This window comes from Diabrotica undecimpunctata, chromosome 6, assembly GCF_040954645.1.
Source record: "Diabrotica undecimpunctata isolate CICGRU chromosome 6, icDiaUnde3, whole genome shotgun sequence".
Taxonomy (NCBI): Eukaryota; Metazoa; Arthropoda; class Insecta; order Coleoptera; family Chrysomelidae; genus Diabrotica; species Diabrotica undecimpunctata.
This window is the reverse complement of record NC_092808.1, coordinates 147,098,299-147,223,640: the sequence shown is the minus strand read 5'-3', so window position 1 is coordinate 147,223,640 and position 125,342 is coordinate 147,098,299. Positions and strand designations below refer to the sequence as shown.

The window sequence follows — 125,342 nt, the reverse complement described above, 5'->3', positions numbered from 1 at the left end:
TTTGTGACTTTACAAGGGGCGGCTGAAAGTTTCAATTATGTATATAGTAAAAGTGTTCAATATTTAAAATAGAAAAAAGTGAGAAAGTTAATCACTTTGAATAAATGCAACGACAAAAATCAATTAAATAAAGTAGTGTCATATAATTGAGGTCGTATTGTTTAAAAGTATTGTATTGATTTGTATTTACAAATTGTTGAAACAAAAGGAAAAGAAAAAATCTTAGAAATCTGAAATGAGAAACTATTTACCAAGGAGTTTTTGTAAGTTCTTCTTTTTTCTAATATTTTAATGGGCATCAGCTTGTTTTACTGTTCTTCTTCTTGATGTGCCTATCCGTTACGAATGTTGACGATCATCATGGCAATCTTTATCTTATCTGCAGCAGCGCGGAAAAGCTGCACAGATGTTGTATTGAACCAGATTCTGAAGTTCTTTAACCAAGATGTTCTTCTTCTTCCTGGACCTCGTTTTCCAAATATTTTTCCTTGCAGGATGGCTTGAAGGAGAGTATATCTGGATTCATTTCGCATAATATGTCCGAAGAACTGTAACTTTCGAGATTTGAGGGTGGTCAGTACTTCTCGATTCTTATTCATTCTTCTGAGGACCTCCTCATTTGTGACTCGGTCAGTCCACGGGATCTTAAGCATTCTCCGATATAGCCACATCTCAAATGCTTCGCAGCGCAGCATTCTTACTTTTGTATGAAGAGAGAGGTTGTGACTCTTGAAGAAGGCCCCCATCCGATTGAAGGTGGATCTAGCTTTTCCGATGCCTGCTCTAATCTCCTGGTTGTTGGTCCATTCTTCATTTATTATTGTGCCGAGGTAGTAGTAGTGCGTCACTCTTTCTACAGGGGATTGGTTAACGTAGAGTTGACTTTCTGTTATTCTTTTCTTGCTAATTATCATAAGCTTTGTTTTCTTAACGTTAAGAAACGTTTTACTGTTAGTTTTAGTATATTAAGTCAATTTTATTTAAGTATATGGGATATTTTCTATCCCACATATAGTTCTAATTTAGTCATTTTTCTTCTATTACTCAGCTATTTTTATTTGCTAAATATTTCATTTCTGCTGGCTCCAAGAACATTTATGCTTTTATAATAATATAGGCTATTTGTTTCTTTATATTTTGTCGTGTTTACACAATTTTTTTTAGCTAAATTTCTTGGTAAAGCCTGGTTTCACAGAAGATATTAATAAAGTTTTGGAATTCATCTGGCGAGCTGAAAAGATTTTGCAGGTTTCGACTTAAAATATTCTTTTTTCTGTTGTTGTTGAAATAGGGACAGTCTACGAGAATATGTTGAACAGATGGAATATTACAACAGTGTGTATATGTAGGTGCATCTTGGGAGGTCACTAAATGTTTATGAGTTAGTCTTGTATGGCTGATTCTAAGTTGGCGAATTAAGATTTTGTTTTTCCGTTTCATGCGAGGAAACTCAAACTTTTTAACGGTAGGATGGATATTACGGATCTTGGAAGGAATTTTATTCCAGTAATCTTACCAAAGCATTTGGATGATATTTTTAAAATACGACTGTAAATCTGTAATTGTATGTTTTTAGTCTCCGTATTAGAAGATGCGGCTTGTTTTGCAAAGAGGTCGGCTAGTTCGTTACCAGAGACCTACATGAGACGGAATCTAGATCATGGTTATGGATACTCCCAGTGAGATTCAACTATCGAAAGAGTTTTGAATAGCTTGAACCAAAGGATGTATTGTTTACATAATTTTGAAAGAGTATATAGACGCTAAAGAGTATGTACATATTGCCACTTTTTTATATTTTCTGGATAGTAAGTTTGTAGCTTGAGGAATAGAACATTATTCAGCAGTATGTATGCAGCAGAAGAGCGGGAGATTACAAGATATGATTAAATCTGCGTTTGAAGTTACAGCACATCCAACAGCTATAGGACTCTTAGAAACATCTATGTATACAATTTGGTCAAATCTGTTGCTAGCAATTAATACGGTTTTCCTTAGAAATTCTGGATTTGTTTGATGCTTATCATAATTAGTTAACGAAAGATTAAAATCTGCTTTTAATTTATTCCAGGGAGATTTAGGTAATATTAATATTGGACTCGTGGCTAAAAGATCGATATTATTCAGATGTGGTGAGAGATACTGTGGTATAGATTAAAGTTTAAAGTTTAAAAGGTCATTACTTAGTAATTTATAGGCTGTATTTATGGTATTAGCTAAAATTCGAAACGAATATTTTTAAAGGAGTTGCCTACGACATAACCTGAGTGAAAGTTCATTAGCTTCTCTGTATAAACTCTCTGCAGAGCTCGACCTAAAGGCTTCAAGGCAGATTCGTTCAGAAGTCCAGTGTTGTGTACAGAGTTAGGAAGTTTAAAATCTGATGGGCGAGCTGACATATAAATAAAACTGCAGTAGTATATTGTAAAATGAATAAGATATTAATTATTATTAAATTAGATGATAATTATTATTAAATTATTAAATTATTATTATTAAATATAATTGTTATATATAATTATTATTAAATTAGATATTAGATGATTATTAAATCATCTGCGTAAAGTGTAAACTTGACTGGAATCTTAATTTTTTCACATATTGTTTAAAACAAGTTTAAATAGTGTAGGACTCAACACCGACCCTTGGGGTCGCCATTAGTTTGTTTGAAAGTTCTAGAGATTTTGCCATTTTCTCTTACGTTAAAGGTTTTATTTGTTAGAAATTGATTCATAAATAAAGATCTATTTCCAGATATACTGTACTCCTCAAGTTTAGCTATAACAAGAGGCCTATACAGCGTATCGAATTCTTTTTCTATATCAAACAAAACAGCTATTACGTCTTGTTTACATTGGAAGGCGTTGATGATTGATGTTTGGAGGAATGCTAGATTCTCTGCTGTCCCTCGATGTGATCTAAAACCTGATTGTGCCAAAATTTATTATTTTATATTTTTGTAAGTACCATAGGAGTCTTTTATTGATAATTTTCTCCATAAGCTTGCACATTGTACAAGTGAGAGAAATTGGTATGTAGGAATTTGGATCAGTTAAAGGATTTCCTTATTTTTTAACAGAAATAATTATGAATTTTTTGGTCCATAATAAATTGTAAATTTTAAGCAGTATAGCTAGACTAGGCCTAGAAAGATTTTTAATAGAGATAAAGGAAATGTTATCTGGACCTGCAGCTAAATTTTTACAATACAATGTGTCTGATAATTTTTGTAATGTAAACGGCATATTTAGAGAAATTTATTCGGATTTTCTACTATCAGATAAACTGGAGTTTGAATTAGTAGACATGGGAAGTTGCCACTTTGAATTAAGTCTATTGGTTGCTTACTTATGACAATTTTTACCCAAGATGTTAACAATTTGTTAACTACAAGTGACTGTGCTGTATTGAGTAAGTATAGCAGAAATGTGTTTAATTTTTTAACAAATTTTGCTAGAAGGAGTATCAGTATTTATGAATGAGACGTGTTTTTTCCAAAAGTCTTTTTTGTTTTGTTTAATTACGTACTCAGTAGTGATGAGTGATATATCGCAACCGGCGATTTTATAGCTGCTATTTGAAAATCGCAGTTAGCAACTGTTATGGAAAAATAAAAATAGCCGCAATTCTGAATCCAGCTGAATATTTATAAGAATATGCGATTGCGAATCGAATAGCAATAGGAATGATGAAGGCGGTAGTGAGATACCCCTTCCACAATATTTGGTGTGATGTACAAAATATATCTGTATATTTTATAAGCTGAATAATGGGGTACTGATAGCGTTATCTAGTGGTGACTAGAAAAACATTATTTAGTTTTCTATTTTATTACTGATGGTATACTTTAAAAAAAGTGAATCACTAAAGTAATATATACGGATAAATTATTATGCTATTTAGTAGAGCTGAATAGTCATTTTTCTATTTTCTGATGACCTATTCGTAAACTGTATCGAGTGAATGAAGCACATACTACTTAAGAGTTGGTGTTTGTTTATTTTTTAAATAAAAAATGTCTTTAAAAAGGAAAATGAGTGAAATGTGGAACTTTTTTTGAACCCGTTGATGAAGTTTTAGATCCAAGATTTAAAACGTTTGGATTTTCTGAAATAAATGTAAGTGAGAATGCCAAACAATGTATTATAGCAGCAGTTTCAGAAAAATATGTACAAGAACTTCGCAAAAAAAATATTTCAGAAACAGATTTATGTCCTGAAACAAAACCCACTATTTCCACTGATAGTGGTAAACTCTCAATCCGGAGCTCTTTCGACAAGTCTGTGACAGTAGCTCAACCTCGGGGAACCAGCAAATCTCGTGCCATTATTGAGGTACAAAGATTTTTGGAGGATAAAATTTTACCAAGAGATGAAAATCCCCTAAACTGGTGGCGCGAACACAAATACCACTATCCCACTTTATCAATAATAGCACAAGAAAAAGTATGTGCTCTGGCTTCCTCAGTACCTTGTGAAAGGCTGTTTTCAAAAGCTGGGCAAGTACTAAATGAAAGAAGAAATAGACTCAGGGATAGGAAAACAAAAATGTTATTATTTCTAAATATGAATTATCAATATTGTGATAATATTGAATAATACCCTTACTTTGTTTATTGTACAGAATAATGGTACATAAAAAGCTCATTTTTCTCAAAATTCAAAATGATGAATTTTGTTTTTTGTTGTTTCAGAAATAAATAGTTATTATTGTCATTAACATTATTTTTATCATAATAATAATCCTTCGCCGTCACTGCTAATTTCGTAACTCTAACATGTGCGTTCATAAATAAGATGGCTACAATAAGACTGCGATCATTCTTTCTATCCCAATAATGTTCAACTTCGCTGCTAATATATATCGCTACCCGCTATTAACCGTTATGTTATATATGAGATTGCAACAAAACTGCGATCGCAATAGCAAGTAAAAATAGCAGCGTTTTAAAAATAGCAATCACAAATAGCAGTGCTATTGAACAATAGCAACTTGGCTCATTACTAGTACTCAGTATGTTGTTAGGTTTGTTTTTGGACAGACTAGATCTCAGTGTATTGTTTTTTTTAATGTTATTGTTATGTTGTACTTATTTCCTTTTTAATATTTTTCCGATAAGCCAGATATGGTATTGTCATTCTTAAATTCCTTTTTGTGATCGTTAGCTTGTGGGGTTTTGTTGTTTTCTTCCTTCAATTTTGTGAAATTCCTAGTTTATAAATATCAATGGATTATCATTTTTTGTTAAAACCTTTGTTAGCAGCTTTTTTTCTTTCTGAAATGCATTTTCGTTAGCAGGCAATTTGGTTTTTATCATGTCATAATTTGATAGTTTCCTTTTTGATGTGTATGTTGTAGTTTGAGTGTTAATTTAAATATCCGTTGGTGCTGGTTGATGTTCCGTAAACCTTGGTTGAATATTCTGTATTCTTTTTTGTAATTAGCACATCTAGAGCAGTTTTTATCATGTTTTCTTTTTCCATGGTGAATTAAATTGATTCTTCTCGTGTCCATCAGAAATTGATTTAATGTTTATTGCCCGTTAGTCCCGATAGAAATATAAATATAATTATTTCCAAGGATAACCTGATCAAATGTTTCAATTTAAAAAGCATATAGATTCATCGTCTGCGTCTTTTTCATGTATTGTTAGCCCAAAAAAGAACTCCTATGAGTCAGGTTCAAATCTCTCCTATCTATATTAGTTTTACAGTGCGTTCTATTACAGGTTGCCCTTAAAGGGTTCCTTTTTTAATCATAATAAAATTATTAATTAAAATAAATAAACAGACATTATTATAAAATAAATAAATTTTATTAAAATAATACCCAAATAAAATATCTTAGAAACATATTGCTGGTAATATTTTACAATGGGTTACAATAGATCAACAATAATATGGTCAAGGGTTTTTAATAATACAAAAAAGATTTTTTTATGGTAAAGTATAAAAGTTTTTTATAATCTGCAGATTTTTTTTGGGATATTTTAAAGCTCAGTAATATTTTAAAAGTCTGCAGGCAACTAACGTTTTTTTGTTTTCTTTACTCTTTAATTGCCAAGATATTTAAAAAAATATTTCGCGTAACTACTCTGTTAAGTAGGAATCTTAGCTAAGATTAATAATTTTCTCTCTACGAGTATGTATTCGTGTCTAACACAGAGAGAACAATCCCAAAGACAAAAGCAACCATAGAAAAATCCACGGGAACAATTCCAAAGACAAAAACGACCACAAAGAAGACAAAAAGGAGAACACAAGAAGAAGAACCCAAAACAAGCCAGAAGAAGGCCGCGGAGGAAGACTTCCCTCCGCTAGCGACCCCTAGTGCAACAGCACCAGAGAGTCATCAGGAAAGAGATGCGCGCGCTACACCACGCCCTCCGACTCTATGTCAAGCACAAGCAATATAAACCGACGGAGAGCCTACCACAAAACAAGATAAACCAACGTGGAAGCCAAAGCCGCCAGTAATTAAATTACAGAGCGTCAGCCAGACAGGAGCTATACTATACATTGCTCAGAAAAATAAGGTAATAACGTGGAAGAGACTATCGCAAAACGGACGAGAAACTTTAATCCAAGCGAAAAGTCAGAAGATTACAGGACTATGGTGAAAATCATAGAGGTGTATAATCAAAAAACAACTATACAATCGATTGCCTTCCGACTAGAGAAAGACATAAAACCAAAAATGGTTTTAAGAGGACTAACAGAAATGTTCAATACTCTCAAAGAAAAGTATGATATCGAATGTGAATCGATAAAGAACATGATTTCCAGAAAGAGCGACAAAAGAAATCTACCAATTTTTGTTCTGACACTGAAGAAGGAGGACGTGGAAAAAGCCAGGCGCATCACTAATCTGATGCACATGAAGGTCCACATCGAGGACCTCAGAAAAGCAACGCGAATCAGAGTGGTATAGGGGGAAAAGGAATGGTCTGGAGCATTGGAGCGCGGTGGGGTGACTGACTCCTCTTTTTACTCGAGTCAATACACCTCGCTCCAATGAATTGTTACACCCGAACGTAATTCTTAAGGGTGAACATGTCTCACAGGCTGTATTTAATTAAATTGCTTGCTTGAGTCTACCATAGATCTATCAGATCCAACGAAAACGAAGGTATGCTTTTAGAGAGATTATACTTTGTAGTACATAATTCGCCACCCTCTAGAAAAAAAAAATACAGAAATTTAATTAGATTACTTAGATTTATGCACATTATATGAGAAAGAAGACAATGTTTCTATCATCTAAGTTCAAAATATCCTGTCGTATAATTCATCTTTTGTCGTGCATGCAAGATTGGTTCATTTGCTATACATCGTTTTTTTTGTACATTTGAATAACTTGATGATGAAGCCAAGAATTTATAAAGCCAGTGTAAAACCAATAATGATATATGCCTCAAAAACAAGACCCGACACAGCCATAGCGCAAAGGCTACTGGAAATGGCAGAGATGAGAGTCCTGGAAAGAATTACAGGAAATACGCTGAGAGATCGAAAGAGAAGTGAAGACCCTAGAAGAAAATGTAACGTACAATGTATAAATGAATGGAAACAAAATAGAAAAAAGAATGAATTAACCACATAAGCAGAATAGAGGAGACCTGTGTCTCAAAATAGCAAGAGATAAGTCACCAATCGGCAAAAAATTATCGGTAGACTGTGCAAAACATGAAGTGACAACCTTCCATAGAGGTATTAATCTGCCAACGAACAATCAGAATTGTTTATAAAGATAAAAAAGAAGATCTTGATTATCTTTGAAGTTATAAATCATTTAATTAAGCATTGAGTTTTTAACTGTGTCGTATAAAAAATTTAAGGTTACCCTAGTTAAGATTGTTTGATTGCTTTATTTTATTTATTGTGTGACAGTTTTAATATTTTCTTAACATTAGTAGTAAGACAATTTTATCGGTTCTTAAAATGGTTTTAAATATTAAAGCTTAAAGAAATTGGGAAATTGAAATCGGGGGCTTTGGAGTAGTAAATAGTTTCATATACCTGGAGTCCCTAATGACAAATGACGGAGGGTGTGACAGAGAGATATGTAGAAGGTTGACTATTGCTAGAACAGCTATGATGAAACTGGTAACAATTTGGAAAAATTCTAGCATAACAATACACACAAAACTAAGACTGGTAAGGGCACTCATTTTTCCAATAGCCACATATGCATCCGAAACGTGGACCTTAAAGAAATCGGATAAAAATAAACTAGACGCTTTTGAAATGTGGGTATACCGCCGCATGTTAAGAATATCCTCGCACTAACGTATCGATATTAGAACAACTTAAAGTAAAAGATATGTTGCTTAAGCAAATATTTGTTTATATATAGAGATTGCAAATAATAGAGATATTTGCAGTTTTTTGGACACATTGCTAGAAGAACAGGTAAGATGGAAAAAGTGATAGTCGAGGCTATAGTTGAACGGAAGAGACCTAGGGGAAGGTCTCCAAGCTGTTGAGTAGATTAAACAAAATATTGATTAACCAAGGGTTACATGAAGCCGAACAACTAGTACAGGACAAGGAAGGATGGAGGGAAATCGTGAAAAAACTGTAAAGGCCTGATGGTGTCACCACATCCCAGAAGGGATTGGGACTGAGGAGGAGGATTAAAGCTTATGCATAAACTTTAGCTCTTTAGAAAGCGAGCAAACTTATATACTATACGACGAATCAACCAACGGTTGACAGAGACTGATCTCAATTAACAAAAATCTGCTAACAAACAAACGAACTGATCGTACTACAGCATGTTGTACATGGTGTTGCATATGTTTATTATAGGTATAGTTAGGATGTTTGGTAACTATATTATTGTGAGTTGACAACGAGTGGCAAGAGGAAGACTCAAGTGCTTGTCTTCTTCTTCTTAAAGTTCCATCTCCTATCGGAGGTTGGATATCATAACGGCTATGGTCACTTTGTTGGCTGCTGCTCTGAAAAGATGTAGTGAACTAGAGTTAAACCATTCTCTAAGGTTCCTCAGCCAGGAGATGCGTCTTCTTCCTATGCTTCTTCGTCCTTGGATTCTTCCTTGCATAATAATTCTCAGCAGCTCATATTTGTGCATACATAATCTACATAGACAAGTGCTTGTCACTTGATATTAATAGAAGAACTTGTGGTTTATTAAAAGGAATTAACTTAACATATAATATTGTTTATCCCAATATATCTCCCATATATACAGCCAATTGGCTTACTATACCTTTTTCATTTATTCATGGTAACCACTTCAGAATTCTGCTAGCTTTTACAGGTCTCATAAACCTTCTCATCACCATCATCAGCCCATAGTCGTCCAGTTCTGAAGATAGGCCTCCTCTAAAAACTTCCAGTCAGATATACCTCGCGCTATTGCAAGCCAGTTTGTACATATCCTCTTTATATTAATATTTCATCTCGTGCATGTTCTTTCTGTTATTCTTCATCTATTATTTTTCACTTATGTGTCCTACCCACTTCCATTAATTCCATTTAATGATCTTTAATTTAATGATTCTAAGCTACATCACTTGTTATTTATGTGCAGATATTCTTGTGACAGTAAGTGTCTCTGCGCTGTATGTAAATACAGACTGACCACATTGACTAAGCATCTCAGCATCTGAGCATCAATATTTATTTCTTTATTTGTTCATTCTAGTGACTCCAAAGCATGTTTAAGTACAGTAATGAACAACTCTGGCAAAATAAAATCTCCCTGTCGAATACCTATTCTTATATGCATCTTCTTAGTAGGTGTATTTGTAGGTGTACCTATGATTAATTCGGCAGTCTTCCAGTGCCTTTATCGTAGTTATATAGTATCAAACGCTTTGTGAAAGTCTCTAGGTCTATTATATTGTGCAGACTTTTTAAACAGGACATTTATGCACTCTCACTGTCATTTGTACCATAATTGGAGCGAAGATCGACCTCTTCTCTTGGTCAAATTACATTACAGTTTTTATAGATAATTGAATAAACAATTTGGTCTTTAGTTATAGTTCATGTTGTCGCCCTTTTTTTGTAGAGAAATTATAACAATTTTTCAAATTTATAGGGATTTTTGACTACTTACTGAGAAGTTGAAGAGATTGAAGAAGAGTTTTGTTTGAGTGTTTATTATATTTCACCCAGAATAATAGCCTGTAAAGATAGGGACGGTTCTATAATTAGTAACAAAGAACAGATACTAAACAGATGGGCGGACCATTTTGAAGAACTGCTTAGCGGCAACCACGAAGATGGCGAGATTGAGGATCCCATATTTCAAATGAATGAAGATGATCGGCAACCACCCCCCACCGAAGAAGAAATTAGAGAAGCCATTGCAACACTGAAAAATAATAAAGCTCCCGGTTCGGATAATCTCCCTGCCGAACTTTTCAAAAATGGCGGCGATCCCCTCATGAAACACATGCATAAACTGATAACTGCAATCTGGCAACAGAAAGAAACACCCACAGACTGGAAGTTAGATGTACTGTGTCCTATACACAAAAAGGGAGACATGATGGTGTGTGATAATTATAGAGGCATCACTCAACTCAATATGGCATATAAAGTGTTGTCCAACGTATTGTACAAAAGACTCCTCCCCTACGCCGAACAAATAGTGGGAGCATATCAGTGCGGTTTCCGTCCTAATAAATCAACAACGGACCAGATATTTACAGTGAGGCAGATTCTTGAAAAAACCCTAGAGTTCGGCGTCGACACCCACCACATATTTGTTGACTTCAAAGCCGCATACGACTCCGTTAATAGAAATAAACTCCTACTTGCTATGGTAGAATTTCGCATTCCGTTTGATCTTTTTCGGTTAACTGAACTTACACTCACAGGTGCAGAGATCACGGTAAAAATCCAAAACGATCTGTCAAGACCCTTCCATTGCAAAAATGGACTAAGACAGGGTGATGGACTATCGTGTCTCTTATTTAACCTGGCATTAGAAAAAATAATTCGAGAGTCGCAGATTACTACGAATGGTACTATCTTTAACAAATCAGTACAAATTATCGGATACGCAGATGACATAGACATCATAGGTAGGTCCACAGAATCTCTGACTGAAGCATTTTGGTCGTTAAGAGCATCTGCACACAGAATGGGACTAAATATAAATGTTCAAAAGACCAAATATATGTGTTGCACTAGGTCAAGCAACCCGACACCTACACGAATAATAATTGATGACCTAGAACTGGAAGGTGTTGACACCTTCATATACTTAGGGTCACTGCTAACCAAAGATAACAACGTCAGTGAAGAAATCAAAAGAAGAATAGTGCTCGCCAATAAGTGTTACTATGGCTTAAAAAAAACAGATGGCCTCAAAAATGCCTAGAAAAATTAAACTGACTGTATACAAAACACTAATAAGACCAGTGCTAACATATGGTTCAGAAACTTGGACACTTACACAGAATGACCAAGAATTACTCAAACGTTTTGAGCGAACAATACTAAGACAAATATATCGAGGCATAAAAGAACAAGGTTTGTGGCGCAGGTGTTACAATTTTGAGTTGTATAGAAGATTTGGAGAACCTGACGTTGTAAAATTCATTAAGGTAGCACGCCTTAGATGGATAGGTCATGTAATCAGACGAGAGGAAGATGACATAGTCAGAAAAGTTTTTGACCGAAGAGGGCCGATCGGACAACGAAGAAGAGGAAGACCGAGACTTAGGTACCAAGACAACCTAGAAAATGATTTGAAGTCTATCGGAATTAGAGCATGGAGAAGAGTTGCCAAAGACAGGGGCGAATGGAGGATTATTCTGAAGAAGGCTTTGGCTCATAAAGAGCTGTAACGCCACTGATGATGATGATGATGATGATGTGTTTATTGTATTTCATCTTGAAAAATTTCTGGCATGTCCTCAACCGCCTGGTTTTGTATCGTTTGTCGATCGTTTTAATTTGTGTTATTGTTACTTTGTTGTGTCCATAATCTGTTGTCTCATCACCCTTTTTATCTCTAAACTACGAACTTTTTTATGTGTCGTGTTTTTTTTAACTTTATACTCCTGTTTTGCTGTATCGTCTATAAAATTTTATGTTTAAAGTTCTTAATATCTGTTCTCAAAGCTTTAAAGGTTTAGTGAATCGATACTATATATTTTTGGAACCAAAAAGTGTTTCCACCTGCAATCTATGCCATGTAATCATGCAAGATATAGTCAATTAGTTTAAGTTCTTTACTACAGAGTGCACAGTTTAAAATTCCATGAAACAGCTTCATTGTATGCAGGTGTCCATTGATCACAGATATCCATTAAGGAAAGCTGTTATGATTCTAATTTAATTCGTGCTTGATTTTAGTCCTATTAAGGCATTCCCATTCCATATACAGAGTGGCCCAAAAGTCTGGAAGCGGCCAATTATCTCGTAAATTGCTAGTCATAATTGTACAAAATATGAGGCAAACCTATTTTGGGATACGGAGATTTCATATTTGATATTTGCAATGTTGCCAGATTTGCCGTTTCTCTTATATTACTAGTAATTTTTTTTCAAATTCATCAGCTTGTATATTTAGTCGTTATTAGAATCTTCTATTCAATACTACGAGTTTATATGTAACACTAATGATTTTATGTAGTCTGGAAGGTCTTCAACAGAAGTCTGGCAACGCCTAATTGTCTCAATAAATTTTTTAATACTTACTATTTTGAACTGTAATAAAATGTGACAATTGAGTGTTTAAAATGTGCTCCATTTCTGAGTTGATTGATTGATTATAGAAAGCTGAAGCTCCATCTTGCTGAAACCATATCTGATTAAAATTGTTCCCAAACAAGTTTCTCAGTGTAGTTACAATTGCATTTCTAAGTAACCTTTCGTAACTAACTGATGTTAAATTTCCTTCGATAAAAAATGGCAAAATTAACTGAGTACCTACTATACCTGACCACACATTTAATTTTTGTAGTCTTTGAGTATGGTTTTTACGCATCCAGTGTGGATTTACGTCACTCCAGTACCTTAAATTGTGTCGATTTACACTTCCACACAGTGTAAAGGTTGCTTCATCGGAAAAATATATTCTGTTTACGACATTTCTTGTTAAATCGATTTTTTTGCATTTTTCCCTCCCTACGAGGGCGTTTTTAGGGGGAAGCCCGGAGGTAAAAGTGGTAAACTTATTTGCGTCTTTTTTGGAGTCCCAAAATTAATATTCTCGGCAAAATTCAGCTTGTTCGTATGATTTTTAGATGTTAAGTGACATTTTCGTCTCTGACCACGGACTAATAATAGATTTTAAATTCGTCTTGTTTATTTAATATTTAATATCTTTTTGTAAAATTGTTTATTTATTCAATGCTATATTTAGAATAAATTATAACTTTTAATTTCAAAACAGTGCGTAGACAATGAACCAAAGTTGCGGACTGAATATGGAATGAAGGGACATTCAGATGCCATATTTCACCACAGGGTATTTTATGTATCAATGATATAAACATAATTTTGTTTTCCTTCTCTAAGGCACATTATTCCTGCTTTTTTCGAAATCTGCACAATATTTATGAATATAGTATGATTTTTCCTCTACTAGTCAACGTTTTTTGTGCCATAAATAAAAAATTACTTAAGATCAAAATTTATCGCTATCTCAAAAGCATTCACTTTTTGCGGAGTATAAAATGTGTTCCACATTTGTAAAAAATTGTTTGTTTACACTCAATTTATTTATGATAAAGGCCAAGGATGTAGCAGGAAGAGAAAAATAAAAATATCCAAGAAGGTTGAATACAGTGAATAATTTTAAGAAGGGAAGAAAGGAAGTAAATGATTTACGAGATTAAAACACAAAAGAAAAAATAACAAAATACAATAAATAACTAATACATCTTAGAATCTCACAAAAATTCACATGAATCCTAGAAATAAATATAAGTAAAGGTTTTCGTTTACCAAAAAAATAATTGTAAATAATTTATCTAAAAGAGTTCGTGACATCTTACATTTAAGTCATTTTCAGTACAAAATAAATATTATAGTTTATGAAGTGACTCATATTTAAGATATAATAGGGACAATTTACAAAAAAAATTATTGTAATATTATTCCAGTTATAATTTGTTATTATGACTAAGAGCAATCTTAAAGTTCGACCACTTTAAAATTTCAACTACAACCCCAAGTATTAGCGGATCCTTTGTTCAATGGTTAAACTTAGTCTGACACATTAAAAAGAGAATATTGACTACAGACTAGGGATCATATCATTCCTCTGTATTGTATTATTTTACAATCTTCTTTTTGTTCTTCTTCCTACTTTATAAATAGGCAAAATGCCTGTTTTACTTAGGTTTATAGCCTCAACTGACGTTATCTGACCATCTTTTCTTCGGTCGTCCCAATGATCTTCTTCCATTTGGCGATTTGTCTCTTGCTATTCGTACTATTTTATTTTCTGTCATTCTTTCGATGTGTTGATTCCATTCCACTTTTCTTCTTTTGGTCCACGCGTTTATTTCCTCTATACCACATCTCGCTCGTATTTCCTCACTTCTTACTCTGTCTCTTAGAGTTTGATTTGTTATTTTTCGTAAGACTTTCATTTCTGTCGTTTCCATATTTTACAATCTGTGCTATAAAATTATCTTATCAGGAGATCATAACATAAAATTTAAATATTAAGTGTTTTGATTTGAAGGATTTTTCGTCAATTTGTTTAAGAATTTCTTATTTATATAGCGTGAAAAAAATTAATAAATACGTTATAAAATAAGAGAATAATGACAAATATTGAATTTTACTTTTCATATATTCATTCATTATTTTGACTTGAAATAATGACAATTTCACACAAGATTGCGTAATATAAAAACTTAAATTACAATCGTTTAGTTATTATCAAAAAACTAAAATATTTGTTAATGAACTATTTCATAAACTTAATTATCACTGTTAATTGGAGCATTGCTATCGTTAATATTTTTCACCATCTTCTTTTTAGGGCGTCTTATTTATTTTCTGAATATTGGCGATAATTCTGGCGTACTCATTTTGATCTTGAGCGGTTCTGAAAATTTCTTGGGCGTCCAGGTTTGTGCATTCTCTAAGCAATGAGTAGGTATTTCTTTCTCCCGATGACTCTTTTTCCTTTAATATTTCCTCACATAATTAATTTTAAAAATTTGGATTTGAAATTCCTAGATATGTGTATTAGATAGGCTGCTTTTCTTAACTTTACTATTTACAGCAATTTTCTTTCCTTATTCGGCGTAATAATTCGGCGTTGGTTCTATGATCTATCCAGTGAGTTTTATGGTTTCTCCTGAATGCTCACATCTTGAAGACCTCAAACCGATTCATGAAGTTAGCTTTTATTGTCCAAGTTTCTACCCCATACAGCAGCACTGAGTAAATGTAGGGATTTCACAAAACGGTACCATGCCATTAACTTAAGGTTCGTGTTGCTAAGCAGAGTTCTCATATTTATGAATGTTAATCTTTCCTGTGCAATTCTGCTACGTATCACTATATCTGGGTCTAGGTTCCCAGATATCTGAAGTTGGAGACTTGACGAATATTATTACTGTTCATATTTTTTCTCCTCTATTTTACTTATTACCTCTCATTTTTCTATTTTACAAAACAATCTTGTATCAACTCTTCTTTCTGCTCTACTATTGCCCTTTTAAATTTCCGAATTACATTGTTAAAAAAATTGATTAGTAATTTCAAATATTTCTCGTTTCCCTATACTTTTTAAAGGGGATATTATAGAAGCCTTAAAATGTTGTTAATATTCCTAATCTTATGAAGCTTTTTATTCCTAATCCACAAAGAAACTAAGTTCCTGTAGCTGGCTGTATACCATGTATCACAAAAAATTTTATGTAAAAATTCTTTATAAAAGGTATATAAATTAAAAACCCAACCGGGCTATGTCATAAAGACAAAACGTTTTCGGAATCCATGTTCCATCATCAGTGTCCTAAAAAGTGTATAACCATGTGGAGTCATTCATGTGGAGTCGTACGTTGTCATGTTATCATATCCACTGGTAACTTTAACATCCTAAAATATAATACTAAATAATGTAAACTAAATTGTAACATATAACTTTTAACGGGTTTTTACCCAGATATTTAGTGGCTCAAAACATGTACACCTAGTAAGTATTAACCACATTTTGTATTCACCTTGGTCAAAATTTTAAGTTCATGTTCTTTTTAATTAAAGTGGTAATATACTGTTTAGGACACTGATGATGGAACATGGATTCCGAAAACGTTTTGTCTTCATGACATAGCCCGTTTGGGATTTTTAATTTATATACCTTTTATAAAAGATTTTTACATAAAATTTTTTTCTTTTTATTCCTATTATGCGGACGCCTTCTCGAGGTTGACGATCCAAACGGCAATCGTAGACTTAAAACTGCAGCATCAAAAATTTTTGTAGGTAAGCAATTAAACCATCTCGTTATATCCTTTAATTATGAATTTTGGCGTCTTTCTACTAATTTGTTACTAAAGTTAAAGCTACATACGACGACCGCTTTGCCATTTAATGCTGATAACTTTATGACTAGTAGACCAAGTAAGAGAAGATATCTTATAACATTTTTACGTATAATACTTCACTGTTCTGTTGTGTCAATCAGCGCTGCTCAACAACTTTTTGATTTATTTTATTGAAATAGAATACACGGAACATATTATATTGTATTCATACAGTGAATATATTAACAAACATGTTTTGATGATTTTTGTTTAATTTTTGTGACTTATAATGAAGGTTTACCAAATAATCAAAGTTATGCCTTTGCAAAAAAACATATTGTTATAACGAAAATAAGGTTCTATCCACACATATCGTTGAAAAATGATTCATTATCCAAAGATTTATGTACTGCGGCGACGATATCTGTGACGATCATATTATCATCAAATTCATACTTGTCATCATCTATTACATTTTTATTAATGGTTAAAAATTAAATGATCTGGTATTATTTAATATCTTAGTGGGAGTTACATTTAGGTAAATGGTCAATCGTCAAAAATGTTATTTAAAACATGCGAACAGTTTTTGCAATGTCAGTGTTTAACTTACCCTGGTAGAGTATAAGCTCAATATCACTCAATATTCCTTGAGCTCTTTTAATTCATTTAATGCGGTGAATTATTCCGCATATATTCTTTAGACTATTTTTCAGAGATTAGTATATGTTTTTGATTTTTTTACTATCTTTTTTCACTTTCTCCAATCCTGAATGTTCCTTCCTAGTTTGCAATTTTCACCTTTGATATACAGATTGAACGAATTTAAAACGGAACATACGAAATCAATGTATTTCGGCTCAACTCCGCTCTAGATGGTTGGCCAACAAAAGGTTGTCAAATAATTATATTATAAAAATCCAATATTTCAGCGGGCTGCTGTATTCTGAACTAATTCAAGAACAAGTCAAAACTCCACCCAAATAGGTTGCCTAGAATCACTAGAAAACTAGGCTAAACAAGCAGTTATTATGCTGTCAAACCACCTTTCGCTTCCTTATAGTCCAAGAGATAGAGCCGAAATTTTGAACTCTGATCAGTAATATGACATTTCTCTATTGGAATATATTCGTTGTAACTAGGTTAAGACTTTGCCTTACAGGCGGACGCCTCTCGTGGTACAGGGGGTGTCTATACAGGGATGAAGTTGTCATTTTTTGGGGAAAAATTAACGATAAGTAATATGTCCACCATTTCCATGGCTCATTATTTAGCCCCTAAAAACTCTAAATCCAAAAGAGCGGACAGCTGGGTTGGTACAGAGAGCCATAAAACGGGGTCAAATGTACCACTTGCCTGCGCATTTTATATGTCGGTAACAATTTTCAAACTGATTTTATTATAATATTTTTATACCGATTGATTTGAAAATTTGTATGCTCACTTCTGTTGCTATTCTGAAAAGTGTCAAGTAGAGTTTTCCTCAAAATTTTACAAAAAATTTTCCGTAAATGAAAATTTTCGTAATTTTTTCAGGTAAAATCTAATTTGTAGAATCCTTTCGATTTTCTGTAAGTTATACCATGATTTTTCTCCAAAAATTTTCAAACGATTTTTCCGATAAGAAAAAAAAATTTAGAAAAACTTTTCTAAAACATTTGATAAAACTCTACGTCATCGTCTGAATCTTTTATAGAATATTTTGTAGTTTTAAAATGATATTATGATAATGTTTTTTTTTTCAAACTAAAGTCATATTTACTTTACAAATCACATTTTTTTCTTAAATATAAATATTTTACGAATTAATTTTTAATTGAATAAATGTTTGATATTTGATATTTTATTAAATTAAAGTAATTTTATAATGTTAACTATTAAATATTTTTGGTATAACAAATAGTAATTTTACTTATTTTTTACTACAATAAAAAGGTTTTTAAATTTATATTGCATAAAAAATAATGGTTGTTCAGATATAAGAAAAATTGGATTTATTATTACATTAATAATCAAATACAAAATATATTATTTCTATTTATCAATAGGTAAAATTCAATTTACAAATAATTATTCATAAAAATCAATTTAATAGTGGAATTATCAATTTTTTAAATTTTGAAATTTACTTTGTAAAATTTTCTTTTTAAAACTTTCAAATTGATTGAATTTTTTTTCATTAGTTAATTATAATTTTACAAATTCTAATTGGACATTAATTTTGCATCATTATTATTTTAAAATATTAAAATAATAATGATGCGCGTTCCATTTAGATCAGTAATTCTAGACGCATGCGCTAAATGTAATAAGTATCAAGATGCTTTTATCCAACTTGGTGAAACTGACTTCGATTGTAATGTTTTGAAACCTTAGAAACTTTCATATGTCACTTATATGGAACAGGACTGACGAGAACAATTCCAAAAAGGAAAGTAAACGATGTCAGATTTTCAGTATTTAACCGGCAGTATAAGTTTCATGATGTGAACGAGCCTTTTTAAAAAAAAAAATTTCGATGCTTCAAGCTTACCACCATGTCAAGATGAATTACACCAACATCTACTGCGAGCTCATTATATTTCAAATATTTGGACAAATGCTCATAAAAAAGTACCAACAGAATTGATTGTTGAAGAACATGGTTGGGAGCTTGAAGATGAAACATATAAATTCAAATGGTTTAGTGGACCTCAGATGCCAAAATCAGTTCGAGAAGTAGTGATTGAAAATGAAGCAGATAATGAATGTGATATTATTGAAAGTGAAAGTGACGAAGATGATAAATGTAATGACATCAATGAGAGTGAGAAAAATGACGAAATTTTTAAAGTTTTTCTAAATTTTTTTTTCTTATCGGAAAATTTTTGGAAAAAAATCATGGTATAACTGATAGAAAATCGAAAGGATTCTACAAATTAGATTTTACCTCAAAAAATTACGAAAATTTTCATTTACGGAAATTTTTTTGGAAAACTCTACTTGACGCTTTTCAGAATAGTAACAGAAGTGAGCATACAAATTTTCAAATCAATCGGTATAAAAATATCATAATAAAATCAGTTTGAAAATTGTTACCGAGACCTAAAATGCGCCGGCAAGTGGTACATTTGACCCCGTTTTATGGCTCTCTGTACCAACCCAGGTGTCCGCTCTTTTGGATTTAGAGTTTTTAGGGGCTAAATAATGAGCCATGAAAATGGCGGACATATTACTTATCGTTAATTTTTCCCCAAAAAATTGCAACTTCACCCCTGTCCGCCACCCCTTATGTATCCACTCTCGCGTCCGCCCTTTGGGATTTCGTCTAGTTATACCAAGATCTTACTCTGGGCAAATTTTCAGCCATATTATCGATCGTTAATTTTTTCGAAAAAAATTACAACTTCATCCATGTATAGCCACCCCCTGTACCACAAGGGGCGTCCGCCTGTAAGGCAAAGTCTTAACCCAGTTACAATGAATATATTCCAATAGAGAAATGTCATATTACTGATCCGTTCAAAATTTCGGCCCTATCTCTCCGACTATTAGGCAAGCTCCCCTTTCGTTTAAAGGAGACAGATAGTTGAACGATATTTTATACAATGTCTATCACCGGTTATGGATTTATTTTTGTCCAAGTTTTATATTGGTCCACTATTTCAAATGCAGTTCAAAGAGACATATATTAAATTGTATGTTCCGTTTTAAATTCGTTCAATCTGTATACTCCAGTAGTTGGTCTTTTCATCTTATTTTTAGTCTACCTCTTAGTCTAATTAGTACTGGTTTCCAGTTTGTTATCTTCTTAATTAGTCACTTTTCTTCTCTTCTTTGTATATGTCCAAACCATCTAAGTCTTTTATATTCTCCTTATTCTGTCTTAATTTGCCGTTTATTCTCCTCATAATTTTTCTGTCAGTTATTTTTAGTTTTTCTGCATCTTTTATCGTAAGGCATATTACTTTTGCTCCGTAGGCTATTACCGTTATAATTACCCGGGATTCACGGGTCAACCCCTGTAAACCTGAGCAACCTTGCCGAAGATTGGGCAACCAACCCCTCTGGAAGGTAGGGTCAGGGCCGATGAGGAAGGGAGAAATGGTCCCTTAAAAAATGGAGCTTAAAGTAAATGTCAAAGAAAACCACAGAGAAGTGTACAACCATCATACGACCAATAGCAACATATGGCGCAGAAACATGGATCATTACACAAAAAACAATAAACCATATTTTTACTTTTAAAAGAAAGTTATTAAGAAAAATATTGGGACTCGTCTACAACAATGGTACGTGAAGAATAATAGGCAGGCCACCTTATAAAAATGGATACTAGTGGAACAATTAGTGGAACTATCGTGAGACGTCGGTTAGTAAAATAACCAAGGAAGCGGTGGAAGAGGAAGTAAGTACCGATTCTAAAGAGATAATGAGGGTGAATAACTAGAGGAGAGTATCCAAGGAAAGGGATGCTTGGAGGCGGATGCTGGGAGAGTACAAGGCCTGACGTGGGCTGCAGAGCCATAGGAAAAAGATTATATTATATAGAAAGTTATAATAAAGTATAGTAAACTGATTGATTACTATATTTAAAATGTCATTAATAAAATAAATTTTATTGTGTCTAATAAATTATATATAAATATCATATTCATTTGCTTTGAACAGAGCAAAATAAAACATTCCTACTGAACATAAAATATATAAAATTAAATAATTTACTTTACAAGTGATTGGAATTAAATTTTAAAAATTGTTTGATGCCCACTGATTATCGCCTAATTACAAACGGGTCTTTTGTATGTCTTTTACTTGCATGCCAAATCACTCAAATAAAAAACAATGTAATTTTTGAAGTTATACTTCTATACGCATGGTCGGCGTTGGAAATTTGCATGAGAGTGAATCTGTGAAACCATTACATATGTAAGATAATAACGAGACAGAAGATATATTTTCTCTCTCTTCCTCTCTCGAGAATAAAAATGTTCCTTTTGTATATATATTTAATATTAATATATATAATATTATATATATATATATATATATATATATATATATATATATATATATATATATATATATATATATATATATATATATATATTATATATATATATATATAATATTATATATAATATAATATGTATTGATATTATTATTTATGTGATATGTTTTGTATTATCTTATATACTAAAACGCTAAGCCCTTTTCTTGTCCACCACTTTACTCAAAAACCGTATTAGATAATTAAAATATTTTTTCGGAATATTATTAGTATTACTATGAGATTGTCAAGATATACTTTTGGTACAAAAATTCACTTCCGGTTTTGAGATGACCGGAAGTTAAAATTTACTTTAAGTTTTAGATCCCACAATGTATATATGGATCGAAAGGTCTCGTCGAGACGAATCTAAATATGTACTTCCGGTTGCGATCCGACACCGGAAGTGACCCGAAACGCGCACAAAACGTCAAGATAGAGCAAATCTGACACCGGATTCGTGATCAGCATGCAAAATTAACTGCTAAATGATATCCATGTCGACATTTGATGAACTAAAAATTGCATTCCGGTTTTGAGGTCGACTTCCGGTTTCGTTTTTATTAGTCAAATTTCATTTAAAAAACTCGATGTCGAGTTGGTCCGCTAGTTTAAAATTAAACGTTTATAATTATTTTAGGCTTTTGTATTTCAAAATAATCACTGTTTTACCGAGAACTGTCAATTTTGAAATTCGTTAGTGTCATCTCTAATTGGCAAATCCTTTACGTGTTTGGTTCATACGCTGGTGATTGTGAGTTCGAATCCCAATTATGAATTTCCTTTTTTATTTTTGAAATACTTAAAAACCTCACGTTAATCTTATTAAATATATGTAATATACGCCAAAAACATAAATTTTAAAATAAAATCAAAATTTACAACATAATCCGAGTTATTGGTTTTTTATTTTTATCTTCGTAAAGTAAGTTATGTATATTGGCAGTTTTAAATACTTATGAATATTACATTTTAATTTATATTGTATTATTATATTGAATTACATTGCAGTTTATTTATTGTATTGTAATTTTTATATTAATAACAAAATAAACAATAAATTTTACTGCAGAGTATGTGTAATTTTTTTTGTATTCAACTCCTTTTATACATATATAAAAATAAAAATATATATTTTCATTAAAATATTGATACAATCCTTCATTTATTATACTCCTATTACAGGTCAAATGTTTATATACAGCAAACGATGCACCATATACCTATATAACTAATTCTTTTTCTCTTTCTGCTCTCTCTTACCTATAGCATTACATATGTAATGATTGTGCAGATTGACTCCTATATAAATTTTTAACGGCGAACGCGTGTATATAAGTATAACTTCTACCGGCAGTCCCACTGGACTGCCACACCCGTTTTTTTTAATGCGCAGTAAAATAAAGACAAATTGCTTATTATCGATAAATAAATAAATAAAAATAATTATTTTTTGATTCAAAAATATGAGTCACCTAAATAAACTTTTTACGACTAGCAATACGTTATCCCATCATCACTTTGTCCATCCAAGGCACGAACTTTTGAATATTAGTATACACTCCCGGAAGATGTTCCCTTCCACAGCCAATACCCCACGAAACTAGTCCTATTAGTGTCTTTCGTCCTTCGACTGTTAGCGTCAAAGGCCCTCCTGAGTCTCCTTGACAGGAATCTCTACCACCCTAAAAATATAGAGTTATTATGTTATTAAAAATGAAAGAAAAACAGATTTTAAACTAAAGTTTTTAAATAATATAGACATAAATATCACAAAAATAAAGCAAAGAAAAGAACAGCACGTTTAGATGAAAAAGCGCCTACCGAAAATGTCATCGAATACGAAAATCGGTCAGACACTTTAACAAGACAAGGTTCACCAGAAATTACTCCTGAAAAGGTCTAATTGAGACCCCCTTCCAAAGCAAGTCCACGATAAATATTAAAAAGGGATATCGCTAAACAGAAGTATTGAATGATACCCCTATCAAAGAAACTCTCAGGGAAGAGCAATTCAAGAAGATTCCACCAAGAAAAGAAGAATTTGAAGAACATAAAACAAACAAAACACATAAGTTCCAAAAAAGTCGAAGCTTACAAAATATCATTAAATGTCTGCTGACTCTACAAACTACGAAGGTCGTATGTGCCTTTACTGTTTTGACACATTTGTACATAACGTCGTGGCAAGTCCAAATTTTGAAGGTAATAAGGCTTAATGCAGAATTCAAAAATAACCGGTGTTTTCAACTCCAAAACAAATCTAACCAGACGAACTTCTTAAGATTATAATCAGAATACAATATATAAAAAATATATAAAACGCAAAATATTAATAAATAAAATTATATAATAAAAAATAACAAAGTCAGCAGCTTTTACAGTGAAGAGAAAAAAGAATAAAAGAAAATACCTTACCTCTTTATATCCGGCACACAGAAATACATCGTGGATAGTCTCCCGTCTTCCTGCAGCTCGGAACCATCTTTGGCATCTCTCGTTTGGTATAACTTCCACTTCGACCTCTTGTAATGTTGAAGGCACGGTAGCTTGTCCGTGTCGGGTTCTGCCCCAACCGGCTACTGTTGCTTTCCTTCCAACTAATTTGGTCTGAAATTAAGAAATACAATACAACTTTGAAATATTACAAAATTCATATTCTTTGTCAATATAATCTACATATTTTTAAGAATTATAACTGACAGAAAAAAAACTATTTAATAAGTGTTTACCATTATTATTTAATAATAACAACTAAAATATTAGCTGTGAAAAGAACTATATTTTAGTACGCAACTGCGAAAAATATAGTTTAAACTAATGCACCGATGCAGACTGAAACTCCCAAAAGTCTAAGTGCCACGAAAATAAATTTTTCTGCCTAAATATCGGCGGAAAAATATTTGCCGTGAAAATAATTACTTTAGGCTGCTAGAAGCGAAAAACTTTCTTTCATTGGCATGCCAGTGAAGACTGGCAAACAAATGATACGATTTAAATACTTGAACTGCTGGATAATGGACAACCTAGATTCAAAGGGCAATTTAACCTAGAGGCATGTGGTCGTGAAAACTACGTACGTAATATAATTACAGATCTGGCTGTAAAGGTGCCGTCTATTCCGTCGTGCAGCCGAGCTGTAAAGAACTCATGACAGCGTATTATGTAATTTGTTACCTCAACCACCCTGTTCCTGTCTCGCTCTTTCTAGCATCTCTTTTTTCTTCATAATTTGCGTAATTATGTCGAGAGTAACATCGTAGGATTCTTTGTTTTGCGTCGCTTTCTGTATCAGATTGTTGGGCGTTATCGCTCCTAGCCTTGATATTAGATTATTCCGTTCTCTTTGGAAAGTAGTGCAAGCTAGAATGCAGTGTTCTGCGTCGTCTATGACACCACAATCTATACACAAATCATTTGTTGTCTTCTTTATTCTATACGTGTACGACCTAAAGGAGCCATGGCCGGTGAGAAATTGTGTAAAAAAATAATTTAACCTTCTGAACCTACATTTAGACCAAGTTACCACATCAGGGATTAGCATTTTGGTCCATTGTGCCTTCTCCGTTTTTGCCTCCCATTCATTTTGCCATATTTGGAGCATATGTGATCTTACTTCGGATTTTATTTCCGGTAAATGACCGTTTTCTCTGTTATATAAAGTGTCTCTTTCTTTAGCTAGGAGGTGAATGGGGAGCGTACCTGTTATGACCTGTAGGGCAATCGTAGAAGTAGTCCGGTATGCGCTTGCTAACTTTAGTAGAGGCTTCCTTTGTGCCTTTGCAAGCAGTTCTTTATACTTTCCATTCTCAAGACTTCGTACCATACGGGAGCGCCGTATAAGAGGGTAGAATGCACAATCTGAAGGTACATTCTTCTTTTGAGGGAACTTGGACCGCCGATATTTGGCATAATTTTTATTAATGCCGCGGTTCTCTCTTCTGCTCTTTGGACTACTTTCATCAGGTGCTTTGTAAATCTTAGACCTGTGTCTAGTTGGATGCCCAGATATTTAGCACAGTACTTAGGCTCTATACTTGTACTACCTACTACAAAAGCCAGGTTTGGGCGGTCTCTAGAGCCTTTCAAGATCAGAATTTCTGTTTTTTCTGTTGCCAACTCTAGATCTTGTTTCACCATCCATCTTTTGACTTTTCTACAGCTTCTGTTGACTAACATTTCTAACTCCAAGTTATTTTACACTAAATGAGTAGAGCTAAATCGTCTGCGTATGCAATAGCTTTGGTCTGTGCTCCATAGTCGATTTCTAGGATTTCATTATATAAAATGTTCCAAAGCATTGGTCCTAGTACGGATCCTTGCGGTACACCTGCTGATGTTTTCAGGTCTTTAGGTTTTGCCACTTGGACATACCTTTCATTGAGGTAGTCCTTAATTATATTGTTCAAATAATCTGACACATTTGCTTTTTCCAGTGAGGTGATAATGTGACCCCAGTTGGCTGAGTTGAAAGCGTTTCTCACATCAAACATCACGAGGGCGGCCCATTTCTTCCTCGTCCTTTTTACAGTGTCAACTATTTCTTTTACCGCATCGATGGATGATCTAGATTTCCTGAATCCGTACTGTTTGTCAGATATACTTCCATTTATCTGTAATTCGTCTTCTAGGCGATTTTTAATAAGATTTGCCGTGAAAATAATTACTTTAGGCTGCTAGAAGCGAAAAACTTTCTTTCATTGGCATGCCAGTGAAGACTATAAAACAAATGATAAGATTTACATACTTGAACTGCTGGATAATGGACAACCTAGATTCAAAAATAAGAAAAGGAGTAGATATGGCACGAGAAAATATCCTTTCCGTTTTGATCATGCTAGTCTTAGAATAACAACAACAAGCAGCCTCTGATTTGTCAAATTCTATCTCTATTTTGTATTGTTGTATGGAGTAGAAGCTTAGACCATGAAATTCTGTATAATGAACCGCCTTGAAGTCTTCGAAATGTTATAAGACCTTTTTGGTATAAGACGTATGCATAAAATATTCTGAACGGTTAACGTCACAAATGACGAAAGTTTGAGAATAACGTGAAAAACAGGTCATTGCGACTAGCCTTTTTTACCGTATCATATATTAGCATACTACTGTTATGATTTTGTAGACGAGCGGATTGTGTGATATAGATATCCAAAGTTCGTCTCATAATATTTAGTTGTCGAAAACATCTACGTTTTTACCCTAATTCGTTCACCTTTTGTAAAGAAATCTGGGTTATGAATAACTACTGGTTTTTATATTTTTATCAGGCGTATTTTTAACTGATACTTATAATTAGGCTTACCATACGTCCCGGTTTAACCGGGATTGTCCCGGTTTTAGACATCGGTCCCGGAGTCCCGGCCGGTTTGTCATTTTGTCCTGGTTTAACAAAACTGTCGTAATATTAAAAATATTAATACTGACAACCTTTTTGACGAGCTGTCACGAAAGTTTTTATAGCAAAAAAGAATGATAAATGGAATTCCACGACGATACAAATTGATTATGTTGATAAATGGGTTTTTATTTTAACATTTTCCTGAACAACACATCGATACACTCAACCTGGTAAAAATGGTGCAATATATTTTGTGCTTACCAGGCACCTCTGCTCCTTTAGAGCGTGTCTTCTCGATGATGAAACATATTTGGTCGTACGATAGAAGCCGTATGTTGAAGTCTACCGTAAAAGTATTACTATACTGTAAATTAAACCCTAAATGACATGTAATGATTTTTTACGAAAAAATAAAAAAAAAATAACATTTTATTAAAAAAAGTACATACAAGCGAGAAGTATGAATAGTACAAAAAAATCGGTTGCCTGTAAAGTCGGTTTTACGGGCGAAGATTTTACGTGACAACGTCTTTTTCTCGGTAGAATATTTAATGATATGAATATTATTAAATTGCACAATAGGAACAAGGAATTGAATGAAAATAAGAATTGCACAAATTTTAACTATAGAAATATATTTTGTTTACTAAAACATTGTACATGTAAACTTAAACTTAACTAATTTCTATTTGAGTGATTTTGTTGAGGATAGGACGATGATCGCACAAGCACGGAAGCACGGACCGATTCAACGCGCCTAATTCTCTAGTGCTGCGCGCGCAGCGGACCGATCATGTTTGAGTGGGAGAGAGACGCAAGGCATTCGCCGGTCCGGCGGGCCTCTCTCTCGTTCGGTGACTCACTGTAACAGACGTGAGCGGGCGTTACACTTTTTCATGAATGCCTCCGAGCCACAACCTAATTTAAGACATTGTCACGTCAAAAATAGTTATTTTATTATTAATAAAAATTTTTGGCAGCAGCTTAATCATTTTTTTTTTGGATACTTTACCCTATCCACCACTTACTGTCCCGGTTAAGAGTTTCATAATTATGGTAAGCCTACTTATAATCTTCTGTATGTATGTTATCTCTTTATTCGTTTTAGTTGCTTTAATACAGATTATTTATAGCTCTTGCTTATATTTGTTTATGGTAGCATACAGACCCAAAGCAAAAAGGAGACACAGAAGCCATTTAAAATAAATTAAACAGAAACGATTTGTGGAGAACCGTATCCACCAGTATTATGTAAATAGATTTGATGATTGCTTTACACTTTATACAATTTTTGTATACTTTAATTCATTGTTGATCTTTTTTACAGCAATAAAAATACTTACGGTGGGCGAAGGAAGACAAACTGGTAATATGTGCTGCTTAAAACGGACGTTTCTGTCCAATTTTACTAGAGCTAAATCGTTTTTGAAATCCGAAGGTGAATATGATGGATGTACCTCTTTTCTTTCCACTGAATATTCCTCATACGGAAGTTTTTCTTCCTGGTCCCGTACGTCCCATTCTCCCAAACGGATGCGAATATTTCCGTTTGCCGTTCTAAAAATATTAAAAAAATAAAACAAAAGCAATTTGAATGTAATAAATATGTGAAGAGATATAAAAACTGAAAGAAATAATAATATATTAGTATATAACTATAAATCTGTATGAATATGTCCGGGAAGGTAATTTTACTATAGTGTATTTTTATGTATGAGAGAGTAATAAAACAATAAATTATGTATGCAATTCCCTAAACTGTTGATACGGGTGACTCAATGAAAAACAGATATTTGTCAACAAGTTTACAGAAGTATATAGGAAAACAATTTTAAATTGAGTATGACCACCAGGTATAAAGGTTGGAGCAGAATAGAATACAATAGTTGTGAGGGTTACTAATCCCTAAATAAGGTTGCCAGTGTCGGAGTGATGGAGGTTAACAGGTACTAATGAATTTGCAAGAAATGTAAGATGTTTATTTTATTGGTTATATATAACCAATAAAAGTTTAATAAGTACCTACCTATTTGCAAAATAAAGTTTAATTCTTTAGATAAAATAAAACGTTTTATTTTATCTGAAATGAGTGCATTCCACGAAGTAAGGGTTTCAACAATCAAACATTTAATTCTTTAATTCCAGGAATCTACGACAGTAATTGACTAGATAATTACCTTCTAAACTTATTCCACAGAAAATGTGATAGTGGGTTTTTCCATTTTGTATATAGGAAGGTCCAAGTGGCGTATTCAAAATTCTTAACAGTTCACTAAAAGTAGGTACTTCAGTTGCAAGGTGCAGTTTATTGTGTATACTAGTATTATGGAAAATTTGGAAGTGCCGTGTAAACGCCGAAAAATTGGTCCTCTAACAGTTAATGAAAAAACATTAATATTCAATTGTTTTAAATCATTTACAGACAAACGTTTATGTGAAAGTGTTGATGAGACCGTTGAATTAGTTAGCAGTACACTTGGTGTTGGGAAATCTACGATTTACAGAGTTATTAAAGAAGAGAAATGTGGTAGTTTTCAAATGCCACGTAATGCTCCAGGGAAACCAAAATTTCAAATAGAATATCATTTTAAAGAAGGACTTCGACGGAAAGTGCATGAATTCTTCTTTAGACAAGAATTTCCAACATTGGATAAAGTTCTTGTCTCAGTTCGAGATGATAAGGATTACCCAGAAATGAGTCGAAGTACGTTATGGAAACTTTTAAAAGAAATAGGCTTCCGCTGGAAAAAGAATCCCAGCAAGTCTATTTTATTAGAAAGAAGCGATATTGTCATATGGAGAAGACATTTTCTAAGAACCATAAAGGAAATGAGAAACCAAAAAAGAAAAATATTTTATCTTGATGAAACATGGATCAACGAGGGTCATACACCAAATAAATTTTGGCAGGATGAAACTGTTACAAGTCAAAGGCACGCTTTTGTAAATAACTTATCTACTGATTTAAACCCACCATCAGGAAAGGGACGCAGGCTGATAATAGTACACATTGGCAGTTCAGACGGTTTTGTTGAAGGTGGTTTATTAACTTTTGAATCAACTCGTACCGGTGACTACCATGAAGACATGAACGCTGATGTCGTTCAAGAATGGTTCGAACAAATGATAGATTTTCTTCCTAAGAACTGTGTAATAGTAATGGATAATGCAAGTTATCACTCCAGACTTATAGAAGGACTGCCCACAACCAAGTGGTTAAAAAAAGACTTGCAGAATTGGCTGAGTTCAAAAAATATTACGTACCATCCCGGATCTATAAGAAAGGAACTTTATTCGTTGTGTGCCCTTCATAAAGAAAAATTTAAAAAATACGAAATTGATGAAATTGCCAAAAATCGTGGAATGACAGTACTTAGATCCCCACCATATCATTGTGAATTAAACCCGATTGAACTGGTATGGGCACAGATAAAGAGTGAAGTTTCAAGAAAAAATACCACTTTTAAAATTCATGATGTTAAACAGTTGTTTTTGGAGGCCGTAAATAATGTAAAACCTGAAAACTGGGAAAAGGCAGTAAATCACACTATTAAAGAAGAGGAAAAAATGTGGAATCTGGACAATATTACTGATAAAATGATCGAGCCAGTTATTATAAATCTTGGTTCTGAAAGTTCATCTTCTGAATCTGATTTGGATTTGTAAAAAGTAGCTGTAAGTTTTATATTAATATTTTTATTCATCTATTTAACATACCTTAGACGGTTTTAAAAACTCTTTTTCTCTTTTGTAATTTTTAAAAATTTTAAAAAATGTGAATTTTTTAAAACCCTTTTTAATGTAGGCCAGTCAGTTCTAATATAGTGTGTGATAAAAGAGGTCACTTTTGTTTACATACACATAACACTTTATAACACTGAAATAATTCATTTATTTTTTACAATTATTCAAAGTAATTTTTCAATTAATCTTGAGCACGCCCATGGAGTGGTCGGAGCTACCAGTTAAAATTAAGCTAATTACTCTCTCGTTCATAAAAATAAACTATAGATTGAGTTAGGGGTGAGACCTATTTTTAATAACTGTTTACTTTAATCTTAAAATTGTTTATTTTCTTTAGTAGAATGTTTTCATATTTTCATATAAGCAATTAAATTAAATTTTAACGAACGATTTATGTGTAGTTTAATTATACAATGCATAGTAAATAAAACAATGTTATTTTTTGCTTTTGATCAGAAATACTGAAAACTCTAAATCAAACAAACACGACCAAACCAATAAACTATCCAACGAATGATTGTTTTTAAACTAATTTCATGGATGCATAGACGCGGAAACATGGTAATAATTTATATAAATAAACAACATGCAAAATTGTGAGTTTGTTGAAAATTGTAAATTAATAATTAATTAATACCTATCTAAAACGTAAGGGTAAACAGCGCAATATTTGTTGTAATTAACGTTTGGAAATTGAATAAAATAAACAAAACATATATTTTAGTCAAATAAACAAAGAATAATTACGAATTTATAAGTTTTCCTTATTTTAACGTTTAATTCAGATAGTTTTACATATTATAAAGTTAATATAAGTGATTTTTCTCACCTCAAGTATAAAATCTTAGAGTACAAACATTTATTTAACACAAATATTCAAACTCCGCCTGTATGACAAATGGGTAGATCGAGTAGCTCAGGAGTCACCACTGACGGTCCTAAGCCTGGATAAAGGAGGAGGAATATGGGCAGTGGGCTACCCACTCGATGGAACAGGATGGAACTTTCGGAAACGACTGAAGCTACGAAACATGGACTATATAATATATAATAAACCAGGAGCTTAAACCGCACTTCTACAAGAATTAAAAAGATATAAGCTCATGATTACTGTGCTCTTCAGAAGACAATATGGCTGATGAAAAATGTCAGGGACACTAAAACGCACACAATTCTATATAGTGGGAAGGAATAAGGAAGCAAAGAATGTAGAGTTGCATTTGTAGTGGATAATTATTTTAAGTTAAAAATAATAGACTTCCAAGCAGTCAGTGAAAGGATATGCAAGTTAAAAATTTGCACCCACTTCTTCAACCTAGCAATGATAAACATTAACTGTCCAACAGAAGAACAAGAACAACATACAAAGGAAAGCTTCTACAAACAGCTGGAGATAGTATTATGACAATGCGCCCAAAAATGACATCAAGATTATAATGGGTGAAATTAATGTTAAAATAGGCAAGGAGCCGCAGTTCTATAGCACAACAGGCAAACACCCCCTGCATAATAAAACAAGCGAGAATGGGAAGTTTTTGATAAATTTTGCCACCAGTGAAAACATGGTTATAAGTTACACATGCTTCCCACATAAAGATCATGTGCTGATAGACAAAAGGGCAGCCAGTGATATCTCAGATGTAAGAACACGATGAGGAGCATGCTGTGGATCGGACCATCTTTTACTCCAAACCAAATTTAGATGCAGAGTTAAAAAATAAAGAAACGAAAGACAACAAAGAACAAACAAACTGGACCTGGAAACACTAAAGATTCAGGAGTGTAAAGAGTTCGAAAAAAAGTCGCAAATGAGTTAATGACGCTAGAGCTGCACTTCATAGAGGGTAAATTGAATAACATCAAAACAGCAGTACTGACAGCAACATCATCCACCCTGGGAAACAAGAAAAAGGCGAGGAGAGGAGCATGGTTCGATGACGAGTGCAGACAAGCAGTAGACGAAAGAAACGAAGCACACAAAATATATATATATATATAACAAGAAAAATACGGCAAAGACGAACATTATTTGAAGTCTCAAGATCGAAAGTAGACAAGATATGTAGAAATTAAAAAGGAGCCTATAAAAATGGACAAATAAAAAAAATTGAAGAAAATTTCAAAAACAACGAAATTAAAGGGACTTACAAATATCTAAAATAGATAAAAAGTGGGTATAAACCTCAAACAAGTCTATGTAAAGATGAAAGTGGGCAAATAATCAGTGACCAACAGAAAGTCACTGAAACCTGGGAGCATTATTTTCAGACCCTACTTACCTCAGAGAAAATATTATTGGAGAGTATCAGACGGGCTTCCGACGGGGAAGATTGACACTGGATCAAATATTTACAGTCAAACAGATCCTGAGTAAATCATGAAAACATAACATTATATAGGGAGACTAAATAAGATAAGGAGATAAGGATAAGGATAAGGAGAGACAGATAAGACTAAAGCAGGGAAATGGGCTGGCCCCAACTTTGTTTAACCTAGCACTGGAGTATGCGGTTAGGCAAATGTAAACTGGACGAGGAAACCTACTGACCAACCAAACGGTTCAACTGGCCGCTTATGCCGATGATATATGTATTATGAATAGAACATCAACAGGAGCACAGGAAAAATACACAGAGTTAAAAACGCAAACAAAAAGGCTAGGTCTGGAAATTAACACAGAAAAAACAAAAATTAAAATACAGACGAGAAGAAATATAGTCTCACAAAACATTATACATGAAGATGACATTGAAACGGTTGGAAAGTTTACATATCTGGGAGTAGAAATATATGACGACGGATCAGAAGATGGAGAAATACGAAAGAGAATAACGCAGGCAAACGGAGCTTATTTTGCCTTATCCCATATATTTCGGTCTAAAAATGTCCACCGAAATACAAAAATGAGAATCAGTGAGGCATGGGCCCTGAAAGAAACATCCAATAGCAAACTCGGCACATTCGAAAGGAAAGTACTGAGGAGAATACTAGGACCTGTGAGGGAAAACGGAATCTTCAGAAGTCGATACAATAACGAGCTTTATCAACTTGATAAGAAAGCACCACTGCCAAACTTCATTAGAATACAAAGATTGCAATGAGCCGGACATGTGATAAGAATGGGAGCGGATAGGCTACCAAAAAGAGCACTGAATGCTAGAATGCATGGAAAAAGACCGGTTAGAAAGCCAAGAAAGCGCCGAGAAGACACAGTAAACAACAACGCACGCGCCCTTTTAGGAGTACGTGTATAAAGAAGATCAGCCACAGAGAAGCAAGGGTGGAGGCAGAAAACAAAGGAGGCCAAGGCTTAATTTGGGCTGTAGTGCCTTAGAAGAAGAAGAAATATTCAACAATTAAGTAGAATCATTGCCATATAATAGAAGATAGACTGACTGCTGCAATACAGAGGTTTTCCTCCAGTGCAACAGGAAAACTGACGCAAAGCAGTCCCTGCATCTATGTCTAATGGGTAGGGTTTATCGACCACGTCACCTTCTCATTGGTCATTTAGGTCACGTGGTCGATAAACCTGGTAAATTAGAAAGAGATGTAGGGACTGCTTTGCGTCAGTTTTCTCTGTCACACTGGGGGAACGGGCTGGTATTGCAAGGATTAGTCTACCTTTTAATATGCGTCTATGAGTTAAATTCACGTAAACAAGATTCAATTTTTGGTTATACAGCAACAACTTTTTACTGCCAGCCATTATCAGCAAGTTTTTAAAATTGATCGATAGTAATAATTAAAAATAGATAATTTTCCGCTTCTTGGGGCCCACGATATCAATAGAACAAGAACTGGAGCAATATTCACCAAATTCAGATATGAAACAATCTTTTGCAAACTGTCACAACTCCAAATGTACCTAAATTTTTATCCAAAACACAAGCAATAGTTTTTCCTGCTCTGGAAAATACTAAGTTGGAAGAATATTTGTTTGCAGTTGGTGATATAATGCATCGCATATATATTCTTCTTTTCTCCTCTAGAATAGAAATAATCTATTTAAGAACAATTTTGTCTACTTTGGTATGTAATAAGTTGACTTTTTCTATTTTGAAAAAATGTCTTAAGAATCGCTGTATTTAATGCTGTTGCTCATTTTAACATATCATATCCAGTATAATTTCTAGTTCCACAGGATAGTCCTTTATATACTGCTTTACATTTTTAACGGAATATATCTAAGAGCATCTTCTAAGTGATCATAAAAAGCCCCCCTTTATTTTTACATAGACCTAATTGGAAAGCACACACATACACACACTATATTCAACAAGTCTTTTTTAAGCACATGTTTCACTGTCACCTCTTCTAGAGAAATAATAATTTTAAAAAAATTGTCTACATCTTAAAGTTTATATCATACCTCCATAATATGGACCATCAAATCTAAACAAACTAAAGTAATTTCGATATAAAACACGATAAATACATACGTAGCAACACAATGTGCAGCGGTAACTATCCATCTTTCATTTACTAGAGCTCCTCCACAAGCTAATTTCTTGCTTAGAAATCCCGTCTTAATGAGAGCAACTTGCCAGGGATGTGATCCGAAACCTGTGGGGTGACCTCCGACTATTCTATTACTTCTGGTATGTAGCTCACCACAACCTGAAAATGATTGTGTTATCATATTTTATACACATCATTTAAAGTACATAGTTTGATATACGTAGTAGGAATATACAGCAATTTAGTGTACAATCATTTACTGAAAATTTTTCAGTAATTACAATAAAATTGTAATATTATCCAATATGTATAGGAGTCTATCGTTGCTATATATTTTTACAAAGTAATATATTAAACAGTTCCTGGTATATACAGGAAGATTCGTTAAATTTTTTGCCACTTTAAAACCCTTTTAATGCATGCGTTAATATTTATATGATGGTATCTATAGTCATTCTCACGTTTAATATTCAGTACATGCTCTTATGGACTAAATCAAATCTCTTTTTTACTATTCTTTAAATTTTTCAATGATTCTATTTTTATTTACTGTTACGTTGTTGCCAGTTCTATTTTCTGTCAAGTGTCCCAATCTTTTGTCAATTCTTGTGATCTGTGGGATCAGCTATTCAGTTAACCTAACTATGCGACAGACAAAACTGACGAAAATCAGTCCCTGCATCTCTTTCTAATGGGCCGGATTTATCGACCACGTGACCTTCTCATTGGTCATTTACGTCACGTGCTCGGAAAACCCGGTAAATTAGAAAGAGCAGGGCCCAGTCTATTTATATCATGTGTCTATGGAATCAACAATAACAAACAATGTAGCATTTGTATTTTCCTTGATATATATTTTGAAATCCCCTCGTATATGTATTAAATTGTTATCTCCTCATATATGTATTAAAATAACGATGAATCATGTTTCTCTGTTCCTATCGTACAAGTTAAAATACGCAAAAAGTATTTTCAATTCCTCTTAGCGTCGCCGAGTAGATATAAACACATTTTTAGAGTTTGTTTATATTTTACAGATTACAGATGTGTTTTTCCTTGATATTTTCCTTAATCTAAACCGCTTTTAGGATATTCTGCGTTTCAAATAAATATTCCAGTTTATATGTTTTGTTTATGGTAAGTTAAGCGAATGAATTTAAAAGATTATTAGACTACTCTCGTTTGGGTAGCTGTCAGAGGCAGTGGCCTACAGTGTGGGTCCAAATTGTTCGTCAAATTTGTATTGTTTGTGTGTTTCTTCATTTTTTTTATGGAAGATTAGTAGATTTGCAGTTAATTGTGCAGTACGTGTTACGTTACGTGCAATGGTTTTAGTTTTGTAAAGATGTGCCGCTGATTTGTTTCTACCTTACTTTTATTTGTCAAAGGTCATCTTCCAGACCAGTTGAAGCAGTCCTTTTTATTCAGGCATAGCAGAAATTCCAGTATGATTCCATTTTAATCCCAGTAGTGCATTGTTTTTTGTTTTTGAAACCAAGGTAACTTTTTTGTTTTAAACTTTCAAACAAATAAATAAACATAATAATAATTATATAATATAATAATTGCTTTCATAATTTAAATAATGAAATAAAAGGTTTTAATAAATATTGTAAGGTGTCGCTATGCTGTCTTAGGGTGTGGCTATGCTGTCATTTTAATTGTTCTCTGTTAAATTCAATGTTGACATATGACAGCTAGATTCAAATTTTTGTGACATTAGCTTGTTTTGTTTTTAAAAAAGTTTGATCTTTATGAATAGGTTTATTTGAAAAGATAATTCTTAATAAAAATTTAATAATTTTTTATTTGCCACAGTTTATAGCGCAGTAATATTAGTAACTTATGTAGCAATTCCCACTTTAGGACATATGTAAGTTTTTCTTTGTTATTTTTATATTTAGTTTTGTGACTATTAATAGAGCCTTTATGTACTATCTGTATTTGTAACTGTTTGTGTTCAGTTATAAATGTTTAATTTATCTCTCTGAACCATTTTGTTTATTCTAGAAAAATCTCTTAACCCCTGTTTGTGTTCTTTATTTTAGGAAAGAAGAGCTTTTTTTCTTTTATCCAGCAAGATTAGGATTCTTCGAAGCGGCGTCCTTATTTCAAATAGCTAGAGGTATTTCCTATTGTTTTTATTTGCCCTTTTGTCCAGGAGATTTATGTAAGTATCCATTTGTTTAAATTTTTTTTGTAGTTGCTCCAATCCGACCCCTTGCCATTCACTTATCCACGACCCAGCTCTCCAAATAAGCCCTGAGTGCCGTTCGCACAGTATCATTTATTTTTCTTGCCCTATCTCCACCCCAGTAACTTCTGTCCCAATTTTGAAACCCCTATAATTATACCCTATGTGGTAGGCAAAATATTTACGTTACAACAACATAACCTATAATTGCATTGACACAATCATAGACATATAATACAAATAGTGAAGCAAAGCAGTACCTGCATCTCTATCTAATTTGCCAGTTTTATCGATCACGTAACCTATATGACCAATAAGAAGGGACTGCTTTGCGTGCGAATGTATGGCAGCAGTCAGTCTATTTGTATTATATGTCCATGGACACAATTATAATATAATAACCTACAATTGAAATAGCACAGAACATAAACGATACACAGAAATAACAGATTATAATAGATAACTATTGGCAACATTGTTCTATTTCCCATTTAATTCATACTGAATATAAAACATGGACGGACTATAGATTTTATTAATGTCATTAAGAGAATTGTCCCAAATCTCTTGTATGACCAAGTTGAAAGTTTTAAAATGGAATAAATTATACTGAAACCTCCTGTATTTTAATAAAAAATATTAAGTAAGCGCATGTGCCCTAAATACCTGTAGTGCATGGTGCTCTGAAAAAGATGTGATAACAATTTTGTGTAAAGAAATTTAGAAAAAAAAGACATTTAGAGATGACACAATATACGGGTACTTACCTACTTTTATGTAAAGATTATTGTTGTGTTAGGATGAGTACCATACAATAATGTACCAATATCAACATGTTTAATAAAATCTTATCCAAAAACTTTCGATTTCAGAGCATCTTCGCAGATATTGAAAAGTAATTATCAGTTTTTGTAAAATTGTGAAAGTAAAAAACTTAAGACTAAATATTTAACGTTGCTCTTAGAGCATGAAGCTTTCTTAGAAGCGTAATATAACAAAAAAACAAACACAGAGACATTTCACACAATATTTTAGAGTTTTTACGGATGATGTTTTAAGATATCTGTTTTCCATATAAAAGCAACTTCATTGAGTCGGAGCTAATTTGAAAATTTATTATTTCTAATATTTTACGGTTTTTATTCAATTTAAGATAATAAAAAGTCAAAGGAATATGATTAAATTACATATATATTTAACGATATTGTACCTAAATATGTTATTTGTGTTTAATTTTAATATTTATAACCATTTGATAAGATGCAAGATAATAAAATATTTATTATTCTGGAGAACATTGATCCAGATGACAGAAACTTATTAATGCTTATGATACTCATTTTTGAAAGTAGATATCCATCTTGATAACTGATTCAAGTAATAATTTGTAGTCTGCCGCTACAAGTTATGAGTTTGTCTATATATTTTTCTTTTTTCCAGTCTTTCTTCCATTTTCACTGTTGTGTGTCGATAGTTTCCACATTAGTCCTGAAGTCTTTTGCCGTCGTTACTTTAACGCATTTGGCGTCTTGGTAATGGTTTTTTTGCTTCATAATATCGCCAGTTTTGTATTTATATTAGTACGAGATTCATCAGAACGAACAGAAATATAGAGAAAACCAACTTAGGATAAGAGTAAAAATTTAAACGGAAAGCTGGAAAAAAGAACGTTTTGAAGAATTGAAATCACTACAAGAAAAGGGGGACTTTGGACCATATAAAAAGGTTAAGGAAATTTTGAGTGCATACAAGAAACACCATAAGACTCACCTAAATAATGATCAATGAGACTACGGTCATATCCAAGAATAACTAGCTAAAATCTATGCTTCGTCCCTCTTAACAGATAAGGGACCGAATCTACCAACTACTAACCCACGGAAAATTTATTCAACAAACAAGGTCCCTGAACTGGATGGCATTACTTCGGTAGCCATAAAATTGTTGGAAGATGACAACGTTGACATGCTGGTAACAATTTTTAATGCCATATATAACACTGGCCACATTCCAAGTGATTGGCTTTATTCAACCTATATAATGATCCCTAAATCACGAAGACCGCCAAAGTGCAACAGACCTATCAGTTAAATAAGCCTTTTGCTTAAAGTATTTTTTTGCATCCTGCACATAAGAATGTTCAAAAAGCTAGAAGAGCTAAGCGCAAGACACAATTTGGATTCAAAAGCGGACTGGGTACACGCGAAGTAGCTTTCTGCCTAAATACACTTGTACAAAAATGCATTGTCCAACGAAAGGATATATTTATCACATTCCACGATTACAAAAAATCGTTCGTTTATTGTAAAAAATGATTCAATGATAAAAATTCTACATAATGCTTACATGACCGAAAAATATATATAAGTTATCATCCAGAATCTCCAGTGAAATCAAAAAGCACGAGTGAGGGTGAACAAAATCAATGAACAGAGATATTCAAAATTTTAAGAGAGGTATGACAGAGTATGTGTTTGGTCTTCTGTGCTGTTTAAGCTCAATGAGGAGAATGTTTTTGCAGGCTCTAAGTGTAGTTATAAAGATCTACGGGTACTCCTGCTGGTACAAAAACCAAATGCATGATAATAAGAATAAAACGCACTTTTATGACACACAGTTGCAAGAAGATAATGCTTCAATCGAGCAAGTGAAAAGATTTCAATGCTTGGGAGTGACCAATGAGATCCTCAACAAGAAAAAAAAGCCATGCCGAACAACCGACACAAGCTTTTATTAATGTTTACTATGTAACCACAATATCTCCTTTAATCTCTGCTAGAGTATGGTTAAATGCTATGTATGATCCATAATGGTTAAAAATATCAGCAATTAACAAATTGGAGGCCTTGGAGAATTAACAAAATGTGAACTTTGCGAAGAATGTTCCGCAATACCATGGACAGATAGGGTGAGAAATGAGAAAGTTTCAAGAAGTGCAAATACTGAAAGAGAATTACTCAATTTGATTAAGGTATGAAAAATTGCCATCTTCAGCGCGGTCGTCCGATACTTCTTCTGCCGATTGGTGACTTATCTCTTGCTATTTTGACAACACAGGTGTCATCTATTCTGCTTATATTCCATTCTTCTATACACTATACGTTAGATTTTCTTCTAATGTCTTCACTTTTCCTTCGATCTCTCAGCGTATTTCCTGTAATTCTTCTCAGTACTCTCATCTCTGCAGTTTCCAGTAGCCTTTGCATTGTGGCTGTGTCGGGTCTTATTTCTGAGGCATATGTCATTATTGGTCTTACATTGGCTTTATAAATTCTTGACTTTATCTCAGTTTTAATGTGTCTGTTTCGCCATATAGTATTATTAAGGCATCCAGCCAGTCAGTAATTCCCAGTCCTATCCTGAGAGAAAAAAATACGCAATCTTTCAACTAATTATTAAAAAAAAATTAAGAGCAAGAGAAGAGTAGGTCTTAAACAAATGTCGTGGCGATGGAATATAAAGAACTGGACAGGCATAATTAACACTGGCGAGCTTTTGCAAGCCGCAGAAGAGGGAGATATCTGGCCTTAAGATAATTTGCCAAGGTACTATAGTTGCTCGGCACTATAAGCAAAAACATATTTTTGCATTTCATCTATCTTTCTTAAAATGATAGTGGTGTCCAGCCCATCTCCATTTTAATTTAGTTGCTTGTTCGTCAGCGACTTTTTCTTTTGTTTTATTTCGAATTTTATTATTACTTTTGTGATCTTTATCTTCCATTACGATAAATACCTGCCTTTCAACTAGATTTCCTTATTATTTAATTTATTTAGATTTTTATTGGTTTCATTGTCGTTCCGTTTTTATGATTACTATCATTTTAGCCTGATTTTGAGTATATAATAACCACACAGATTTTAAGATTATATTGAGTAAATTTTCGGTTAGGATCTTTAGACATCCAGAATATGTAGGTCTTTACAAGTGCTTTATACCTTTCCAAAGCCAGCTTGTTCTCCTTCTTCTCCTAAGTGCCTTCTCTGTTGAGGTTGGCGATCACTATGGCAAATTTCTCTTTGTTCTGGGCTTGATGAACAAATTCATTTCGAGGTGGGTCCAATCTCTGATGTTGCGTAGCCAGGATTTTTTCTTTCGTCCTATGCCCCTTTTACCTTCAATCTTGGCTTCTAATATGTATTACCTGCAGCTGCTCAAATTCCCTATGGCGCATTATGTGTCCTAGATATGAGGTCTTTCTAATTTTGATAGTATTGACCAGATGAGGGCGTGTGTTCATTGCTCTCAGTACTTCTTCATTCGTAGTTCTGCTGGTCCAGCTTATTCTTAGCATTCGGCGGTACATCCACATTTCAAATGAATTTAATTTGTTGACGTCATACTGTTTTAATGTCCAGGTCTCACAGCCATATAGTAATAGAGACCACAAATAACACTTTAGTATTCTCAATCTTATTGAGACTAATAGCTTGGGGTTACAGAGCATTTTACGCATATTCATGAAACCAGATCTTGCTATTTCAATACGTCTTCTAATTTCTTTTGAGAGGTCTAGTTGACTATTTAGTTCTCTGCCCAGGTATATGAAGCTTTGGGAACTCTGAAGGGTGATACCATTTATTTGTATGTTAGATTTAACTTGTTCATGGGGGTTTTTGTGGAATACCAGAATTTTGGTTTTGGAAAAGTTAATGTCCAAGCCCAGCCTGTGACTTTCTTCTGATAATATGTTCATCAATATTTTTAGTTGGTCTTCTGTTTCTGCTAATACTACGGTGTCATCAGCATGTCTTATATTGTTAATGATGATTCCATTGGCTCTAGCACTTTCAGGGCGATCTTCAAGAGAAGCTCTAATTATATGTTCGGCATATCCATTAAATAATACGGCGGATAAAATGCAACCTTGACGAATACTGTTATTGTTTGTTCTACTAATTAATGAATATCGAAGTTTTGTGAAAATTTGATTACAACGTTGTGAAAGTAGTGAAATTAGTCCGTATATGGTTAGGTCTGTAGTGTTATTTTTTTGTATTTTTATCAAATTGTCAACATTCCACTGTTTAGGTAATTTTTCTTCCAAAAATAATTTATTTTTAGATTTCTGATGACTTTATTCTTAGCCTTTTCCAAAATTCTTGTAATATAAGTCTTTGTGTATTAACATATATTACTTAATCAAATTTTGTAACCAAAAATCTTATTTAAACTTTGTAAAACCAGTGTGAATGTAATACGTCTTATAAAACCAACATAGCTGCAGCTCAACATAGCTCTTGGTTTATTAATCTCTATTTGAATTACTTTGAATTATTTGAACTTAGATGAAAATGGTTTCTGAAACATCATAATAATTTATGTATAGTTTTATTCAGTGTTTTATTCTAAAGTATAAATAAATAAAACATCGGTTTATGCAGATCTCTTGAATATTTCGAATTTCTGAAGTGCGCTAACTGTCAATAATATATAATTATATTCATTTTAAAAGTTTTTCGGGTAAATGTAATAATATTCCATAATATATGTCCATTGAAAAGTAAAACTCGCTTGAAAACATGGACCAACATCAACCAATGAAACATGCGGCGGTTGAATATAACGAGTTTGTCTTCCATATTGACAGACACGTAGATTACAAACAGTAATAGACAAACTTCATCCAAACCACATTTAAACATGAGTGTCCAGCTAGAACACGGACAACTTACATTATGCAAACAGTAAGGCTGTAAAATTTGCAATATGATACGCCTACGTATTACATATGTACAGGAGGTCACACAAACATTGCTTTAAATACAGAAATGTTAATGAAACATTAAACTTTGTTTAAGTCTACTGCCTTTCCAATGGTTTCCTCAAATGAAAAATATCATTTGCTCTTTTGGATTTAAGGCACAGAAACGGAGAGATTTTTCTCAAAACTACAAGTTAAATATGCTTAGGGTTCTATTAAATTTTTATATAATAAATCTTTATATTACTGATTTGCAAATATAGAAAAAAGAAAGCAACATTTTTATGTTGCTTTAAAAGAGCAAGATTAGATTTATCCAAGATGAAAATAAGAAAATACTGGTTCATGAAAATCATGTCAAGAAGCGATGGAAAAAAAAAACTTTGAGAGTTTAATTAATGAAGACTTTGACAGAACATCAGTTGAGCTAATGGACCCAATAAGAGCAGCGGTTATCAAAATAACAGAAAAGGAAGTTTGTCAATATTTAAATGCCATTTTTTTATTCCGATCATTGTTTATCTTGCTTATATCGAAATATTTATATCTATCACTTTCTTTTATTTTTGTGCTTTTTAGTTTTAAGTATCTTCCAGCTTACCATTACACATTTAGTTTTCGATGGAAGAATTGATAAACTTCCGCTTGGGATATATTCTTTATATATATTTCGTAACAAGTAGTGAATATCATCTTGATCTTCTGCAAGTATTACTTGGTCATCTGAAAAGTGCAAACTGCATAGTATATGGTCTTTAATTATTTGGTATTTTCAATTTCTATGTTGACCTAAACATGCTCAATTGGGTTAAGGTCTGGATTGACTGCTGGCCAATCGAGAACTTAAATACGAGACACGATATTTTCTTCAAGCATTTCTCTTATATACCGATCAGCTGTTAATTCTGTGTGGTCTGCAAAGCAGATGCCTGCCCCTATCATAATCGAGCCACCTCCAAAATTTCTGGCTGCTCTTATATTACACTGAGGAAAGCGCTCACCGGCGCGTCTGTAAAGTGGAATACTTCTGTTGGATCTACAAAATGCAAATCTTAACTCATTGGTAAATAAAATATTAGTCCAGGCATTTTGTCTCTGATAAGAAACTCCTTTATTCTCTTTTAAACCAAATTGACACTTATTCGAACATAATAGACTGTGAAAGATCATATCACAGTTGCCTAGCTGTAACATCACATGCATGCAAAGTCTACAGACGTAAATATCTATCATTTGCGGGGTTCGTGTACATGGGACGTCCTGGAACTTTTCTTCTTTTGTAACCTCTAGTTTTTTTATACTTTCTTAAACCTTTTAAAACGCTAGATTGGTGGATTTCCATAACATCAGCAACATATTGCTGCGATCGTCGATCTCCAATTAAAGCTACTTGTTCCGACGTTGAATTACTTTTTTTTGTAAGAATGCACTTCCTTATTGAAAAATCAAGCAGACATAGTGCACAGGTCAAATTCTGCCCATAGTTAATATTCCCTCTTATTAACGATTTGTTTACTTTCTTTTTTGGCAAAAACACGTTTTAACCTTAAAATGTTATATGTTTGTCGATATCAAAAGGAGACTATAGGCGAGTATTATATCATTCTGCTAAAAATTAAAAATTACTCTTAAACTTTTTGTGATTAGTATATAATGTTAATACATTAACTAAAAAAGTAAAGTTTATGACATAAATAAATTTAATAAAAGCACACACACATATACACACAATTTGTACAAACCCCAGATCCGAGTGACATGTATGTTCCAGTGGATTAGTGGGACCCACATGTCCGAAGATCAAACCGGTCACACTCTTAATGGAGTGGTACCTATCTGACCCTCCAAGCTATAACCAACCACCCCTCACCATCACAGGACATAACGAATGGGGAGGCTTTTGTAGCGTTACTTTGGATGCCCTAGATAATGGATCATCCCCTGTTTTACTTTGTGTGGTTAGGCCACCTAATTTTAGGGGTAACTAGATGTGTTTTTTCTCCCTATGACTGATTGAATTTATTATTTGACTTCACTTAGGCCTTGCGTTTCATAAGTATGTTCCGGACAGATGTCCGGATTTTTGTGTGCTCGGTCGCAAAAAAGTAAAGTTTATAACATAAATAAATTTTATAAAAGCATAATAACATAAACAGATGGAATAGCAAGTGACAATTAAGATGGGATTTAAATATAATCTAGCATAATTGTTTAAATATAATATCTAAAAAGAAATATAGAAAAGTACAAGCACCTAAAAGCACATGAATAATATCAATATATTCTATTAAAGAGGGTTGAAACTTAATTTTAAGCAAAGCATAAGAAATGCACAAGAAACATAGATGTGACTTTAACATAAAAGTGGGAAGGAAAATAATATTGTGTATTATTGGCTGTATATTTTTATACGTATTCTTTTTTTTTTTTTTCGATATATTTCTTTTTTCAATAAACAAAATAAATCGGACTTTACTTTTCTATTGTATTTATTGGAACTTACAAATAATAAGACTTGTTAACTCAGGCAGTGGGAAAAAAACAACTACCCAGTTTGTGCAGGAGCAAATATATGGTTATTAGTTAATTATAAGCCAAACAAGACTCATCAATGCCATTCATTGGACCGAAATCCTTCTGCGGTATTGCAAAGGCAGTAACACCAAAAGCTACAAGAAAGTGGGTAGCACACAAATCTCTGGAATGGTGGGAGAATCGACCAGAACAAAGTTAGGCGAAACAGTTCATTATATGTATATCGCCGAAATGGTTATTTATATATAGAGATGAGTAATAGGAAACATAAGTAGGTTATTAACGAACCTATTGTCAGTAGCAACCTAAAACATCTACTTTTAATCACTCAATATTTACCGTAGATGACTCAAGATGAGCAGTTAAGATGAAAGATTAAGAAAAGCTCACAAATTTTGTATCTACGAAAGAAAACCTGCCGATGTAGATGAACAAATCTCCAAATTATCGACATGATTATAAATGAATACAGTGTCGAACAATTGGCTGAATAAGAAAGGTTTTTGTTGAAGCATATTTTCTTCCGTCTGCAACAACAACGTCTAGACCAAAAATTAATAGAATTCAGATACGGCAACATCGAAGAAATATACGAGCATATAAAGGCGAGTATAAAGCAAGCAGCATTCGAAGCCCTTGGGGAAAAAGAACATATAACAAATAAACAGCACTATTATGAAATAAATGAACCAACAAAAAGAATAATTCAAGAAAAAAAGCAACTATACAGAAAATGGCTGACTACAAACAACGATGAAGTTTATAAAGAATTAAGAGAAAAAGATAGAGAAGTGAAAAAACAAATAACACAGCAAAAGAATGAAGAATGGGATAGAATCTGCTTAAATATTGAAACATATATAGGAGGTACAAGAACTTCGGAGTCATGGAAAGTACTGAGAGGATTGAAACAAAACTCAAAAGATAAAAATTAAATTGGGAAATATACAGGACAAAGAATGGAAGGACTACTACAAGGAACTATTAACAGAACAAAGACCACAATTCATTGGAAAAGAAAACAGGCGAAGACGAAGCAGATTCCCACAACAAGAAATAGAAATAACAGATAGGGAAATGAGAACGGCCATAAAAGCAATCAAAAATAAGAAAGCACCGGGACCTGGAGGCATCTCATCTGAGCTTATAAAATACGGATCAAAAAAATTACACCGGATGATACAATGGATATTTCAGAAAGCCATAAATGGAGAACAGCTCCCAAAGGAATGGACGGCGGCATATATGACATCTATATTTAAGAAAGGAGATAGAAAACGATGCGAAAACTACAGAGGAATAAGCGTAATATCATCAATAGGAAGATTATATGGGAAGATACTGCGAGAAAAGATAGAGCAAGCGATAAAAGGCAAAATCGGAGAGGATCAGGCAGGCTTTACGGCAGGAAGATCATGCATAGACCACATATATGTACACACTGGAACAACTGTTGGAAAAGAAAAAAGCAAAAAATAGAGATATACACTTGGCATTTGTGGACCTGAGAAAGGCGTATGACTCTGTACCAAGATCAGAACTATGGGAGGCAATGTACAAATTAGAAATACAGACGGAACTCATAGAAGCTACAACAGCTCTGTATAAAGAAAATAAAGTGTCCATTAAAATGGGAACAAGAATCATAGGAGACTTCACCACAACAAAAGGGCTCCTGCAGGGTGGTTCCACATCTCCAACCCTATTCAAAATATACTTAGAGAAAGCCTTGACTACATGGAAAAGAAAATGCGAAGGCATGGGAGTACCGGTACGGAACGAATACCTATATACATTAAGTTTTGCAGACGATCAAGTAGTGATTGCACAAGACCAAGACGACCTCAGAAACAGAGTACCTATCTACAAGTGAAGAAGACATAGAAGATCTACAGATTGATGACAACGTAACAATCAAAGGAAAGGATAAATTCAATTACCTGGGGTTTATAATCACGAAAAAGGCAACAACAGAGGAAGAAAATACACAAAGATTAGGACAAACAAGAACAGCAATCCGACAACTTAACTCAGTATGGTGGGATAGACACCTAAATATGAAGACAAAAACGCAGATTTATAAAACATTAGTGCGAAGTATTATGACATATGCGGCTAAAAATTGGATCATAAACAAGAAAAACAGCAGTAAGATAGTAGCAACAGAGATGGAATGCCTGCGAAGATGCTGCAGAGTAACAAGAATGGATAGGAGAAGTAATGACGAAATAAAGCAAAGAACATCAATAGAAACAGACATACTAACATATATAGAACAAAAAAGACTAAAGTGGTATGGACATGTAAGAAGAACTAGCGACAGCAGATGGATAAAGAGAATAACCGAATGGAGCCCCATAGGAAGGAGGAAAAGAGGACTACCCCGAAAATCCTGGAGGAACGAAGTAGACGACGCCATGAGTAAGAGGACTAAACGATGGAGAATGGAACAACAGAGAGAGATGGAAACGGTTGAGCGAGGGAAGGCAGTGAATACTGTAGAATCCTTAAATATATATATATTTTCTTCCAATTTATCATTCAGCATCATGTAATTCGTACCAAAAACCATCAAAAATCCTACGGTTTACAACTAAAAATGCCGAAATGCATGTCAAGTACAAGAAATAATCCAAAACATTTCATAGGATTACCAGGCTAATTTTATAATACTGGCTATAAAGTGCAGCTCGACGAATATGTTTCATCAATAACTGGGCCACAAACTAGAACTGTTACAAAAATTCATAATTGAATTTTATAATAATATTAATATTAAGTTTATTGACGTTTCACTAATGTTCACTAATATTAATATTAAGGTTGTGGTTAATGAGTTGCCACTTGAAGATAAGGTAATAAATCAGAACTAAAAGCCTCTTGTCTAAATCTGTTAAAATTACGAAAATAATAAAAACGAAATTTAATATAAATGATGATTTTTGTTAATAAAAAAGACAAGTAACATTACTTATAGGGTTCCTTGATTTCAAGAATAAGCAGTGCTTATTATTAGATATATATTAAAATGCTCTAGCATGCGTGTGGTACTGTTAAGAATATTGTAACAGATTTTAAATAACTAATGTAATATACAGCCAATAAATAAACGATAAAATTAGTACGTTTACCCCTGATATTATGCGGCTCTTCGGCGTAGGGTCCTTCGTTATCGTACACGTCGTAATCGTCGTCTTCGTGTTGAACGGGTCTGAGGGATAAGGGCCTCATTCCCGGTCGATCGATGCTAATTCCCGGCCTATCCAGGGGTCTATAAGGACCGTCGACGGTGTTCAAGTCTGGGTTTTCTTCCGGTTCTGGCGGGTAATAGCTTACTAGATGGTATGTGTCTAATTTTATCATGTTAATAGGGTTACTTATATTAGTTACCGAACAAACTGAGATTCGTAGTTCAGGCACAAGCGATTTGAGGGTAGAAATAATAAATAATATGAGAAATATTCAATAGAATAATTAAAGCAGCATATTTGATTTATATATAATTAACTTTTCTTACATCATTTCAGATTTCGTCAACACCGTTGCGTTTGCTATACTAAATATGTTATAGCCAAAGTAATTAATATTTTGCATATAGAGTTTTTATATAAAATTTTTATTAAAAAAAGTTTTAGTTCAGTCGTCAAAAATTTTATCTCTAAAACGAGGTGTACAAGCCGAATTTAGCTGAGAGAACATGAAAACATGCTGCATTTTCAACAAAATGCAGCATGTTTTCGTCTGTAATGAGTGAAGCATTTCAGAATACTAAATATCAATAAAGTCCTTAGCAGATCTTAATCTTAAACCAAAATATTATTTAAGCCAGAGATCAATACTAATAAATATATATAAAGAGATATATATTACAAGGAAACTCTTACAAGGATGGAGGTGCAAAATATAAATGCTATGAGCTCTTCTTCTTGCTATGTTGTTTCCGAACTACCTGAAATAGCACTTTGATTGATTCGACCGTTACTTGATGGAAATTCATTGTATGTGACAATAAAACACTGAAAACTTTGTTTTCAAAACCTCCACAAAATTTATTTTAAACTCTTATCACTACAGCTGTTTCGGCTGATTGCCTTTCTCAAATGATCTATTTTTGGCATGCGTTTACACTTTATAGTCTCTAATGAAATAGGTTGAGAAGGGGAGAACTGTTTGTCTCAAGTTAGTCATTCAGAATTATATCTGTGTTTTTAATTTGTTGATTTCCATAGATTCTAACAAAGATAGCTTAAGGCCTTTATTTTGAATGTGAAGAATTTTAAATTCGGCATTAAAAGAATGATTATGATCTAGAAGGTGAAGTGCGTATCTAGAATCTGTTTTTCTATTATTGAAAGCCCTTTTATGTTCTGCTATTCGTTTATGAAAATTTCTACCAGTTTGACCGATGTAAGTTTTTGGGCAGTCGCCACATTTAAGTTTGTACACACCACTGTGTAAGTGTTTTTTATTTTGTTCTTTATCTGGTGTTATTCCTTGTGTTTGGTTATTTTTGTTGATATTTTGCCTGTATATGTAATCGAGCAGAAGTTACTGGGTTTTTTCTTTGGTGCTGGAAATACTTATTTCAGGACTCCTTTTGTGTAGTTTTTGATTTAACATTTATTAATTGTCTGTTCGTTGCATCCATTGTTTACTGCTATTTGCTTAATGATATTTAATTCTGTCTCAAAATTGTATTTTGACATTGGAATTTCTGTTAATCTATGTAACATACTATGATAGGCTGTCAGTTTATGTTGTGTGGGATGGAATGATGAATTGTGTATAGTCGTGTCAGTATGGGTAGGTTTATGAAATATGGAGAAGTCATGTTTGTTTTTAAGTCTGATAATTTTTAAATCTAAAAAATTTATGGATTGATTTTGTTCTGTTTCTATTGTAAATTCAATATGACTATAAAGTGAATGAATATACGATAAAAATCGGTCGAGTGGTCTGTTAGTAGACGACGTACTGGTATGTTTCACAGGAACTAACAGCCAATTTTTATCGTATATTAATTCACTTCATAGTCATCTTGAATTTACAATAGAAACAGCACAAAATCAATCCATAAATTTTTTAGATTTAAAAATAATTAGACTTAAAAACAAACATGACTTCTCTATATTTCATAAACCTACCCATACTGACACGACTATACCCAATTTATCATCCTATCCCTCACAACATAAACTGATAGCCTATCATAGTATGTTACATAGATTAACAGAAATTCCAATGTAAAAATACAATTTTGAGACAGAATTAAATATCATTAAGCAAATAGCAGTAATCAATGGATACAACGAACAGACAATTAATAAAATGTTAAAAACTACACAAGAAAGCCCTGAAATTAATATTTCCGCCACCAAAGAAAAAACCCAGTAACTTCTGCTCGATTACATATACAGGCAAAATATCAACAAAAATAGCCAAACACATAAAAGAGAAAGGAATAACACCAGCTTTCAGAACAAATAACAACCTAGGCAAATATATTAAAAACAACAAGAGCCAAAATAAAAAACACTTACACAGTGGTGTGTATAAACTTAAATGTGGACTGCACAAAAACTTACATCGGTCAAACTGGTAGAAATTTTAATAAACGAATAGCAGAACATAAAAGGGCTTTGAATCATAGAAAAACAAATTCAACATACGCACTTCACCTTCTAGATCATAATCATTCTTTTAATGACGAATTTAAAATTCTTCACATTCAAAATAAAGGCCTTAAGCTATCTTTGTTAGAGTCTATGGAAATCAACAAACTAAAAAACACAGATATAATTCTGAATGACCAACTTGAGAAAACAGTTCTTCCTCCTCAACCTATTTTATTAGAGACTATAAAGTGTAAACGCATGCCAAAAATAGATCACTTGAGAAAGGCAATCAGCCGAAACCGCTATAGTGATAAAAGTTTAAAATGAATTTTATGGAGGTTTTGAAAACAACGTTTTCAGTGCTTTATTGTCACATGAAATAAGACTGTTTATTTGTGTTTGCAAAGATTTTTGTTCCGTGTAGAATATTTGCAATATCTTTTTGTACACCCACATTTAGAAAGCATCTATTTTTCTTTGATTGGGGACCTCTAACATTCAACATAACATTAATAAATGAAGCTAAATAGAAATGGATTCAAGAACAAGGCGAGAAAGCAGAAAAACTTTATTAACTGCACAATTCAGTTAACTTTCATAAAAACTAAATTAAATACAGCTACCCACACCACACCCTACACAGAAACAGCTCTAATATCCTTGCTGTGGGGGTTACTAGATGACGAATAGATGAAAAAGTACTCGTATTTTTACCTTGCGTTTTTTTTAACAATAATTTATGGTCACAATTAAATTTTTTGTCTATAAGATTTTTCCTTTATATTTTACATAAACAATATTTAAGTTTATCATTTTTTTATACCAAGAGTATCTTTATTTTCCCCTTTTTTAAATTAAAATTAATAAATAATTTACGGAGATATTTGCAAAAAGCAGTTTTTTTGCACTAATTTATAAATTTTATTAATTTTTTTATTAACAAAATAAAATGTTATTAATACATTTGAACATTGAGAGATTACCGTTTTTTAAATTTATTCGAAATTTCCCCCCGATCGGTCAAATAGTTTAAAAGTTTTTTAATTTGTTTATCCCTGAGGCTAAATATATAAACTATTGAAATTGCTCTATTAATGATGCTAGACACATTTAGCAAATTTCATAGAATTCTTTAAGACTTAAACTATCTCAGAAGTTAAATGCATATTGCGTTTTCATCAAAATTATTTACAAAATAAACGTTTGAAAAAGGGGTATAACTTTTAAACTATTTGACCGATCGGGGGGAAATTTCACACAAATTTAAAATACGGTAATTCCTCGATGTGCAAATGTATTAATAACATTTTATTTTGTTAATAAAAAAATTAATAAAAATTAAAAATTAGTGCAAGAAAACTGCTTTTTTGCAAATATCTCCGTAAATTATTTATTAATTTTAATTTAAAAAAAAACGGGAAAATAAAGATATTCTTGATATAAAAAAATGATATGAATATTGTATAAAGAAAGTGAGATGAATTAAACAGCAAACAAAATAATATCGATATATATATATATATATATATATATATATATATATATATATATATATATATATATATATATATATATATATATATATATATATATATATTGTGACAATTAGGGTTTATAGAAAATAATTTATAAGTTATATACTACATAATATTAGATATTTGGTTGTTTTAAATAAGTTATATACTAGAGAATTTAATAAAAATATATTTATGTGAGGGCATTTTTAATAAATTAGCATATAATAATTGTAAAAAGTTTTATTTAGTAATTTTAATTTTGTAAATAGATTTAAGTGAGCCATGTGCCTAGGCAACCAACTATACATACTCCAAGTGTCAAATTAAGAATCATAATACGAATATAAGTGGGGTTATTATAATAATATATTGTTTGAAATGTGTATTTTATTAAATTAGAGTGTTAGTTACTAATTTAATTATATATTCTGATCTGAAAAGCCTAAATGTCAACAAAATTATTAATAGAAAAGAATGGAATTCTCTGGATCTCCGGAGATGGCCATGTTTGCGAAATGGTTTGTTCCAGAAAATTCAGACATGTATTAAATAGAACTGAATAGAACATGATATCTTACGAGATGGTTCTAGAATGTCCAAAAGATATAAATACCCGTGATTTGGATTCAAGATGGCAGTTTTTGGCAGTTTTTGAAAGTTTTTAGTCAGAAAAGTTTTAGATAGTGCAGTCAGAAGAGTTTTAAGAAGTTTTTAGGTCAGTTTTGGAAGTTTTTAGTCAGAAGTCAAGCAGTTTATTATGAAAGTTAGTTGGAGTCAGTGAATCAAGTACAAATAGTCAAAATGTTTAATATAGTGAGTTAAATGAAGATTAAAAATTATGCATATAATTTAATGCACATTTATAATTATACACAAATAATTATTGAAGATAAAAAAAGGTATATTGGAAGAAATTAAATTATATTATGGTTGGAGATTAGTATAAATCAACTTATAATAATTGGATATTGGTATATTGAAAAGAAGAATAAATATAAATGCTGTTTGCTGGTTTGGTTGGTGGTGTATAGATGCTGGTGAAGAAAAATATATCTTAAATTGGTAGAAGCTGATAATTGAAAAAAGTAATTTCACAAAAAACAAGGATAACTGAAGTACGAAGACATTCAGTGGTGATTAGAATCTATATACTTAGTGGAAAATAGTTCATTTAGGCATTCAGTGAAAGAAAGGTACAAAATTTTGTTAATATAATTTAGTTAGTGTCATAACAATTTCAATTTTGAAGATAGTTTTGTTTAAATTTTAGATTGTCTATAGAATTTAATTAGTTTTATAGGAATATCAATTTAAAGATAGTTTATTTTAAATTTACATTGACTAGGTTAGATATATGTGTGTGTTTCATAATAGTTATAATAAAGATAATTTGAAAAAGTACTTACAAGCTAATTCTTTGAGAACCGCGATAAAAACCCTATATTATTAAAAATACTCATTGCTCATCATTCAAACAAAAAACACATCATAACAATTTGGCACCCAACGTGGGGCTCTCTATTTAAAAGAATTAGTTTGGAAAGATAAGTGCTCTCATATAATTAAATTAATTTTCATTAGAAAGCAAAAATTATAGAATTTATTTTTAATTATATTTGAACAAGTAAAGTCTCAAAATGTCTCAAGGAAAGAAAGGTACAAGAAGCAAAAAGAATGAAAATGATGTGGAAGTAGAAACACAACCTATACAAGAGGAGAGTTTAGTTCAAGTTCCACAAGATACTGCAGAAATGAATCCAGAAAGAGAGGAAAATGTCAATATGGCAGCTTTGATGTCATTAATGATGCAGATGAACAAGACAATGGAAGAGAATTCAAAAGAAATCAAAGAAGACATGAAAAAAATGGAACAGAAAATGGAAGAGAATTCAAAAGAAATCAAAGAAGACATAAAAAAATTGGAAGAGAATTCAAAAGAAGTCAAAGAAGACATGAAAAAAATGGAACAGAAATTGGAAGAGAATTATAGAAAATTAGAAAAGAAAATAGAAGATAATAATAATAAAATTGTAAAACAAATGGATAAAAAACTTGAAGCTGCAGAGAAAAAAGTAGCAAATGAAATAAAAAGTATACGGAATGACTACAAGAAAAGGATAGACAATGAGAGGACAGAAGTAAAGAGGATTATTCAAGATAATAAGATAGATATAGAACAGAAAATAGAGTTACAGAAATGTAACTTAGAAGTAAAAATTAACGAAGACAGGAGAAACACAGAAGAAAAATTAGACGATATACAACAAAATATCCAAATAAATTGTAATCAAATAAGAAATGTGGAACAGAGAATAGATGATATTTCACAAATGAGAGACATAGGGAGACCTTACTTAAATTTAACAAATGAGACTGGGATTAAATTCTCTGGTAATATAAAAAATTTGCATCCTAGAGTATACATAAATAGTTTAAAACATAAATTAAGATTTGTGAATAATATTAATGATATTAAAGATTATATTAGAATGACATTAAATGACAATGCAGCAACTTGGTTTGCTAGTATTGAGAATGATTTAGATAATTTTCAAACATTTGAAAATAAATTTTTAAATTATTATTGGGGTGAATTAGAGCAAGCCAAGTTTAGAGAAATTCTATATTTTGGAAAGTATAATCAAAATTTAAAATCAAATATGGTAGATTATGCATTGAAATTGATAACAGTTGCAAAATATTTAGAACCACCACTTAGAGAGGATGAAACAGTCTTAAATGTATCTAGACATTTTGATGCTGATGTTGTGCAAACCGTAACTGTACAAAATATTCAAACAATAGATAGTTTTATTAATTTTATTCAAAGAATACAAAGAGGCAATATGACAAGTAATACTAACAAAAGAAAAAACAATAATAACTTTCAATATAAAAAAAATGATAATCAACAATATAGACAATCATATAACAATAATACTAGGTATGGTAATAATTTACAAAATTTTAATAATAATAACAGTAATCAAATTAGACAAAATTGTAATAATAATACTAGTTATAATAGACAAAATTTTAATAATACTAATTATAATAGACAACATTTTAATAACAGTACTAATAATAATAGACAAGATTTTAACAATAGAAGAAATACAGAGCGACCTAACTATAACAGACAGGTAAATTGTGTTCGAAGGAATAGAAGCTGCGAAGACAGGGAACGAAGTAGTACAAGTCAGGAAAATGTGAGTAGAAGTCATAGTAGGGAAAGACATAGGACATCAGATCCAAGTGGTCAGATACAATCTGACAATTCTAATAATCAAAATTTTGTGCAGTAAACTTTCTGAATTACAAGTTAGGCCATTGCTATTATGAAAAACCTTCTGAATTTATTTCTTTAGATGAAGAGAAAATTATTGAATCTATTAATTTAATTTATATAAATGCTTTGGCCAAAAATAAAATGATTAAGATTATGATAGATACTGGTTCAGAAAGTACTTTAGTCTCGGAGAATTTTATTTTTAATACATTAAAACTATCGGATATAATAAAGATTCCAAAAATTAAAATTATTGGTGCAAATAATAAGAAGTTGGGTGAAATTGATAAACTAGCCAATTTTAAAATTAATATTCTTAATAAAGAGATTAATATGCAAGGATTTATTGTCAAGGATTTATGTGTTGATATATTAATGGGAAATGATGAATTGGAAAAGAAGAAAGTAAAGATAGATTTTGAAGAAAAAATGGTAACTTTGGAAGGGCAAATAATTAAATTTATGCAGAAAGATGAGGTGGAAGAAGGAATAAGAGTTGATAGGATATTATTAAAAGAAAATAATGATGTTTATGAAGAAGAAATGTATTTTGATGATAGGGAAATGTCCCAAAAGAATGTAAAGAATAATTATTGTAGTGAATATTTAAGGAATGGAAATTTTAAGCAGATGGATGCCTACGAGGCGGAGTGCGTAAAATTGGAAGCAAGGAATAATGAGTACATAATGAAGAATAATTTTATTTGTAAAGAAGAAGATATAATGAAAGTTTTAAATTGCCCTGAAGAATATAAATCAATAGTCATTTCCATATTGCAGCAACACAAGGGACTTGTCAATAAAGAAAATAGAATTGCACAAAATTATATCCATAGTATAAAAGTTAAAGAAGAAAAAGACTTTAAAACAAAATCATACCCAATACCATATAAATACAGAGAAGAAGTAAACAAAACAATTAATAATATGTTAGAAGATGGGATCATTGAGAAGGCAGACACACGTTTTATTAACCCCATAGTAGTAGTACGAAAAAGATCAGGTGAAATCAGGTTATGTTTGGATGCAAGGAATATTAACAAGATTACTGAAAAGCAATTTGAAGCACCAATGAGTATAGATGGAATATTAGGAAGAATTACAGGAATGTCATTTTTCACTAAAATTGATTTACAGCATAGTTTCTGGTTAATACCTCTAGAAAGAAAAAGTAGACAGTATACAGGATTTCAGATAGATGGAGTAGTATATCAATTCAAAGTAGTACCATTTGGACTTCAATCATCTTGCAGTGCTCTATGTAGATGTCTTCATGATATTTTGGATCAAGATGAACATTTTGTAATTCACTACATTGATGATATATTAATTTTTTCTAAAACGGCTGAAGATCATGAGAAACACCTAAAAATTATAATAAATAGATTAGACAAAGTTGGACTAAAAATAAATCAAGAAAAATGTACATTTTTTCAAAAAGAAGTCATATATCTAGGTTATAAACTTAACACTAAGGGAATTGAAATGGATCCAGAACGGACACAAGTCATTCAGGAATATAAAACACCACACAATTTAAGAACTTTAAGAGGATTTATTGGAATAATTAATTATTATAAAAGGATGATACCAGATCTAAGTATAAAAGAAATTCCATTACTTGAACTACTGAGAAAAGGTGTAAAATGGAGATGGGATCAGAGAAGAGAACTAGCATTCCAAGAAATTAAAAACATTTTTCTGTCAAATTTGAAAATATACTATCCTGACTACACACAGCCATTCATATTAAGAACAGATGCATCAATAGAGAGATTATCAGGGGTATTATTACAAATACATGATGGGATCGAATACCCAATACAATTCATTTCAAGAATTACAAAGCCACATGAAAAGGGTTACTCAGTTTCAGAATTAGAACTAGCAAGTATAATACACTGTGTCACAAAATTAAGATTTTATTTGTTGGGTAATGAATTTACAATAGAAACAGATCACCAAGCTTTAACGTCTATATTAAATAACAAATATGGAAACAGTAGAATACATCGGTGGAGTCTAATACTTAGTGAATACTGCTTTGAAATCAAATACATTTCTGGAAAATCCAATATAGTGGCAGATGCTTTATCAAGGTTAGAAAATACATCACAAAAAGGGCAGCGAACAATAAAAATTGGATTAAATCAATTAGTAGAAAGTACAGGATTATATTCTAAAGAAGAAATTATAAGAGATCAGATCAATTTGAGTGAAAAACAAAAAGTCCTTAGGAAAGATGGGGTATATTATAAAATAATAAATGGCATAGAAGTATATGTAATAACTAGAACTTTAGCAAAGAAAATATTGAAAAATTTACATAACAATTATATGCATATTGGTTCAAGAAAGCTATGGATGCTATTTAGGGACAATTATTTTGCAAAGAATGACATAAGTATAGCAAAAGAAATTACTACCCAATGCCCAATATGTCAACTAAACAAAGAAAAGAATTTCAAAAACCAGAACACATATAAATCTAATGTTGTATATGAAAAACTAAATACAGTTTCCATGGATTTTATTTCAAATTTAGTTCTCAGTCCAACAGGAAAAAAGCATATACTAGTGATAGTTGATTTATATACAAAATTTATTAAACTATATCCCTGCTCTAGAACAAATGTTAAAACATTAAAATTATATATTAATCAATTTTTCGAAGAAATAGGACCATTTAGAAATTGCATAATAGATAATGCTACATATTTTAACAACCAAAAATTTCGGACATTTTGTGAGAAAAAGGGAATCAACATTCATTTTACAAGTATCAGACATCCTCAGGCAAATCCTGCAGAAAGATATATTAAAGAAGTTATAAAATATTTAAGGATACTGTGCCAAAACCAACATGAAACTTGGCAGCAACATATACCACAAGTAGAATATTTTTTAAATAATACACATAATTTGAATACAGAGGAAGTACCAGAATATTTAATGTTTGGCCATATAGGAAACAGAAAGTGGATTAGTGAATATAATCAGGATATGTTAGAACAAGTAATGCAGAAAGTGAATAACCGAATTAGGAGGAAAGCTGAAAAATATATCAGAAGACAAAATCGAAATATAAAAAAACCAATCACATTTCAAAAAGGAGACCTAGCGTTAATTCGTTCACTTAGAAAAAGTAATGTTAAAGAAAACCGTTGTAAGAAATTACAACCAATGTTTGAAGGTCCATATACAATTGAAAATCAGAATGGACTAAATAGTTATGTGTTAATAGATGCAGAGAACAGACTAAGAGGCATATTTCATATCAACGACATTTTTCAATATCATGAAGAGATTGAATAATATTTTCTATACCTTTAACACAAATATAATAACACTAATAACTTACTGATATATCCATTGTATTCAATAGACTTGATTTGTTAAATGGTAGATGGTAGATTTCATTATTTTGAATAAATTTGACATCATACTTGTTGAATTTTGTACATATGGAAATTGTTTGATACCCTAAAAATCATAATTTGGGGTTCGATACTATAATTGCTATAAAAATGTCTTTCTAATATAATAAAGTGGAAAAACTTACCAATTTATATTGATGAAGTTATTTTGAATGGAAATAATTCCTAGATTTTGTCTATAAACAAACAGAACACCATATCGATTATATTGTAATTAAGGTTATATTTTATTCTCTCCATTTGACATGACAGTTTGACCATAGAATAGCCGAACTGTGATCCGTTGTTCTCTGTTTTGACATAGACAGCGAACAGGGATGTATTTAACACATTTTAAATAAAAAAAAAGTTTTGATTTATTAAATTTAATAAGGTATGAGAAAATTAATATTTAAAAAAATAATAAGTAAATTATTTATTTTAAATATTATTTTTGGGGTATTGTGACAATTAGGGTTTATAGAAAATAATTTATAAGTTATATACTACATAATATTAGATATTTGGTTGTTTTAAATAAGTTATATACTAGAGAATTTAATAAAAATATATTTATGTGAGGGCATTTTTAATAAATTAGCATATAATAATTGTAAAAAGTTTTATTTAGTAATTTTAATTTTGTAAATAGATTTAAGTGAGCCATGTGCCTAGGCAACCAACTATACATACTCCAAGTGTCAAATTAAGAATCATAATACGAATATAAGTGGGGTTATTATAATAATATATTGTTTGAAATGTGTATTTTATTAAATTAGAGTGTTAGTTACTAATTTAATTATATATTCTGATCTGAAAAGCCTAAATGTCAACAAAATTATTAATAGAAAAGAATGGAATTCTCTGGATCTCCGGAGATGGCCATGTTTGCGAAATGGTTTGTTCCAGAAAATTCAGACATGTATTAAATAGAACTGAATAGAACATGATATCTTACGAGATGGTTCTAGAATGTCCAAAAGATATAAATACCCGTGATTTGGATTCAAGATGGCAGTTTTTGGCAGTTTTTGAAAGTTTTTAGTCAGAAAAGTTTTAGATAGTGCAGTCAGAAGAGTTTTAAGAAGTTTTTAGGTCAGTTTTGGAAGTTTTTAGTCAGAAGTCAAGCAGTTTATTATGAAAGTTAGTTGGAGTCAGTGAATCAAGTACAAATAGTCAAAATGTTTAATATAGTGAGTTAAATGAAGATTAAAAATTATGCATATAATTTAATGCACATTTATAATTATACACAAATAATTATTGAAGATAAAAAAAGGTATATTGGAAGAAATTAAATTATATTATGGTTGGAGATTAGTATAAATCAACTTATAATAATTGGATATTGGTATATTGAAAAGAAGAATAAATATAAATGCTGTTTGCTGGTTTGGTTGGTGGTGTATAGATGCTGGTGAAGAAAAATATATCTTAAATTGGTAGAAGCTGATAATTGAAAAAAGTAATTTCACAAAAAACAAGGATAACTGAAGTACGAAGACATTCAGTGGTGATTAGAATCTATATACTTAGTGGAAAATAGTTCATTTAGGCATTCAGTGAAAGAAAGGTACAAAATTTTGTTAATATAATTTAGTTAGTGTCATAACAATTTCAATTTTGAAGATAGTTTTGTTTAAATTTTAGATTGTCTATAGAATTTAATTAGTTTTATAGGAATATCAATTTAAAGATAGTTTATTTTAAATTTACATTGACTAGGTTAGATATATGTGTGTGTTTCATAATAGTTATAATAAAGATAATTTGAAAAAGTACTTACAAGCTAATTCTTTGAGAACCGCGATAAAAACCCTATATTATTAAAAATACTCATTGCTCATCATTCAAACAAAAAACACATCATAACAATATATATATATATATATATATATATATATATATATATATATAAAGAATAAAAAGAGAGAATAAACAATAAGATAACAAATAATCTGACATCCCAGGGTGTAAAAGGAGTTAAAGGAAGAAATTAAAAATGATACGATCTAGTTGTTGATTAAAATCTATTTTTATCTTATATTATTTAATGTAGGTTCGAATAAATTTTCCATTGGTGTTAACTTATTTCCACCCTAACAAATTTTCCTTGCCTAATACCTGAACTACTGAAATTAGTTGCGGATTATATTCCCTTTTGAGGTAATCTTAAAATTTATACTAATTGAGTTTTGATGACTGTATATACATTATTAAGTCAAGATATGTAAGCAAACTATGAAATTCGATGTGTATTTGATGTATACTTACAAGCTTGATTGGATCCCTATTAGTCAAGTTTAATTATCGGAGATTTTAGTGACAGAGCTTAATCAATATTTGATATTCAAGTTGTTTAAGAAGGAAATAAGAAAGATACCTATAAGGATATGTCATTATTCAAGTATTTGAGTTTGACGAACTAAATGTGATTGACTTGCTTAATTTACATATCGATAACATAAAAAGTTAGTTTAATACGTTTACGAGTTAATTCCAAAATGTTATACCTATCTTGGTACCGCCAGCAAAATACTACATTAATATACTAATGAATGAATAATTAAATGCGAAAAAGTTTAAATATTCCCAAAATAGTTTATCACTTCCAATAGAGTCTTCTTCTTTAATTACCGTCTCCTCTAAGGAGGTTGGTAATCATCACAGCTATTTTCACTTTTGAGATTGCAACTCTAAACAAGTCGACGGAACTGCAATTATACCACTTTTTCAGATTGTTGAGCCAGGAGATGCGTCTTCTTCCAATACTTCGTTTTCCCTGTATTTTTTCCTGCATTATGGTTTGTAGCAACACATATTTATCCCCCCTCATAACGTGGCCGAGATATTGTAACTGTCTTATCTTAATCGTATTCGTGATTTCCATAGAGTGCAGACCCCAAAAATAATTTATTGCTTTGTCGTGCATATAGGATCAAACACCAATATAAAATTAATATACTAATGAATGAATAATTAAATGCGAAAAAGTTTAAATATTCCCAAAATAGGTTATCACTTCCAATAGAGTCTTCTTCTTTAGGTACCGTCTCCTCTAAGGAGGTTGGTAATCATCACAGCTATTTTCACTTTTGGGACTGCAACTCTGAACAAGTCGACGGAACTGCAATTATACCACTTTCTCAGATTGTTGAGCCAGGAGATGCGTCTTCTTCCAATACTTCGTTTTTCCTGTATTTTGCCCTGCATTATGGTTTGTAGCAACACATATTTATCCCCCTCATAACGTGGCCGAGATATTGTAACTTTCTTATCTTAATCGTATTCATGATTTCCATAGAGTGCAGACCCAAAAATAATTTATTGCTTTGTCGTGCATATAGGATCAAACACCAATTTCGACCAATGGTCGAAAAATCCGTCAAAAACGCATTCTAGTTACCAGCATACCACGATTATCCGAAATATCGCTTTCCGGCTTTTAATGTAGACTAGAAAGCGTTTAAGACCTGTTGAAATTACCAAAATGCGTAACGACTTCTAAGTCAACACATAAAAAAAAACGTTCAAAGGTCGATGTAATATAGAAAAATATTTTTGTTGTTTGTTGTACATGTTGTAACGATGTTATTTTGCCTACCACACGGGGCATTAATACAAGGGGTAGAAAATTGGGGGAAGAAACTACTGGGGGTGGAGAAGGGCCAGCAAAATAATCGAAACATATGCGAACGGCACTCAGGTTTTGGTAGGAGAGCTGGGGTCGTGGATAAGTAAAAAACAAGGGGGTTTGGATTGGGGAAACTACAGAAAAATGAAATAAACGGTCATGAATCTCTTGGGACAAATAAACGAAACAGGAAACACCTCTAGTAATTTATAAAGAGCGCCACTTCAAGGTGCCTAATTATAATCATCAACAACAGCTAGTTGTAACTGTAGATATAATTATTAAACATCAAAAACATATCTTTTTCAAATAAAACTCAAAAAGGGTTAGTTAAAAAGGAATAAACAAAATGTTAAGAAACAAAATTTAACATTTATTTTTATGTCACCACAAACAGTTACATAATAGACAGTGAAAAAATAATACAACAATAGTCGCAAAATACAAAAATACAAAAAAGACTTACATGTTTCATCTGTTTACAAATTCCAGGAGTTAGAGATACTATTATAAACTTACAAAATTTACCGCACAAAGATTAACCTTTTTTTTTAAATAAAACAAACTAAAATCAAAAATAATAAAACGAGCTATCGTGAGTTAAGATTAAATTAAAAAAAAACTGAACAAATAAATTGACAGCTAAAGTCAAACCCTAAAATTTTACAATTATTACAAATCCTTTTTGTTATGAAAGCAAATTATTATTATTAAAAAAATGTCTGTCTTTACTTTAAAATTTGAAAGTTTCCTGGATTTCACAAAAATTACACTTGCGCTGTAAACTGGACTTCTTAAAAACTCAACAATGGCTGGGAATCTCTAACACACGAACAAAAAGGAAAATGGGTCACTGGAACACAAACCTTGGAAACTAAACTGGACTTGGCTTCTTAAAAACAGGAAAAGGTACAACTGGATACAATGGCAACATTTCAAAACTCACTTAAAACTGTAACTGAACCATTAAACTGCTACTATATTTTACATATTTTTCATAAAAAAAGACGAACAATGAGGAACATTTCAAATTTGACGTAAAATTTGGACATAACGCTGAAGACCACCGCTCTTCACCTCGGCTCCAACGAAAGTGACGAAATTATCTTAAAAAATTGATTGCATAAGTTGGAATAAACAAAACACTTTGGGTTTAAGACACATAAACAAGACACAACGGAAATTAAGACGTAAATTCTTAATTTGAAAATGCAATATTGGGCGGTTTCAACAAAGAAATATCGAAGAAATTTGCGCCTGACATAAAAAAACAATAAAATGATTTATTATCGACGGCGGCGACCTAAAAAGAACGAAAGATTATTTGGGTTTTAAATTGAAGGATACGAACTAATAAACATTGAAAAAATTCTTCGTTATTATAATGCATATATAAGAGGATTTCAATTTAACACATATACAAGGGGATTCAATATAAAATGCTACAATGTAAGTATAATATTCAAATTTTAAAAATAAATAGTTTCATATTAATTATTAAATCTTCCAAAAAATGTGTTGGAAGTCCTGGTCTCACGAATTAATGATTTCTTTGAAAAAGGTATATTTTCAGAGTGTCTTAAGACAATCATTACTATTTCTCTTTATTTTATAAGGGTGGTAAAACATTGAATGCTTGCAACTATGAACTTATTGTCTTACTACCAGGAATCATCCAAAATTATTGAGAGACTTATGTCCTTTCTCGTTGAATTTGATCACAAAATCAGTTTGGCTTTTATACTAATAAATGTACCAGTGATGCTGTTTTCTGTACTACATGTGTCTTACCAAGCACTAAACAATAATCTATACTTCCACGGTTTTTTGTGATTATGACAAAGATTGTGATTAAAAAAACTATTTCTAAGGAATTCGAGGTATTTCTTTGAATTGGTTTCAATATTACTTGGGAAATAGGAAACAACTAGGTAGAGCAAATGATACTGACTATAGTCACAAAAGCATTGTATGTGGAGTACCACAAGGTTCATTGTATTGGATCGTCAACTTTTCCCTGTCTTTATAAATGACCACCAAATTCAAAAAAATCACCAATTTAAAAATCGATGAAAAAATTTTCTTATTGCTGTTGAGACCAGTATTAAATGGAGAAACTTTAATATTGCAATTCTTTATCCAACTATAACTTCTAATCTAGTTAAAATAAGAACCTGGTCCGACTCTAATTTACTCTCTTTTAACGTGTTTAAGACAGTAACATTATCCTATAAAGGAGCTCTCCAAAGCTTGCTTCTAAATAACAGGCAGTTAACTATCGTTGATACTGTAGAATTTCTTGGTATTTTTATAGACAGCAGCCCTTATGGTCCCTTTATATCGATTCGTTCAGTAAAAAACTAGCCTCAGCCTGCTATGCAGTAGGATCTGTTTCGATGAAACTCACTTTAGCATCTTTCAAAACTACATATTTTTCTTTATTCGAGTCTTATTTTCGAAATGATTTTCCTTTTTGCGATTATAGTTCAGCTACCCAATCTAATGTTATTTTTAAATTACAAAGAAGAGCAATACGGGATCGATTTGGTATCATATGCAGCAATTTCAACTTATCAGTTCGTGAGGTTTTATTATGCAATTTTCAGTTTATTAAAATTTTTATTATCTTTTATTTTGTAATATTGATGATTTATGTAATTTAAGTAAGTTTTAATTGTTATTTTTATTTTCTGATTGTTTATAAGCTTTGTTCATAAAATTGTACAATTTTTAGTGACAATAAAGCATATTTCTGTTCTATTTTAATAGTTATTAACCTAAGAGTTACTACGAGTACTAGTTACTAAGAGTTACTTTAGTAACTGAAATTAAGAGTTTTTAAGGTTTTTATAGATTTCTATGAAACAAATTATAAAATCCATATTTATAAATAGCTATTTTAAAACTTTAATAGTGTTTTGAAAAATAATTACCAGAAATTTCGTTTAAAATGCTTTATTTTTTACTGGTAGACGAAGATACTTCTTGTTCTACTTTTTATACAGACATGGCTCTGTCCTTTTTTCAATGTGCCTCCAGTTGTCGTTCCATCGTATTCCTGGACTTCCTACTGATCGTATTTCTATTGGGGAACCGTCTTTTACTGTATATAGTACTCTATTTGTTGTCATTCGGCTTATATGATCGTTCCATTCTACTCTTCTATTTCTTACCAAGTTCTTGATGTTCTCCACCTTGCATCTACGTCGTATATCTTTACTTCTAGCTCTGTCCCATGGTGTCTTACCATCAAAAGTGTTTTCATCCCTGCTGTTTCTAACATCCTTTTTGTCCTCTCTGTGTCTGGTCTTGTTTCTGTCGCGTATGTCATTATTGGTCTGATGACTGTTTTGTAAATTCTGTCTTTCGTTTCTTTCCCGATATTTTTATTTCTTCATATTGTTTCATTCAGGCAGCCTGCGGCTCTGTTTGCTCTATTCACTTGATTTTTCACTTCAGTTTTGAGCTTTCTGTAGCTAGATAATGTGATGCCTAGATATTTAAACTCCATCACTTGTTCTTTTATCTGACCTTCCAGATCCAATTTCCAATCTTAGTAAATTTGCTGATGTAACCGTGCATTTTGTTTTTTTTTTTTGGGGAAATTAATCTACGTTGTAAACCATCTTTACTTTGAGAGCAGATTATGTTGTTTTTCTCCCATTTGGTATTGTTTGTTACTTCTTACTTTTTTTATTATTTTATCCATAATCAGTTTAAACAATACAGGACTCAGGAAACCTCCCTGTCTTATCCCATTGCCAGCTTCAATAGGGTCAGTTAGTTCTTCTTCTACTTTTACTTTTATTGTGTTGTTTTGGTAAATATTTTCGATCGTTTTGACTATTCTTAGAGGTATCTCTCTTGCGTACACTGCGTACAAGTGGATAATGTATTTTACAAATCACTTCTTAAAGGTCCACGAAACATAGATATGCCGGTTTGTTGTATTCTAATGATTTCTCTTGCACTTGACTCATTATAAATATATGTCGTCGATGTATGATTTTCCCGACTAAAACCTTGTTGTTCTTTTGCTAGTGTTATATTTTCATTCAGTTTATTTGTTATCACTTTGGTTGTTAATTTTAGTATTGTGTTTAATAAATTAATTCCTCTGTTATTTTCCAGGTCCGATTAGTTTCCATTTTTAAAGAGAGGTATTAGGATGCTTGATCTCTATTCTTGAGGAATTCTATTTTGTTCTATTATTTTTTGGATTAGTTTTAATAGTTGTTTGGTCAGATCTGGTCATCCGTACTTTGGCAGTTCGTTCGGTATTCTGTCCTTGTGTTTCTGTCCTGGTGCTTTTCTATTTTTTAATTTACTTAACGCTTCCTCTACCTCTTCCTCCTCAATATTTATTTCTTCGTTTTTCGTCACAGCTGGTGTTGGTGGTTCATGATCGTCACCTTTAGCAAATAGGGATCGAAAGTAGTTGACCCAATTTTCGTTCTGAATGTGTTTTGTTTTTATTAGTTAGTTCACCTCTCTTCTTTGTCCTCTGATCATTCTTCATATGATTTTTTTGTTCCGTAGAAGTCGCGTTCCATCTGTTTTGAGAAGCTTTGCCAGTGTCCCTTTTTTATTTGTCTAACTAAAGTACTCGTTTTATTTCTGATTCGTTTATAGTGGTTGTATGCCTGTTGTGTTTTGTATTGTAAAAGTACTTTCTTCTTTTCTTCACATTTTGTCTTCACTTTCTCTCTAAACCATGGTGTTTTCTTTTTTGATATGTTATTTTTCATTACTTTCCTCTTTCCAAGTGATTCTGTTGCTGCGTTAATTATATTATTTTTAAGTTTTTCCTAGCTTTCCTCAATAATATCGTTTTCCAATATTTCATTCTCAGCGATTTTCTCTGATCATTTTTTCCTGTATAAGTATTCCGTGGATTCCGTATTTAGTCCTTCGACTTTGATTTTTGTTTTTGTTGACGCCGCTGTTGACGAAGATAGATAAAAGGGTATATTATTGTCCTCAAATTGTTAATGATATAAAAAGTCCATTAAACACACTGCTAAAAGCATAGAGGTTTTAGGTATTGAGGTCTGTGTAACTCAAAAATACCTGGCCGATACCCCAACAGGGATATTTTTTAGCTTACCCCTTTGTACATTTTAATTAATATACCTACTCTGTATATTAAGTTATATGTTTTCCTCATTGTAGCGGTAGTTTCTGTAACATTTTCCATGCAATACATGTCAGAATATTAGAATTATAATAATGACTACGTATCAAGTATTAACTAACTTGTGTGACAAAAAAAAACCTTGCTTCAATGTACATTTATTACAAAATTGTAACAACTGTAGTTTATTGTAACATCTTTTCTTCACTGATATTTTGCTTTTATACTATTTCATTTCACTTGATTTTTAACTTTCTAATTACTTCAGACATGCTGTGGTTATCATATTTATTTAACTTGTACACATATGGTATTTATATTATTTTATTTATTAATATTGTGGGTTATTTTAAAATAATAAATAATCCATACGGATGTATATGTTAATAAACAAGTAGGAATACCTGATTTACTTTATTTTCCATCGCATTTGAATCCACATTAATATTCATTACGCGTATTTTGCATATTGCCTGGAAAATATGCTTCGTTTAATCGATAGTGTTTTATAGGAATTGAAGTAAAAATATTTGCTATATGATTCCCAGTTAAATAAATTTAATGCTACATATGTGACTTTAATTTACAGAGAACATAAAACAATGTTTTTTTACCAAGCACAGATTGAGAATGACAGTGGTGTAAAAAATGCCAATAAAATGATCTTGAAGAATGAAGAAGGTTATTCCAGACATAACTGTGCACACAAAAAATTTAAAAAAAAGCGAAAAAAAAACTAAAAAAAAAGAATATTTCTTATTTGCTGATTCTTTTAAAAAAAATCAAAACTGCCATGAAATTCTTCTTACTAATTTTTCTTCTTATGATAACATATTCATTGAAGAGTTGGCAATAAGTTATATATTGTGCAGTTCGAAACAGAAGTCCAAATCAGACCAATCTCTTACATTTTTCAACCACGAACATTTTCGTCTTCCTAGTGCCTTCTAGCTTTTTCCTCTGCTTTGATAATTCGTTTTAAAACTTCTCTACCGCTTTGCACATCATGACTAAGATATGAAGGTCATTTTATATTATAAATAAAATATTTTTTCTTATTAAGCCTTTTAAAAATCTTCTTTAAAAATTGTGTCTTCTCATGGCGCCGTCTCCTTTCGAAGGTTGGCGATCCAAATGGCAATTGTAGTTTTCGAAACTGCTGCGCGAAAGATTTCTGCGGATGAGCAGTCGAACCATCTCCTTAGGTCTTTCAGTCAGGAGTTCTGGCGTCTTCTTACTGATCTTTTGCCCTGTACTTTTCCTTCCAGTACAACTTGAAGTAATTCGTATCTTTCGCCTCTCAACACATGACCCAAGTATTGCATTTTCCTCTTTTTGATTAGTCTTATTAATTCTTTTTGTTTACATATGCGACGAAGTACCTCAATATTAGTAACTCTTTATATTCATGGAAAATTGTGTACATGATCTGAATTGCATCTTTTAATATATTTTCAAGGGTCCTCTATAAATCCACACTTTATAGGCTTGTAAGCGTCTTTATTTACTATTTAGTTAACCAGAAAACTCGATATTTAAACATGTTTACGTTTTTAACGTCCGTATATTGTTATGTCTGGTTATTTTAGTAATAACCATTATTATTAACTTGTATAAACTTATTCAAATGAATGAAACATATCAAGAGATTCAAAAATTGGATAGAACATGGCAAAAGATATAAGACCAATTTATTAGAACATCAAAAATAACTGAAATTAATAAATTGAAAAGCCATAAATGACAATCCAAATTTTATATATAATGAATTAGAGACAAAAGACTGTGTAATGTTTGCCTCTTTAGGACTGTGGGACATAATATAACATAAAACTACTTACGATAGGTTTTATTAAGCTTTATAAGGATATATAAATTAACATTATTATTCATATTCACATGGAATCCCTAACCTAAGTGTGTTGTCAATGTCTGGTTGTCATGTCACAGCTGTCACTTGTGGTTCCGTTTACCAAGTGCAACGTTGCCAAGTATATGCTTACATTAGAACCATACATAACAGACTGGAACATGATTTTTACGGTCTGCAAAAGGAAATATCGTGCTTTGTAAGAGGTCAAAGAACGGAGATAAAGGAACTAATAGAACCAAAACACTAGAAAAGGATACGTGGATTGGCTACCTAAAACCTCCACCACCTCTATGCAGTGGAAGAACAACCGACGCTAGAACCGGAAATACAACATTCGTTATAAAGAAGATTACTGAGAAATCACTAAAGTATAACAGACCAGCATTTTTGTGTCTGATTGACCTAAAGAAAGCGGTTGACAGAGTAAGACTCAAAGATGTAATCCATCTTCTGTATAATAGAGAAGTTCCCCTAAATATTATTGAAACTATCGAAAACATCTACCAAAACAACAAAATGGAAGTCAGAATAGATGGACAACTTACTTACCTATAGAAATAGGTAGCAGAATAAAACAATGGGATTTATTAAGCCCCATACTCTTCAATTTAATCATGAATGAAATCATCAAGAGCGTTAACAAGTGAAGAGGATACATAATGGGAAACAATATACTCTGTTACGCAGACGACGCAAGTAATGGAAATAAAATACCTGGGAATTACACTGTCTAGCTATGAAGACTTGGACAAATAAGTGAGAGATCAAGTACAAAAAGCAAATAGACTGGCAGGATGCCTTAATAACACTATATGGCGAAACAGATACATTAACACTAAGATGAAAACAAGAATTTAAAAAGCCACTGTAAGACCAATAATATAAATAGTAAAATAATAAAAAGAGAAAACAATAGTGAACATCAAAGAAAATTTACAAAATATAGAGAAACTGAATAGAAATACTGATAACATAGACCAAAAATAGGAGAATATTAAACATGCCGTAATGCTGGCAGGGAGAGAAAATTTAACACCGAAAGAAAGGAAACATAAAGAATGGATGAATGAGGAAATACTACAGTTGATGTGTGAAAGAAGGGTACACAAAACAAATAATCCGATAAGATACAAAGAAACAGATAAACTAATAAAAAAGAAAATAAGAGAAGCTAGAGAAAGATGGCTAAGTGAGCAATGCCAGGAGTTAGAACAACTGGAGCGAAAATATGACTTTTTTAATGTACACAAAAAGATTAAAGAAATGACAGGAAGGAGAAGAACAACACAGACAGGACAGATCAAAGATACAGATGGTATACTCATAACAGATTTACAACAAAAAATGAATCGATGGACAGAATACATATCACAACTTTTTGATGACAAAGATAGACAAGAAATCTCAAACGAATATACAGATGATACAGGGCCTGATATAATCAGAGAAGAAATAGATTATGCAACCAAACAAGCGAAAAGTGGTAAGGCCCCCGGTCCTGATGAAATTCCCGTAGAACTGCTCAAACTTATGGACGATGAATCTATTAAAATACTCCTAGATCTATTTAACACAATATATAGAACTGGAATAATACCTAGGGAATGGCTCCGTTCGACCTTTATACTACTGCCAAAAAAGGCAAATACAAGGGAATGCAGCGAATATCGTACGATAGCTTTGATGAGTCATGCTCTAAAACTGTTCTTGAAAATAATCCATAATAGGATCTATAGGAAATTAGACGTAGACATCAGTAACACTCAGATGGGATTCAGAAAAGGGCTAGGTACAAGGGAGGCTCTGTTTGCAATGAACGTTCTCTCACAGAGATGCTTAGACATCAACCAAGAAATTTACACCTGCTTTATTGATTTCGAAAAAGCCTTTGACAAAGTACAACATGAACCACTAAGACAAATTCTAATAAAGAAAAATATAGACAGCCGAGATATTCAAATTATATGCAACCTATATTGGAATCAAACAGCAAATGTGAAGGTTGAGGGTAGGCTAACAGAAGAAATTCAAATCCGTCGAGGAGTCCGGCAGGGATGCATCTTGTCGCCACTTTTATTTAATCTGTATAGTGAAGCTATATGTGAACAAGCACTCGAGGAAGAAGATCTTGGTCTGATAATAAATGGTGAGACGATCAACAAAATAAGGTATGCTGACGATACGGTTCTCCTAACGGGAACGCTAGTAGAACTACAACATCTCGTTCAAAGTCTCAATATATACTGTAACAGTTACGGCTTGAAAATTAATTTGAAAAAAACTAAATTTATGGTAATCACGAAATCAAAGAACATCAGAGTTAATCTTGTAATAGACAATACAACGATTGAGCGTGTGTCCTGTTATAAATATCTAGGTGCTTGGATCACAGACGATACTGATCAAACAAAAGAGATTAGATGTAGAATAGAAATCGCTAGATCAGTCTTTAATAGAATGCGCAAACTCTTTTGCAATCGTGATATCAATATAAAGTTACGAATACGAATGCTGCGGTGTTATGTCTGTTCTACCCTGTTGTATGGAGTAGAGGCTTGGACACTAAAACAGTTGACCACAAAACACATCGAAGCTTTCGAGATGTGGTGCTATAGGCGCATTCTCAGAATATCATGGATGGACCGCGTCACTAACACGCAAGTACTCCAAACTTTAGACAAAAGATGCGAAATTCTAAATGAGATAAAAACTAGAGAGATGGAATACTTGGGGCACATTGTGAGAGGTGAAAAGTACGAACTTTTAAGAAATATCATGCAGGGCAAAATTAAGGGCAAAAGAAGTGTGGGAAGAAGAAAAATATCGTGGCTTCGTAATCTACGTGAATGGTTCGGGTGTAGTTCGATTGAACTTTTTAGGCGCGCTGCTAACAAAGTCGCAGTGGCCATGATGATTTCCAATCTCCGCTAGGAGTGGCACGAGAAGAAGAAGAAGACCAATAATGACATATACCTCAGAAACAAGACCCGACACAGTCGGGTCAAATGTAACACATTGTATAAATGAATGGAACCAGAGTAGAAAAAAAGAATGGAATAACCACATAAGCAAAATGGAGGAGACGCTGTTTCGTCAAAATAGCAAGAAATATTGTCAAAATAGTCACCAATAGGCAGAATAAGTATCGGAAGACCGCGCAAAACATGGAGTGACAACCTTCCATAGAGGTATGAATTTGCCAATAAACAAGCAGAATTACTTATAAAGAGGAAGAAGAAGAAAAAATATAGACAAAGGAATTAAGAACCTATTTAAAACTTATGCAGATGAACCTAATGATACAGGTAAAATACAAAGTACTGCTGTCAGTCTAATACTAAACCTCTGACCGGTGACACTTGGAGCAATCTACTGTTCATCAAGTTATACCATTTCATTAAAAGACTATCTATTTTCTCTAGGGTCACAATTGATAATAGTAGGGGATTAGAATTCTAAAAACATAGCATTAGGTTCAAGACTTACTACCCCTAAAGACTAAAATCTTCTTGAAGTTATACAAAAGTATAATATAAATTATCATCATCATCACCTTCATTCTAGCTTTACAACCCTGCGTCGGTCCTAGCCTCCTCAAGAATTTCTATCCAGTCGTCCCTATCCATCTCCTTTCTCCGCCAAGAACGTATTCCCATATTTCTCATGTCTTCATCGATGTTATCAAGGAACCTTGTTCTGGGTCTTCTTCTCTGACCAATGGGTCTATCAAGAAGTGTTTTTCTAGCTGGGTCATTTTATTTCATCCGCATTACATGTCCAATCCACCTCAGACGTTCTATATTAATATGTTTTATGCTATCAGGCTCCTGGTGTATTCTATAAAGTTCAAAGTTGTATCGTCTTCTCCACTCTCCATTCTTATTCACTGCTCCATAGATTCACCTTAGTACTTTTCTTTCAAAACATCCTAACATGTTTTCATTATTTTTTGTTAGATTCCAGGTCTCTGAACCATATGTTGGTACTGGGCGTATTATTGTTTTGTAGAGTTTTATTTTTGTATTTCTCGATAATATAATTGTGGATTTAACCCGGTGTCACATACGTGGATTTTTCTGTCATTAGTACATATGTGGGGTGTGACAAACCCCAGTTTCTAAGAAAATCAGAATTTTTTCTGGCAGTTTTTTTATGTGTTTTCTAATTTCATGGTCTGAAGTGATCATCTAAGGACTATTTAAGCAAAAAAGAAATAATCAGAACACCTTTATTCAAAAGAAATTAAAAATAAACTAATAATAGGCAATTCTCCATAAGCAAAAACCACAACTTAACTGAACAATCTTACCAAAAAATATAAACACCATTATGATCAAAAATACAATAATAAATGAAAATCTAATAGTAAAATAATACAAGGAAAAACTCTGACTGGTTGTACAGTGAAAGAAAAAAAATTAATCGCTATTTGAATTTATGCAATTTTGACAACTTATGACAGCATGCTCCAGGCACAGTAATGATTCACAGTTTGAACAGAAATATTTAGTTTTCCGATTTCGCCTTCTTGGACATACTGAACATCTTCCCATGAGTTTTGGAATCTTGGCAGGTGGCACTGCAGGGGCATCTTGGCCAAAATGTGCAATGTTTTGACGAATACTCATTGGTATTCTTGGATTATTTTTTCTTTCAGATATGTGGTCCTGGATCAATTCAAAGCCCAACATTTTGATAAAAAATCTTCTGGCAAGTTTGAAATCTTGATTGTTTTCTCTGTATATCACCAAAGCATTTATAGCGGCTGTATTCAAGAGAGAAAACACGATCGTAAGAGGCCATCTCCGTGAGTTTCTAGATACGTTATATGATGCAGACAGTTCATCCACTACATCTACTCCACTTTTAGTAAAGTTGTAGAAGCTTATTATTTCTGGTAAATTTTTATCGCCAGTTGCTTCATCAATAGCTCCATCATGGTGCATGGTGAACAACAGTAGGACGTTTTTATTTTTTTTCGGCACATACGATAAAAGTGTAATATCTTTCTGAAAGCCAAATAAAGATGTCATTGGTTCTCTGTTCTGGACTGTCAAAAATTGTGCTGGGATGCATCGTTTGTTCTTTCTCAGCGTGCCTAATGACGTAAGTTTATGCTCGTTCAGCAATTTTATCATTAATTCATAACTAGTGTACCAGTTGTCAAAGATCACATTTCGGTTGGAACCAGAAATAGGTTGTATTAGCCTCTCTACTATATCTATTGGGGAATTACTAACACTGTAGGGACCTTCTGGCTGTTTTCCTGCATACACTTCCAAATTTAAAACGTAGTACTAACGGGCATCAACTAGGGCTTGCACTTTGATCCCATACTGTGCAGGTTTGTTGGGCATGTACTGTTTGAAAGCACATCTTCCACGAAAAGACTCAAACTTCTCATCTATCGTCACATATTGAGAAGGAGTGTAGGCCTGCTTACAATTTTCAATAAATTTGTCCATAATTCCACGAACTGGAGCTAATTTGTCAATCGCCAATCTGTCTTTGAAAACGTCAATTGAAAACGATTTATAGACATCGTATTGCGGAATATATCGACACCAGTCCCATCTGTTTGCCAAAAGTCTCTCAAATTCTGACGATTAGAATAAAACATACCTGCTAAATAAAGAAGTCCGATAAATGCTTTAATTTCACATTCATTGGTTGGTTTCACCATGCATTTATTTTGATATGCAATTGATTTTTGTTGAATTTTGAGATTGGTCCAGCGCACTATGTCTTCGATCATTTGTCGGTCAAAAAACAATTGCCAACAATCTAAAGCACGTTTAGCATTTTTTGCATAATGCTTCACACCCGGCAAATGAGTAATAATGTTCTCTGATCTTGTTCGAACCCGTTTATTATTTGAAGTAAGTTTGTTTCAGTGTGTTCCGTGTTTTCCGAGATACATTTCTTCGTTTCTTGGAGGTCCGTCAGTGCTTTTATTTTCCGTCTCATTCTGAAGTTCTGTTTTTGATGTCTCCATGTCTGAATCTCCGTCAGAAACTACATCTTCTATTGCGATATCCTGCTCCGAGTCGGTGTTGTGGTCGCTTTCAGAGATATGGTCAATATCGTCATCGCTTCCCGATTCGATGGCATCGTCATCAATTTCAGCCCATAGAGCTTCAAGCTTTTTCTGTTCCGCTTCGTATGACATGATATTTTAGCTAAAAAATTAAACAATTGAATATGCAGCTTCAAATAAGTCAAAAATAAAAACTTACTTATAATGTCAAAATTGCAAACGCGAGTACATAGGTGGGGTTTGACACACCCCAGAGCATTTCAGGCGCGTGTAACTTCACTCACTGCCTACAATGTACTGAGGTAACGCCTGAATTCGATGGTGGGGACATTTTTGGGAAGCTATTGGGGTGGACGTGCGCATAAGTCTGCGTTTGATTTATTTTAAGAGCGATATTTGGGAGCTGGGGTTTGTGAAACCCCACATATGTAGTGCCTGGTTAAGAAGGAGATCGAGCCCAAAATAGCCCAAATATACAGGGAGTAAAAGTGATACATTTTTGTGCATCTTTTTGGAGTCCCAAAATTCTCACGTAAGTTCAGGTTGTTCGTATGATTTTTAAAGTTTCAGTGGTATTTTCGTCTCTGGCGACTGGAGTATTGTATATTTTAAGGAGTAGATTGCTTTACATTCAATAAAAAAAATTATCATTTTCACATATTTTTTACCTCAATCTATCAATGGTGACTTTGCAAAACAAACTGAATTGATAACAGTCAATTTGACAGATATACCTTCAACAAACTAGTCGCTAACAACTGTCAAATTTCGGAAGTCGCTAATGGAATAGAGGGAGACCGTACTTGTACATAAAGAAACGCGACTTTATAGTAAATATGCGTCCGTAACAAAGTTTTGTTGAAAACTTTGTTTTTTCTTACTCTTGGAATCTTTCTTACTCTTAAATAGTTCCTTAAAAAAATTTTTTAACAAATCTTCTTTACTTTACTAATAAAGACAAAGTAATTATTAAATACCTCATCACTAAAATCTCCGACTAAGTAGGTTTAGTCACATTGAATTAGAACAACTTGGTAAATATACAACCAAAACTGTTAATAACAATGTCATTAAATAACTAAAAATGCTAAACAAAATGGATAATTTGTTACACTCTAATTTTTCCAACACAGTTACAACGAGTCGATTAGTTGTTGCATCTTACATAAAATTTAAATAGCTATAAACAATGTCACGTTTTCATTGTATATGATTTTTATATAACACGACTGCTTCCTATATTTTTTAACAGAAATTACAGTGTAACAAAATTAGAACATAAATCTGAATAAGTAAAGATTTGAATTTATAATTCTATTCGTCTATTTTAAATTTGTTACCTTACTTTTATTGAAACTTTGGGTATATATTATATAAAAACTTACTGGCGTTATTGAGAACTCCTACATCAGGTCTGACCGTAGCCGGAACTTCCCTGTCTACACAGCATGCCCAGATCATCCCTCCTGAGCAGAGATCCAAGGGTCTTCCGCCACCCAAAACGCAGCTGATGCTTAAGCCACATTCGTACTTCACGCCACGGTATCGGCAAGATTGGGGAATCACTGCAAAGACAGAAAATCTGTGTTATTCGTCAAAAAAATTTAATATTGCATTTAAAACGTTGTTTAAAACTATAAGTAAAATCTTCAGCAAATGTCGTTATGTTTATCATTAAATTTACTACTTGTTATACACTGACAGAGATATAGATATTTGGGTACAAGAACAAATGCCATGTAGTACCATTAGTTGCAGATTAAATGTAGATTAAAAAACGCAAAATCCTCGTTTCAAAGGATGTCAAAGTTTACACCATGACCTTAAAGGTCGTGGCATATTATCATGCACGTTGCGTTTCCACCACATAGCGTTTACTTTCCGAAAAATATAATTTAAATGGTTTTAAATATGAACAACGCACACTGTCCGGAATATAGCGTTTCAGACACTTAACGTTTCCGTTCAGTATATTCGAAACCAATATTTTACTGATGCCGACGGCTACGTAACGAGTCGTAACCGGTTGGTAAGGATAATGTGAATTAGATGTCCGTCGTTTTCCCCTTGTTTATTTAGGTGTTTGTTTGATTTTGATACAGAGTATTTAAAAAAATAATTTTCGACGCTATTTTGTCATTTATGCATATGTTTATTGCTTTGTGACAATTAATCACGAAGTGATAAACAATTAGGACTTTTGCACGGAAGTGATACCTCTTCTTTTATAAAAATACTTGTTGGTTTGATATATATGGCTTCGTTAAATGTACTATTTTGTTTTTTAACTAAAGGTGTAAAATTAAATTTATAATATATTCAAACTGAATCCTATTCATTCTAAAATATCCATAATATTTTTCATCGTCATCAATTAATTCTCTGTTTAAAGTCTAGTATTCACCTTCCTTCTTCCTTTCTCTTAGCATTGGATGTACTTCACACCTTCTTTTTAACACAGTTTTTCATTCTTCATCGTTAAGTAGAAGAGCAATTGCACATAATTTTTGTCAAGAAAAGCGAGATCATATGTTCACCAAAGCAAACTGAAACGTTCTTTAAATGAAAATGTAAACGCGCAGCCCAATTGCTGGAGTGGAAACGCTACGTGCCGGAAACTATACGTACACGATAATATGCCGCGACCTTTAATCGAAAAAAAAAATTCATATACTTTGAAAATATATTTTTCCAGTACTTATCTTAGATGCTCTAAATTTAATGATTTTAAAATGTGGTTATACAGGAAGATAGTCTAAAAGATTTCCTAAAAAGACCTTATATCCAATAAAATGGCATTAAAAAGCTAAATAAAAATATGGACGTATTTCAGAAGTTAGAAAGAATATCTTGATAGAAATATCTAAACAACTTAATGTGAAGTGACAACAGATGCAAAGTGTTAAAACTGATGATCCAAGGCAAAATTTTGGGCAAAAGAAGTCCTGGAAGAGAATTTCCTGACTAAACAACTTCAGTAGCTTTAGTAGTACTTTGGTAGCTTTAGCCAAATTGAACAATGTTTTTAAATTTGATCTCCCAATATTAGGAACTTGGTCAGTTTCAGCTTACAAGCAAAACAGTAGCATCTCTAGAAGATGCCAACCCCTAGTGTTGGCGAAATGTCGAGAACTAATCTCAGAAGACAACGGCCTAACAGCCCGAACAAACAGTTTAACAGAATTTAAATGAGACAACTAGTGTGGTATGGTCACGTGAAGCGAAAGAATGAAGATAGATGGCCAAAAAAAGCTTTAAATTACCTACCACAGTGAATAAGAACAAGGGGAAGTTGCCTGGGAAGAAAATGTACAGCACATAATGAGAGAAAGCCATCAAAGAAGTCGAATGGATGGATAGAAAACGATGGAGGTTAAAATGCGAGAAGCGGCAGAGGCTGTAGTAACCTCGCTTATATATATATATATATATATATATATATATATATATATATATATATATATATATATATATATATAAGAAAAAAGAAGTACTTGTGACTCGTTTGGAACAAATATATAACTGTTTTCGATGGGTTGGAGTCAATAAAAGGGGCTATTGGTTAACTATTTTTTTATTCTCGAGCTTTCAATTGTGTTTACAATTATTATCAAGAGCTAAAAAAGACAAAATACTTACAAGGTTGAACTAAAAAGAAAAAACAATTTTTGTTAACTTACCAAATAAAAATTAGTTTGGTAAGTAAAAATTACTGCTTACATCTTCAAAATATTTAATATAAAAATGTTTTAATCTAATAAATGTTTCTCCGAAAATTTTTATAATTTTGAAAACATTTTTTTTTATAATATAAAAATAATTGAATTTATAAATAAGTTCAAATAGCAACCAATTACAAATAGCCTCAATGTCATAAATGCCAACATAAAATTTTTATTTTTGACAATTATATTGCCAAAAGTAAAATTTCGTAAGCACAAGATGGTTGAACACAAGTGATTGCAGAATTAAAAAACCATCTTGTGCTTTGGCAGAACATGTAATCGATAAAGACCATATTATGGATTTTGATAACATTAAAATTTTATGTAGTGAAAGTAATAAATTTAAAAGGACTTTTTTGGAAATGGTTTGTATTATCAAAAATGATAATAGTTTAAACAAAAGATCAGAAATTCAAAATTTAAGTAAAATTTATAATTATATTCTTTCTTTATGATTTATATATAAAACTTGTAAAATGTCATATTTAATTCTCCATATATCTGTCACATTCTTTCAGACATCTGTCAACGGTAAATAAATATTCTTCTTTTTGTTATTAAACAAAAAAGAATGTTTAAACGAAATTTTCCGTCAGCTGATATATGCAGCTTATGTGAAAGACTTAAGAATACTCTTAATAGAGAAAGAAATCCTACTAAAAAAATGCTTTGCAGACAAATAAGAATTAATTAACTGCGAGCTAACCAGTTCTACAGGTTAATGGAGAAAATACCGAAAAACTGTTTGGCTTACTGCTTCGATCTACAACAAGTCCAACCATTGCCTAAAAAAGTTGTTTCGGACGATTTATGCTTGAGGAAAATAAGTTATAAGAACTTTGGAATTATACCAGTACACCCAGGTACTTTTTTTCATGGATAGAAGATCAAGCCAAAAAAGACTGCGTAGAAGTAGCATCTACACTTTTATATTTTCTAAACTCTCTGGAATTCTTACCGGAAATAAATGCTATTACTTTATTTTGTGATGGATGTGGTGGACAAAATAAAAACAAACACGGTATCCCTATGGTAATGTATTGGTTAGCCAATATTGCCATATCTATAACTATGGTTAAAATAGTATTTCCTGTAAGAGGACACAGCTTTCTTCCAGCCGACAGTGCATTTCGATGGTTCAAAAATTAATAAGGAAAGAGCCATTTATCAAGACAAAAAAAAACCATACTATAAAATTTATAGAGAAGTGGTAAAGTCTATGTTTTGGTGAAAGATTGGAGACTTATGGATATTAAAAGATAAGAAGAATCCTTTAAAAAAAATGACGAAATAAGTGAAATAAAAGAATAATAATAGAGAAAAATACTCAAGACTCAAAAATTAAGATCCTGGTACGAGGAGATGAGAATTTGTTATAGAGTAGATCTTGACATAGAGAAGAATCAGAATTTGTACAAGAGAGAAACAAAGCTATTTAACCTTATTCTTCTAGAAATAAAAATTGCTCGCCTATTACCGCCTAAAAATATGGCGAAAATTGGGAATACAGATACTCATTTAGCATGCTACAAAAATTTGTTGAGAAAACTCCAAGATGCAAACTGTCATGAAAACTGTAAGTGGGAACTTAAAGAACCTTGTTCATGTCTTCACGAAAATCCAGCTTTTCACCTTTAGTTGTATGCTATTTTTTCTGTAATACTTTTTGTTTTTTCTAATTCTTTAAGACATATTTGTTGTTAACGATTATATTCACGAAACTAAAAATTAAATAATTAAAACTCAATATTTACGTTTACCTATTCGAACAAAACTTAATAAGTCCATAAGATCCAAGCAAAACTTGTTAATTGCAAAGATTAGTATGGTTTTTTAGGGCTGTTAATATGAGCTAAGTAAAGTAATGAATATTATTAAGGTATTTATCTGCATAAAACATTTAATTGCTTCAAAAAGACAATAGCAAAAGAACTAATTTCTAAAAATTGGTTAAATTGGATTTATCAACTTTTGCGTGAGTACTCTTCAATATGTTGTTGAGTAAACAGAATTTAATGATTTCATCAAAAAACGCAATGGCTTTTAAGAATTGCAATTAACGCATTAAAAGCAAAACTACCGCATCGGTCAATTAAGAGAAAGTTTTAGCAGTTCATACACGTCAGGAAACGGAAGTATAACACAAGGTACAACTGTTTGAATGCCTTTTTTCAAGATTTTCCTGAATAAATAAGGTAAAGTGCTAGTCATTGTCTTCTTTGTCAATAGCAACGTTTAAGGTATTTTGTTCAACATTACTTCCCGTTTTAACTCGAATTATGTAAACTTAGGTAATTACTGTACGTTCTGTAATAGATACTAGCTATATAAAACTTTAAGACTAATCTTATGACTACAATGTAAAGTAATATAAGCTACAAAAAAATGTAGACATGAATACAGAAACAGGCGAATTATTTAATACGCCGGCTTTAGAACGGAGAGATTTACGATATACCATATGTTTACTATTTTTTATAATTGAGGAAATACCGTCTGTAATTAACTTTGTTGTGTGAAAATAAAGTTGTGCAAATAAAGCAGTCATTAGCACCTATCTTGTTCGTTTTTATATTCGTTCTATTATTTAAAGCCCTTTTATGTTTTGCTATACGTTTGACAAAATTTCTACCAGTTTGACCGATATAGGTTTTTGGGCAGTCGCCATATTTTAGTTTGTATATACCACTGTGTAATCGCTTTTTCTTTTGGCTCATGTTGGTCTTAATACATTTGTTTTAGTTGTTGTTTGTTCTAAAAGCTGGTGTTGTTCCTTTCTTTTTTATTTGTTTAGCTATTTTTGTTGATATCTTACCTGTATATGTAATCGTGCAGAAGGTACTGGATTTTTCCTCTGGTCGTGGTAATACTAATTTTAGGGCTTCCTTATGTAGTTCTTGATTTAAAATTTTATTTATTGTGTGTTCGTTGTACCGATTGATTACACGTCTATTTGCTTAATGATATTCAGTTTTATCTCGAAATTATTTTTTGACATTTGAATTTCTATTAATCTATGCAACATGCTATGGTAGGCAGCCAATTTATGTTGTGAAGAATGGGATAATAACCAGGGCCGCCACTACCATGTGTGCCAAGTGTGCATCGCACACGGGCGGCCAACAATAGGGGCGGCCAAAAGCAGTCCACTGATGATAATACTTTTTTAAAACGAAAATAAATTCAAATAATTAAATAGTAATGATTCAGATAATTCTGTGAACTCTAATATTCCAAACAATAATAATTATTTAGTACGTAATAATACTCAAATGCGTTTCATTTATCATGTATACTTCTTTTTTTCATCCTTATCTAAAAAAATGTCAGAAACTATTATATATTGTATGAACTGCCGCCCTTTTGCAGGTACAGTCATAAAGCAGTTTCGGGAATACTTTTTAATTCAAAGCGGCTGGCGGCTTTCGGACTTCAGTTATTTGGGATTTCAGACGTAGATACTTTACAAGAATTTAGGCAAGTGGTTGTAAAGTTATAATATTGTTCCTATAGTTATGTTTATAGACGGGTTATTATGTCTTATGTTCAGTCTTGGTTGAGAATTCGATGAATTTAGACACGCTTTTGATAAACGATTTTGTTGGTAAAATATAGTAGTGTACCCGTTTCTTTTGCACAGTAGGTACTGTATTTCGAAGTAACGTCGAAATCAGAGCAAATATTATTCGTATACGCGTTACGGCTACATATTATTTGGAGAAACATTATTTGGGCAACTTATTTAAAGTGTTTTTGGATTTATTTTGTTAAATTCGCCCGGCTTCGTTTTTAAGTGATAATTTTAAAATGCCCGAAAGAAAAAGAAGAAAACGACTTTCAGGCTTTCAATATAGAAAAATAAAAAAGGCAAAAACTGAGGAGAAAAATGAAGTTAGCGGTGCACTGAAATCGTTTTGATGAAAAACATACATGAAAATATGGAAGACTCGGATATAAATTTAGGACCTTCAACTTCAAGCGAAGTCCAAACCATAGAAAAAAGTACCAAACAATTGAATATTCCTGCGGATAGAGACGGAGGCTTTGATGACAATAATAGCGATAGTGCGAGTGCTGATGCTGAAACGCCTGAACCTGAAACCACCAACATGCAGTAAAAATAAGTTTGGAGTAAGTGGAATTTTTTAATACTGTACAGGAACTATATGTATGTTTTTCTTCTTCCAATATTAGATGGAACATTTTATTAAAGCACCTTCCAAAGTTGATATTAAAAGCATTGTCGGACACGCGATGGGAAAGTAGGATCGATGCAATCGCACCATTAAATACCCAGATTAGTGAAATATATGATGTTTTAGAAGAATTACAAAATGATAACACAAGGGATATGAATACTAGGACTTTAGCAAAATCCCTTAAAAATAAAATTTGGAAATTCAAATTCATGTGTTCTGTTGTAGTGTGGCAAGATATTTTAAGTAAAATAAACGTCGTTAGCAAAATCCTTCCTAGCAAAAAAGTCCAAAATTTGACATAAAATCTTCACTTGATGCACTTGATAATTTAAAAAAATATTTCATAACCAAACGTTCTGATGAACATTTATAAAATTTTGTAACCGAATCCAGAGAGATATCTGCAAAAGCTAACATAGAAGAAGATTTCCCTAGCTCCTCTACCGAACGAATTAGAAGAAGAAAAGTGCATTTTGAGTATGAAGGAGCTGATGAACCTATATTATCTCCGGAATTGTCATTTAAAATAAATTTTTATTTTAAGATTTTAGATGCTGCCATAACAGCAATTAAAGAACGGTTCTAATTACTTCAACAGCACACAGACATTTTTAGTGTAATATATAACCAAAGTTAAAAACGATGATGAAGTTAAAATCAATTGTGAGAAAGTGAATCAAGCCCTTACAGACATAAACAGCTCAGAGACTGACATTAGTGCAACCGATTTATATAAAGAAATTAAAGCTATTCAACCAATTTTTCCGCAGAAAAAAGTCCTAGTGATATTCTTGAATATATTTACGAAAATAATCTTGTATCAATATTTCCCAACTTAACTATAATAGTACGTATATTCCTAACTCTACCTGTTACTGTAGCTACGGGTGAGCGGTCGTTTTCAAAACTTCTGATTATTAAAAACTATTTGCGATCCTTAATGAAACAAGATAGACTTTCTACTTTATCAATGTTGGCTATAGAACATGAAGTGTGTGCGACATTGGACATTAAAGATATCGTCAAAAAGTTTTCCGAGACGAAATCCCGAAAAGTGCGTTTTTTTAGTTTTTTTTATGTGTTTATGTTTCTATTCACGGTTTATTTTAATTAAATGGACGTTTAAATTAAGATAATCGGATATACATATTCTGGACGTTGGATCATGGTTATTAAATTAGGATAAAGGATGTTTAAATTAGGATATTAGGATATACATTAGGATAATATGTGGACGTTGGATCATGGAGATTAGTCTAAATGTTCAAGTAAGTATTTATCTATTTACAAATCATTATTGTTATCATGAATGTGTTGCTTGTGTGAGTCCATTTCAAAAGGTGAAAGAAATAATAAGTTAGACTTACTCACAATCAATTTAATTTAACTAATCGGACGACCGGTTTCGCTTTCTACAATATGCAAAGCATCTTCAGGTCACGATACAAAGTTAAAATGCTGAAAACAATAATCCCATATTAGGGTGTTGTCTAATAAAGATATAAAACATAGGTAGGTGATACAAATTATATAAATTACAGTAATTATGCCAATATTACATGTCTGTGGTTTTATAAATGAATAAAAATAATAATAATAAAATGTTTAAGCAGACAAGGTAAGACCCACAAATTGGTAACATCGTCTATTAAACTGTAATGAATCAATAAATAAATGAACAACTAAATAAATAAATTATTACATTACATCAATTAATAGAGTACCGGCATGTAAGTAATGTTTATTTAGTTGTTCATTTATTTATTGATTCATTACAGTTTAATAGACGATGTTACCAATTTGTGGGTCTTACCTTGTCTGCTTAAACATTTTATTATTATTATTTTTATTCATTTATAAAACCACAGACATGTAATATTGGCATAATTACTGTAATTTATATAATTTGTATCACCTACCTATGTTTTATATCTTTATTAGACAACACCCTAATATGGGATTATTGTTTTCAGCATTTTAACTTTGTATCGTGACCTGAAGATGCTTTGCATATTGTAGAAAGCGAAACCGGTCGTCCGATTAGTTAAATTAAATTGATTGTGAGTAAGTCTAACTTATTATTTCTTTCACCTTTTCATTATTGTTATATTATGCATCTTCTGCACATTTCTTTAAATAATAGTATGTATATCTAAAGTGTTGGAAGGGGGGCGGCAAATATTAAATTGCACACGGGCGGCCAATACCTTAGCTGCGGCCCTGATAATAACTTACGAAATACGAAAAACTCATGTTTGTATGCCTGATAATTGTTAAGTTTAGAAAATTTATGAACTGACTCTGTTCTGTTTCTAATGTGTCAATCTTTCTTCTATATAGATGCTTGGTAAATCAATGGTTTCCGTGTTCCCCCCATCTACGAGGTGGGTTTAAGAGAAAAGCCCGATGGTAGAAGAGGCCAACTTTTATGCCTCTGTTGGGGTCCCAAACTTGACATTTTTAGCAAAATTCAGCTTGTTTCTTATGATTTTGAAAGGTCCAGTGACATTTCCGCCTCTGACGACGGGACTATATAGTAGTGAATATGACAATAACTAGAAGTGAAGTTAGTTCAAGGATTTTTATAGATTATTTTAAGGAACAACTATCCTCCAGGTAACAATGCAACGAGGAACGTACAAGCCTACATTTGGCTCAACTCGGTTAAAAAAATAAAATTCAACTCGGTTCGTTACTTACTTTTAATTTGTTTGTATAATAATTATGAAAAAACTTGACATTTCCAATACTAATAAATAAGCAGTAGAATTTTTTTTTATTTATTATCAGGTATTTAATTTATTCCAAAAAATACTTTAACCCTATACTGCCAATGTAGCAGACATGCTACAACCTAATTAAGTAATTGTTTCCTTAAATTGTGTGTATTTAAAGCCGCCGCTGGGCTTCGTATTAAATCTGATACATCCTTACGTACTAGGAAATAAGGTTGCATTTCCCGAAATCGTTTTAGTTCGCTCGTAAATTTGTTAGTCATCTTGCAAGTATATATTCGCATTGAGCACGTGTTATAGCTCTTCAGATTTTGGTTGGTTTTTATTCGTTTTTGGGTAATTCTTTTATTTTGGCTGTATGAACTTTATTTAAAAGATAAGAAACATGAATGTAGATTGAGCTACGGAATGGAAGCGTGGACACTGACTGTTGCATCTATGAATCGGCTCGAAGTTTTCGAAATGTGGTATACAGGCGCATCTTACGTATATTCTGGGTTGACAGAGTTACTAATGTGGAGGTCCTGCGTAGAATGGGGAAAGAATGTGAAATTCTCATGACCGTCAAAACTAAAAAATTGGAATATCTAGGACATGTAATGAGAAATCAAAAACGTTACGGCCTTCTCCAGCTGATTCTCTAAGGGAAGGTAAATGGTAAGAGAGGACCGGAAGAAGACGCATTTTCTGGCTTCAAAATTTACGAAAGTGGTATAACACGACTACCACTGAACTGTTCCGCGCTGCAATAAACAAAGTAAAGATAGCCTTGATGATCGCCAACATCCGGAACGGATAGGCACTTTAAGAAGAAGAAGATTAAGCTAATTTATATTTTTACAAGTAATTTCTTCAACATTCGACTCTTTTTAGGGTTATATCAGATCTGATACATTGCGTTTTTTACAGGGTTATTATGAATGGTAAAAGAGCTTTATCGGAGCGTGAATTAGAGAAGTTAGCAACAAATTTTTGGAATTTTTGGAATTTTTGGAGTGATGACGACTTGGATAATAGCGACTCTGAAGAATGTTTTAGAGATGAGACCAACTTAGATCCTGATGAGAATATTGATATTCAAAGCTTACCAGTAGAGTTTGAAGATGATGTTACTTTTACAGAGTTTCGAGACCAACAAATATAACCTATTGAGGAGTCAACTATCATCGATGTCGATGTAGAGGTTAAGCAAATCACTACTCGAACCAAAAATGTATTGTGAAAGAAAAAAAACCTATCCATTGATGAACTTGCTAAGACTTTTAGAGGACATACCAACCTTCCTAATGCTATAATGGATTTGTCAATACTCTACACTTTTTCAAGTACTTTTTTGACAAAGAGTTGATCGAAAAAATTGTATCAGAGTCAAATACTTATGTTATTCAAAGGAATCCGAATAAACCTGCTGGACTGACCACCGTAGATATACATCAATACCTACGAATTTGCATCTTTTTCTTATATATGTTTCTAGTTCACATACCTAATTGTCGTAGTTATTGGTCCAATACCCTAGGCTATCCACAAATAAAAAACGTAATGACTGAGAAAAGATTTGAATTTATCAAGAAATGTATACATTTCAACGACAATACGAGTTTGGATCAAAATTATGTGGATCGAGATCGTCTTCATAAATTACGGCCCCTTGTCGATCATTTGAATAACAAATTCCAAAGCATACCATTGAAACAAAAGCTTTCAGTAGATGAGCAAATGTGCGCCTCAAAAGGAAGGCACTGTATGAAACAATACATGACTGCTAAACCCCACAAGTGGGGATTCAAACTTTTCGTTTTATGCGGTGTTAGTGGATATTCCTACAATTTCGAAATATACACTGGTACATAAAACGATAGAAGGAATCGTTAGGTAAATGAACTAGACCTAGGAGCAAGTGCCACTGTAGTTGTCAGATTATCTAGGATTATCCCGGAAAATCAGAATTATGCTGTTTACTTTGACAACTATTGTACTTCATTGCCTCTACTTCATTATCTTGCTAACAAAGGTATATATTCCCTAGGTACTCTTAGATGAAACCGTATTCCAAAGTGTAAGTTGCCATCTGAAGGTGAAGCAAAAAAAATGGATCGTGGGACTTCAGTTGAGTATGTGTGTGACTTTGAAAGCGTGGAAATATCGTTCAGTGGCCTGGAGAGACAACAGGACTGTTTGTTTGTTGTCAACATATGCTGGATAATTTCCGAAAGGAAATGTTAAAAGGTTTAATAGAAAAAGAAAGCAAAAAATCAACATTAAATGCCCTAGGTGGGTTCAGGAATATAACCAACATATGGGAGGGGAGGACCTCATGGATAGCCTCATTGAACGCTACAAAATCAAAATTTAATTAAAAAAGTGGTATATAAGGCTATTCTGTCATCTTCTTGATATGACGCTTGTAAATTCGTGGCTTCTTTATAGTCGATGTTTCAGAGAAAAGCAGGCAGAGTAATATATGAAACTTATGCAATGTTGGAAGTAATCGTTGACTGAAGAGAGGAAGGCCATCAGATCTTGAAAAAGAAATAGCAGAAAAAAAAGGTTAACAATAACAACGTATATTTCTCCAAGAGACATAAGGCTTGATGGTCACTCACACTGGCCATTGTACAAACACACAAGACAGAGATGCAAGATGCCAAAGTGTACCTCTTTTTCGTATATTCAATGTTCAAAATGTGAACTATATCTTTGCCTGAACAAAAATAATAATTATTTTCATCAATGCCATTCAACTGAGATATTTAGTTATTATAACATATTATACTTTATATATTGTTTTATAAAAAATTTCCGCTATGTATTATATATGATAGAACAAAATTTGTCAAAAAATTAATGTTTTTTGAAAGCTAGATTTTTTTACTATTTTTATGCATAAGTTTATACCTTAATACAATTAAAAATATTTTTTTATTACATTCCAAAAAATCGTGCATTATACGGTGAACTTGAAACTTAAAAAAGACATTCAGTGATGATAACTAGCTCACACACACACACACACACACACACACACACACACACACACGCAGTGATCAACCCTGCCCCTAGGAAGATGTGTATACCATTGTAAGAGTGGGATCCACATGTCCGAAGATCAAACCGGTCACACTTCGCTAATCGAAGTGGTACCTATCTGACCCCCAGGCTTTTGCTCCACCCCTCCTCATCGTCTGACTTACGTGAGGAGGCTTATGATCTGAACGTTACTTAAGGTGCCCTGGGTAATGAGACACCCTTTGTTTTTATTGACTGTGGTTAAGCCACCTAACTGTAGGGGTAGCCACATGTAGGCTTTTCTCCCTATTTACTTTACTGACTCTATAAAAGTTACTCTAACTTTACGTCGGGACTTGAGTCCCTAAAAGAAAAAAAGAAAAAAAGCGTGTGTTCCGACCATGGAGCCGCCAGCCTGAGCTGATGGCTCCATGTCCGGAAAAGAGTGTGTGCCCGGCCACTCAGCCGCCGATTTGGCAAAATAAATTTTGTTCTCCTCGCCTGCTGAGCATCCGAGTGGGGTCCGGCCACCAAGCCCATGTATGCCGCACATGACCTCAGTGCTCGGATTTCGCGAATAGATCATTTCACTTGATCTGCCTTAAGGGCCTAGTCCACGTTGCGGTATATAGAAGGCCTGACGGGCCCCTTCTATATTTGAGTTTGTGAGTTTATGTTTACGTTGAGATGCTATAATGGAAGTATCAGAAGTAATTAAAACTAAGTAATTTAATCAGAAAACACAATTTTTTTTTGTACTTCCTTGGTGCTTCGGGACTATAAAATGCCTGGGCAACAATTCTTTCCATTTTTCCTTATCCTAAAGTGTGCGTGTATTGGAGTGTGCGTTCCCAGGTGTATACGGCCATCACACACCCCGTGTATATTGTTCTTAACCTAAAAGCGTACCCTGTCGCCAGAGTCCTAAAAACCTAAAAGAGAAACGTCCCCCTCGCCAGAGTTTTTTTGGCGTGTTTTCTGATTGACTGCATTTTCTTTTTCGTCCTCTTTGCGACCATCTCGCTCTTTATTTACTCATTTGAGTTCTCCCTATATCCAGCTATCTGTTGCTTTGGTCTTCTGTGTACCGTCCTGATTTTTTCATTGTAGTTAGTCAGCTCTCTTAACATTCTGCTTGGGTGGTTTCTTAGTGCGTTAAATATTTCATATGCTCTCTCATCTAGCGTGCGTAGGATTCTTGTTTGTCCTTAGTCTCTGTATACATATCTCAAAGGTACCTACTTTGGTATCTTTAGTGCATCTCTGACTATTTGATTTTGGGTCGTCTGTATCTCTTTCCTGTTTTAAATCTCAGTTTGCTTCTTCTTCCGATAAGTGTTGAGAGCTGACTTTTCAACGCTTTCGCTTTGTATGTTTGTTGATTTATGTGCTCAGTAAACGTTAGTTTCTTATCTAATAGCACCCCTAGGTATTAAGCCTGGTTGGTCCATTCTACTGGGGTGTTTCCAATTGTGATTTCACGGTTTGGTACACTTCTTCTGTGACTAAACATTACAGCCTGTGTTTTGTCTGGGTTTAGATAGATTTGATAACTAGCTACGAGGCATAGACGACTTAAGTAATTTTCTCCTATTCTTCCTTAAATGCTTCCATAGTTCTTTATATTGTTCACGTTTCTTCTTTCAAATTTACACGTCCCATATCATCGGTACAACTTACTAGAGGACACTCCCCTAGTTCTGTAGACATCTTCTTAAGGTATCCACTGTCCGCTATTGAAGCTTGGTGAAATTAATGGGTTTGTATAAATATCTGCACTCGCATTAATAAGCAATGAATCAAACAAATGTTTCAGAGTTCACAGATCTTTTTAAATTTTGTTACAACAGTCGTTCCGTAATATTGTTTACAGCATACAGCGATTACAATGAGTGTCTTTATAGCGTGTAGCTTCCAGTTCTTCCAATAATACCTGAAACCTTATATACTGCCAGGGAAATAATGGGGAAGAATAATGTTCCTAGAGACATATCTCAGAAACTCTTTAGATTGGGAAATTTTTTTTTACTAAATTATGATGCAATAAGAAACTTAATCCACTAAAATTTTTTGAAAATTGACATATTATGACAAGATCTAAAACTATTAACTAGTTTTATAATTTCAGTGAAATTTCGTCATTTATTTAATTAAATCTTTGATATAATTTCCCAAAATTGTTGTCTCATACATTAACATCCTTCTGTACCAGTTTTTGGCAAATTCACATCGAATAAATAGAAATAATAGGAAACTATCATTGTTAACGGTCGTTCAGATATTCTCGTTTTAATTATCTCCCAGTCACGCGAATCTTTCCGAGATTAACCAAACTTCTATACGACAATAATTATAATGAATGTGAAATGATGGGAAATGTTTCGAGCGAATCCGTTTCATCTTTGAGAAAGTGTACGTTACCAACTTTATAAATTTATATTGCCTACTTCGAGAGACTTATCAACACTCGAAGTTTGATGAAAATTTAATGCGGCCAGAGGAAATGTTAAGAACAGCTTATGTTTATCTTTGTGTAGATAAATGTTAACTTTGTAGTTAATTAGCATTTTAGATGAAATATCTTACTTACTTTAAGAAATTTTGCTTGAGAAGAAATTACTTTTTATTAAAGAAATATAAGACAATATATAAAGAAAAAGGAATCATGTAAACCTAAGAATAACTGCAAAAAACAGAAGTATAGAAATATCACATTAAAAAGGTAAATGAACGAAAAAATTGAGAGATGTGCATGAACAGACAAAAAAGCTTACTAGTGGGTCTAGTACAGTCATTGAAGTAGAACAGCTAATAAATTAATGAATAAAGAGCATCTTACAGTCTTTATAAAAGAGCAAAGATTATTATAAACAGTAGGTAAATTAGACATTATTTATATACAAATTATAACCAAAGAGTAGATATGGCAGAAAATAATAAATGGTAGACATTCAAGTCATCACTATCACAGTCTGTAGCATTTAGAAATTGTGCCGTGTAAATTCAGTTGATTTTAATCCTCTTTACATCATTTGTTCACGGTGTTTGGGGTCAACACCTAACTCCATATGCCTGAAATATGTGACGCCAATTCATTATGCCTTAAGTGCACCTAATTTTATGCATTCTCCCCACGTATTTGGCACAGTTTTACTTCATGTATGCAGTATCACTGTTCTGTCTTTAAGTTTCTGCATCATAAATCAATACTAAAATGTACATTCTTTAAAAATCTTTGTTTTTAGATGTATCTATCTATCAGTTTTATTGTCATCTTTAGCTCGACAACCCTCTGTGTATCCTAGCCTGCTCTAAGATTAGTTGCCATTCTGTTCGGTTTCTGGCAACGTGTTGCCATATTGAATCATATTGAATCATATTGTCAGACATTCGTATTATGTGTCCGATCCATCTAACTCGCTGTGGTTTAATGAACGTTACGACATTTGGTTTATTAAAGAGTTGGTATAATCTAAAATTAAATCTTTTGCGCCACTGACATTAATCTTTTATAGCTCTAAATATTTTGCGGAATATCTAACGCTAGAATATTCCCAGAATTCTTACATCCTTCTGCGTTAGAGTCCATGTTTCCGCTTCGTATGTGAGTCGACTCAGCAATGTTTTCTATATAATAATTTTAGTTTTTCTGTGGATATTTCTTAAGTAAAATTGTTTTTGAACTTCATAGTATGCTCTATTTATAAGGTTTATTCGTCTTTTAATTTCTTCGCTTGTTTTATTGGTAGTAGTCACTAGCGAGCCAAGGTATGTGAAGCTGTCAACACGTTCGAAGATATGACTTCCAAACGCTGTTTCTTGTTTCTCATTTGCTATAGAATCCTTAGTGACCAACATGTATTTGGTTTTATCTTTGTTATTGACTAGACCAACCTGTTTTGCTGCCGTTTCCAATTGTAGAAAAATGTCGGTTTTCAACGTTCTTCGACGTCTTCCGATTTCCAATCTCATTCTATCGTTTCATAGATCGTCCTCCAGTTCTCTTTACCTGATTTCTTTATCAACTCCTTCTCTCCAACTTCTTCTATGCCTTCCTGGTCTCCGCCTACCTCTTGGTTGTCATTCAAGAATTTGTCTTGGTATTCTATTCTCCGGCATTCTCCTTACGTGTCCGCTCCATCTGAGTTGTGTCGTTTTGATGTCATCAACAATATTATGTGTATCCACCATGATTTCTCGGAATCTCCCGTTTGTTATTCTGTCGCGTCTGGAGATTCCCGTCGAGCGGCGCCAAAAGTCAATTTTTGTTGCTCTAAGCATTTTCTCTGTTCTGTCTTTTAGGGGCCACACTTCGCATCCATATGTTGTGATAATTTTTATTATGGTGTTGTATATTTTTCTTTTATTTTCTTTAGAGATGTTTTTATCCCACAGTACGCTGTTCAGTAAGGCTATGCCTTTCCTTCCCTGTGTATTATCCCGTCCTGTATTATTCCCTATTTCGTCCTGAGTGATCTATACTCCTAGGTATTTGTAGTCGTCACATAGTTTTCATCACTCTTGATTTTCCTCTACGAGAAGGTTATGTTGATCTCCTCCGATACTTATGTACATATTTTTTCCATATTTAGTTCCAAAACCCACCCTGTAAACTCGTCTAATAGTTTTTGCTTCATGTAACTAAGGTCTTCAGAGTCCTGTGCGATGATGAGCTGCTCTGCTTGTATATTTTTATTTCCCTTCAATTTTCCATATCTAAATTTTTTAAGCTATCAGTTTTTTTTTCATTTCCAACTGTCCATATATGCTAACCTTGTCCTATATGGTAAGCCGCTCATGTTAATTATATTGGTGTTTTGATTTTGCAGTTTTGAATAAGTTTGAATTAGTTTTTAAGATTTGTGAATTACCATTCTTATACAGGATTACAATGATGGGATAGGAGTCAAAAATTATAACCACTAAAGAATGTAAGCAATTAAATTCAATTCAACATTGTCTTAATTCATAAATTGGCCTTAGAATACCAATTAGATACCAGATCTTCTTGACGTCTATATCACAAAATAAATCGATAATAAATTAATTGTAGCTACACCTAGTCCAGACATGTTCTTGGATGTTTTTTTTTTGACCAATTAAAAAAAATTTTACGAAGTTCTAGATGAAGCAATAGTCCCAAGTTTTAAAATATTAAAAACAACTGCAGATATAGAGTTGTCAGTGACTAACTTTGCAAAAAAACATACAGAGAGCTGCATAAATATCATCTTTAAGATTTTAACCAGTCAGCGTTGAAATAATCCTGTCCTTTAACAGCTAAAGGAAAAATTTTCCAAAAAAAGAAGGTATACAAAAAATCAATATATACAAAGATACTTACTTAGATACTAACGCCAACAGATATCACCCACTACTCGTAATGGAAAGCAACAAGAAATTTAAAAAGTTTTCTTATATCAATACCACTAATAGGAAAAAACAATGGAAAAAGAGCGAAAAATAAAGTAGAAAAGGCGTGAGACTAGGTCTCACACATTTTTCAATCAAACAACCGGAAGAATTGGTGCAAATACAGAGTACTAAATGTAACTTTCTAAATGAATGTACCCGTATGGAAATTTAAATGCGATGAAGTTAAGAACGTTATATTGAAAAAGATTAGTCGCTTATGGTTGACTTGATAACTGACCAGTTACTGCAAAAATTGACAAAACGTGTCTTGGTCACCAGCATATCGCCCATTTTCGAAATATGTATCGTTTTTTTACTATTTAATGAGAACTAACTTTTTAAGTCAGCCTGAAAGTATTCTAGCATTCATCACATTGGCTGAAAACGGCATTTGATCTTAACATTTATGCATTAGGTATATGTATGCAATTAGGTTATGTCAAATTGGTTGAATATTACCATTCAAATAAAATAGATAAATCGCTTTTAGTAGACATTTCTTATATCGATTTAAATATTGTTTTATAATGTGATTAAACCATATTAAACTACAATAATTGATTGTAATAGGAATTACATTTTACATTTACTGGTAAAGATAATTAATAAAATTTATATTTAAATGGGAATAAGCCACAAATAATATCTCCAATATTAAGATAATTAATAGTTTTTATTTTAAATGTTTTTTGAAACCGATTTCCGGATTGCAAATCGAATAAATCGAAAAACAAAGGTATAATGTAATTCTTATTAGAATCACTTGTGGTGTAATCCCATATAAAATAATTTTTAAACTTAAATTCTAGCGAGTCAGATAAAGAGATATTTAATATTGCAGGTCCAAGAGAAACATTTTTAGTTCTTCTTCTTCTTCTAATGGCGCTACAACCGTTTGTGAGTCTTGGCCTGCTTAAAAATGTTCTTTCATTCTGCCCTGTCGGATACTTTCCTTCGCCACTGCCTAGTGTTCATGGTTTTAAGATCCCTCTCTACGTCGCCCATCCATCTTTTACGAAGCCCTCTTCTTGTTCTATTTCCTTGGGGCTTCCATCTCTGGACTACTTTTACAGCTCGATTATCTGGCATTCTTTCTAGGTCACCAAGCCAGTTTAGTCATTGTGACTTTACAAATCTGACAATATCTGCGCTCTGCATTAGTTTATCCAGCTCGTAGTTCATTTTAATTCTCCACGAACCATCGCTGCATTGGGTTTGTCCAAATATCTTCCTTAGTATTTTGCGCTCAAATATTCTCAGTTGATTTTCATCAGTGGTTGAGAGGGTCCACGTTTCACATCCATATGTGACCACTGGTCTAATTACTGTTTTGTAGATTCTCAGCTTAGACTCACGATTCAGTAACTTACTTTTCATTTTTAGTTAATGTCTGATAAGAAGATTGTTGTAAACTATTTGCAACCTTTCTTATAGGTGCCTGATGAGAACAGCCTGGATGGGGAATATTTTTAACCGTTCTGTTAGGTACCTGACGGGACGAGCCTGGTTAAGGATTATCCGTCTGAGGCTGAACATTTTTTAACACCGCATAGTCTGGAACGATATGAGAGTTAAATGATACAATACCGGTAGCGCGAAATCCGGAGATCCCACTGCTTACAGTTACTGCTTTTGATCAAGCTCCATTTAAAAGGCTGCCAAATGCGGGCATGTTTATTTTCGTTGTAGAAATAGCTTTTATAAATACGTTATATGAAGTGTAATAAAATGCTTTAAATGACTTAAAAAAGCTCTTTGTAACGGTTGCAAATATTGTGTTTTGTGACTAGATATGCATAATAATGGTAAAATAATATTGTGTTCTGCAAATTCTAACATCTTAACTAAATTACAATGAGAACTGTGACCATATAATATAAGTAATACTGTCTCTGGTAGTTTTCTGAGAAGAAAATGATTTTTTAGCAAAAAAAAAAGATTTTACCCGTCACATAAGCTGACTTCTGCGACATATGGATGACAGATAGAGGGGCATACCATCTTTGTACTCAGGTTTTTATTCTTACCTTTGAAAACAATGCAGATGGAAGAAATATGATTTCTCCATTGCAACAAGTAATAACGGATATTGTCTCTACTTTTTTCTACTGATGTAACATTAGAAAGACTTCTAGAGCCGTTTCCGGCCACAACATAATCGGATTTATTATTTAAATGAAGTCCAGTTTTGTCAATATTATAAACATGATCAGGTTTATTAAAAAAGAAATTTTTTACTAAAATATCTTGAAGCAAATCAAAATACTTTGTGACATTTTCCCCTCGGATTTATTTATTGGCAGCTTAGAATTTCGATTTAAAATAAAATGCAGCCAATAGATGCCTACCAGTTGAATTGTTTTATTAAAATTATGTTTGATTTTTAACTGTTCAGCTAATTTATAAGCCATTGACCGCACCTCACATCTTGTAGCCGTAAAAATGTATTTTTGCAGTTCTTTAAAATGTTGAACAATGTTCTTTTCATTTGCGATATCTAGCAGTGACGATGGAACAAGAGATTTTTACGCGGCTATTAACAATTCTCCTTTTTAGTTCCCTCCAAGGGAGTCCAAAGAATCCTGATGCCATGTTTAAACTCATGCAATTATTTTGAATTGCACTTACAGAATTTTGATTCAATTATTGCTATTTTTAAACAACAAACGAAAATATTGTAGACGAAAATATGGTCGCAAAAAACAAAAAATATTCAATATTTTTCAGATCTTATTCAATTTATATAATTATTATATAATTATTTATATAAGGTACATCCTGAAGTATTTTCAGCAAAATAATAGACTTCTATGGAAAATGTCCAATTTAAAACAGATCCTGCCTAGACTATTAAGAATTTTTAACGATAGATAATATGAATTTAAAATAATAAATGTTTATTTATAGGATAAATAATCTTAAATTTGGTTATGGTATAATAAAAAACATTTTGCTTACCAGATTTATAAATTTTTGATTATTAAAATGTACAAAGTTAAAGACTTTATTTTTATTACTGCTCTCAATTATCAAAATGCAATATTATAATAATTAACTACAGTAATGTTTGGGAAAAGTGTAAGACTCAAGATATAATATACATAATATAAATTTGCCCTTTTAGCCCAGTGTGGTTATGCAAAAATCATCGATTTCGTGGCAAAATTTTTCGTAGATATCTGAAGCTTTTAAGACATCGGTAGGGGTTACTAGATGACGAATAGATGAAAAAGTACTCGTATTTTTACCTTGCGTATTTTTTAAACAACAATTTATGATCACAATTTGATTTTTTGTCTATATTTTACTAAGTTTTTTCCCTTATATTATACATAAACAAAATTTATATCATTTTTTTATATCAAGAATATCTTTATTTTCCCGTTTTTTAAATTAAAATTGATAAATAATTTACGGAGATATTTGCAAACAAGCAGTTTTTTGCACTAATTTATAAATTTTATTAATTTTTTTATTAACAAAATAAAATGTTTTGAGCATCGATAAAATTAATACATTTGAGCATCGAGGAATTACCGTTTTTAAATTTGTGCGAAATTTCCCCCCTATCGGTCAAATAGTTTAAAAGTTGATTTTAAAAATTGATTTATCCCTAAGGCTAAATATTTAAACTAGCGAACTTGCTCTGTTAATGATGATAGACACATTTAGCAAATTTCAAAGGATTCTTTAAGACTTAAACTATCTCAGAAGTTAAATGAAAATGGCCTTTTCATCGGAATTATTTACAAAATAAACGTTTGAAAATGGGGTATGTTTTTTACTTATAAACAATTGTAATAACTGGTATATTTTTTAATGTACAGACTTGTACGTACAACCATTGGATAGCTGGTAAAAAAATTCACTTCAAACTCACTCAAAAAAAAACCTTCTATGATCAATAGGAACGAAGTTAGGGACTATTGACGAATTTTGGAAAAACGCAAGGTAAAAATATGAGTACTTTTTCATCTATTCGTCATCTAGTAACCCCCACTTATGTCTTAAAAGCTTCAGATATCTGCGAAACATTTTTGGACCTTTCTTTTAACCAGACTGTGCTATTTTATTAATACTATTAATAAAGGGAAAATTATAACACGATAATAATAGATTAGACCATAAGCACGTGACATGTTCAAAAATTTGTGTTTTTGGCAGAAATACGTATTCAACAAACAATTTGTGAAAACATTAATATAGTTTTTTTTATTATTGCAATTGCTGATTTTTTTTTGCAATTGCTGATTTTTTTATTTCGCTTGTTTTGTTTAATCATAAATATTTTTATTTTGAAAATTTTTTGTATACATACTTCTCCCCAACATATCCATAAGAGTCCCATGATCGCTAGTCGATACGCCTCCCCGTTTGCCCAAGTTATCCAAAAGCAGCAACTCCTGAGCCTGTCTTTCATTGGGCACCGTCCTCACTTTTATCACAAGAACTAACACCAGAACAGCGGCTCTCCAAAAAACACCACAACTAAACACCGTCGCCGACATTAGGATTGCACTTCACAGCGATTTTTTCTTCCTTTCGTAATTAATATCTGATTGACCTGAATGCTAAGAAAAAGTTGGTTTCGATTTCACGCATATTTCGTCCATAGTTGTTGGATTTTTTGTACCGAGCTCGCAGCTCATGGGGACTTTGCTGAGTGTAGGAAGTCGTACGGTCAACTGAAGACACATTAAGCGTTCTTCTTTGTTTACATGAAGAAGAGGCAATTGCGACAAGTGAAAGCTATAGTTTTTTGGTGGCTTCCCCAACGGCGCTTGCACATAGGCGGAGCAAATAGAGATTTTATGCACTTTTTGTGGTAACATTAATTTTTTGTTAGATTTTAGTATAATTTATCGGATATATTTTAAAAATAAAATATACCATTGTTTTTAAACACTAAGAAAACTTATTATATTATTATTTATATTTTTTTATTTATCATTTATATTTTTAAGCTTTTATTATAGTAAGTAAATGATGTAAATTATATTATTATAATTGTGTGTATATATACATATATATATATATATATATATATATATATATATATATATATATATATTTATATATTTTCCGTCTTTACCTGCTGCTTTTCTGTTCTTTAAGTTTTCAAGTATTTTTCGAACTTCCTGTACATTTACATTAAGTTCTTCATTTGTGGTAATTTCTGTTGTTTTCAGTTCGAGCGTCATTTGTTCTTCCTCTGCATAGAGTTTTTTTAAAATGGAACATTTCTTTAAAAAAGCGTTACCAGTGATTAATTTTTTGTGTTTCGTTTCTTATTTTCTTGTAATTATGGTATGCCTCTTGTGTTTTGTAACCTGACATGTATTTCAGGTAAGCTTTTTTCTTTACATTTTTCTTTAACTTCTGTAAGAAACTATGGAGTTCTAAATGCAAAGAGAATTAATTTTTATTTATATTTCTTTCACCAAGAACTTCCTTGGCCGAGGCTGGAGGCTTGGCGAGAGAGGAAGATATTAGACCTAATTTTCGCCAGCTATCTTCGACTCCATCACTTTCTGTCATAAATATATGTGTTTCTGCTTTTTTCGGTTATTCTTTTTTGGAATTAGTATCTTGTGAAAGTCATCCTGTAAGCTTTCGACTTTTATCTTTGTGGTATATTCTGGTGTTCTGTTATCAGATATAAGTGTTTTTATTAGGCAGAATATAGTCATATCATAGATCTTTGTCCCACACTGTTCAAAGGTGTATGTATGTTGTTCTTTGTGAGAGAAAAATGTATTATTAATTCGTATTTCGTTCATGCTGCAGAGGTTCGTCAGAAGGTCTCTGTTTTCATTTCTGATATTTTTATTACATCGCTATATATACCGGAAGAAGACGGAGAGAAAGACCAGCTATAAGATGAAAAACATACATAGTAAATGCTATGATAGATAGAGACCTCATAGAAGGGGACTGAGAGAATAAAGTGCTGTAGAAATTAAAACCAGAAAACTCATAATGGGAATAAGCAAAACAAGAAAAAGACCGGAAAGTAGTGTTTTTTAGGTAGACTCTCCTACGGGTCGCCCTGGAAACCTGGAGAGACCTGAAAAACACTACAGTATAGTTTTAAGATCGAGATTTTAATGTAATCTTAACTTCAAATATTATTATATATATGTTATTATATATAATAAAGTGATTAACACATTGTATTCATGCTTCATTTTCCTTTAGAAGGTATTATTTCTCCCCTTATAGAAAAAAATCTACATAATAAGTTTTTTTTGCAAATTTTTTAATTATTTTGTTTCTGAGATTGATTTTTAAATTTAATTTTTGCATATAGCTAATCCTCTTGAAATCCAATACCAATACTTCACCACTAACAACATCTTTACGAAATAATAATGGAAAATTAAGTACACAATTATATTCAACTTATTGCAAATCATTTAGCATAAAGTGACTAACTTGTTTTTTGTTTAAATTGATTTTGGAAAACTTTTTGGTATTAATTATCTCTACTATCTAAGAAGCATTGGGTAATTGGGTTTTAAATACTTCGGTGACTTGAAAATCCCATGCAAACTGATAAGATTTAAAGTATTAATGTTTGTAGGAAATTAAATTGCCGGTTAAATATTTTACAATCGATGTAAAGAAAAATTTACATATTTATTAACCCACAAATATAGAAACAAAACTTGTGTTAATAATTTTCATTTTTAACTATATTGATATTGTTTTTTCAAGTTGTTTAAAAAATACATATCGCTGTCCCGGAAGTATACTGACACTGACACAATTGTAAAATTTTGAAGAATGCCTTTATTTTATTGAAGGGATCAAAACTGCATTTTCTATATATTTCGAAATTGTCATAATATTGAACTTACAAAATCCTCTGTAGAAGGAATGTAGAAAATGCAGTTTTAATCCCTCCAATACCATAAAGTAATTTTTTTTAATTTTACAGTTGTGTCAATATACTTCCGGAACAGCGATATATATACATAATAACAATATTACATTTTAGTTTTTCTAGAAATAATACACAGAATTGCACTGACAAACCATTGGCACTGATATTAGTGGACTACGAGAAAGCATTCTATACCATAAGCCACCAAAAAATAATAAAACCATTGGCAGAATGCCGAATAGACCATCGCTACAGTAAAATAACCAAATATATGTACCAAAATGCCACAGCTAGCGTAAGACTATCTGAACAAGAAATAAGTTAATTCTGTATACATTAAGGATTACAGCAAGGAGACACCGTCTCTCCAAAACTATTTACGACGCTTCTAGAACATACTAGTAAAAGGGCAGATCTGAACAAGTATGTTATCAACATAAATGGAGACAATCTCAATCATTTAAGATTCGCAGATGACGTAAGTGTAACTGTATATTCTTGCTATAAATCCCTATATCTTGAGCACTTTTCATCCAATGTCTTGACATTTTCTTAAGATCGTCAGTCCAACGAGTACAGAGTCTTCCTCTACTTCTTTTGTCCAACCTCGACCTCCTCTCAAGCAATCTCGTCGTCCACCCTAAGTCTTCATTTATAACTCGGTCATAAAGCGATATACTCAGCATTGACCTTTCCATTTTCCTCTCATCTATTTGCAGCATTTTAGAAGTTGTAGCTGTCAATGTCAAAATTAAAGCACCATAGGTCATCACAGGCAAAACACTTTAGTCAAATGTTTTAGGTTTTAAAGAAATTAATATATCGCTTTTAAAGATGTCTTAGAGTTTTCCATAGGCTGCGCATGCTAGGTTTATTCTTCTTCGTAGTTAATATGTTTGGTTGTCACTTGTGATCTTTATTTCGTGTCCAAAGTATTTGTATGTATGTATTTTTCCACCAGCTCTACTTCGTTGTCTCCAATATTGATATTTTCGCTAGGTACTAGGTTTGTCATAAATTTTGTTTTGAAGCCATCCACACTGGCACACAATAACTGCAGTTCATGTATCATTGTACATATCTCCTTGATGTCGTCTGAGAACAAAACTATGTTGTCTGCGAATTTGAAATTTGTTAATCTTTTACCGTCAATCTTCAGGCATTTTTCTTCCCAGTTAAGTTTTTTACAAGCATATTCTACTACTGCGGTAAACAGTTAAGGCGATAAGGTATCACCCTGTTGGACTCCTCTGTCAATTGGGATCGACGAAGTTGCTTACGAAGTAGCTTTGTTGGAAAGACATTATTTCATGGTCTTGTAAGAACTAGTTGACAAAAATTTATTTAAGACGATTAAAATTTGTTTGCCATTTTTTGGAGAAAAATGCACTTAATACAAACTTCAAACTTAAGTAACACCATCGTAATTTTAGACGGAGTAAAATACTGAATGTTCAAAGTAGAAAGTTTCAAAGCCCCCGTATGTACGTTCGAGAAAACTACGCTGGTTTAATCAATAGCTAATCGAATTACATTACCAATTTTGCGCATTGAAATTCTAAAGAAAACAATGTTGAAATTGCAGACCTATTTGATCGTAACAAAGGAACACAGAACGTTTGCATTAGGTAAACAGATTCGCGTTCCTTTTGCGAAAACGGATATCGGTTCGAATTTGCTTCATTGCGATTTGGCAAGAAGCAGAATGGTCGCAATTAAGGAACCGCTTACAAAAGTAAATCACCAAAAGGATTCAATCGCTGGCGCTGGTCAATGGAACTTTATTTCCGTTTTTTATCAAAAACAAAGTACAAAGAATTTGTTTTGAAACAAAGGGAGTGAAAGTGGACGATATATAGTAACTTGTAGGGATTGTTATATACACATTAAAATGGTCTAGGGGACAAGAAATAAGAGTCGTATATTTTCAAAAAGCAATATATTTCTGTTCTCTAAAATAAACTTTGTTATTATTAAACTTTGTTGGGTAGGACATATCTTATCACAATTTACTATATCGATTTGTGTTTATGTTGATGTTAAAAAAAGGTTAATATTTTAATGTTAATCTATTCAATTTAAAAGTATATTCAGTACAATTGTTGCTCCAAGTGTAGTTAGAATTTGTAGTTATTGCAGTTGTAACAATTTTATATGCAAAGAAACATCTTGATCGTGAAACACAGCTACGAGCTATTGGTATGATACAGGGTATGTTTATCCACAACGTAGCAGAGACTGTGTATTTTACAAGTACTGTAGGACTATAGTATAAAAAACCCAAGAAGCTAGCTGCGATAACAAAAATGTGTGTAAGTAAGTCTTTTGCACAAGCTAGAATAGGGGGGAAAATATCAAATGCTTTCTGCGTAAATTCTGGACTGAGACAGGGAGATCCGTTGTCGCCGTTGTTGTTTAACCTGGTCTTAGAATATGTCAAGCGAAAAATATATCCAAAAATCAAACCAGACATTACTGCTCGAGGAGCAAAAATCATACTCGCCTTTGCCGATGACGTAGACGCAGTAGCACAATCAACATTAGAAATTAAGGATATTTTCTCGAGCTTTGAAGAAGCTGCATTAAACATCGGTCTAAAAATAAATGAAGACAAAACAAATTACATGGTCGTCTCAAAACAAGAACGACTCCGATCAAGGCAAAACATTACTATAAATGATCACAACTTCGAAGTGGTTAAAGAATTTAAATATCTAGGAGCAACAATCACAAATGACAACAAATTAGAGCGAGAAGTTGAAACGAGAATAATGGCAGGAAACAGATCTTTCTTTGCAATGCAACATCTAATGAAGTCAAAACTTCTTTCACGAGATACAAAAATCCGGATATACCTATAAGACCATAATATGACCAGCAGTCGCGTATGGAAGCAAAATATGGACGCTAACAAAAAGAGAAATAAATAAATTAATGGTGTGGGAACGTAAAATTCTTCGAATGATATATGGCCCTTGCAGAGACAGTGTGACAAACGAATGGAGGGGCAGATACAATAACGAGCTAGAGTCCCTATTCGGAAAAGAAAATCTAGTCAGATATATAAAGGCCAATAGACTCAGATGGGCAGGGCATGTGATACGCAGTAACGACAATCGCCTTATAAATGATGTGTTCTGGGAAAGACCAGAGGGAAAAAGGTCTGTAGGGCGGCCTAGAAAAAGGTGGAAAGATGCAGTCAAAGAAGATCTAGAGAAAATGAGAGTGTAACAATGAGAATTACTGGCACAGGACCGACAAACATGGAAGGCAATATTAAACGCGGCCAAGACTCACGAAGAGTTGTAGCGCCATTGATGAAGATAATGATGTAGGACTATAATAGCAGCATTTTTATGAATCTGTGATGTAAGGGAAAGACACACTGGTCCAACAAGAAAAAAACAACCGGTACATGACAGGTTTGCTCGCCTTCAGTCATTAAGGAACCCCAATGTTACTGCTAGCTCGCTAAGAAGTGAGCTTCACAACATACATGGCATTAATGTCTCTGCTCAAACTATCAGGAATCGGTTACTTGAGGGTAATCTTTCCGCTGGAGTTCTAGTAGTATTTCGTGGGAATTGCACGAGAAGATTAGAATAAACCAAAGAACATCAAATTTGGCAAGAACGGGAAAGGCAAACATTCCATTCATTCCATTCATTTACGACACGATTCACGAAGATCGAGGGTGTGTCGAACACCTTGCAACGCATCTCGCTTGCAAACCGCCCAAGTTGACAAATATCAAGGATAAACTTTGATGGTTTAGACTGGAGTTTCAATATTTTTTAATAGGGTCAATATATTTTTCAATGAATATCGAGATCATACTCTTAAACCTATTGTTTTTCTATATACTACACAATTCGGAGAAAATTTTGTGCTGATGCACGACAATTCACGTGTTTATGTTGCAAGAATCGTGAGAAATTTTTAAGAGCAGAACAATATCAGGTACTGACCTGGCCTGCTCAATTCCCTTACTTAAACCCTATTGAGTACGTTTGGGATATACTTAAAATAAGTGTACAATATCAATGATTACTGTTCCATACAAGGAAAGAGCTGCTAAACTGTATGCAAGAGCTTCTTCTTCTTTAAGCTTAATCTTCTATCGAAGGTTAGAAATCATCATGGCTATGTGGACCCTGTTGACTGCCGCTCTAAATAGATTTGCACTACTGCATTCAAACCATTCCCTTAAGTTCTTAAGTCACGATATTCTTCGTCTTCCCATCGGCAATCGAGTTTAAATCTAATGAGGAAGGTGAAGAATGGGGAGAGGTAAATGGTGTAAACTTAAAAGAAATAGTATTTTATGGAACGCAAGGAGAATAATGTTTTAGATTGTGATATCAGTCCAATAAAAATGTTATCTGCTCATCTGCTCAAATTTTATCTCAGACGAATATTTAGGCTTCAAGAATTAGGAAGAATAAATATATCCCGATTGCGGATAATGTTGAACTACGAAAATTTTTCGCTACAAACTCCTTAAGAAGTTGTCGTAATTGACGAATCAATGATACCTTTTAGAGATAGATTAATTTTTAAGCAATACATCTCTGGAAAAGTTTTCAAATATGATGTAAAATTATTTAAAATTTGTGATTCTCAAAATTATTCTTACGTTAAGATGTACGAGTGTCAAATTAAACAGAAAAACAGTGAAGAGAGAGCAAGTAACACATTTTTTTATGAATTGCTTGAGATTAAATTGGATGTGAAAGTTCCAAAGGTTATGTAGTTGGGAATGGAAGGGATAAGAGAAACATGTATCAACAAAAAACGTTAAAAATGTGTGAAGTTGCAAAATAATTAGGAGAGGGCTAAAAAATGGCGAGCTATTATAGTGTGTTAAGAAGAACCATTAGATGGTACCACACAGTAGCCTTGGAGTTACCAGACAAAGTAGCTTTGGTTACAAGATAAAAAGACAAATATTTTGGACATCTTCTATACGATAAACTACATGAAAAGATAAGATTTAACTCAATTTTCATCAATATTTATAAATTTAAAACTAGTTTATGTCTATAATAAAGATCATGAGGCATTTACCCTATTGATATAGTTTTACTAAATCATTCTTTTGTTTTAAATAGCTAAAATATTTTAATTTTGTGTGGTTTTATAATATTCGCAATTTGACCCAAAAAGACGAAAAGTGGGTAAATGTTTTGTTGAAATGCACCAAATTTCAATTGATGTTACGAACGGTAAAATAATTACAAATACAAATTACGCAAAATTGTCAAGTGAACTTATTTAGTGGAAAACAATGGACTGTCGTGCAATATTATCATCAAGATGAAATTGCTGTGGAACAATGGACGCTTCGTAAAAACTGAACCGTACGTTTCCGGAAAAGTGTTTAGGGACCGAGAGAATTGTTTAGGATTAATTAAAGTTATATAATGTTATATTATTAGAATATTAATTTTATTAAAAATGTTATGTACAGAAAGTTTGACGTAATTGCTGGATTAACAAACAAACATTCAACTCCAATACTTATCAAAGGTTTAATGTGATACTACAACACACTATGTAGATCCTGTTTCTTATGATCTAAATGAACAATCATTCATCTTAATTCATAGCACAGCTCTTTTAGCTTCAAAACCCAAATTAATTTCCTAACCTCAGAACAAAAGTCACAAAATATAAATTTTACACGAGAATGAAAATAATAATTCTTTTTAGTATTTTGTAACATTTTCCATTTACAGTAAGTTTTATTTAGCAAATTCTTATAAATGTGAATAATGATCATTGTTCTTTTTTGCCACTAAAAAGAAAATTTTTTGAATACTACTGTTTTTGTAAAAAAAATGGACTTAACATATTTTTGTTCTGAAAAATAAATTTTTGACTATGACTTATATTAATTTGCCACCTATCTCATGGCAAAGACGGAGCTCCATTGCAAAAAATATCGAACCTATTTTACATAATTAAGGAAATGTTTGAATATAAAGAATTAAAAATATTATTGGGAAATGTTTGTAACAAAACCATTAATACGAATACTAAAAAACTTCTTAAAAAGTGGTATTAAAAAAAAAACAGGAACGGTTGTACCGCAACTGTATTTTTATTAAGTAAAAAATTAAAAAAAAAAACTTTTTGAAGTACACAAAAAAATTATAATTAAAAAATAAACAAATGCAGGTATATTGCCGCTAATTATCAGTAATCTGAATTGTATGTTTATGTACTAGATTAAAAAAAAAATCATGAAACCTTCCTGAAACCCACTTTAGCAGCTTTGGAAGACATTGAATTTTTTAGTACTAATCGAATTTAAGGTATCTCTCAAAGAAATCAGAGAATCTTCTACAGATTGATGGTTTCTTCTACCAACTCTTCGGTTAAAGTCTATACTCTGAAATTCCAAATCGAAGTCTATTTTAAAGCTCAGAATCTCAGGATTTTCTGATCTGAATTGCATAAATACTGTTTGTGAAATTAAAATCTTTTCGTTATTGTCAGTTTTCTTTTTATTTTGAAACGGTGAATCGCAAGAATTGTACTGTTGCTTAAAGTCTTTAAAATTAGAAGTTGTCATTTCATACACTTTGCAATCTTTTACATTTTTTAGTCCATCCACTGAGTGTATACTGTCTACCTCCGTGTGCGTATGCCCTCGCAAAATAAATTTGTGAGTGATTTCTTTTATATGTGAATATCTCGAAAGTAGATTAAGGTAGCACATAATCATTTGTAAGTTTCGGATTTGGGAGCAATTATCGGTCCAAATAACAACTGAAGTTGTGTTTTGAGGTAATGAATAAATGTATTGGACAAAGCATGAGGCCATTTCATTCATTATTGAATAAAATGGCTTTATCCCACATTAGACAGTTCGCCTGTTTTTCCGTTAAATCATAAATTGCACAAATAAAACACCAAAGTTTTGACTCTAAAAACTTAGTTAGCTTTGGGCAAGTGAGACATTTTTGTAAATCTATCATTCAAACTTTTTGTCCATGGCTATTGATGTACATCTCCTTGTCTACCTGTTATAAGTTGTACCGTCTATCGGTCTGTAACTAATCATTGTTATACTGCACTTATATGTTTCTTGCTTAGCTTCAGATTTTAAATATCTCAGATTGATTAGAAATTAATCACATTTACCACTAGTGTCTTTTGAAGGAACAGAGAATGATAAATAAAATTTTGTATTAAAAAATTAATTGTAAAACCATTCTTTGCTTACTTCGTCTGAAGGAATGTTTTTCAAATCACATTCTTCTTTAAACATCCTAAACATTGTAAAAATATTTAAGTGACCTCCTAAATATTTTTCGTCGTCCTTCTTCGACTATAATGTTATTCTTCACATTTATAGGCCATTATATGCTCACGACTCCTATTATTCGCCTCATTCCTTACTTTATTTGTAGATGGCTGCTTTCCTCTTTTGTCACGTTCTATAACTCCACTTGTTTGCATTTTTTCAAGTGCACATCTAACAAAAGATTGAGAAATATCTGGAGTACGCAAAAAGAACTTACTGCAGACTTGAAATTTCTTTCCTTCAATGGTAAAGACATATTTCTAGTTACAATGGCTATAATTTTTCAGCTCGAGCATCTGTTCGTTCTCTTTTTCTTTTAATACACGTTTTTTTAAAACAAAAACATAAAAACTGTCTTTTTTAATCTATGGTTGTCTCATGATTCCAAAATTTTCGGTAAATTTGTGCTCTCTGAGGATCTAAGATGTTTTCATTGCATTTTAAACGGCAGTTTCTACAAGGTTCTCGCACCTTCCTTTCCTTGATAGTCTTTTTACTCTTAAAATATTTATATTGTTGGCCTGCCATCCTGTTCTTTTTCATTGGTTTCGTTGCCACGTAGTTTCGTACTTTACTGTTTCTTTCCTTTGCTTTGATGATCGGCTTCCATGAACTCTTTATCATTTTTATCTTAATTCTCATGTGTGGATGTAAATTCCATAATACTAGGAACAAATTAAGTTCTCAAATATTCAAATGGATTTTCCTCGTCTTGATGTATTGTATTTGTAGACGGTTTGAGCTCCAGTATTGGCTGCTTAATCTCGTTAATAAGCACGCTGCTACTTGAAGAAGGGATGTCTGTAGGTATATCTAAAACAACAGCAGCTGCATTTAGCTGCATTTCAGTTGTATTCTCCTGCAGGTTAACAAAGTTGTAAGATACATCTAGCAAAGACAGTGATGTGGTCCTTAAAACCATAGCCTCATCCGAATTCTGACTTTCAACGTAGTCTAAAACAATAAAAATAAAGATGTACAGACAAAAAAAAAGAAATAAATTGGCAAGAACTTTGAGATTTATCTTTTTTACTTTTCTAAAATAATAATATCAGTTGTTATAAGTGACTAAGTATCTCATATAACAAGAACAAAATAATTAATCCTTTTTTTATTTTAAATTTATTAGGTATAACTTTTCTATTAAATGGCGTACGAATGTAAAAGATCGTCACTGTTAATTTAAAACATTTGTCTTTAAAATGTAGTTAAACTTATTATTTACCAGTCGAAATACTTACGTTTTCTAGAACGTAAGTATATACTTACGTTCTAGAATTTCTATTTACTAGAAATATTTTCTACTAATGAGGATCCATTATTCACGTTTTCTTTACTGTTCAGCGTAAGCTGAAGAATTCTGTGGGCTCTATATTTTATTTTTGGCTAGCCCATTTAACTTAACATGCACGACTTAAACAAAAAATATGACACGGGGTTTAAAAGCGAAGATAACATGCGCTTCAATACACTGCAAACAGCGAACTTAACAAACCGAAGTATTGTACTATGTAATTCACACCTAAAAAAGCACAGACTTCCCAAATTTTAAAAGATTGTGGACTTAATGCTTTCTCTAAATTGCATTATATGGGACATAATACTTTTTGTTGGATATAATATGGTTTTGCTCTGAGAAATCATCATTATCATCATCATCATCATCAATGGCGCTATAACTCTTTGTGAGTCATTGCCGCGTTTACTATTGCATTCCATGTTTGTCGGTCTTATGCCAGTAATTCCCATTGTCGCACTCCCATTTTCTCTAGATCTTCTTTGACTGCATCTTTCCACCTTTTTCTAGGCCGCCCTACAGACCTTCTTCCCTCTGGCCTTTCCCAGAACACATTGTTTATAAGGTGATTGTCGTTACTGCGTATCACATGCCCTGCCCATCTGAGTCTATTGACCTTTATATATCTGACTAGATTTTCTTTTCCGAATAAAGACTCTAGCTCGTTATTGTATCTGCCCCTCCATTCGTTTGTCACGCTGTCTCTGCAAGGGCCATATGTCATTCAAAGAATTTTACGTTCCCACACCAGCAATTTATTTATTTCTCTTTTTGTTAGCGTCCATGTTTCGCTTCCATACGCGACTGCTGGTCGTATTATGGTCTTATATATTATGGCTCTGGGAAATGTATACACCATTTTGGATTTAATACATTTGAAATGCAGAAGATACTACTTTGCTCTTAGCGCAAAGTGGACTCAATACTGTTCATAAAAGGTTATTTTGGTCAATTTCAGTGAAAACAGCGAATAAGAAACATCAGTGAATAGAGCGGAAAATTTAAATACCAGTGAGACAAAAAAGTAGAAAACTGATATTTTCAATTTAATAAATTTTTGCTTTGAGGTAAGATTTGAGCTCTTACTCTAAATGAAGTGTAATCTCCATCTCGTATCGGTAAATATTCGCTACTACTACGATGATTGGAGGACTGTAAACAATTGTACTTCTGCATTTGTTCTTTTTCATGTTCTGTAGAACCTTCCTTTAAACATAATATAATTTAATTTAATATTTTTCTTTCCAACTGACAAATCTTTCTTTAGTTATAATAAACTGTGACGGAGAATACCTCATTAAATGTTGGTCTTATAATGATTTCAGAATAAACCATATCGAAAACAGAAAATCCTGTTTCACCTAATTTGTGTAATAAATATAATCACACAGTTCTTTCTGAAAAAATGCAATAAGGAGAGAATGTAACTTATACAAAACATATTGATGTTATTTTGTGCTTCATATTATTAGTTAATCCAGGTGTTGGTTATTGGTAATTCTGTGTTTGTAGCTCTTTTATGTAAAATTTTGTTGAATTTGATTTGTTTTAATAATATGATAAGAACTGAGTTGATTAGATTTACATACTTACGTCCCATGTCGTCAAAAAATCGCGATCTCAATGGAGGATAGTAAAGTTTTTTGTCAAAGAGCAATTTACCATCGTCTGAAAAGAAAAGAAAAAATTAGGACATTTATTGTATTTCCAGGCTTATAAATAATATATTGTCAGATTAAAACTGTAGCATTTTTAAATTCTTTGGTATATATTAAAATCCTCTCGTATATGTTAAAACACCGACGAATATTTTCAATGTATTTCGTTTCCTACCGTACTTATTAAAATATCGAAATATTCTTTCAATCCTTTTTGTTTATATATCACAGATGCATATTTCCTCGGTATTCTTTGATTGTTAAGCCGCCTAATATTGCGCGTTAAATAAATATTCCTGTTTATATGTTTTGTTTATACCGAGTGGGCGAATGAATTTTAAAGAGAATTACATCACTCTACGTAAAGTCGCTGTCAAGGCAGTTGGTTTGGTTGTAATCCGAATCTTTCTCCTGATTCGTAAATATCTTGACGTTTTTTCTTTTTTTATCATGGAAATATACTATAAAGTGACGGTAGCAGTTAAATATGTAGTGAGCAGTTAATAGTTAAAGTGAGGTTTGGAAGAATCGTTGAACAGTCAAGACGCTGTGAGTGTCGGCGTCAAAAACCGGCAAATTTGTTAAAAAAAGCTTCCATCCTTGTTTTGTTTGTCTCTGGTTGTCATCCCAGGCTTTTTTGCAGTTTGGAGATGAATTTGTTCGTGTGGCAGAGAGTGTAAGTCCAGTTTCCATCCCAAGAAATTTTAGTAAGTCCAGTTCCAACCTTAGAAATTTAAAGTAAAGAAATTTTAGTGAAATCCAGGTAACTCTTTTGTGTTGATTTTTAAAAGAAAAAGAAAAAATTGCTTCCAAACAGTTTAGAAATTGTAATAATTACAACTGTAGATGTTAGGGCGTGGCCTAGCTCGCTGTCATTTTAATTGTTCTCAGTTTTAAGATTTAGTATTAACATATGATAGTTAGCACAATTTTTGATATTTGGTATATATCTAATCATATTTGAGATTTTGTTTTTGTTTTTTAAAAAAGGTTAACCTCTGTGCACAGTTTAACTTAAAAAGATATTTCTTTATTTGTAATAATTTATTTCTGTATATTTATATTTTTATAGTTCTGTCATCTAAAGCTACATCTTGACAAACATTCCTTAATTCATCCAACGAAAACTGACAATTATTACTCGTTTCTATGGATTGAAAAATTTTCTCCATCGCAGAGTTTACAGTTTCATCTTGTGGACGGCAAATCTTCTTCTTCGGCTTTTCCCATTATGAGTTCGCCGCGTTCGTCCTCCACAGCACTCTATTCTCCCAGTCACCTTCTCTGAGGTCTTCATCTATCATAGCATTTCCGACGTATGTTTTCCATCTTGTAGCAGGTCTTCCTCTCCGTCTTCTTCCCGGCGGGTCCCAGTTTAATATTCTTTTCGGCCACCTATGCTCTGGCATTCTTTGTACATGCCCGTACCACTGCAGGGCTCTGTTTTATCCAATATTAGGTTTTAAGAAAGATTTGTAACAACTGTCAGGGTATTTTGCATCAGCAATAACTAAATCATACTCAAAATTAATACGTTCAAGAACAGCTTTTGAAACATCATCAGAATGATCTTAGCTAATTTCAACAGGGATTTTTTGAATGTTAGTGTAGTCATATTACAAATTTTTTTCCAAGATGCTGTGCAGTTTCTTCATTGGCTTCATTGCCACAAAATAAACAGTACTTTTTAAAACAAATATTGTATTCGCTTACTCGCGTTTTAGTGCGAAGTAGACTTATTTTTGCCTTAAAAGAAAAACGTTTAATCAGTGTGTTTTGCCAGTGTTAACTTACGGTGCCGAAACGTTGACCATGACAAGGAGAATAGTTCAAAAGATCCGTGTGTGTCAAAGGGCGATGGAGCGTGCTATGTTGAGCGTTTCACTACGAGACAAGATCCCAAATCGCCAGCTACGACAAAGAACAGGAGTGGCTGATGCAGTAGAGAGAGTAGCAACACTGAAATGGAACTGGGCAGGTCACGTGGCTCGAATGACAGATAATAGATGGACAAAGCGGATACTGGAATGGAGACCAAGAGATGATGCCTACCGAAGCAGAGGTCGTCCACCAACACGTTGGACTGACGATCTAAAACGTTGTCATAGGAATTGGATGCAAGAGGCACAAGATCGAAATAGATGGAAAATTATGAGGGAGATCTATGTCCAGCAGTGGAGAAGCGAAGATTGAATGATGATGATGATGATGAAGACTTATTTTTAAAGTACTAGTCTGTTCCTCCTCACGTTGTCCTTTCTTTTTACTGCAGCGATTGAAGTCTTCCAATTGCATAGTTTTCTGCAATCCACGTGTATTGTAACGGATTTTTTAGTTCTTAAACACTCAGGAAACTCATCACCTCTCGCGACACTAGCCTAGATTAAATTTGACATTCCACGATCAACCACAACTGTTTTATGTTCACTTAAAAGTTTATCGCAAATAAAGCAAAACAGACATTTTTTAGAACTATAAAATAGCACAATAGAATATTCAGATGTTTTTCAAGGCCACGTGGGAAGAGGGGATTTAGTTAGGGACTGACTTTCTTTTAAAAAAATGTTTTCAGAATAGTATGATATATATAAAAAGACACAAATAGGTATTTATACTTGTCTTAAGTTTGCATATTTTTGCATATCATGTATAATGTGACTCTTAGAATCGCAATATTTCAGGAATGGTAACTTTAGGGAAAAAAGCATACCAAACATTTTTGTAAAGAATTTTAAGATTTACAACTTTAGCAAGGTTTTTTTTGATCAAACTTACCGCTTTTGAAAAAAATCCAATAACCCAAAATTTTAATCGATTGATTTTTTCTATCCTAATATATTGTTTATATCCTTCCCTTTCATATAACACATCACAAGCTCCAATCAGACCAATAAAAACGAAGACATGATGTAACACCCTTTTGGCAATGCTGCCATGTGTGCTTTTTATATCTCAACATATTCGCCACCCCCTCTCTTCCCCAATGATGTATCATACGTCGCCATACAACGAACTTTTCTCAACCTCACACAATTCCCACCACAAAAGACTCAAAAAATATTTAAATCATGCATTTGTAGAATAAATTAGGAATACATCAACTGTATCTTTTAAGAAGAAAATATGATTGAAATGTTAGTTGGTATTTTAAATTTCTTTCCTAGATGACCCTAGGATTTATTGTACTGGACAAATAGTGTGATTTGTCATTCTAGCCTTTTATATAGATAGATGTGGATGACATTTGAAGGGGTGAGTGGATGAAGGGAGTAAGTGACATTTTTTAAGAAAATGAGTTATCCGCATGGATGAAGGTGGTAAGTGCTAAATTAAATTTTCCACTTATCCCCAGCCTTCTATGATTTAAAATAACTGAGATAGCCAGCGTATGAAGGAGGTAATTGACCATACTACTTTAAATATCTAGTGAATGAAGGAGGTAAGTAACAAGATAAGGTACTTACTTCCTTTATCCATACCACAAAGAATAAAAAGTTTTGAACTACAAGTAAATTCCATATGATGAGATCGTTGCTCTTCCTGAAAATGGAAATGAAGTGGCTCTTAATTGGCCCACTAAAACCAAGAAAAAAATATTTCCACTAAAAGTAAAAGTAACTAGAAAAAGACAGAAAAAGATTAAAGAATGGAAAGCACGAAAACGTGCCAAGTGCAGAGAAAGTGGTCTGGCTTACATTTCTAAAATAGGCCAAGTAAAACCCGCTAAAACCGTTAACTCTGCGATTTTGTGCAATGAAAATTGCCGTTACAAGTGTTCTCAGTCAATAACTGTAGAAGAAAGGGAATCAATATTTTCTTTCTACTACAAACTAGATGTAAATGCAAAAAACTGCCTTTTTTTAAGAGCATTAAAAAAAGGGAACCAATGAGAAAGAAAACTGGAGCATTAAAGCATAAAACTGCCACCTACCAATACAATGTAACTTGTAGTGGCCGACAAACTACCGTATGCAAACGGGCTTTCATTTCCTTGTTTGCAATCAGCTTGAAAAAGGTTGACCTAATCCAAACTTCAATAAAATCAGGGAAAAATGCTCCTGAACTGGACAGAAGGGAAAAACACGCAGTCAGACCTAACAAGACCCCTGCTGAAGTTGCTGCTTACGTCATTGAGCATATTTAAAGTTTCCCAGCAAAAGAGTCGCACTACTCCGGGCATTGTAATATTCACAAAAAATATCTTTCACCGCAACTTTCGATCCCTAGAATGCATAAACTTTACCTAGACAAATGCCGAACTGACGGAAGAAATGAAAAATTTCAAATAAAAGAGGCTACATACCGATTCATTTTTAATAATGAATTTAATCTGTCTTTTGGTTATTCCAAAAGCGATACATGTAGCACATGCGATTCTGGCAAAAGTAATGAAGAGCACGCTGAAAATTACAAATCAGCGTTTGAATCTCAAAAAGCAGATAGAGAATTTGCTAGCAAATCAGAGAACACTGTGTATGTAACATAAAGCAAACTATGCCCCTACCTAGGCTTAGTACCTCGAAAGCCTTTTATCTTAGACAAATGTGGTTTTACAACTTAGAAATCCACATAATAACCAAAAATGTGGCAAAAACCGTTTTCTGCACATGGACCGAAAATCAATCTAGTTTTGTGGACGGACTCGTGTGCCGGGCAAAATAAAAAATTTTTGATGGTATATTTGTTTCAGTATCTTGTGGGCAAAGTTATCTTTAAAACGATTGAGCACAAGTTTCCAGAGGTAGGACACTCGTACTTAGACTCGGATAGAGCATTTGGACGTATTGAGAAACGACTAAAGAAACATCAAAACATTTACATCCCTGATGAATATCGTGATGTGATTGTTTCTTCAACCAAGAAAAATATGGTGATAGACATGCAACATCACTTTAGAGACACGGAAAATATTATGAAAACCTTGAAACTAATGAATAGAAAAAAAGATCTTCTTAATGAAAAGGTTAATTTCAAAACTGGAATACAGTGGATTCGCGTAGATATCTTTGGATCATACCTTTTCAAGAAGTCTTACGATTACTACACACCTTTCAAAATGGTATATATCCTCAAGCAGAAAAAATTCCCATCCCTTTTACCTGAAGAATTCAACATTCCAAGTCATATCCAAAATACTGGATCCTTAAGCAAAGAAAAGGTAGACAATCTAAAAGAACAGCTTTGCTTTATTCCAGAAAGGGATAAGTGGTATTATGAAGCCATCATAGAGCAACAAAAATTTTAAGAAGGTGGTACAATATCCTTAGACTGATTCAAAAGCTGCTTAGAAATTCAGTGTTTGTCAGTCTTTTGTAAAACCAAAAATATAAGTGTTTACTTGACATCCATGTTATTTTTTTCCTGGTTATAGCTCTTATTCAAAAGAAAATGCAAATATTTATCCTAGATAAAGGAGGTAAGTCCACATACCCCCTTCATTTTGGTATAGACATAATTTCTAACACAAAAAAGTTTTTGGATAAAAGAGGTAAGTACAAATATATATTTTTCAAATAAGTTTTTAAAAATTGGGGGGATTTTTGTTTTTACAATAAAATTTATACATATCCTACCTGTGAGAATAAAAAAAATCGGTTTAAAAAATCGATTAATAAAAAAGTTCCAGCAATAAAACTTTGGAGTTAAATTTCTCAAAAACTTACTTTTGTTACTTACTTCCTTCATCCACTCACCCCTTCATTTGTTTTCATAAGAATGCGTTACCATACTTTGGTATAGATGCCCGGAATAAAGTTTATTGAAAGACAGAGACTGATTCTGCAAAAAACTAACTAATTTGATTTTATTTTATTTTATTTTGGCGAAACTTTAACGTTTGTTAAATTGTCATTTTATTTTTATAATAAGTGTAAATGTAAATGTATTTAAATCTTGGCTTACAATTACAGTAATCTATAATTTTGAATTTATTAAAATTATTAAAATTAATTACAGATGAAGTAGTAGAAAAAATAGTAGTTTAGATTTCTTTCCTAGGGGGCGCATTTACCCTACCGGAAAAACAGTGTGACTTGTGGTCCTATCCCTTTATACAGATAGATAATTTGTTTAAGATATAAATAATAAATAATTATTAAAAGTAAATTATTCAATGTTAAAAATAATATTTAAATTTTAAAAATATAGTAACATATTATTTTTCTCAGTTACTTGACACATTTCGGGGCCTCTCTTAGTTCTTTTTGTATGTTTTTTTTTTCATTTCCAGCTATCATATTACAATTCTTAATCATAACTTATCGCATTTTTTTTTAATTTTAAAATAAAACTAAAAAATGTTGGCTAAATTTAAAATGGTATACCAGTGATCACAATAGCCAATGTGACTATTCAATTTAGTCCATTTTGGATACAGCGGTAGTGTTAGTAATGTCGTAAACGATTTTACTTATGAGATACACAAAGAAAATTAAATGTACATAAAAGATGTCAGCCATACATAAGGTAAATTCACTAAAATAAAATTTTAAAGGAGCTAGACTGCAAGAAATTATCTGTGAGTCTACAATTTTAATAATCTTCATTCTTACTATCAAGACATTTCATCTTTTCTACATTATTTTTTTCATTTAAAAGATTTTAAATGCAAAAAGTTGGCAATAAAATATAAACTAAACGAGCTTAATGACTTATACATAAACAAATATTTTGTACATACATACTAAAATACTAAACATATTCCATTAATATCGAGTGTTTATTATTTTCTGTCAATAACACATGTAAATATTAACTTTGCATTCGATATTATACTCTTTAAATATATACCTTATGCAAATTAAATAGCTTTATAATACATTAAATCCCTGAGCATACTATAGGTTTTGTTTTCAAAAATGATACCAAATTTTGCGATTTTGGATGATTCATCATCATCACCGGCTCAACAACCCTTCTTGAACCTTATACTGCTTTAGCATTCTTCCCCATTCTGATCTGTTTGGTGCTTTTTTTATTCAATTTTTTATTTTTAAGGTTGTTATATCATTTTCTATTTGTTCTAAGTATCTCAGCTTTGGTCTTTCTCTTGTTCTTTTTCCTAATAACACATGTTTGCTTATTTTGTTCGGTATTTCACCTTTTTCTATTTTTTTAACGTTTTCCATCTAATGCAGCAGTCCTGTGTTAATAAGTATTACGATATTCGTATCGTGGTATCTTTAATATAATGCAGAGTTTGTATTTTCTTCACCAAATTCCGTTTTCTTTTGAGCCTCTAAATTTGTGTCGCAATATTTTTCTTTCAAAGGTGGTTAATAAATAATCTTTTCTCACTTTTGGAGAATGTCTTATTTACAATGAATGTTCGCCTCTTCACATCATCTGCAACGGAGAGAAGACCTATGTTCAACAGTGGACTTTTGAGGCTGGATGAACATGAGTTACCACAATTAGCTTACAAGAAAGACAAGAAATAAATTTATGTGTCATTAAAATTAGTAGATAATTTAAAATTATAAATTTATTGGGCACTGGAAGTAATAGTCAAGTAATTTTTAAAAAATGAAATATGTTTTTGACAAGAATGAAGGCTTCTCGTTTTTATTTAATGTTGCTAAAAGTTTGAGTGGAACATATTCCGAAGAATTACAAGTTGATGCAGATTTATTATCCGCTCTAAAATATGCTCCAATTACATCTATCGGCGTAGGACGTTAAATTAGAATCTACAATAATTGCATACGACCGATCATGACATATGGCATAGAAGTGCGCGAAGATACCAACAAAACGAAACAGATGCTAAGGGTTGCCGAAATGAAAACCCTAAGAACAATAGTGGACAAAACAAGAAGAGATAGGGTGAGAAATACATACGTCAGAGAGCAGTGCAAAATTCAAGATATTGTAAGATGGGGAAGGCAGCGTAAGAGGATGTGGTACAATCATGTAAGACGAATGGATGAGAATAGACTCACAAAAATTGCCCTAGAAAACAACCCGCCCGGTTCAAGACCTCCTGGAAGACCACCTAAAAGATGGAGAGATAGTTGGCAATATACCTCCCAGGAAATTAACCAGAGGCAGCTTCAGAATTAAACAGATCGAAAGATCTCCAAGAAGTAGAAGAAGGTGTAGGACGTTCAGTTTCAATATACAAATAAATTTGAAATGATCGAAGAGATAGTTTTAGTTGTCCGTATTAATGATAAAATTTTAAGTGACTACAATGTTTAATTTTCAATGAACAATTATTTAGGTATTAATTTATTACGTTACTTATGTTATGTGTTTGTAAATATATTTTGTTAAGTTAATATTGAGTCAATTCGCTTTGTATAATAAACAATAAGTTATTTGCCTATATGTTGCCTATATGTTAGGATTTTTACCTTTTTTAGTAAAAATCTTTGTCTATTTACGCGCATTTTTCTTCAATTTTTATTTGAATTTATTTAACCTATTTAAGCCCATAGTTGCATTAACGCAACACATTGAATGTTTTTTCCTTTTCATTCATACTGAAGTTTTTTTTTTTAATTGCTGATAGTATTGTGTTGAGAAATATTTTACAATTCAGAAAAAAATTTTCCACGCAAAAAATATAATTCGAAATACCGTTAAAAATAGCAAAATAGTTATAGAAATTATTACAAGCGAGGTACATTCTCAAAAAATGGTTTAAAATATTATTTAGGTATTATTATCTTATCATTCACAAGATATTTTTATAGCTTACGGACAAAGTAATAATATTCTAAACGTAAAATTTATTTGTTTTTAGAAAATAATATCGTTTCAGGACTTTGAATATAGCGTTGCGTTAACGCAACTATGGGACAATAAGTATAATACATACAACTTAATTTCTTGTGTAAACCTGACACCTGATAAACACGTGGTGTTTATTATTTTGTCTTCAGTATGCTTGGTTTATCAGTAGTATCGAATACCAATACGACTTTTATCAGTATTTTTTGTATTTGAGGTGCTTTCTGTTAGTTATACGGTATCTGTAAGTGTTCAGTAATAGTTGACAAAAATTGTTATCCTGTTAAATTCACAGATAACGTGAAGTTATCATGGTAAGTTCTTTTTTTTTTAATAGTTGGTCCATATTTAAGGGCGATAAAAGGTATAAGGATGACCTAAAAGGCCCTTGACCATGAAAGAGCCCGAAGTGATAGTTGAAAAACTGGATGTAGATAATGAGATAGCTGTTTGTTTAATACCTCCAGAAGTTGACAACCTAATAGATGAAGAAGATATAGATGAGGATGATATGGGTAACATAAATAGCTTGCCGAAAGATGTGCCTGGAACATTTGAAATAAGAAATATAAATAAAGAAGACGAATTAGAAGACACAAGTGTAAGTCAGTTTCATGTGCAATCATCAAATGCTAAAAAAATAGATCGAGTCGAAAACGTAACCTGGTGCAGAAAACCCATTGAGTATGGAAATGATGCTGATTCGAATGAAAAAACTCGCATAAAAAATATCATTGAGGAATTGCATGTCGGAACTTGACTATTATATGGAAATGTTCAATAAAGATATTATGCAACGTATTATTTCAAAATCAAAAAAAAATATTTGAGAGATCAGAAACGTCCCAACTTTGACTTGGATCGAAATGATTTAGAAGTATTTTTGGGATTGTTGATTTTGAGCGGATATCACACTCTTCCCAGTGTAAAACTTTACTGGTCTTCCGATGAGGATAAGGGAGTCCATACATACATTTTGCAGATAGCGATCAGCTAGGTAAACAAGATAAATTTGCAAAAGTTTGTCCGATAGTCGACCTGTTGAACAAGAGTTGTTTAAAATATGATGTTTTCAGTCAATACTTATCAATATATGAACAAATAGTCCCACACTTCTGTCGTCATTCGGCAAAAAGTTTATAAAAGGGAAGCCTGTTTGTTTTGGATACAAAATGTGGTGCCTTGCATCTAGCAATGGATATTTATACAACTTTGTCCCTTATGCTAGAAAATCTAACCAGAATAATTCAAAACAGTTCAGTATGAGTGAAGCAGTGTTTATCAATCTTTTAAAAGTCGTGCAAGGCAAGTTTGCCCACAAGATATATTTTGATAATTTCTTTACCAGCTACAAGTTGTTAGTTCATTTGAAACAACAAGGATACTTTGCCACTGGAACAATACGTGAAAACTGCGGCACTATGAATTGCCGCTACGACAAACTAATAAAATAAGTGTTTTGCGTTGGAACGATAATTCTGTGGTGACGATGGCAAACAATTGTGATCCAGTAGAGCCTGTTCTTCCCGTAAAACGATAGAATCGCAAGGTAAGAAAAGATATCGCTATCACACAAACCAAAATGATAGCTAAATATAATAAATACATGGATGGAGTGGACTTACATCACAATGGAGTGGTTAATTATAGAATAAATATCCGTGGCAAAAATAGTAATGGCCGTTATTTATAAACATGCTAGACTCTGCTGTCGTTAAAACTCTATAGAATTGTACATGAGAAAAATCTAATTTTACAGTTAGATTTTTAGTCAGAACTTGTGCGAAGCCTTGTTAGTGTTAACAAAAGTACCACAAAATCTGTTAGAGATCGTGGCTCTAGTTCATCCTTACCATCTACCTCGCGTTTGGATAATGTGGGTAATATTATTGAACGCGATAATGAAAACTGGAGAAGGTGTTGTAAGCTATGTAAAAGTACAACTGTTTTTAGGTGTAGAAAATGTAATATACCATTACATCCACATTATTTCAAAGACTACCAGAAGTTAAAATAAAAATATTTTTATGGTATACGTATAGTCCCAATGTTGCGTTAACGCACCGTTAAAAAAATGGACGTGTAGTTTTTCTTCTTCGTGCAGCTTTTAAATTATCTTTATTTGTGTTTAATTAAATATATATTTAATAAAAAATCATTGGTTTTATTATGTTTTCTACAAGTGGGCCTAAATGGGTTAAACTCTCGTCATAATATAAACTTTCTACGTTAATTACAAAAGTAAAATATCACAGGAAAATAGCTTTTGAAAAATAAATATTTTTAAACTTCTTTTAACGTTTAAATTCCAAATATAAATATTGTTTTTTGTTTACCATTGGATAACATTCCAATTGAGTCCTATGCTTTAATTTTTTCGTCTGATTATTAGTAGTAATGCTTCAGACTTGTATAAATGTAAGTAAATATTAAGGAGGTAATTATTCAATGTCTGTACAGTACAGTTCTTTTCCCACAGATAAAAAAATAATAGTATGATTTCCGGTATAGATTCAAGCTTAAACTTTCTTCATATAATAATATGTATATACACTGTTTTAGAATCGACAAACTCTCACCTTTGATGTCATTAACAGAACACTTCACAAGACCGACGAAAACACAACACGCCACTAATTGCTTCAAACAATTAAATTCCATTTTTGACAGTAAATAGAGCGTTGAGTTTCTTTTCACTTATTGTCTCGCGGTGATTCTTCACTATACACGATAACATGTGTGTAAATTTGAAGAATTTCAAGGTTCAGAAAAGCGTACGGGTTGTATTCTTTGGTTATTTTTCGATTAGTTGGTGATATTGCTCCTGCAATGGAGGATTTGACACTCACTGAAAGTAAAAACAAAGTTTACAGCCTCGCGGTGGAGAAATTTTAATCTCTTAATTTTTAGAGTGGTTATCTGTGAGGTTCATTGGCGGTGCTACAAAAACTCGTGAAAGGGAAAATTACTAGCGATGGCCAGAAAGCATGACGGGTGACAAATGAGTGGGTTTTTATACTTAACACCAAATAACTAATGTATTAATAATTTCAATGCAAAGGAACAAGCATGGATTCATTTTACTTTCAATGATGATGAAGTAATTTTTACCATGACAAATAACTGCAAAAGGTACAGTTCTAAAAAGGATGTATTTAAAGATAAATGTAGTTTTAAGCTTTTTTTTTTCAAAATTGTTCTTTTGTTATTAATATGTCTTGGGAATTCCCCACAAATATCTAAATGGAATGGAAATACAGTGGACATTCGGTACACAACCTTATTAATAGAAAATATTTTCAACTACACAGTATTAGTAAAGTAAAGTATTAGTAAAGTAATTATAACAACAAAAAACTCAAGAAGAGTCTGCCACATTGCTCGGCACTTGCACCGCTGTCTTTTGTTCCTTACATTGCAGACATGCAAACATCAACATCAACAACACAAACAAAATTCCTAGAATAAACTGAAGAGACTCTAGCGGAAGACCTAAGAGTTATGAGAAGTTACTTTTAAGAATTAAGACGTTGACCCAACGCCTCTAAAGCTTTAATTACCTTCTTTCACCTTAAACAGCAATTTGGCTTAATAAACAGTGAATCATTTTGATACTACACGACTCAGTCACAATAAATATTTAAAATACCTACTCGTGATATTGGACGAAACGTTATGCTTTAGAGAACATTTAAGTATAGTTGCGTAGAAGCTTAAAACCAGTAATAACATCATTCAGAAACTCTGCGGCACAACATGGGGAACATTGGCATCCATATTCAAACCTTCAGTCTTAGATCTTGATACTTTTGCTGAATATTGCGCAATAATATGGATCAACAGTGCTCAAAAGATTGATGTTCAGCTAAACACCAAGAGAATAATCGCTGGAGTGATCAAATCCACACCAACCCAATGGCTACCAGTGCTGAACGACATTTCACTACCCCAGCTTCGCCGACTCAATTTTATACCCAATTGATATAAAAAGCTCCTTAAAAATACGGCGATGTGTATATATACCTATATAGAAAATGCAACCAAAAGTCGACTGCGCCTCATATTATCTCACATAAAATTCTGAGAAACGGCCGCAGCTATTGTGTTCAACGTAAACACCAAATGGAGGCATTCCTCAATAGTTTTTGTTTGTGATGCCCAAATCGATTAATTACATAAACAATCTCGATGTTTACGTTTACCTATAAATTAAATATGATTAAGTCAATTTTAATTTAACTCGTTTATTATTTACTGTGATCTCATAAATGTGTTAAAATGCCATACGCTACGTTTCGTTTATCCATACCTTTTTATAAATTTCCTGTTGATATAATATCTTTATTCCAGATTTAGCCATACGGCTC

General features: G+C 32.4%; 1 protein-coding gene across 5 annotated transcripts; it reads right to left on the bottom strand.

Moving 5' to 3' along the window:
* Positions 1–22,871: 22,871 nt before the first annotated feature.
* LOC140444074 (serine proteinase stubble) lies at positions 22,872–123,810 on the bottom strand. 5 transcript variants are annotated; one of them, XM_072535705.1, is made up of 8 exons: positions 123,555–123,810; positions 112,178–112,252; positions 77,392–77,571; positions 48,620–48,838; positions 35,037–35,214; positions 28,194–28,407; positions 23,928–24,119; positions 22,872–23,194 (listed from the first exon to the last, which is right to left on the bottom strand). In XM_072535705.1, the coding sequence occupies exons 1-8, from the start codon at positions 123,634–123,636 to the stop codon at positions 23,015–23,017; spliced, it is 1,320 nt and encodes a 439-aa protein (XP_072391806.1). In that variant the 5' UTR covers positions 123,637–123,810; the 3' UTR covers positions 22,872–23,014. The 5 variants fall into 5 exon arrangements, with proteins under 5 accessions (XP_072391806.1, XP_072391807.1, XP_072391804.1 ...); XM_072535706.1 differs by lacking the exon at positions 112,178–112,252; XM_072535703.1 differs by lacking the exons at positions 112,178–112,252; positions 123,555–123,810 and adding an exon at positions 99,408–99,789 and having other exon boundaries at positions 22,873–23,194.
* Positions 123,811–125,342: the final 1,532 nt, after the last annotated feature.

Coding starts and splice junctions, on each gene's coding strand:
- LOC140444074 (XM_072535703.1), bottom strand. CDS start 99,597: ATGTCGGCGACGGTGTTTAGTTGTGGTGTTTTTTGGAGAGCCGCTGTT. Junction 24,120..28,193: donor TTTGTCTTCCTTCGCCCACC/GTAAGTATTTTT, acceptor TCTTAATTTCAG/ACCAAATTAGTTGGAAGGAA. Junction 23,195..23,927: donor TGTGTGCCGGATATAAAGAG/GTAAGGTATTTT, acceptor CTATATTTTTAG/GGTGGTAGAGATTCCTGTCA.